Source organism: Nannobrachium achirus (genome assembly GCF_963921795.1).
Source record: "Nannobrachium achirus genome assembly, chromosome: 5".
NCBI classification, from domain to species: Eukaryota; Metazoa; Chordata; class Actinopteri; order Myctophiformes; family Myctophidae; genus Nannobrachium; species Nannobrachium achirus.
The window spans coordinates 17,678,352-17,822,530 of record NC_137814.1 but is presented as its reverse complement, the minus strand read 5'-3'; the positions used below and the strand labels follow the sequence as shown (position 1 = coordinate 17,822,530).

General features: G+C 43.2%; 8 protein-coding genes across 10 annotated transcripts in view; 3 read left to right on the top strand and 5 right to left on the bottom strand.

Moving 5' to 3' along the window:
- Positions 1-15,142, bottom strand: part of dnm3b (dynamin 3b) — a gene marked incomplete at both ends in the record, with an annotated part of 61,038 nt that extends 45,896 nt beyond the window's left edge. The window contains 4 exons of the mRNA XM_080725589.1: positions 19-222; positions 2,811-2,960; positions 4,381-4,454; positions 14,982-15,142. Coding sequence (XP_080581715.1) covers positions 19-222; positions 2,811-2,960; positions 4,381-4,454; positions 14,982-15,142 — 589 coding nt within the window. The remainder of the gene's footprint in view (positions 1-18; positions 223-2,810; positions 2,961-4,380; positions 4,455-14,981) is intronic.
- Positions 15,143-34,335: 19,193 nt separating this feature from the next.
- LOC308284862 (myocilin-like) lies at positions 34,336-37,260 on the top strand (the record flags this gene model as incomplete). Its single annotated transcript, XM_080725588.1, has 4 exons — positions 34,336-34,822; positions 35,538-35,636; positions 36,074-36,444; positions 36,829-37,260. The coding sequence occupies 4 exons, from the start codon at positions 34,336-34,338 to the stop codon at positions 37,258-37,260; spliced, it is 1,389 nt and encodes a 462-aa protein (XP_080581714.1).
- A 5,422-nt stretch (positions 37,261-42,682) lies between these two features.
- On the bottom strand, positions 42,683-47,032 carry LOC308284861 (polyisoprenoid diphosphate/phosphate phosphohydrolase PLPP6-like; the record flags this gene model as incomplete). Its single annotated transcript, XM_080725587.1, has 2 exons — positions 42,683-43,092; positions 46,585-47,032. The coding sequence occupies 2 exons, from the start codon at positions 47,030-47,032 to the stop codon at positions 42,683-42,685; spliced, it is 858 nt and encodes a 285-aa protein (XP_080581713.1).
- A 1,410-nt stretch (positions 47,033-48,442) lies between these two features.
- LOC308284642 (peroxiredoxin-6-like) lies at positions 48,443-53,561 on the top strand (the record flags this gene model as incomplete). The annotated part of the gene is made up of 5 exons (XM_080725328.1): positions 48,443-48,534; positions 50,984-51,140; positions 51,858-52,007; positions 52,450-52,596; positions 53,433-53,561. 5 exons carry the CDS (start codon positions 48,443-48,445, stop codon positions 53,559-53,561), a joined length of 675 nt encoding a protein of 224 aa, XP_080581454.1.
- A 2,084-nt stretch (positions 53,562-55,645) lies between these two features.
- Positions 55,646-97,770, bottom strand: fggy (FGGY carbohydrate kinase domain containing). Of its 3 annotated transcripts, none has more exons than XM_080725167.1 (16): positions 97,713-97,770; positions 91,897-92,135; positions 89,196-89,307; positions 81,959-82,110; positions 80,473-80,561; positions 78,044-78,159; positions 77,101-77,229; positions 74,237-74,340; positions 70,639-70,746; positions 70,015-70,076; positions 67,643-67,796; positions 64,282-64,356; positions 63,410-63,530; positions 61,435-61,529; positions 58,282-58,343; positions 55,646-57,106 (listed from the first exon to the last, which is right to left on the bottom strand). In XM_080725167.1, the coding sequence occupies exons 2-16, from the start codon at positions 92,077-92,079 to the stop codon at positions 57,025-57,027; spliced, it is 1,644 nt and encodes a 547-aa protein (XP_080581293.1). In that variant the 5' UTR covers positions 92,080-92,135; positions 97,713-97,770; the 3' UTR covers positions 55,646-57,024. The 3 variants fall into 3 exon arrangements, with proteins under 3 accessions (XP_080581293.1, XP_080581292.1, XP_080581294.1); XM_080725166.1 differs by lacking the exon at positions 97,713-97,770 and adding an exon at positions 92,828-92,903; XM_080725168.1 differs by lacking the exon at positions 97,713-97,770 and adding an exon at positions 92,828-92,903 and having other exon boundaries at positions 91,897-92,089.
- Positions 97,771-98,987: 1,217 nt separating this feature from the next.
- LOC308284518 (transcription factor Jun-like) lies at positions 98,988-101,271 on the top strand. The gene has a single exon (XM_080725169.1). It carries the CDS (start codon positions 99,578-99,580, stop codon positions 100,679-100,681), a length of 1,104 nt encoding a protein of 367 aa, XP_080581295.1. The 5' UTR covers positions 98,988-99,577; the 3' UTR covers positions 100,682-101,271.
- A 1,125-nt stretch (positions 101,272-102,396) lies between these two features.
- Positions 102,397-112,221, bottom strand: tada1 (transcriptional adaptor 1). The gene is made up of 8 exons (XM_080726137.1): positions 112,131-112,221; positions 108,742-108,833; positions 108,581-108,649; positions 108,167-108,252; positions 107,172-107,384; positions 104,991-105,142; positions 104,729-104,888; positions 102,397-104,368 (listed from the first exon to the last, which is right to left on the bottom strand). The coding sequence occupies exons 1-8, from the start codon at positions 112,202-112,204 to the stop codon at positions 104,216-104,218; spliced, it is 999 nt and encodes a 332-aa protein (XP_080582263.1). The 5' UTR covers positions 112,205-112,221; the 3' UTR covers positions 102,397-104,215.
- Positions 112,222-129,889: 17,668 nt separating this feature from the next.
- On the bottom strand, positions 129,890-142,453 carry LOC308284636 (angiopoietin-related protein 1-like; the record flags this gene model as incomplete). The annotated part of the gene is made up of 4 exons (XM_080725319.1): positions 129,890-130,077; positions 131,059-131,329; positions 137,472-137,665; positions 141,637-142,453. The coding sequence occupies 4 exons, from the start codon at positions 142,451-142,453 to the stop codon at positions 129,890-129,892; spliced, it is 1,470 nt and encodes a 489-aa protein (XP_080581445.1).
- Positions 142,454-144,179: the final 1,726 nt, after the last annotated feature.

Here is a 144,179-nt window from a genome sequence, read left to right as displayed (position 1 = left end):
GTTGACTCCACCCCTTACCCTGTGGGTCCACCTCCTTGGCCAGCTTGAGGGCGTCAGAGTTGGCCAGATCACTGTTGGCCGGCGTGACGGCCAGAATGAGACAGCTCTCCTTGGAGATGAACTGCATGATCATCTCCCTGATCTGCGCCTCGATGTCCACTGGCTGGTCCCCCACCGGCACCTTGGTGATCCCCGGCAGGTCGATCAGAGTCAGGTTCAACACTACAAGTGAGTAGAATCTGTGTTAATTTCAGAGAATAAAACTATGACGCAAAAATGTCCGTCGGCTTACATTCTTTAACTGAGGAAAACGACATAGAAACTAAGCTATGATGACTAAAACGAAGATTAAATATATTGCCAATTTCGTGAAAAATAAATACATACAGTAGACTAAGATGTTAGTCATTGTGACTGTCAGGTTGCAGTTACTATCAAAACCTCCACCGGCTGTCAGTCTGTCAGTCTGTCAGTCCGCCACCGTTGACCCTATCCATGCCAAACTTTGCAAACCCTCATTTCTCACATGGCTCTCTTCTAGCGCCACCATGAGGCCGATTATTGCAAAACACATTTTTGGACACTGCTCCTACAGATTTTGCCCTAAAATCACGCAAAGCGGTACACAGTATCTCTAAAGTCATGTCATCAACATGGATCCTGATTGGCTACCATTGCCTTCTAAAGTTTGTGTATGCGACCTGACGGTCGCTTATCTCCCAATTAGGGATTTTATGTTTGGTTGTGCTCGGGTGTTGCGCTCTGAAAATAGCAGATCTACAAGCTCACTTTTGAACTCGTAGATCAGCTGGCTATTTTCGGCATGCAACTCAGTGTAAAATCAGGCATTACAACACCATCAAGGCCCGCAAAAATATTAGTTTTTGTCGACAAAAAATCAACTGTAGATTTAGTCGACTAGAAGGTATCAAAGACATGTAGTTGACTAAAACTAGACTAAAACTAAAACCTTTCAGATGACCTTGGGGGCCTCCTTGGGGCGACAGGGCCTTCTCTGTGGCCCCCCTAGCTCTGGTCCAGATCTGACAGACCCGTCGCTAAATGACTAGACCGGGATTTCTCAGCCCCTACGAGCGCTCAACTTGAGTCAAAATAAACCAAACTACTTCACTAAACTAAAGGTAGTTTTGCGTTGTTGAAAGTCTATTCTCTGCGGTGGGAAGACTCTCAGCACCCCACCCACTCTGTAAAATACACATTATGATTTGTGGGTGCGTTTTATTTCATGACAAAAATAAGGTATTTTACAGAGTGGGTGGGGTGCTGAGAGGTTTCCCATGGCGGAGAATAGACTTTCTCACTGAATGTTACGACCAAATGATTATAATATAGTAGATTCAATGTTATGGTATATTACAATATTATTAATAATGTCCGTTTTTAAGTGAAACGTTCCGCAAGGAGCTGTATATTTTATCAGTGGTTACACAGCAATGAGAAGGTCAGCCTGCTTTCTTCGTGCAGGGGAAAGCAGTGAACTTTAAAGGACACCGGTCATCTGCTTAGTCACAGGCTATGTGTGTGAAGTACTATTGTGTAGCCGCTAGAATACTACTTGTCCTTCGTGGACATCAGACCGATTCAATTATTTTCCCTTATCTAGACAACCTACGGTAGTATTCCAACCTACTGCACAACAAGTTTCCAATTGGCAACGCTAACCCTGTTTTGAAAACATGCACTGCCATTTATTTGTTCACATAACCAGAACACATAACCAGTGACTCACAGCTTGCCATGGCCTACTTTGACACAAATGAGTGTTGTGGCGTCGTGCATGGTACATGCACAAAGAAAGGAAACATTTGGAAACAGTTGGTCTCAGCTCCATGCTTCTATTCTTTTTTCTTTTTTGTTGTACATTTTTATACCACGATTTTGAAACCCATCTTTCACCCAGTGCCAATTGCCTAAGCCAGGGGTCTTCAACGTTTTCAGGCCAAGGACCCCTTAGTTAAGAGAGAGATGAAGCAGGGACCCCCACAACCTTTTCATAGATTCATATAGTTTCATTGTTTGACAGCACAGGCATCTGTGTATTTGAATTCATGTCAATTTGTGTCTTCAGATATTTAACCACTTGAACGTCAATACTTATAAACTAATAAACTTGAAATTTCATTCTGTACTAAGTCCGCTCTTTTTCCCCTCTACACCAAACCTCTTTGCCTTAAGGGGAGCAAATGCTAATTTCGTGCAAATTTGTCTTAAAGTGACAAATTTTGCACAGATGTAGCCCAGGGCATGCTCTAATGATTTAGCTCGGGCGCCCGAGTTTGCGACCTTCGGGGTCGCCACAGCGGCCAAATCAAGTTGGGCTCCCATCGACTTTCTATATAGGAGGGAAATACCCAGAAAAAAAGGCCCCAGAAAACGCCCACAAAACTGTGATTAGTGATGAAAAGTGATGAGTCATCACTTTTCATCACCAAACCATCGTTTTCTGGGGCCAATTCAACCCATTAAAACCGGGAAAGCATCCGTGTCATTTTATACCTTGGCTATTCAAAAAGAGCAGATCTACAAGCTCATAGCACATTTGTGTCGCGCAATGAGCTTGTAGATCTGCTATTTTTGTAAAATCTTCACAATTTGTGCAAATCTTTGAATACCTTTTTCCTTGACACGGAAAAAGTGTTAGAACCACAGATTCTTCAGATAACTGTTAGGGTTTTTGGCCTGGGTCATGTATTGTTCATTTTATATGAATTGAAAGGTATTTTAATCCATTCATGAGTGGTCTTGACTGAACGTATCTTAATGATATTACATGATGATGTGTAGCGTACCATGAGGGGAGTAGACGCGCAGGTTGATAGGGACAGGTGATATGCCTTTGTTAGCCCCTGTGATACGGTCAGTCTCTGCCTCGATCTCCTGGCGGACCTCGTCGAAATCTGTGAATTTCTTCCCCTTGCAGTGCAGGAATTCAGCCCACTCTGTGGAAACGCAAAATGACAGTGATTACTCATTACTGGTGTGAAGTGGTGGGATTTTATTTTTATTTTTACAAAAGTATCAATACCGTTTTACAGAAATACACTGTTAGGCTGGGCTCAGACCAAAATGCCTACGAGAGTGGAATCCGCGTTCCGCCAATGCGTTTCAATGAGATGGCGGCGGTTTCATGTCAGTGGAGGATATCTGCGCTCCGCGCAGACCTTGCGTTTATGCTGGAGCAAAGAAATTCTCCACGCAGATTCTGGTTTCCCCCCCTGTCCAATCGGGTGAGTCGAAGGCGTAACATTCTGAGAATCAGGAAGGGACTGGGAGATGTTTTGTTTTGATCAAGAGTCTCGTGCACCCAAACTCTTCTCTTTTTAGCTTGTTGCATCTCCCCTTCCAATAAAGCAAGGGCGAGTACCCTTCGCCTGTCCATTATAGAGTTGACACGTAAAATATGATGAGGATCGCTACGCTAGTGTAACAGGCTACAGAGAGGGAGGGCGGTGCGGGAAGTGAGTGACAGGGGCGTCACTGGCTTTGGGACGGAATATGCTCTCTGCGTTTTTTGCCAGCAGCGCACCAGAAGAGTTTATCCACTGCCGACCATATTTTGGTCTGAGGGCAGCCTTAGGCTGCAGCCACACCAAAATACCTAGAGTGGAATCCGCCAATGCATTTCAATGAGAATGGAGCGTTTTCTTTTGCAGAAATCCTCTACCTGCATGAAACCGCTCCATTCTCATTGAAATGCATTGACGGATTCCACTCTAGGTATTTTGGTGTGGCTGCAGCCTAAGGGTGCCCTCACACCAAAATACCTATGAGAGTGGAATCTGCGTTCCGCCAATGCATTTCAATGATAAGGGAGCGTTTTTCGCAGAAATCCTCTGCTGGCATGAAACCGCTTCACTCTCATTGAAATGCATTGGCGGAACGTGGATTCCACTCTCATAGGTATTTTGGTGTGAGGACACCCTTAGGATGCACAAACACCAAAATACTTTATTTTTTACATTATACTTATTTGCAAAGTCACTAGTAACTAAAGTTTTCAAATAATTGTAGCGGAGTAAAAGTACAATATTTGGATCCGAGATGCAATGGAGTAGAAGTAAAAGTATTGGAAATTGGAAATACTCAAGTAAAGAACAAATATCTCAAAATTGTACTTAAGTACAGTAAGTAAATGTAACTACTTAGTTACTTGTGGGAGAGTGAGACAGCGTGTGGGAGTTGAGTGTACATCACAGGAAAATAAGAGCAAACGTATCTGTGTGTGTGTGTGTGTGTGTGTGTGTGTGTGTGTGTGTGTGCGTGCGTGCGTGCGTGCGTGCGTGCTTGCGTGCGTGCGTGCGTGCGTGCGTGCGTGCGTGCGTGCGTGTGTGTAGGTGCGCCATGCGTGCGTGCACTTACCTGCATTGGCACTGATAAGCTGCAGAACCAGGGGCCTGCGGGTGACAATACCAGACCCACGGGGCAGAAAGTCCCTGAGGAAAGACAGACATCCAGTGAAATCACACAATGCTGAAACACACGGTTCGTAATACACGCTTCTCAGCTTTGAACAATGGCGTAGGAAATGATAACAAAATGCACCATTTGCTGCTTCATTGGTCATTTGGGCTTTATTGTGACACGCCCATCAACGTGTAAACTAAGAGCAGGTAGGCCAATGTTATGAATTAAATTACCTATCAATAGCAACGTTAGCAACTGCTGCTTTTCAAGAAGTTTTCCCTTAACTGGTCGTTCGTAAATAAGCCACACTGAATGCACTCTACAACATCACCGCCCACTGCACACACTACACTGAGGGCACACCCGGTGTGTATTTCCGAACGCACCCATAGTAAGATATTATGATGTCACGTAAAACTTGACCAATCATGACATGGAGTTTGTCCCATTTTATAGTCTGGTTGGCTGAAATGTCTTGTGAAGCTCACCAATCCTCAAGATTTTCGGACATATGCCCGTTTATGCCCATCTGATTGGCTTTGGGCATAGACGGCCCGGCCCCTCTCGTGGCCCTTATTTATGCCTCGATATTTTGACGTCACCCTTTACCCGTCTGTGATTACATAGGTTTGGCTAATGTATGTATGGCCCGTATGGCCTAATTGTGCTAGCCTCACACGGCCATCCCGAGCTACGTCATCACCAATGTGTTTCCTTTCTCGGTCTGGTGTCCCTCCCATCGAGTCTCTTTATGAGAACTTAGGTTCTCAATTTCCAATCAAATGGCTGCATTTGGAGCGACCCGCCTCACAACGCTCCTGATTGGTCGAGCGGCTGCTACAGCTCTAACATTTTGAAAACAAACATGGTGGCCCCCATACCCGACGCGAGTTTACAAATCGCAAATAAAAGCTGTATTAAGCGAACTTTTATCTGAAATCAACGGCATCTCATAACTTAAAAATGCATGAACAACAGTTTGCACCTTTGGAATTTCTGTCTGGAAAAGACGTATTTGCTGTTCTGCTGATGATGTGTGTGTGTGTTTTTTTTTAAAGATTTGTTTTTGGGCTTTTTATGCCTTTATTTGATAGGATAGTAGACTGAACCTGTCAGTCAAAGTGAGTAACTACGTTATCGTAAAGCGCTGTCTACGGAGGACTCCCAGACTCTCGCTGTTGCAAGGCTATAATTGTGCGCCAGCAGAGCGCGCCTTATTTATATCAGGTCGCACTTGTTGATGCCCATACATGGTGTTCCATGCGAGCCCACACTGTTTCGTAGGAACAGTATTTCTAGTTCATAGTTAGAGATTAGCTGAACACAGGACATATCTGTCCCTCAGACTCTTCCCTAAAAACACCCTGGCTATCATTCCATGCATCCTCTTCTCCTTCATGACCTCCAAACTGTGAAGGCGCCACCCCCCCCCCCCCCCCCCAGTCAGGATTGCAGACTCACTCCTCGTTTTACGCCGCAGTCTGACACCTCACCTCTTCAGACTCCACCTCAAATCCCCAGCCTTCCCTCCCTTCTTGTGTCGCTTCTGTCACCCTTTTCTTTTCTTTTTTGTATAGAGAAATTGTACCATGCAGATAAATGTATGTTGGTTACTCATTCACATTAAGTTATCAGTTATTTATAGGGGCACTGATAACATCAGTTAATGGTTAGGGAGCCTGCCTGGGGAACCAGACCCCCTGGTTGTCCCAGGTTCGATTACAGGTCAGGGTAGCAATGTCGATGTGTGTCCTGAGCAAGACTCTTAACCCCTAATTGCTCATGCGCTCCTTGTGGGCAGCGAATCAGCTGGGTTGGGCTGAAAATACTGAATTTCCCTCGCGGGGGGAAGTAGGTAACTATTATTATAGGGGGTGCAACAACATTTTAACAGCGATACGATACATATCATGAAACATGGACGATATTGTTAATTCATGGCGATACAATTTAATGATTTAAAATCAATACACTAATTAAATCAGTGCGAACAGGTTTTTAAGGGAAACATTTATTAAGTAAACTGTGATTCTCTGGCAAATACTGTACATGGACATTATATTTGAACACATATGGAAAAATTCGCACATTGACATGAACACAGAAAATACACACATTTATCGATGGACCAAGTGCGATCTATGGAATGTAAAAGTAATGAAACTCCTCTTTTTCTTTTTCTCTTCTTAAAATAGCTAAATACAACGCACAAGTACTTATTGATATTTACAGTATATTGATACAATCGATTATTTGCATTGTAGAACGATTCAATACCGATTACTTGCATTGTAAAACGATTCAATAACGATTATTTGCATTGTAAAACGATTCGATAGCGTTTATTTGCATTGCAAAACGATACGATACAAACCAAAAGATACGATATGTTGCTGTTTACATATTGACACACTTTGACTGTTGAAGTTAAAATGGATTTTTCGATGCAGTTACTATATTGTTACACCCCTAGTTATTTAGACTGTTTGCCTGACCAAAAATATTTAGGCTGCATGTTGGTTAGATAAATGCTAGCTAGGTTTGATATTTACCTGGTATCCTAGTCATTAACCATTCAGAACGGGTATTGTGTATTATTATTTTATGCTTTAACTATTGAAAAATAGCAGATATACAAGCTCACAGCTGCGAGCTTGTAGATCTGCTATTTTTGAAAAATCGTGAAAATTTGAATTTGGACCCGATTCTATAAGTGTCTTTTGAAACCTTCTAAGGTTTTTTGGAAAAACCTATGTTTCTATGTCAGCAATCTGGCCAGCCATCGTCAAAGAAAAGGTCCTTTTCACTTAAATGGAGCTCAGTTAGCCTGTTCTTGAGAGACTACTATGTCAGTAGTTCTCAAACTTTTTCATTTGAAGGACCCCCAAACTGATATGTATTTGGCCACGGACCCGCATCTCAAAATATTTAGTTCCAGGGACCCCCCCAGAAGCAAAATTTGAGTTACAAACGTTTGCTTTGAAAACACACATATATTCAAAGATTTGCACACATTTTCACGTTTTCAAAAAATAGCAGATCTACAAGCTCACAGTGCGGCACCGAGTGCCGCGCTGTGAGCTTGTATATCTGCTATTTTTCACTGGTTAAAGCATTCAATAATTCTAGGCCTAAATGGGTTAGTCTCTTGAACCAGACTGCTGGTTCACAAAATGTATGCAACAGAAGTGCTGAAAATGAGATAGGAGTAAAGCAGATGTACGTCCATAACTAAATAACTATTGTGGAATTGCTGGCTTGACAGACTACTTTGTTGACTATAGGGTTTGTGACATTTAATCTGATTTTGCACTTGTAAGTCACTCTGGAGTGTCTGCTAAATGCCTAAATTGTAACTGTAATGGTAAATGGAGCATTTATATAACACCTTTATCCAAAGCGCTGCATGTAAATTTACATTCGCCCACACATCCACCCACTGACAGCAGAAGGAACCATGAAAACACTCTGACATGAAGTCAGGTTGAGGTTCCAGGGGTTCCCCGGAGAAATAAAAAATGAGTTTAAACACTTAAGCCCTATAAGAAAATTGGCTATTTGAAAATAGCCAATCTAAAAAGCTCACAGTCACAACGCATTTTGGGGGTCCGTGGTAGAGGCCTGCAGCGGGAGCGCACTCCCGCGGGACCTGCAGGACCCGTCGCCATGTATTGCGGCGCGGGCTATATTTTAATCTCCGCGGGCGGGGACATGCGGTCAAAATAAACTCGGCGGGCGCCGCAAAATCCCGCACTCTCCCGCAATAAGCTTTTATCCTACTTTAGCAAGATGTGAATATGTAGAGAACGTAATTTCCCTCCCCTGCTGAGTCTGAGGACAACACGCAGCATGCACATACAGTAGGCTACGTGGACTTTCTCTTTCTCTCTCTCTGGCTCTATCTCCCCCTCCCTCCCTCTCTCGTTTGTTCTCACACTAACCGGTGCGCGGATAGTTGCGGCGGTATCGTCACTCACTATTTAACCTAAATAGCCTAACAACTATAGGCCTATAGGCTATAATGTCCCATCGCAATATAAACACTTTACCTCTGTTAACAATGCTCCTCTCTCGCGCTGCCGCGCACACTAGTCCTGATGGTTTTGGATCTCAATGGATAAGATACAAACATCAATGTACCTTTTCTAGCAAGTCAAGATCTGAATAGAGAACGCAATTCCCCCTGCTGAGTGAGGACAACGCTCGCACATACAGTACGTGGACTGGAGTCTCTTTCTCTCCGTAAAGTTCTCTCTCTCTCGCCTCTCTGTGCAGGCTCCGTCGCTCGCCCTCTGACTCTCTCTCTCTCTTCCTCTCTTTTTCTCTCTTATTTTGTTCTCACGCCACCGTCAGTCCGTCACAAATATGCTGTTCTCATCACGCACACTTTTTTGTTTGGTAATGGTTTTGGATTTCAATGTGCATTCTTGGGAGGGAGGCTGTTGGACGCGCTGTCACGTGCATAATTTGTATGTTGCGGGCTCCCGCGGCGGACAGCAATTGTCTGCGGGCGGTCAAAAATGAAATCATCGCGGGCGCGGGCAGGAGTGGTCAGAAATGATGCGGGAGCGGGCAGGAGCGGGATTAAAAAATCAGTCCCGCGCAGACCTCTAGTCCGTGGCACCAAATCTTTTCAGATGGGGTGGCCGCAGCCAAATACATACATACTGTACAGTATACATTTGAGGGTCCTTGACAGAACCACTGGTTCAGGGCACATACCTCTATAAGGTATGTGCATACGTTTCTTTGTTCGATTCCTGATTCGATTCCAGGCCAGCCGAACCGGACTATTTACAGAATGTCATGCCCCTTCTCTCTGTCTGTATTGTGTGTGTCTCCACTATCACTGTAAAATACATTACCTGACGTGTTAACTGGCTACCATGGTAACCAATAGCTCCCGCACTAACGCAGCCGGGAGTGAGTGTAAGGACTCAATTTCCCATGATGCCTCGTGGAATACTACATCCGGCGATTTCCGGCACTGGAAGTATTCATCCTGACTCCAGAAAAATGCATATATCTCGCCCTCTTTTCCCATATCACACGTTTGGTCAAAACAGCCTGTTTTCTCAAAACAGCCTGTTTTCTATGGCAGGGGTTTTCAAACTTTTTTGACTCAGGGCACCCCCTGTAAATAACCTTTTCATCCACGGCACCCCTGAATTACACTGCTAATTTTAAGACTCTTACATAAGCGACGCAAATATCAATATGCACATCTTTCCACCTGAGATACGGTAGGCTAGGTCACGGAGAAATATCCGTTTCCATCAGAACTGACTGAAAATAACTTTATACTTGACTTTTAACCACTTGAAAGAAACCCAGTATCCCTATTCCAGGGGGGAAGGTTGGTGTAGTGATATTGCTGAATTCCAAATATCATCAAATTATTCTGAGGCACCCCTGGACTGCCGTCACGGCACCCCAGGGTGCCCCGTCGTCACCCACTTTGAAAACCCCTGTTCTATGGACCATAACTTACACACAGATCATCGCGGTTGTATTTTTTATAATCACTCGCCAGCTGTCACAACTCAATCTCACACATGAGTTGTGAGGCACCTGATTAACACGCTTATCGATCACTGCATGGACTCTCCTCGAAGATGGCTTAGTAAAAAAAAAGAAAAAGAAGGATGAGCCCACCACATCTTGTCCACTCAGCAGTGTTGGAGCCAGCAGCTGTGGACAGATGGGTCATTACTCAGCCTCACAGGGCTCAGGGGCAGTCTGGACCTGACTGATGCTGCTGACCAAAGTTGTCCAATTTGTCACCAAAAAAAAACCAAACTAATAAAACCACATTGCAGAACATCTATCTATAAATGCGAGAAGTCTCTGCGTGTGTGTGTGTGTGTTTGTAATCCGCGTATCTCGAGAACCGTTCGTCCCACCGGCTTCAGATTCGGCACGCGCGTTCCCCGCCGCGGCACGGAGTGCAGTGCCGGGTCTCGACCCGACCCGACGCGCGGTTTTCCCAAACCGGCGCGAAACGTTCGGAATCTCCTTATGCGGGGTTGATTGTTGACATCAGGCTGTTTCTGAGGAAATCGGCGAAAGCTCTGACTCATTGTGACATCACTTCATAAAAGGCTCTGACATCACGTACGCCACATGAGTCAACAAAAAATCTCTGTGAGTGTGTATGTATGTAGGTAATCCACGTATCTCGAGAACCGTTCGTCCCACGGGCACGCGCGTTCTCCATATGGGCATAAAATGAATGCCCCCATATGAGAACCGTTCGTCCCACGGGCACGCGCGTTCCGTCCCACGGGCACGCGCGTTCTCCATATATGGGCATAAAATGAATGCCCCCATATATGGGCATAAAATGGATAAAGGGACACAGACAGACAGATTCAGAGATCTCCGAGAACCGTTCGTCCCACGGGCACGCGCGTTCCGTCCCACGGGCACGCGCGTTCTCCATATATGGGCATAAAATGAATGCCCCCATATATGGCCACGGCACGGAGTGCAGTGCCGGGTCTCGACCCGACCCGACGCGCGGTTTTCCCAAACCGGCGCGAAACGTTCGGAATCTCCTTATGCGGGGTTGATTGTTGACATCAGGCTGTTTCTGAGGAAATCGGCGAAAGCTCTGACTCATTGTGACATCACTTCATAAAAGGCTCTGACATCACGTACGCCACATGAGTCAACAAAAAATCTCTGTGAGTGTGTATGTATGTAGGTAATCCACGTATCTCGAGAACCGTTCGTCCCACGGGCACGCGCGTTCTCCATATGGGCATAAAATGAATGCCCCCATATGAGAACCGTTCGTCCCACGGGCACGCGCGTTCCGTCCCACGGGCACGCGCGTTCTCCATATATGGGCATAAAATGAATGCCCCCATATATGGGCATAAAATGGATAAAGGGACACAGACAGACAGATTCAGAGATCTCCGAGAACCGTTCGTCCCACGGGCACGCGCGTTCTGTCCCACGGGCACGCGCGTTCTCCATATATGGGCATAAAATGAATGCCCCCATATATGGGCATAAAATGGATAAAGGGACACAGACAGACAGATTCAGAGATCTCCATATATGGGCGTGAAATGGACGCAAATAGACAGATATCTCCATATATGGGCATATATGGGCAGACGTACGCCACATGAGTCAACAAAAAATCTCTGTGAGTGTGTATGTATGTAGGTAATCCGCGTATCTCGAGAACCGTTCGTCCCACGGGCACGCGCGTTCTCCATATATGGGCATAAAATGAATGCCCCCATATGAGAACCGTTCGTCCCACGGGCACGCGCGTTCTCCATATATGGGCATAAAATGAATGCCCCCATATATGGGCATAAAATGGATAAAGGGACACAGACAGACAGATTCAGAGATCTCATACGGCATAAAGGGACACAGACAGACACACAGACAGACGGATACAGAGATCTCCATAAATGGGCATAAAATGGACGCAAATGGCATATATGGGCATAAAATTTACGCAGAATCACAAAGATCTCCATATACGGGCATAAAGGGACACAGACAGACAGATTCAGAGATCTCCATATATGGGCGTGAAATGGACGCAAATAGACAGATATCTCCATATATGGGCATATATGGGCATAAAATGGACCCAGAACTATATCTGCAGTGATCTCCATATATGGACATAAAATGGACGCTGACAGACAGACAGATAACAGATATCTCCATATATGGGCATAAATGGACACAGGCAAACAGATGGTCAAAACGGGTCCTATGACAACAGGTATAATGGGGTTTGCATTAAAGGGCGGGGCATTCATTCCCTATTTACGTTGTTCCGAGTTGGCCAGGTCGCCGACTAGACGCTTCTAGTTGTGAAAATTGTGAAAATTACGCTTCTAGTTGTGAAAATTAACCACTTGAGCAACATAGCCGATCTACAAGCAAACAGCACTTCAAATGATGCATTTTGGGGTAATATTTCAAACATCTATCATGACATACCAAAAAGAGACACCAGGGTTAAAGAGGGTTAAACCAAGTTGTGAAGCGTTGTTCGTGCTTCTTTCCACTGATAGAGAACACGGTACAGAAGGGAGTTACGAGCACACAGCAGGGGACGACTGAATTTAACAGTCTTCCATTTAGCAAGCACTCCCCTCAGGCTACGACGTGAGTCATCTTCAAAGCACGTTAGAGAAATCATGGAACTGAACTACCTTGTTTTCGTGTGGTGAGAAATTGTTGTACAGTAGGTGGAGGTGACATGACATTCTGTTACAATGACTGCATCCTGGTGTTTTCTAGACATACAGGTTCCTTTTTACATTCTCTGTGTTAATAAAAACCTGGAAACCATCTGTGTAATGTTAGATTTTTTCCCGGAGTTGGCTATTCAAAAATTGCGGCTATACAAGCTCACAGCGCATCACTTCGTGCATCTGCAATTTTTTGAAAAGTCTTGAATGTGTGAGAACTACTAATTTTAAAAGCCATTTTTAGAATGGGACTCAGTTCTTAGTGGGTTAAATAAACACTCAGGATCTTTACAGAGTAATAGTCTTGCTGCAACAGCTGTGGGCATAACGTGGTTGTGGAACCTTCATCTGTCACCATCAGTATGGTATCAGTTACATCAATTTAAGCAAGACTATGCCTCAGTCATCACAGTATATAATATATATTGAGGTAATACGGCAATTGCCCCCACTTTTATGCCCATATATGGAGATCCCTGATGTCATCAATATTAAGCCCATGTCTGCTGGGAATGCCCATGTATGGACATATTGTGTCAATCTCTGTTGTTTCAGCGCGAGCTTCTCGCCCTTAGGGCGTCTTACTGGTGTATGAGTCTATCGAGTTAACATTACCCTAATAGGGTCCGCATCAATATGCCAATCACGGCACAATATCTTTAAGATTTTAAAGTGGTCCAGAGAAGGTTGGGAACTATTGACTATTTGAAAATAGCCAATCTAAAAAGCTCACAGTCACAACGCATTTTGGGGGTCCGTGGCACCAAATCTTTTCAGATGGGGTGGCCGCGGCCAAATGGTACATACATACAGTATACATTTGAGGGTCCTTGACAGAACCACTGGTTCAGGGCACATACCGCTATAACATGGGTGGGCAACTTTGATGATGGAGAGGGCCACTACATTTTCACACTCACTCCAGAGGGCCACAATGCATATACATAGCAAAAATAGCCGATCTACAAGCTAATTTTTTTTACTTTAAGATTTTCAAGTGGTCCAGAGAAGGTTGGGAACCAGTGGCCTAGATGAATAATACATGATCACTGTCTCAACGTATTTAGCAGTTGGTAGTTGCTATACTGCTGAATAAATGTAGGATGAATGTGGTTGAGTGATGCATGCTTCTTAAAAAAAAAGGAAAAGACTGCTGCTGCATGTGCTGCTGAAAAATATGGTTCATCATGTTATGACGGGAGTTTGTTTTATTCGGGATAAATAACAGGTATTAGACGCAAAGGGGATGCTGAACAGCAACATTTAAATGGAGCTGTATAGGGAAGTGGAGGCAACGTACAACGTCCTGGGCTGCAGAAAGTGCACACCCTGGAGTTCTCTCTGAATGGGCTGAAATCCCTGAAGAGCAGCACTAACCCAAATACTGCCTCCCCTGCTGTATGTACAGTTGCTTGTTAAAAATAAAACGGTGACGTCCACGCTCTGGTGGTGGTGGGGGGAAAAAAGAAGAGAATGGGGCCATCAAGCTGAAACTGTGCACATCAGCCATGCACACAGCAAACTGGGAACGGCAGTTACTTAAGGCCAGTGGTGGACAGTAACATAATACAATTGCTCAAACACTGTTCTGTTACTTGAGTGTATTTTTGGATATTTATGACTTTCACCCGACAACATTTCAAAGACAAATATTGTACTATTGACTCCACTACATTTCTAGGAGGGGAAAGGTACATTATAATTATAAATTAACCAATGAAACTCTGTTTCATGTGATGCAAAAGAGTGTGCATTAGCCAACACCAACTCGGAACTCCTGGATCTCTGCCCTGTTTCAAATATAGCTAAACTAGTAGATCTACAAGCTCGCAACGTGTTGCATCGTGACACGCGGCGAGCTTGCATTTTTTGAAACTTTCTGGAAATGTCTACCTTTTAACACAGCTAAAAATTGCTATTAAAACGTTTTTGTTTTGTTTTTTTCCTTTTTTTTACTAGTACTCCTGGAGATTTCTACTCTGTATTAGCCTACCTTTCATCTTGTACTCGTTTCTCCAATGAATCTTATTTGACAAAAAGCAAGTACTGAAGTAGAGTTTGACTGAGCACTTGTGAGCAGCTTTCACCTGTGATAGAGTAATGCATATGACAGCAGGAGGAGCATAACTCAAGTACTGGAGTTCAGCACTTTGTCCACCACCGCTCAAAGCTGTTGTGTGTTGTGTTGTGAACCCTGCTAGCCCAAGAGATTGTGCCTATAGTCCCTACGCTAATCCGCAAGGTTAACGAGAGAGGGGATTATCCTATTTCTGGTGGTCGCTGCATGCATGCATGTATGCCTGCAGGGCTCGCCTACCTTACCTGCCAACAAAGTTCTCCAGCACAGAGCTCTTGCCGGCGCTCTGTCCGCCCACCACGGCGATCTGCGGCAGGTCCAGGTTGCAGGCCTGGCCGATGGAGCTGAAGGCGTCCTGCAGCTTGTTGACCAATGGGATCAGGTCCTCCATGCCACGGTTCCCCATGGCTGCTTGAGTAGATGGAGGGACTGGAGATCAGAGAACGGAGGGAGGGAGAAAGAGAGAGAGAGAGAGAGAGAGAGAGAGAGAGAGAGAGAGAGAGAGGAGGTGGTGCTGCCTGGCTGCTATATATCACTGCTACCGTGGTGCTTGTTGATAAGTCATCTAGTCGAGCATCATCGCCCCCGAGCCAAGCAAGGGTCGAATGGACTATAGGAAGGAGAGAGAGAGAGAGAGAGAGAGAGAGAGAAGAGAGAGAGAGAGAGAGAGAGAGAGAGAGAGAGAGAGAGAGAGAGAGATGAAATAAAATGACAGGGGAAGACTATTGCGCAGTTGCTTGCCACGCACGCACACGCACTGACACACACATACACACACACGCACACGTTATTTTCAAGGGCATTGATTTAGTCAGTGGAGCAACCATAGGCGCTCCGCTCCATAATCACATTTACACAGTAGTAGCCTCGAAGCTCTGCAGAGGAGGAGGAAACGTCACGCAAGCTACTGTAAATAAATAAGAAATGCGGTAACATGTAATGTGATTCTAAAACGTCAAACTGTTTGAAAACACACAAATGCACAGATGACACTCAACAAGCCTCCTTTATTTGAGCAGAACGGGTGTCAGTTGCCATCATCTTACCCGGCTTTAAGATCCCCTTGGCGTTTTCAATGTCGCTGTCCGGTGCTGAAACGACGTCCAGATCAGCGACAACCCCCGCTGCGTAATGATTAGAACACACAGCACCTGCTCGTCAGACGCTGCATCTGATTTGATTTGAATGAACGTCCTGTTGTCTTAATAATAACAATAATAACCGCTATGCCTCGTTACAGTAGACCTCGGCACAGTTCTCATCCAGACCCCATAATTCGCCTTGGATTAATCATATTTCTTTTCCTTTTTTCTTTCCCCCTTTTACGTAGTCACGATAATTGCGAAGCTCGGCTGCGCCTCGAAGCCGTGCCTGCCTCCGCGGCACCGGATTGACGCGGCGGAGGACCAATGGGAGCCGCGGACTCTGACAGACGCGGCACGGTATTGGCTGAACGCCCGCAGGCTAGGCACAATAAATCCCGCCCCCTGTTTACATCATGGCTTTACATCCGTGCCGTTCCGTGTCATTTATGCCGTCGTCGTGAGCCTGCGACACACACACTGCAACGGCGGGATCATTGGACGAAGCACTCTTGTAGCCTACTGCATAATAATGATTTTTTTTTACCCCGCAGTAAACGGCACACACAGGCCATAAACTGTCATAAATAAATCAAATGTTATTAAACATAGGCCTGGCCCATGGAAACGGCATTTATGTTTACATGTTTTTCCTCTTTCTGCATGACAATGTTACGACATGACAACGAGCGACGCTGATGGGAATTTCCATGCAATATATGAGAGACATTTTGACTATATGACGGTGTTTGGTGCCTGCTGTGGAATGCTGTCATGCGAAAGGAAGAAAGAAGGACACTGTCACGTCGTTCTATTTTAATCTCACACCAGCCAACATCTGTGGCACGTAGCAAAACATTAAATCTCTCCTCCACTGGCTGTGAACAATGGCTTATTAATTTTACATGTCTGCTGACAGCCAGATCTGCAGTGAGGTATTTGATTTGCTCCGCACAGAATGTGTCTTCTTAACAGGGTAAGCACTGTGCAGCCTACGTACTGTCCACCATTAAATAACAGTCAGAATAAAATCCGTTCCTTTAGGCTATTTATCTTTTATCCTGTTCACATGACCGACTGGTTGTTATCTACATATCACGATGCAGTACACCACAACTGTCGCTAGGTTGCAGTAACGATCTAGATTAGTAAGAACTGGGGTCTGTTCAACTGGTCCCTTCCTATGGCATGTCGGACTCGTTTATAATGTTCTTTCTTTCTTTCTTTCTTTCTTTCTTTCTTTCTTTCTTGCTTACTCACAGTGTGTGTGTGTGTGTGTGTGTGTGTGTGTGTGTGTGTGTGTGTGTGTGTGTGTGTGTGTGTGTGTGTGTGTGTGTGTGTGTGTGTGTGTGTGTGTGTGTGCCAATTTAATTGAAGTGAAATAGACATCCCAGAACCATTTTCCTGGTCCTCCTCAGTCACAAGGACAATGCACACGCACACGCACACACACACACACACACACACACACACACACACACACACACACACACACACACACACACACACACACACACACAATGTATGGCCTTATAAAATGTAGGGTATATTATAGCATGTTGAATTGGGTCCTTGACACCCCTTGAGCTTACAAGAGAACTATACTGGGTTAACATCTATTCATTAAGATATTGATAAGTTCCGGACTGCAGCTTTAAATACTTCCTCTCTTCCTGTTTGTCTTTCCAACAGCACAGCTACCCCCAGTATGTGACAAACAGTTGGTTATGTCGACATAAGATGTGTGGTTAAACGGGCCATGAGAGGTACGTGTCAAATATCCTGTTTCCTGGGGTATCTGGGGCAGTGACAGGGTTCATTTTCAGGTCAGTGTTTTAAAGCCCAGGGGAGTGGGCCTGTTTTTAGATTGGACCAGGCAGGGTTACTCCAAAGACCCTGGCTGAATGTCTACATGGAGCTAAAACTGCTTTTCCTAAAACCATCATTGTATTTTGATTGATGACTCCTTCAAGTTTAAGCCACGTGTGCTCTAGCCTATGGTGGAAGAAGCTGAGGCTAAAACTGGGTTTTTTATTTTTGAAATAAATAGTTCTTTTAACCTGGTGTACATGTTTTGGGCATGTCATTAATTGTCAAGAATTTGCAAAAGTAGCAAAAAAAATTGCAGATCTACAAGGCTCCCCTGTCACGTTGCTTTTCAAAATTCCTGGTAGTTCAGGTTCACATGATTGACAATGGAATGTGGATGTGCGTTCTCAATTGTAGTAGGTTGACTTGCACCATCAGAAGCGGACCCTGTGCTGTGAGACATGTCCGAGAGGTGCGATGTCTACTCCAGCTACCACCTCAGCACCGTTCAAGTTGCAAACCGACAGGTTGTCCCTGTAAATCCTGTCCTCCTCGTCAACGTGCAACACATCAGAAAAGCCTGTTGTGTCAAACCAAACCGTATTGGCCAGATGTCACCCAACTCATCACTTTGGTATGCTAATTTCACCCAGGAAAACATGCTACCAGTAAGTAAAACTTTTTGGTGTACAGGCTACATATATATTTTTTCTTCTTCTTCTTTTTTAACTGATATAGATTTAAAGGCTTCATGACATATAATGGGACATATTTTTGTGTTTTTCATGTTTCAAAAAAAAAAACATTCAGTGTTTTTTCTGTAATCTGTAGTTTTTTGAATAATTAGGCTTAGAAAAGTGAGTTCATTTTCCTCTGGACGTACGCATCATCATCCAGGGGAGGATGTGGTTGTAGGGGAGGGTGTATCACCTTTGGAACGTTCCACTGTGTTTGTATTCATTCTAATGCACCATTTACCATTTACCAGTTCAGTTGTTGCGTTCACCCTCACCTACAACCACATCCTCCCCTGGATGATGATGCGTATGTCCAGGGGCAAATGAACCCACTTGAGGCTAATTATTCCAAAAACTACAAATTACAGAAAAAACACTGAATGTTGAATGTTCATTTTTTTGGGGTGTAATTGAGGTCAGGAAACGTGAAAATAGCCACAAAAAATATATTTAATTCTTTTTTATGTCATGACCCCTTAAGGCATACAAATAGGCTACATATTTATTATGCCTGCAGCTTTGAAGTAGACAAGTTACAGGCCCTTCCCCCATGCTTTTTTACACACACACACACACGCACGAACGCACGCACGCACGCACGCACGCACGCACGCACGCACGCACGCACGCACGCACACACACACACACACACACACACACACACACACACACACACACACACTGTCCTCACATGCCCAAGACAGACAGAAAGACGGGGAAGGTATAGGGCATGCCTCCTTGCAGAGGTTGGTGCACTGCTGATTGCACCTATAGTGTCATTATACAGTAGGTTGTGTCTAAAGGATGTGTGTATCCTCTGTGTACACAGAGACATGGAGTGCACTGTTCGAATACAGCTGTTTTTAACATCTCCAATAAGGACACTCTTGATCAGATTAGATTTCACGTTATTGTTCCAGAGAGGGATATTCGGTTTCACAGCCCCCCGTTCAACATGGGATACATTCAGTAGCAGCCTATACAACAAACTATACAGTGAAGCAGGGACATGCTGGGCCCCTGATTCAGCCCGGGAAAAAGAGTTGAAGAGGCCCTCATTGCGCGCTATAGAGAGAGATCCCTCTCTGTAGCGCTGCTGCTACTCAAAGATTTGCCATTTCAGATCATGACAAGTGACAAGCCAGTGGGCCAATTACATGAACATTGTCGGGTGGAAACCTTGTATGTCCAAAACCGTTTGTTTTGTATTTATTTAAAAAAATGATTTAAACTATAGTGAAAACAGCCGATCTACAAGCACACAACGCCTCGCACCGCGAGGCGTTGTGTGCTTGTAGATCTGCTGTTTTCACTACTTTTGTACAAATTTGAAACTTGGAGATACGAGGTTTCTGCCCGACAGTGACGATTTACTTTGTTGGCCGCCCAGCCCCCAAAATGGAACGAAGGCCGACATCTTATTGAATTATTATTGAATGAACCGGTCGTTCGGGAGTTGTCCCGGTTTTCCCAATGGCCAGCACTTCCCTGCAGTGAAGACAGTATAACATTTCCCAGAGATGCTCTGATTGCGATTTTTGGGGCCGATATCAGTATCTGCCGATACAGATATTCCCGATCACAGCGCCGAATCCATAAATTATTCTATTTATTGCAGCATTTATATATTTAATGATTCTTCTTACAAAACATTGACATTGTATATTAAGTATAAACATTATAGGAGATTGCAGGCTGAGGTCCTTTATTATCCAATTCAACTTGTAGGAGTTGAAGCTGAGCTTACATTCAGTCCCACAGATGAATATTGTGAAAATAGCTGATCTAGCTTGTAGATCGGCAAAGCCGATACCGATCAAAGCCAATAGAGGCATTATCGTCCGATCGCGATTACTCACCGATCAATCGGCACATCTCTAGAATTTCCACAATAAATCCATATTAACACACAACAACAACAACAACAACAACATGTCAGCGATTAGTTTTGTTGGGCATGGTCAGCAACTCAGCATATTGAAAAAAAACGAACCTCTGTTCGAAGTGGAGCTGTGTGTGTGTGTGTGTGTGTGTGTGTGTGTGTGTGTGTGTGTGTGTGTGTGTGTGTGTGTGTGTGTGTGTGTGTGTGTGTGTGTGTGTGTGTGTGTGAACTGAGCGGTGGTCGTGGGGGGGGGGGGGGGAGGGGGGGGAGGGGTGCCTGTGTGTGTGTGTGGGGGGGGGGGGGGTGCCTTTGTGTGTGGGGTGGGGGTGTGTGTATTGCAGTTGATGCTCAGGGCAGGCTAGACTCAACAGCACCTCTCTGGTCACCCAGGGTAGTCAGGCTACACCAGAGGCTACATACAGACAGACAGACAGACAGACCCACCCACCCACAGACACACACGGCCACGTATAGGGAGCTTGTGTTCCACACAGCTCCAAAAGTGTGGGGAACATTACAACAGGATGGGTTGAATTATTATGCTTTTGTAGACTGTCTACCAACAAGAGGTGGGGGCAACAGACAGACAGTCTGATGTGACGTTGCAGATTCAAACCCTGGTCTCCTTTTAGGGAAACGAAACATCCATCACTCAGCCAAAGGAGAATCCACTTTATCTGAGGGAGATAGTATTGGGATTATGGGCTTCATGGCACATGTGCCACCGCAGCAGCATTGACGTAATGGCCACTCCACAGCACACGGTACAAGCACAGTCCTTGCTACAGTCCTGTCTTTTGAGACACTTATTTACCTAATATAATATTTAGCCATAATAATAATACTTTATCTATGTGCACTGTTTGTGTACAGTATATTTAACAGCTTTGTGCATGCTGTCCATTACGTTGGTGTGTGTGTGTGTGTGTGTGTGTGTGTGTGTGTGTGTGTGTGTGTGTGTGTGTGTGTGTGTGTGTGTGTGTGTGTGTGTGCGCGCGCGCGCGTGTGTGTGTGCGTGCGTGTGTGTGTGTGCGTGTGTTTGCGCGCGTGTGTGTGCGTGCATGCGTATTACGCATTATTTTGTGCTTTAACTATTGAAGAATAACAGATCTACAAGCTCGCAGCTTGTAGATCTGCTATATTTGAAAAATCGTGAAAAAGTCTTTGAATATTTCAAATCCTTCTAAGTTCTTTTTTTAAAAGAAAATATACATATAGATATATATGTTTCTATGTCAGTGGTGTTCAAACCTTTTCATGTGAAGGACCCCCAAAATCATATTTGGCCACAGACCCCCATCTCAAAATATTAAGTTCCAGGGACCCGCCATAAGCAAAATTTGAGTTACAGATATTCACTTTTCAAAAATAGCAGATCTACAAGCTTGCAGCGCGGCAAAATGATTCCATGCTCCTCCACCTTAGGCCCTAGTAACTCCCACTCCCCCCCTTGTGACGCCCCTTGTGTGTGTGTGTGTGTGTGTGTGTGTGTGTGTGTGTGTGTGTGTGTGCGTGCGTGCGTGCGTGCGTGCGTGCGTGCTTGCGTGCGTGCGTGTGTGTGTGCGCGCGCGCGCACGTGTGTGTGTGTGTGTGTGTGTGTGTGTGTGTGTGTGTGTGTGTGTGTGTGTGTGTATAGGCCTATGTGTATTTTGGAGGAGAGAGAAATGCGTGTACACGTGTGCAGTCGGCTCAGTGAGGTGTTGGCCAGAGAGCTTAAATAATAATAATGGAGTCTGCGCACTGTTTTTAAACGTTTAAAATCTGATGTCTGTGATGAAGACTGGGAGATATAACAACAGTGTGTGCACTCTATGATTATTTTTATGCTTATATTCAGCTTGTGCCTGCACCTGATCATCAGAGTGGACGTGAGGTGCATGCTCGACGTTCCTCATTTATTGGCCAGTGCAGCCGTGGGAAAGGTAGCCTACTAAGGTTCGACTGCTGCCAGGGACGTGCAGAGAATGTTAGAGAGGCAGGGGCTGACATTTCTAAAAGGGCCTTTTGTATTGGTGAAAATATTGAAAATAGCTGACCTCCAAGCTCACAACGCGTTGCGCTGCGATGCGTTGAGTGAGCTTGGAGGTCGGCTATTTTCGGTACTTACCACACTAGACTAAGCATAATCAAGTCAATACTGGAGATGTAGCGTAGCGGCATGGATTTCTACACAGAGAGGGCAATTCTTTCACCATAGTGATGCTGCATTCAAGTTCAGGAGAGTTTGGACAAGGCAATTCTCTTGAATGCTGCCTTCAGGTATGGCATGGAAAGGGAGCATTTGCATTTCTTTCACCATAGTAAAAACTGCATTGATGGTGTGGAGAGGGCACTTTTTACAGACAAGCAAAAGGGCAGGGTCTCAAGCCCCCTTTGATGTCTATGTGTGCACGTGCCTTACTGCTGCTAAGCAGAAAGCCTGTAACACTCCAGATTAAACCAGTAAGACTCCCTAATCGGGAGATAAGCGACCGTCAGGTCACAGTATACACAAAGAGGCCTGTAAGTGGCATTGGTTCCACCCACAAGTTTGTACGACAAACAGTTGATGAGTAAAGCCAAATAAAGTTTCGGCCAAACAGAGGAGGGGGCGGGGCAAAGATAAACCAATTAAGGTGAAGGACTCTTAATGAAGTTAATTGACACCACCAACAAGTGTGTACGACAAACGGTTGATGAGTAAAGCCAAATAAAGTTTGGGACAATCAGAGGAGGGGGCAGGGCTAAGTTAAACCAATTAAGGTGAAGGACTCTTAATCAAGTCAATTGACACCACCCACAAGTTTGTACGACAAACGGTTGATGAGTAAAGCCAAATAAAGTTTCGGACAATCAGAGGAGGGGGCGGGGCAAAGTTAAACCAATTAAGGTTAAGGACCCTTAATCAAGTCAATTGACACCACCTACAAGTTTGTACGACAAACGGTTGATGAGTAAAGCCAAATAAAGTTTTGGCCAATGAGAGGAGGGGGTGGGGCAAAGTTAAACCAATGAAGGTGAAGGACTGTTGGAGCAGCAGGAGTCGGTGGTCCCCGGGAATTCCCCGTGAGCAGCCCAGTTGGGGTGTTGATTTGGTAATTTTTGCACTATTTGGCGGCGGTGGCAGGGGGTCCCTGGGGGTCCGTGGAGGTCCGGGGGTCCTGAAGGTTGTGGTTTGGCAGGCAAGGAGTGTGTGTGGATAATTTCACATGGATAGGGGCAACGATGGCGGAGATATGAGTAGGGCAAAAGTGTGACGTGACAGACAGACTGACGGACGGACAGACAGCCGGTGGAGGTTTTGATAGTATCTGCGACCTGACCGTCACCTGACGGTCGCAATAAAAGTCTTACGGTGCCGTGCACGGCTCGATAATGACATGAAAGTGAGGAAATGGCCAGCACACAATGAATGTCCCTTTCACATGGTCTATTTACCTCGCACACTCACAGACAGACACAACGGAGGAGTTTTAACCAACAGGTCCTGTTTTTTATTATTTTATTATATTTTATATTATAATATGTTATATATTTATTTTGTATTTATTATGTTATATTTTATTGTATTTATTTTTTATCATTTTTATTATTTATTGATTATATATCCAATTTCTATCATTCTACTTCTACTACACCTCAAAGGTAAATATTGTAGCCTACTTACTCTACTTCAACTATCAAAACTAGTCACTAATTACTTTGTAGATTGTTCTATTAGTTGTTACAAAACCACTTCAGAGTTATATACTTTGGGAATTTGAAAATAGCCGATCTACAAATCGGCTATTTTCAAAGGATTTCTTATTTGTAAACTTGTGAAATGGGACCTTCTGCATAATGAGTACTTTTACTTTGGTATATATTATATATATTTATATATATTTAAGTATATACCTGTACTACTATTGTACTTTTACTCTAGTCCATTTTGAATACCAGACTTTTAACAGATTATTTCTAAAATAGGGTATTGGTACTTTTACATTATGCTACGGGTGAGTAAATCATCATGGTGAGTTTCCTGTCATCCATGCTCCACTGCAGCAGCGTGTTTTGACAGAGCACTAAGATGTCTGCTGGGCTCATCATGCAGCTCACAAGCTGTAAAGTCCTCCCATTTGGTTCAATTTGTACACTCTCTGAATTAACTGAACACTGAGGAGTTATTCCTGTGCAGAAGAAAGGCTGTAAATCTGTCCTACTTTACGAACCAAGACAGAAGACCTTGTTGTGATTAATATGATTACTGTGATTACTGTAGAATATTAATAAGTGACTTTTTGGCATTCTATTAAAGTTGTACTATGTAACTTTTTTTATAAAACAAATCTTAAAATTCTCCTAACTATTAAATCACAAAAGTTTTAGAAGATCCGCGCCGTGAATTTCAGCCTGTAAAGCCTTCTCTGTATGTAAACTGAGATCCTTGCCGTGGACCGGATCTCGCGCCAAAATTGCGTCATCACACTACCGGCCAATCACAGCGAGGGTTATACAACTGCCGGCCAATCACAGCGCATCTTGAAGTGGGGTCGCTATGGCAGCCATATTTGTTGTCGCCCGTTTGTACCATCCCTTCTCTAGGTAATTTCGCCTACCAGGCAGGGTGAAGGAGTCCGTATCTCTGGAATTACTGAACGCACAGGAACAAGGGACCCCTTAAAAGATAGATCTCAGCGAGGTGGAGGCAGACGCGGGGGTCTGAAGGTACGAAAAACGTCCGAAAGACGCGGACGCGACCGCGGTTTGCTATAGGGCTAATGACCACTAGTTGGGCATCTTACACAGTATGGCTTTAAAAGAAAAGAAAAGGCGTAACAAAACAGACACTGTTGTTAATGTTGGCTTTGACTGGAACAGGCTTTCCCATGTTTCATGGGAATTTGCACTTGACCACAACACTGCCGCTGTCCTCCCATAATGAGCAACGCTAGTCATCCTCTCCACAACATCCTAAAAGGCCAGAAAAGCAGTCGTAAGGACATGTTCCGTTCGTGGCCCTGCAATAATAATCGTCTTAAGAACACTTTTATTCCCTCCGCCATCAGACTTTTTAATTCAATGGTCAGCCGCTAGACCTGGACTACTAATCAGTTTTTTAGGCCTATGCAGTGGACTTTTTATTATCCCCATGGTTACCCTTTTTAATGCTTTTTAATGTTTTTATGTGTATTCACTCTGTTTTTAACCTGTGTCTTTGTGTTGTTTTTAACTAACATGCCTGTATGCAGCTATGGGATATCTGAATTTCCCCTCGGGGATCAATAAAGTATCTATCTATCTATCTATCTATCTATCTATCTATCTCCCTCAGATGAGATTAAACCATGGCAAAAGAATCTGTTGTGGTACTGTGCTGCCTGCTGTTATCTCAAGCTGAAATGCTGACCAATGGTGGAAAACGTACTACATTGATTTACTTAAGTAAAAGTATCAATACTGCAATGTAGAAGTAGCCTACTCTGCTACAAGTAAGTCTCCATTCTCCATACTGTATATGGGCATAAAAGGGACACAGGCAGACAGACGTTTACAACGGGTATACTCTCTGACAACGAGCATAGCATGACAGGGTAGGGCAGGAGGTCTTCAACAGGAGGTCTGGGACCTCTAGGGGGTCCTCAGAGTTACTACAGGGGGTCCTCCAAATCTTTGTGTGATAGAAACCTTTTTTCTCCTTATTTATATTAACCACTTGAACCCTAGTGTCCATATTCTGAGAACTTTAGCCAAAAATAGCGATCTACAAGCTCACAACGCCTCGTGCTGCGAGGCGTTGTGAGCTTGTACATTGGCTATTTTGGCAAAGAGGTTTGGTGTCGAGGGGAAAAAGAGCAGACTAAGTACAGAGTGAAAGGTCAAGTGTATTAAGTATTGACGGTTCAAATGGTTATGAAAACACAAATTGACAAGAATCCAAAATACACTGATGATTGTGCTGTCAAACGATGAAACTATATGGAATCTCTGAAAATGTTGTGGGGGTCCCTGCTTCATCTCTCTCTGAACTAAGGGGTCCTTGGCCTGAAAACATTGAAGACCCCTGGGGTAGGGAATGCATTCCCTATTTGCATCATTCCTGAGTATAGGCCGGTGGCCAACGGGAACTGTTCTAGTTTCATGAATACACTGTATGATTCCATCCAAAAGTTCCGTAGGCCCCAGGTCTACTGAGAGGGGAAAACCGTTCTGATCCTCTCGCTTCTTTCCCCATGCATCTTTCTCTCTGGCTTGATGGCAAAGGCTCTAATTCTTGGCAAGAGTCGAGGCGCCCTGTCGTTAAACTGTCATCAATGGGAAAAACAGTTGCCCCATTGCATAACATACCCCTTAAAAGTGTTCACTTACATACTGGACACCTAAATCACACATACTAGACATAAACTCACACCGTGCTGCTGGAATTATGGTGTGTGTCTGAAATAATGGTGGTAACAACGGAATTTATTGAAACGTTTTAACTGTACGGCGTTACAATCACTGGAATTTCATAAATGCACACATAAGAGACAAAACACCTTGGGCAACGACGCTTTGGTGAGAGTATACTGGAATTACAATGAGCAGGAATGCCATAACTCTTACCCTGTGTATTTACATGACGTAATGACAGAAGAACAGAGACGCAGACATAGAATGATAAGCAGCTACTGTAGGTTACGAGAGGGACATGGCTGCTTTTTATATAGCCAACTAAGCTTTGAAATATACACGTCAAGATTTAAACTTACAATGCTCTCTAATGATCTGATACTGTGTCATCAGAAAGACAAAACTCCACAAAATTCAATATTCTCATTGTGGCTTTCAAAACAATTACAGCATGTATTTTTTTGTTTTGTTATGACAGTAAATGTCTTCTGCTCAACCCCCTGCCAAGTGTGTGTGTGTGTGTGTGTGTGTGTGTGTGTGTGTGTGTGTGTGTGTGTGTGTGTGTGTGTGTGTGTGTGCGCGCGTGTGTGTGCGTGCGTGCATGCGTGTTTGTGGGCCCTCTGGTGCCATGCCAACGTGTCGACTTCTCTAATGAGAGCCTGTGGCATGAAACACCTGCACGGGGGCTGTCAAATACCAAACAAGAGCGTATTGTGAGACAGCGCTTGTGCGCATAGCGTGTGATCTGCCGTGATTACTGACTGTGGTGGCAGACAGTGGGCCGTGCTTAACGATTAGCTACCCCAGCGAAAAACATCCCATCCCCACCTCCTGGCTGCAGGCACCAATTAATGAGCACTCAAACAAACACCGTCCGTCTCGCAATCCAGACACACTTTTACACGTTGTAAAAAGTCATTATCCTTTTAATCTGTCACTTCTTCACTCCCATTCCCAGTGAAGTGGCTGAAAGGCATGTACTCAAGTACTGTACTTTTTAACTCTACTACTACAATTATTTGCAAACTTTGGTTGTTAGTTACTTTGGATTACATTCTTGTACTACAAAACACATTAACCACTTAAGCCCTATTTTATACATTTAGTTTGATGAGTACTTTTACTACGGTACATTAAGCATATTTTGATGCCAATACTTTGTATGTTTTCAAATGTTGGATTCAGGCCTTTTATTACTTGAGAGTATTTTTTTGTTGTCGTATTACTTTTACTTGAAAGAAATTGGACCACTGTGAATCCTAAAGTAGCGACTTGTTTCGCTTTCACAGGTTTGTATAGACCGGTTTCTTGTTTACAAACATTGAGACTAAATGCACAGCTGAGTGTATCATGTAATCAATTCCCACCAATCCCAAAACCTGTTGTTTTGGGGAGTGCTGCCCGAGCGCTGCATGGTTTCTATTTATTGGCTAATTTTGGTACCGACCCATCAGTGTGACGTGGACCAGAAACCCGTCTATGGCAATGAATACGTCTGACAGAACATTTTCTCACTTTGTCACCCTCCCTATCTTTCTCAATCGCCAACCCACACTACGCATGTAGGCTACGTGCATGACATACCGGTAAGTACTAGTTTATGTCGACCCTCAAAACATTTCTCACGTTCTCAAACATTTCATGTCAAGGACCCCCATTTGAAAGTAATGTGTGCCAGGGAAGACACACGAGAAGATTTGTCAACATTTTGACACAACACATTTAGCTGGGGACCCCATGGAACACTCTCCAGGCCCTGTGGGTGTCCCCAGACCCCACTTTGCTGCTGCTGTGTAGTAGGACAGCTCAATGGGGCCTATTGAGAGATCATGTTCAGGTCTGTCAGTACTGTACGTTTCAAGGCCACGCCAGAGTTCATTATGCAACGTTTCACAGATTCACACCTGTAATACACATCTGGCAGGATTACATGTGCAAACCACTGTTACTCCAAGTGATACTGACTCTGAGCATATAGGCTAATGATGTTGTTCACCTTTATAGCCCATCCATTGTTATTTCTTTCTTTCCATGTTTCCTTCTTTTTGTCTGGCTGACATCTGTGCAAAATCATCTTGAATTGCTTTGGAATATTCAATTCCAAAGTATCATAAATATCCATTCTGGGGGAAATGCATCACAATGAATCTCAATTAACAATCATATATTATTCTCCACTTGATGTTGATTTTATAATGGTAACCTTTAATACTTTTATGTGCCTTACTTTTGAATTTGAAGTCATTTTTGTAAGAGCAGGTGTTCATTTTTCCAGTTGTGGTGATCTCATGATTTTGGAATGAAACTCGCTCGAGTGAATGATGTGTAAACAGGAGAGGAGTCAGGCATTTTATTTTCCACAAGTGACTTTCACTGCCCTTGAGTCAGCAACCATGCTGCTTCTCTCATCATCTGTTTTGTTTTTTCCTCTGCAATGTGAACTACATCACATTCCTCATAGTTAAACTTTTTTCCCCTTGTCATCATAGTATAAGGAATATTCAACTATAAATTCTGTGTGTAATGTGTATGGAGGTCTGTAACACAAATCTTTATCTGGAAGTTCTTTTTTTTTTTTTTTCATTGCTTCTGTATTTGGATGCAAACTGCAATTGGACTGGGCATAAACCTGAAGTTAGTAAAATATAGCCTAGATAGATTACCAAGTCTGACTTCAAAAACACACTCCCTTGGTCATATAGAGAAATGTTTCCATATTTTCATTAAAATAATTGAGTCTGTGCACTTACTGCACGGACTGGATGTGTTAGAAGGGTGAGACGTGAAGGTGCTCATTGCCAGGTAACGGTACTGTCAAAGACGACAACTGGCTTAATGGCACCAGCACATCTCAATGTCATTGGTAAGAGTGGATGTCAGACGGCGACAAAGCTGCTGCAAGCTTGTGAGCCAGCCGATCTTTAGTTCCTCTAAAAGAGTATCTGCGGAGTGCTGAGAACCACAGGTTTCACTGGCAGCCACCACTTTGCATCGCCAAGCGTGCCCGGCGGCATGCCACCTAAGGGAGTTGCTAGCTACCTGACATCTACCTGATCCAAGTGGCCTGACTCAACAGTGTGTCACCTCATGCTGTCATTGGAAGTCAGGCACTACAGACACTGTCAGACCTTCACCCAGAGGAACAAATAAGGTATGGCGCCCTATTACTTGGGGCCAGCCTGTCATCAACGGCCTGCTGTACAGCCGATGGCAGGCGCCCGAGGAGGGAAGCGAGTTACAACAGCTCCAGATGCCCCTCTGGGCAGTAAAGTGCTCCAGCTGGTCCATGGGTGTGGTTAGCCTGGTTAATAAACCAGACCGCACAACACCACCCCCTGGCGGTAGTGGTGGTGTAGTGTGGTCTGGAGCCTCACGAGTGAGAATCCATTTCCACCAGCCACCAGAAAGGGTTAGCCAATCAGGGCTGTAGGCTGTGTGGACACAAAAACATTCCCCCCTCCCCTCTATGACAGGCATCAAAGAGAGAGGTAGTTGTCTTTGATGTTTTCATTGATTAGAGAGAACACTAACGAGGTCACAGGCATCAAACAGGTAGTTGTCTTTGATGCTTTCATTGATTAGAGAGAACACTAACGAGGTTTTGACACTTGTATGGCCCCATCAATTATCTTATTGCACAACCCCTTTGAAATTCAAAGGGAGCAATTACGAGCTCTGGCTTAGCTCACCAGGCTCTAGCCCACCCCCCAGAAATGGAATCTCTCTTCCCAAAACGAAGTGTGTGAGAGGCTGGCACCGCCAGGCTAAGGTGTGGTGGCCACTAGGTGGCCCACTTGGAGATTTCCAAGACGGTATAATTCCAGAAGTGGGCCTATGTTTACCAATGCGCAGGAATGGACTCAAGGGGGCTCATGTGTGGGTGTTTGACCCATCACAGAAGAAAAGGTTCTCCACATAGCGCATCATAGCTAATGCACTGACCATGTACTTCTTTGGCCAAACTCTCTGCCCCCCCCCCCCCCCCCCCGCATCTGCCTGGTTACCTCCCAGCGTGGGCTACTGGGGAGAGGGGACAGTTAAATAACTATGTTAAATAACTCTCAGGTGGGCACAGTGTTGTCCCGGGGAGTTCCAATGTGACAGAAACTGACATTCCATCTTGGTAGTGTGTTCCTATGTGACAGACTGATTTCCTAGCATGCCTTGGGACGCTCAGCAACACTTTTATTGTTGTGTTATTGTTCAGTACTCGTTTTAGTTAGGAAATGTGTTTATTTTTGATTAACTGTCGGTTGACATAATTTAGCCATTGAGCCAGGGAGCGCTCCCCTATCCTTCTCTATTAAAAGGTGAGCTTAGTTCGAGCTATTTTTATAAGGCAAAAACCTGCAATAAAATAGTTTCCTGTATTAAGAAGTTGCCATGAACCTTCCTGGAAATCTTCGACCTTCCTTTTCTAGTGGGCTGGAGACTGAAGAGTTGACCGTGAAAGAATGGTGCGTAAAGCATGTCTCCCTCCTACCCTCCACAGACAGAAGAGAAGCTGGGACAAAGTAAAAGTGGACGCCAGAGTCGTAACTGTTATAGAAGAGAAATGCACCGCTTGAGAGGTGAAGGCACCGAGGGATACAGCTGATTTTCCACAGTGTGGAGGAGGGAGATAGGCCTATCGTAAAGTCACTTTGTGGAACCAAAACATAAATGATCAAGACAAATGATCAAGAGGAAGCTCCAGGAGACATTGGGATGAGGGTTACCAGTTCATGACAGATACAAATGGCCCTTACTTTCCAAGGGACCATTGTAATGGTTTTTGCTTTGAGCTGTGGAGTCCCCGGGTTCAATTCCCGTTCGGCCGGAGCATTTGCTGCTGTCTAAAGCGCCATTTCCACCGCACGATAACTATAAAGATAACTATAATAACTATATCATTCACCATTGTATGTTTTTATAGTCAGGGTGAACACTGCCATGATGCCATCCACTTGACTATAGAACGGTTTTTAAAACTATTCTTTTGATGTTATAGTTATAGTGCTCACTGCACAGTGGGAATGGCCCTTTACTCTCCTTGTTTCCTGTCTCTCTACAGTGATGTATCTGAAACAAAGATTAAATAACCCCCCCTCCCCCCCAAAAAAAAACAGCAGTACCTCTCACGTACCAAAATATGTACACACACGCACGCACGCACGCACGCACGCACACACACACACACACACACACACACACACACACACACACACACACACACGCACCTACAGAAAGCAAGGCTGGATAAGAAGTGGTTCAAGGAAACAGGGATCTTTTAAGCTTTACTATTCCATCAGACCAGAGGTCTAGAGCTGTAGACGAACTGGAGGGAGAGATGGAACACATGTTGGCCACAAGCTCTCAGCATGTGAGGAGAGAACCTATACGAGGACCATTATTAAAAGTTGTCTTGCTGTGCTCTGCTGAATCAGACTGTAGTCTCCTTTTGGACTACACACATTAAAGTGCCCAGTCCAATAAACAAAATCCCTGTTCTTTATATCAGTTGTCGCGTGGCAACAACTCATGTGAGGATTAATTTGTGGAAAGTATAGGTTTAGGAGGAAGAAAGGAAGATGGTACCACATCCCCATTCTCCGCCAGGCAGGCGGGGCAGCCTGCCCTCCTGCGCCAGACATCCTGCCCATGCAGCTGGTATGGCAGCTGGGGGAGAGAGTAGTGTCGCTGTGCCTCCAGGTGCACAGGTGAGCCATGTTGCTCCGTGCCTTTTGGGGCCAAATGCAGTGGCGTCAGTTCAGAAAAAGCTAAGGTATGGCAACATGACTGGTGTCTTGCAGGCGCACGAGGACACCAGTCATGTTGCCATACTTTAGCAACAGGCACGAGGAAAAGTACATTTTATTATTTCCCTCTGTAGCCAAGGTATGGCAGCTGCCATACTAGCTTGCCATACCCAATTGACGCCTCTGGCCAAATGGCTTGGACAGATATTGGGACTCGTGGTTAATCACAGGCAGGGGCGTCACAAGGGGGCGGAAAAGTGGGACTGAGTTACTAGGGCCCAAGGTGGAGGGGCCTTCATTATTTTATACTTTAGCTATTGAAAAATAGCAGCTATACAAGCTCACAGCTTGCGATCTGCTATTTTTGAAAAGTCAGGAAAATGTGTGCAAATCTTTGAATATATTTTTAAGTGAACATTTGTAACTAAGATTTTGCTTCTGGGGGTCCCTGGTCAAATACATATCATTTTGGGGGTCCTTGACATGAAAAGGTTTGAGCACCGCGGACATAGAAACAGGTTTTAAAAAAAACCTTAGAAGGATTCAAGCTCGCAGTGCGGCACTCGGTGCCGCACTGTGAGCTTGTATATCTGCTATTTTTCAATATTTAAAGCACAAACTAATGCGTGCCTAGTCTAAATGGGTTAAACCCCCATGCCCTATGAAGAACATTCATGGGGGGCCCGCAGTGAATCCTTCCACCCAGGACCCAGAATTTGGTGCGACGCCCCTGATCACAGGCTGCTTTAATGGTGAAACTGGTGTTTAGGGAGGAAGTAAAAACGACAGCCACTCTCGTTTTTTTTTTGCAGCAGCAGACAGACAGCGGACCCATTAGGAGATGCTCTCCAGTCAAAACAAGCTGCAGACATTCCAACTGCCGAGACACAATAAACGAAAGGTATCCACAGGAAAAAACAAACATAAAACAGCGTGTTATCATTCCACTAATACCGTCTTGTCTGATATTCACCCCTTTGCCTGTCCGGCGCAGCAGCTCAACCCCCTCCTCAAAACATTGCATGGAAATGTACACAGGGGTGTCGCACCAAATTCTGGGCCCTGGGTACAAGGATACACTGCGGGCCCTCCATGAGTTTTTAACTATTTTGTGCTTTAACTATTGAAAAATAGCAGATATACAAGCTCACAGCGCAGCACCGAGTGCCGCGCTGCGAGCTTGTAGATCTGCTATTTTCTTTTTACTTGAAAATTTGTGCAAATCTTTGAATATTTCAAATTCTTCTAAGGTTTTTTTTTTATAAAACCTCTATGTCAGTGGTGCTCAAACTTTTTCATGTCAAGGACCAACCAAAATGTATTTGGCCATCTCAACATATTCAGTTCCAGGGACCCCCCAGAAGCAAAGTTTTACTTACAAATGTTTGCTTAAAAAATACATATATTCAAAGATTTGCACACATTCTCATGACTTTTCAAAAATGGCAGATCTACAAGCTCGCAGCGCGGCACTCTGTGTTGCGCTGCGAGCTTGTATATCTGCTATTTTTCAATAGCTAAAGTATAAAATAATTAAGGCCCCTCCACCTTTGGCCCTAGTAACTCAGTCCCCCCCCCCCCCCCCCCCCCCTTGTGACGCCCCTGAATGTACACACCCTCATCACCAGCCCCCTGGCTGGCTCTCCCTTTCCTAAACACAGACATCCACGCTCCCTGTCCCCTCCCACTCACTGACACTTAACTATATAAATATCCTGCTCCTCAGCAGTAGTGGAATTTTGACACTAACCTGCACTGAACACAGATACTCTACAGATAAACAAAACAAAATAAAACTCAAAAAGGCAAAAAAAGAAGGAGGTTTGCTAGTTGTCTTTGACTTTAGGATTCAAGAAAACTATTATCTTCAAAGTCTTGAAGTTTGACAAGTGCAGACAGAAGGGGAGAAGGAACACGTTTTGTCTGTCAGAGAGTCCAGAGAAAGCTTGCATATATCGTCATCGTTGTCATCATCTAAGTCGACGTTAATCTCCAGGATGTGGTTCCAGGTTTCTCTGCTGTGTTTGTGTTGCCTGATGCTGGGCGGTCGCGGCCAGGCTCAGAGCCGAGCCTCCTTGCTCCGTGCCAACGACCAGAGCGGAAGATGCCAGTACACCTTCACTGTCGCCAGCCCGGAGGAGTCCAGCTGCCCCAGGGCGGCCAGCGGTGGGCCGGAGATGCAGGGCGTCATGTCCCGCCTCACGCTGCTAGAATCCATGGTTAGTCGGATGGTAGAAGACAGGGCCAGTGCTGGGGCTGCGGTACCCAAGGACGAAGAGGGTCTCCAGGAGGCATACTCTCAGATCATGGGGGAGAAGAGTGAGCTCCAGAGGGATAAGGAGCAACTGAACCGGCAGGTCCAGGAGCTGCAGAGGAGGGTGGACCAGCTGAGCCACGAGGCTGAGAGCCTGAAGAGCAAACCCTGCCAACAAGTCCCAGGCTCCGGGGGAGCGCAGCATGGACCCAACCAGACACCTGCCAGTGGTGAGAACATCAGTAACTATCCTCAGTGATCATTTAACTCCAAGAGTGTAGAAATGGAACCAAAGGGACCTGGCTCTGTCCATAGGTGTCAGAAGATACTACTGTGTACACGGTACGCTCATTTTTAGCATAGAAGTCAGTCCCAAAATGCACTTTGTATCCTTGATAAAGTACATGGATTGATATTAAATTACATTTCTATCCCACACATGTCAGCACGTGTTGTGGTGCTTCTTGTACATTGTGGGGGGCTATGTAAAGTCTCTGGGGGGACATGAGGTTAGGGGTCAGTTAGCTCTCCTAGGCTGAGCAAGGGGACTGGAATTTACAGTCTGGGTACTTCTGTTACGGCTGTGCCACTCGTGGGCGTGCGTGGTCATTTACCGGAATGCAACAAGGGGGTTAACAGAAACCTGCTGTGCTGTCAGGCCAATCAAGCCCTTTAATGTGGTTAGTTTCTGACTCACTGATTACATAGCGGCTATGTATGCATCCACATGTCTACAGCACTTGTGATTTGCTTTACAAATGACTAGTTTACACATGCTGCTGCATATACAGTATATACTATCTGTAAGTAATGACATACAGGATAATGTGTGTCGTGTAATCACTTCTCCATCAGTGTTTCTCTGATTACTAGCTAATTGCATATTTCTATGTTGTTGTTGTTTTTGTATCATTTCACTGTCAACATGTCTCTGTGTCCTACAAGACCCTGCCTATACCAATGGTGCCTTTCAGGAGATGAAGGCAGAGGTGACAGAGGTCCCAGCTTCCCGTCTCATTAACGAAGGAGCTCACAACTTCACAGGTAACGTATGAGTACAAAGCATCACATACTGTAATGCCGCTTATTTTCTTTATGCCATGACTTATTTTGTTACTGTATGGTCATGCCCAGTAAGAACCAAACCTTCACCCCTGGTAGTAGTAGTAGTGTGATCTAGACTAGCGGTTAGATCACACTACTACCAGGGGTAAAGGTCAATCTATCTAGGTGTGCCCTCACTGCCCTGGGATGTTTCAGTTATGAAAGGCATGCCCTGGCAGAAAACAGGTTGAGAAACACTGATCCAACCAACAGTATGATACTCAGAGCTAAATGTTTACCAAGCAGTATCCTGACTTTCTTCTGTTAAAAAGCACGTTTCGATACAATGAAAGATTGACAGCTGCAACTCATAGACATTTCAGTCCCAACTCCCACAGATGCCAACCTAAAGGTTGACTGTCTCCCTCTGTGTCCAGGCTGTGGAGAGCTGGTATCAGTGGGAGACCCCGTGGTCCACAGGAAGGCCGACAGCATCACGGGGAAGTACGGAGTGTGGCTCCAGGACCCGGAGCCCCAGGGCGACGTCTACACCAACAGGACCGTGTGGCGCATCGACACGGTGGGCAAGGACGTCCGGCAGCTCTTCGCCTACGAGGACATGGAGCAGTTCTCGCGCGGCTTCCCCATGAAGGTGCTGGTGCTGCCCGAGGCGGTGGAGAGCACCGGGGCCACGCTCTACCGCGGCTCCCTCTACTACCAGCGCCGACGCAGCCGCACGCTCATCCGCTACGACCTGGCCTCCGAGAGCCTGGCGGCGCGCCTGGACCTGCCCCACGCCGGCTTCCAGGTAGGGGTGGGCGATATGGAAGAATACAATATCACAATATTTTTTCAAGTTGTATCACGATGCATGATCTTATCATGATTCTTTTTCATGTTGATTTGTTATGGTTATTTTTCAAGTTACTTAAAAGTACAACCACCTACAAGGTCTAAATTGACCCTTACAAGTATGTAACTCTTACAGTATACGAATGAAACCAAATGGACCCGTAAGGGTCCATTTGGTTTCATTTGTATTCTCTGTATTCAATAGGATTTTTTTATAAGGCTCCCTCATTGTATCACGATATATATACGATATCTCTGAAGAGGCATATCGTGGAGACATTGTATCGTCTCAACGATAGGCTATTTATCACCATACCGCCCACCCCTACTGTACTTCTAGGGCCAGCACCCGTACTCCTGGGGCGGCTACACCGACATCGACCTGGCGGTGGACGAGCAGGGCCTGTGGGCCATCTACAGCACGGCCATGGCCAAGGGCGCCATCGTCATCTCCCACCTGGACCCCGCGAGCCTGCAGGTGCGGAGGACCTGGGAGACCAACATCCGCAAGAACACGGTGGGGAACGCCTTCATGGCGTGCGGCCGCCTCTACACGGTGGCCAGCTACACCGCGCCCAACACCACCGTCAACCACGTGTTCGACACGGCCACCGGCGAGAGCCGCTTCCTGCACGTGCCATTCAAGAACCGCTACCGCTACAACAGCATGGTGGACTACAACCACGGCCGCAGGAAGCTGTACGCCTGGGACAACTTCCACATGATCACCTACGACGTGAGACTGGGCCCCGTGGGCCGGCTCAGCGGCTAAACACTGTAGGAGGATGAGTGAGAGAGAGAGAGAGAGAGAGAGCGAGAGAGAGAGAGAGAGAGAGAGAGAGAGAGAGAGAGAGATATATTACTGGTCTATGTCGAACCACATTATAGAAGGTATGCGAATGCATAAAGTGAATGACAAATCGAGTGGTAAAGTGAGTGGCAAATTGAGTTTAACGTTGTTTAATGCAATCAGATAGGACTTTTCTTTTTGGGTGTATGGACTGTCAAGGCCAGAAAGTAGTTTTTGCCTCTCAGTAGGCGTTCCCAAATAACTTCCGGGTATGATGATGATGATGTCACGCGATTACCCTCTATTCTGAGAGCAGGGGTGGATGGATCAGACAGTCAAATCAATAAAATAAAATAAAATCATGGTGAAGCCTCTATATTTCTGTTATTGGCTCACTAGGGTATATATATATATATATTATATATATTACTTTTGTCTGTAAATAGGATGTATTTTGACAATAAAGAAATGTTCTTTTCCCCCAGAACAGATTTAGCTATGATAGGACCTTCTATGTTCTCAGTAAATAAAATCTATGCTTCGTTTATCCTTTTGTAATTTAACATGGTGCAATATTTTCTGTTTTCAAATAAATATGTAAATACAGTTGTTGTGTCTTTTTGGTTTTCCTTTCCTTTTCTTTCTTTTATTTTGAATAGACTGTATCACAATTTCAAAGTATATGACTATTTACATGTCATGCTATGGGTCTGATAGTAGAAACAAAGAGGTAACACAGGAGGCCTACTAAGTGTCAAATAGGTAGGCTATTCTGCTGTTATGAGGCGCCATCTATGGACCACTGGCTGCATCTACAGTCAATACAGTAGCTACAGTGGCTCAATGTCAGTTTGTGAGAACTTAACAAAACTAAAATCATTACAATTATATGATTATAACAATTGTACACAGTTAATTAAGCATCTATAAAATTAGACATTTAACATATTGGGTTAAATCAGGGGAGTGGGGCATAGCCCATTTACTCAAGTACTACTATGCAGTACAATTATGAGGTATTTTTACTTTACTTGTTTAAGTAAATTCTTCAATACTTTATACTTCTACTCCATTGCATCACTGGCAAATATTATTACTTTTTTACTCCACTACAATTATTTGAAAACTTTAGTTACTATTTAGATTTAGATTATTATTACAATATATACACCAGTAAGACTCCCTAATCGGGAGATAAGCGACCGTTGGTCGCTTATCTCCACAAATAGGCCAAAAGTTTGTTTTACCAATTATCAAGACATACGGGCAGTTGACAGTTTGCCATGGTTACTCATTGAAGTTGAATCTCCATATATGGAGACATAAGTTGCTCATACCATAGCAACCATGTTTTTTACAGGGCCTGGGATTGATGACATCAGAAATCTCCATATATGGGCATGAAAGGGATTTTGTTTCTGGAAATATGTCTGTGGGGTGCCACATTTGGAATAAAACACTTACATCACACATCTGGATATCCATACAGCCCATCTAGTTTGCCTGTGTCCATTTATGCCCATATATCTGATGACATTGGGACAATGATCTCCATATATGGGCATAAAACTTATGTTAATTAGTAAAGCCTGGGGATCTCCATATATGGGCATGAGGGGTACCCTAAAAGGGCATCATCTGGGAATAGCAAATATAGTTATCCTAGAAAGTGAAAATCTTACATCAAAGGCCATAACTACCTACCTACCACCATACTGCATTCCTCATTAAACTACCTACCAGTAAGATGCCTATAGGGAGAAAAGCAAAGGGCGAGGTTGCACCATTTCTTGGTCTTCTGGCCAGTGATGTATATCGGACCATTTAACCATATATGGAGACATCTGGTACCCAAAGATATTCACAGATATGGGCTTAATATTGATGACATAAGGGATCTCCATATATGGGCGTAAAAGGGATTTGGTTCCCCTGGCATCACAGGGATCTCCATATATGGGCATAAAATGGATTTGGTTACCCTGGCAACACGGGGATCTCCATATCTCCATATATGGGCATAAAAGAGATTTGGTTCCCCTGGCATCACAGGGATCTCCATATATGGGCATAAAAGGGATTTGGTTCCCCTGACATTACAGTGATGTCAGTGGCTGGTTCTACAGAGGGGATCTCCATTTATGGGCATAAAAGGGAATGTATGTATGATGATGTCAGATATCATAGACGTCATAGGACTTTCACATAACGAATAACTGAGTAAGCATGTAAACCCGTAAAATCTATATTTGGGCATGGCTGATTTATGACCTCATCATGATGACACGAGCAAACACAGCTGAATTGTATAAATGATCAGTGCAGAAACCAACAGAAGTATTTGACCAAGACTCTTCGATTTAAACATCAACAAAGGTGTGACGTTTGTTGATGGTCACAAAGGTGTGACGGACGGACGGACGGACGGACGGACGGACGGCCGGTGGAGGTTTTCATAGTAAACTGCTCCCTGACGGTCGCAATTAACCTTTAGCCCTATTTTATACTTTGGCTATTTTAAGATAGCCGATCTACAACCTCACAACGTGATGAATCTCGTCACGCGTTGTGAGCTTGTTGGTCTGCAATCTTCAAACTATTTATTTGACTACTTTTAGTTTGGTACTTTAAGATATTTTGATACTTTTATTCAAGTACTGTAACATCTTGAATGAAGGCATTTTACTTGTCATAACAGAGTATTTCTGTTTCTAGTATTTCTATATTGTGGTACTGGTATTGCTACTTTTACCCAAGTAAAAGAAAATCTGAATCCACCACTGGTAAGAAGAGACGGGAGTGAGTTATAATGAAAGTCAGGAGACTGGGCAGCAGCTGATGGAAACTTTGGTTAAGTGTTGGCTTGATTCGTCAGCCTCCCACTCATGCACATTTATACACTTTGAGCTGCGCCAGCCAATTACAGCACCACAGCAACAACACTTCAATATCATCCCCTTTAAAAGGGGGCATGAAGCCCTAGGCCAGGGGTTCTCAAAACCTTTTAAACCCTGCAAGACCCGAATTAATTTCTACTGGCCAAAAAAAAAATACAAAAAAATCAGATGGTGTTGTAGGAGTCCTAATCACAGGAAAATGTAATGTTAAAAAATTAATAATGTTTTTGTAAGGTTTTATAGCGATAAATCATAAATCATGCTCTAATTTGCATTTTGGGGATATTTTTCACAATAATAATATGTACATGTTCTAGACATTCTAATGATCACAAAAAAATATATATTACAGGCATTTTACTTATGTTTTAGTGAGGAATAGCTTCAGTTAAAAAGTGAGATGTTGTTCGTCCAGACGCTGGAATTTCAACTTCTCTGGGAGATGTGAATGTCAGCCACTGTGGGGGGTATTTATATGCAAATATCGTGGCCAATGGCATTGTAATACTAAACAATAGGATTTAATGGTGATGTTAATGTGAAAAAAGAACAGGAAAACTAATTATAATTAAAAAAAATATATTTAAAAAATGTTGCCAAAAAGCAACGCTGGGCCTTGCAGGGTTAATGTAAAGGACCCCGATAACTCTGAGGTCTGTATCTCTCAGAGTCACAGACCTGTAAGGGTTCATTTGGAACCCCCTCAAGGAAACCTAGGATCCTTGGACCCCACTTTGAGGAGAACTGCCCTGGCTAGGCTGATTTTGTCATTTGTTTTGACCTCATAGTACACTGTGATGTAACCATAGACAATTCTGTCGACTGCTGTCAGTGGTAGCACATTGGCACACCTAAATATAACACATCCATTGTTAATTTTATTAGCTGCAACTTTATTCTGTACACGATGGTGTACTATAAGGTCAGCCTGCCATGTTTTTTTGCCCTTCTATATTTTTAACCTGTACATGAAATCAAAGCACAATTGAATTGGCCTCGAGTTTGCATGCCCCTGTAACCGCTCAAGCACTTCCTTGTACAACAAACGGTAAAAAATGGCAAGCAAAGAAAATCTACAAGTTTTAAATTTGAAAAGAAAAAGAGAATGGGAAATATTTGACACATTTCGACAGCACTTATATCCACCTGTTTCCGCGAGAATTTACTGTAGCATTATTTGCGGGACACTTCCGGTTAACAGCAGACATACAAGCTCACGTTGCGTCGCAGATGCAACCGTTGTGAGCTTGTAAATCACTCTCGGCTGCGGTGCCGGAAGCTGCCTGCACATTCTGCGCAATGCATGATGGGATGTTGGAAAGTTGTGGATATATAGTGTAACAACCCTGCAAGAGATGAGGCCGTAACTCGCTCCGCCAAGTGGGCTAGCCTTCTTGGCGTTGCGGGTTGCTTCCTCGTCTGCTGAGTGGGGGACCGGGGTTCGCGTCCCGGTTGGAGCCAACTGCCTCACTCAGTCTGCTAAACGTTACATTGGCGTCAGACGGGCGAACCCATGGAGCGTGCCCTCGCGTGAGGGACCGGCCGTGGGCAGTGAAGCTTCTGTGAGGAGGGGGTAGTGTATGGACCCTGCAAGAGATGAGGCCGTAACTTGCTCCGCCAAGCGGGCTAGCCTTCTTGGGGTTGCAGGTTGCTTCCTCGTCTGCTGAGTGGGGGGATGGGGTTCGCATCCCGGTTGGAGCGAACTGCCTCACTCAGTCTGCTAAACGTTACAATACTGAGCCACAATCTCACTATTATGCCCTCTCTGTCTTTCTATGATTTCAGTGAGCCTTTGTATAACAGGGTTGATCAGAACAAAACTCCAAATATATGTTTGAAAAAGAAATCACTTTAATTTGCAGAGTGAAACAGGCTACAGATACTGTAGCTTTTGAAAGCAATACATTCAACAGTTCATGCAACATAAACGTGGTATAAAACTAAACATCATCTCGTCAAGAGCAATGTCCTGATTACACACACTGATGTACTCGCTCCGCTCCACTGCACATGCATGCATCATGCATAAACAAGACCACACACCGCACACACACACACACGCATGCACGCACACACGCACGCACGCACGCACGCACACACACACACACACACACACGCATTCCCTTATGTCAGCGATTCCCAACCTGTGGGGCGTGAGGATAAGTGGCCCCCAAATAATTGGCATAACAAGATTTGAATGATAATATAACATGAATATTTAACATGAGTTTAAAACAAACAAAACATTTATTTTTCTTGTAAAACCTTGAAGCCAGAAACACAATCGATTTGATTGATCATTAAAATAAACACCCGGTGCCGCGCTGTGAGCTTGTATATCTGCTATTTCTCAATAGTTAAAGCACAAAATAATGTGTAATAATGCGTTCCCAGTCTAAATGGGTTAAACCCCCTCCCCCTATATATGAAGAACATTCATGGGGGGCCCATGCAGTGAATCCTTGTACCCAGCAGGGCCCAGAACTTGGTGTGACACCCAGTGATCCTCAGGGCTTCCTGCTTCTCCCTGCACCAGTGTACAGAGTCTCTCCCAGCAGCATGAGTAGGACGTCCTGCATGTGGTTCCACGTGACCCACAGCCTCTCCACCAGGCTGTACTGGCAGTACCCCATGGCCAGGCCGAAGCCCACGTCCGTCACGTAGTGCCTGGCCAGCAGCAGGCGGGACAGGCTGACCAGGGCGGCCCAGCCCAGCACCAGCGCGCGCATGGAGGACGTGTCCACCAGCCGGGCCAGGAGGAAGCGCGCGCACATGACTGCCCGCGTGGCGTGGCCCGAGGGGAACGAGTAGCGCTCCACGAAGAAGGTGGACAGCAGGTCCGAGCGGTTCTGCGACGGCACCCGCCGTCGGACCAGGGTCTTCACGATCCTGACGAGCAGCACGTCCAACAGCAGAGCTGCGAGGGGAAGGGAGAGTACACAAACACATGATTGATTGATTCAGTGGCGTCAGTCCAGCAAAAGCTAGGGTATGGCAAAGATGGGAGACCTCATGGAAAAGAGGCATTACATTTATGAAAATAGCAGATCTACATGCTCACAACGCCTCGTTGTGAGAAGTCTAAAAAGTCAGTTTTTTACACAGGTTTCTACAGTTTCTTGGGCTGGATATGGCAGCCTGGAACGGTTGTTCAAGTGCAGCTAAACTTGGGATGTTAGTAAACGTGCCACAATTAACAATAATGCAGTGTTCCTGTGCAGCTGACCTGCGGAAACTGTGAATATACCATTTTGTCAAGATGGAGAGAATACAGTGTGGAGAATGACCATTTTGTTAAATTTTGCATTTGTAGTTATTTTACTGTAATTTAACAACATAATAACCAGCGCAGATACAAAGAGACATTCATGGATTTATATTTAAAACTAACTTTTATTTTCCCTCCTGGACCCAAGGGTATGGCAGCTGCATACCCCTGCCATACCCAATTGACGCCCCTGGATTGATTGAAGAAGTTTGCATAGGAAAAGGTACAGTTTCATGACAGTACAGTTCACTGGTACAAGGTCAATTAAAAGGAGATCCTAGTAAGCTTTTCGGCTTATTCACACAGGAAACCTTTTATGTATCTCATATAACATTGAACGACAGACGGACAGAACACAGTACTATGCAAGTAGATATCGTCAGAAAAACAAACAAAAAAACAATGCAAAAAAATATATAGATATTTACAATAGAAGGGTCAGGGGGAGGGCAAGGCTGTGCTACGGTAGGTTTGTTTTGACCAGTTACCAGCGGCTGCCGTGGTTTTTCAGGGCGATTTTAAAGGATGTTAGGGATCCACACTCCTTTAAGGCCTTCGGTAAGGCGTTCCACATTTTGGTGGTATAGCAGGAGAACGAGTTTGACCCTTTTGACCCTTGCACTGTACTTTGAAGGGCCACTTTATCCATTCCACTTGCACCATTTCTGTCTATTCACTCGGGTGGCAGGTTTGGTCATTTCAAACAAGTTTTCAAACTTTGTTTTTGTTTTTATGCATTAACAATGGATTCTATTTCAGCATGCCAACTTTCCAGGGGGCGAAAGGCCTCTAATAGCTTGGAATCCCTGTCGATGATGTCACTGGTTGGCATGATTCTGAAATAGCCCACCAATGAGATGCAGAATGAATAGACAGAAATGGTACCATCTTATAATGAGCATTAGTAAGGACGAGTTATACGAAGACAGGGTTAAAAATTGGTTAAGTGGTCCTTTAAATATCAGAGCAAATAATTGCATACTTCAAGGTTTCTTTTTTTTAAGCAAAACCTTATACAGTATGTAAAAGGCATTTCAATTATTACATTTAGAAATGTTTCCAGGACCTTTCTAAAGAGTGTTCAGTGTTTAACTCAGACAGCATAGTACAAATGGAACTATACATACACTCCATGTATAGTGGGAGTGTATGGACTCCAACTCCATATGTAACTACATGAATACACAATACCATAGTTAAATGACCACTCAGGATTGTGCTGAGGTACAATAGGCCTATACTTTCCAGAATAGAAAGCCATCATCCTACACATTCCTTTTCCGAAATAGCTCTTGCGCATCACAGTAGGAAAATCTAATGGGATCCATCAGAGATCTCATGTCAACAAAAGTAATCCTTTGCGCAAAAACATCACTGGAGTGGAGAATGGAGATGCATGCGTTCTGAAAGTCCCAACCGAACTCATCACTCAGTGCCTCTTTGGGTCCTGTCAGTGTCCAGGGGTGACGGTGACACAAACGGGGGAAATGTTTCCATGGCCGTGACCGGGCTGTGCTCTGAGGCTAGGCACTGTGTGGCAGCTGCTGGGGACTATAGACCAGGAGTCTTCAACAGGGGGTCATGGACCCCTATAGGGGGTCCTCATAGTTACTACAGGGGGGCCACCAAATCTTTGTGTGATAACTTGAACTTGAACCCTAGCATCCCTATTCTGGGTGGAACATTAGCCAAAATAGCAGATCTACAAGCTTACAACGCCTCGCGCTGCGAGGCGTTGTAAGCTTGTAGATCGGCTATATTTGGCAAAGAGGTTGGTAGAGGCCATTTTCAGACATTGAACCCCTCGAACTGTCAAATAGTCTTCTTTTCCCTCAGGGAAAAGAAGAGTGAGGGGTTCAATGTCTGAAAATACACATGTTGTTGTTATCCAACATGATGGCAGTGCTGTCAAACAAGTCTAAGCTGTCTAAGAAATCTATGAACATTTTTAATCTGCAACACAATTGTATACAATAATATGTAGTACTTTGGGGGTCCCTGCTTCATCTCTCTCTCAGTTAAGGGGTCCTTGGCCTGAAAACGTTGAAGACCCCTGCTATACATATTGGCTGACTGGAAACCGAGTGGAGGTTAAAACGGACAAAAGACACTTATTTTAACTACATTTCTGTGAATTCATGCTGCTTTAGCCTCTTTTCTCTTATGTTCAAATGTTTAGGACATGTAATTTTCCATCTCTTTTGTGCAGTATTATGTAGCACAATGTATTATTGTGTTATTTTTTGTTATGCTGTGTTGATGAATTGAAAACATAGGACCACAATGGTAACAAGTCCCCATGCAGGACATTTTGTCTTTGCTTTTATAATGTCTTATACTGTGCCAGGTGCTGTTTGCATTGCTGACTAATAGGCCTAAAGCATTCAATCAATCAATAAAAATGTGTTCTAATCAAAATTTGTCAACACTTTAACATTGGCTATTTGGCTATTTAGCTGGGCAGGGTGGCACCTGTCAGCAGGGATTGTTGGGCGGGAGGAGTAGGACGATGGCCCTACATCCTCCCGGTGGGGGCTCCTCACTAGGTGATTGAGTAGGATACATTGGGGGGAATACATTGGCTACTCTGGAAATATATTGGCTATTTGAAAACAGCAGATCTACAAGCTCACAAATCAATTGTTGTGAGCTTATCTACCGTTTTCAAAACATCTTGTGAAAAATACGAAACTTTTGTAAAAATGTTGGGGCCCCTCCCTGGCAGGCTGGCACAAAATATCTTCAGATGAGGGTCCCAAAAATACAAATTAATTTGGGGGCCCTTGACATGAACAAGAACCACGTTAGAGCAGTGGTTCTCAACCTTTTCAGGCCGTGACCCCCAAAATAATCATATTTGAACTGGGACCCCTCATCCTGCACAAACACCTGGAATTAGGAGTTGGCATTACATTTAGTTTGACTCGATCTATACCATTTCTGTCTCTAATATTTGACAATAATGTTTGACCAGAGGTAGGTCTACTAAAAAGGTCTTTAAAGTCCTTAAATTGTCACTTTAGATACCTTCTATAGACGTATACTGTATGTTGGTCTGTTTAACTTTACTGTTGAGTGAGAAAATAACATTAACATTTAGCTAAACAACGGGGGTCAGATCACACACATAGGATCTCTCACCCAGGGCCAGGTTCAGCATGACTTCTTGCTCTATGACAGTGTCGACACGGAGCAGACTGTACACGGTGCCCACCAGCCAGGGGACCACGTGCCCTGACAGCTCCACCAGGCGGACCAGGGGCCGTATGCTGCCCCACGCAGACTCCTCACACGCGCACACGCCGAGTCTCTTGGACAGCCACATGTCTATGGCCAGCAGGAATCTGAGGGTTATGATGAAGATGGAGCGGTTCAGCTTCAAGCTGAACGAAACGTCCTCCGCTTGAGCACCAGCGGCGAAGTAAGAACACGCGGAGCTCCGCCGGCGCACCGGGGCCGCGCACTCAGAGCCCGACCGCTGACGCATAAAGTCAGGCCTGCCGTTGTTGGCACTGCTGCTGGAGACAGCGGTTCCACTTCCACACGTACCTGCACGACAACTGTTCCTTCTATCCCTCGGGGCAGACATGTTCTCTTGGAAAGAGTTTCAAAGCAGGCTGGCCCAAAAATCGCCCTTCATTTTAGCCTCCTCGATTGAAGCCTGCCAGTAGCCTAATAATATAATTCCTTTGTTAAACCAACCGTCAGGCGCATTCTCCAACCCACACACAATCCACACAGACACTGCCTGGGCGCAAGAGTTGAAATGACCAATTTAATTTGGGACAGGGCAGACTGCTGGTGCTCTGGTCACGTGGTGGGGCCAATGAGCTAGTTTAGATGATGATGATGCAGATGGTGACGATCAGTAGCCTATATGGTGCGTTCTAGATTTTTGGAGCGGTGAAAGCGCTCCCAATAGACAGGTATATCCGTGGGTATGTGGGTGGCTGGCTGGGTAGCCGTGTCCGTAGCCTGGCAATACCTTGAGTGGCCACACACAACACACTAGTTAAAGGAGGGGCGCTGTTTTGTGCAGGCCAGGCACACTCACCACTCACTCACAGGCACAGTTTACAGTTTACAGTTTAGGCATTTAGCAGACGCTTTTAATCCAAAGCGACTTACAATAAGCAGATACAAAACACCACAAGATAATATGTCAGTACATTTAGTTAACTATAAAAACAGGAACAGATTGAGGGCACTGTTGTGCAGCCTAGACACACACACACACACACACACACACACACACACACACTCACATAGGGTATAGCTGCTCAAATTCACCGCTCCACTTCGAACCAAGGTTTGATTTTTTTTAGGTCATACTCATACTAGGCCTATAATTCATGGGTTTTCAACCGGTCCGCGGACCACCAAGTGTGTGTGTGTGTGTGTGTGTGTGTGTGTGTGTGTGTGTGTGTGTGTGTGTGTGTGTGTGTGTGTCTGCAGCAGCAGCAATAACAATCAGTTAGGCCTACAAATAAAAATGCACTTGCAAAAAAGTGGGCCTATACCCTTGTATTTAGTTTAGCCGGCTATTTGCAAATAGGCCTACCTTTGTATAATGTAGGCCTTTAAAGTAAAATGTTGAATTTTGGAATATTTAACATACAGCCAGTCACAGAGTAGGCCTATAGGGCAGCCTATAGCCTACATAGGCTTTCACTATAAGGCTAGCCTAGGCTACTTACTTTACTTTACTTAAATCTGTGCATGTCACTTGACTTCTAGTTCTTCCACCACTTCCACCGAGGCTTTTGCTCGCATGCTTTTTGACAAGCGACACCGTCACTAGGGAGTGGTCTACATGGACTCATGAAGTGGAAATGCAATACAATGCAACCCACCACAGGTTCCTCTTGGTTTGCACCCCCATCCATCATATGACGTGACCTGTGTAAATGTGTCATCATATAATGTGGTCTAGCGCTATGCGGACAGGACAGTGGCAGCCTACACCGTGCTACAGTGCTGACTGACGCTGTGCGTAAAGATGCCCGGACTGCTGCTTGGAGATGTCTTTCCAAATTTCGAGGCAGAAACCACCTTTGGAAAAGTGAAATTTCACGACTTTCTTGGCGACTCGTAAGTATAATAATCACAAATAGTATCCATAATGAAAGTCGACTCTCATCAATCTCATTTGAGCGTTTCAGATTAGGCTACTGTAAATGTGAATGTAGCCTAGTTCCTGTTAGTCGTTTCCTCTTTCCTGCTTTTTATAGCCTGCCTACTTGTTGTGTTCTCTACTGTACTGTACTATACTGTACTGTACTGTACTGTACTGTACCCATATTGATGCTGTATGGACTTAAATGGCATAGTCTGCCTCTACAGAACAGAAGCCTGGTTATTATAGTGTAACATAATTACAGTAAAAGGCCTACTTATTATGCAGGATGACCCATATTTAAGAATACTACAGTTTATTGGGGAGCGTTTAGCTGTTTCTACGTGTCATCTTTTTGACACCCAAACCTAACCCTTACCCTAAACCTAAACTTTATTGTATTATACTGATGCATTAAGTAGGCTATATAGCAGCTGACATTGCAGAAGGTAGTGGAGTATTATTATAATTGTCAAGTAAAGCATATACCTTAAAATTGTATTTATGTACAGTAGCTACTTGAGTAAATGTAATAAAAGTTACTTTCCACAGTGGTTTCGGAATGAGAAGTTGACTAGCCTACTCTAGCTTCATTGTGGAAAATCCAGAGAAAAAAACACACACACACACACACACACACACACACACACACACACACGCACACACGCACACACACACACACACGCACACACACACACCTGAGCCACAGGCTTGCTGCAGGCAGCTCAATCACAACCACAGTCACGTCATCACCACTACTGACACCTTTAAGTGACCCACATGTGACATCCTGTCAGCATTCACTCACAACTGAATTTAGTCGTCAGACTCATCATCATTTAATATACCGGTGGTTATCAAAGTGAGGGTTCCAGAGGGTCTCCAGCAGAATTAATGAAGGTATTAGGAATCTGTTTACATTGGCTTAGGTGATGGTGGTGGATTTTAGGAAGAAGGGGGCTCCCCCTTGTCTCCTGTTTCCATCAAGGGAGAGGATGTGGAGGTGGTATCTGGCCGTGCAATCGGACAATAAACAGGACTGGACTCGGAACACAGATGTCTTATACAAGGAGGGCCAGAAGATGCTGTGGTGGCCAGTGCAGTGCTGTATGCCAGTGGTTCTCAACCTGTGGGGCAGCGTCAAGGAGGGCTGGACATTAGGGCTGTCACAATTATTACATAATCGTCTAATCGTGATTATTTGACAAAATCGTGATTATTTTTCATAATCGTCATAATCGTTTTCATGTCAAAAATAGTGGAAATAGCAGATCTACAAGCTCACAACGCGTCGCATCGCGACGCGTTGTGAGCTTGTAGATCGGCTATTTCCACTATCAATGTTCTTTTTTGAGCGGTGGTCACACCGTCTCCATAGCGTGGCCGTGTGTGTAGGTATGTTAGTTTGTTTGTATGTGGGTGGGTCTGTATGTAGCCTCAAGCCTGTGTAGTACCTTTTCTGACCACACATGTTAAGGGAGGGGCGCTGTTGTCCAGGCCACACACACACACACACACACACACAGGGGGGGGGGGGGGGGGGGGGGAGAACCACCGCTCAGTTCACACGGGTGTGATTTTTAAGTATAAAGTTGTCAAATATGTCAAGTAATTTCTTTGTATATTTAGCTTTTTGTCATATCTACCATGTGTAACTTCAAAGCCTAAAAGCCAAACAGAAATGTAATTGTCAACGACAAAAACACAATTAAATCGTTAATCGCAATTATTTGAGAGAAAATTAATCGTCATGTAAAATGTCATAATCGTGACAGCCCTTCTGGACATCAAGAGGCTGAATAGTAGGGCATTAACGACTTGTGATTTTTGCAAGTCAACTCGACTCAGTAAAAAGTTGAGTTGAAGTTGACTTTATCGTTTTCACACACCGACCCCCCAATTATTTCGGGGGGGTCCCCAAATGATAAACTTAATGTGAAACATTTTTTCTCACTCAAATGTAAACAAACCAACAAAGTTTAAGTGTATAGAGGGTATCTTCACATTTCTAAAGTGCCTAAGGACTTTTTAATACCTCTAAAATGGCAAATTAAACATTGTCCAAATTGTCAAATATATAGAGGCTGTTGTGAAAATAGCCGATCTACATTGTGAGCATGTAGATCTGCTATTTTCACAATAGATTTTGTTTTTTGTTTTTTCAATTTCAACTTTCGACTTTCTCTGGTGGGAGTCGACTTGTGTAATGAAGTCGACTGAGTCGACTTGTCGACTTTTTCGTCAATGCCCTACTGGGCTTATCAAGAAAGCTGGTGCTGTCCTCGGTACCACCTTGGATACTGTGGAGGAGGTGGCCAATAGCAGGATGAAGAACTAGAAAACCTTATGCATTGCATACCGATTGACGTTTCCTTTCGGGTCTCTCCCTCACTTGTGGTTCTGTCTGTCTGTGTCCTTCTCCAGGTGGGGGATCCTGTTCTCTCATCCCAGGGACTACACCCCAGTGTGCACCACAGAGCTGGGTCGAGCCTCCAGGCTTAGCGGCGAGTTCCGTAAGCGTAAGGTCAAGATGATTGCCCTGTCTATTGACACCCTGGAGGACCACCACGGCTGGAGCAAGGTTTTATCTTAAACCTATTTAAACCGGGAAAGCATCTGTGTCATTTACATTTGATCTTTAAAGTGTTTGAATAATTTCGATTTTTTTTTTGTATTTTTTAAACCCAAACCTTCTCTTCTGGGGGCATGAAAACGTTATGTAGAATTGGCCGCAGGTCTTAATAAGCATTGATAACTTACTTTTTCGTACCCCATATCTATCGGACAGTGAAATAATTAATCAATAAACAGAGGAAACATCTTATAAGTTATAATAGTATTTGGATTTATTCCAGGGAAGGGATCTTACAAGCATCAGAACGACATGATTCCAGATCAATTCTTCCTACGTTAACACAGTGATACAAAGGTTTTATACACATTGGGGGTTATGTATGAGCCGTCGGTCGACATATTAATGTGCTCCGTTTCCTAGGCAACTAGGGTTGGTGCAATCTGGGAACCCATCGTCAAAGAAGAAAGTGCGACACCTATCGGTCTGTCTCTCTTCCTTTGAGTAGCGTAGCGTTCTCTGAGGCTGTCTCGAGAGATTAGGGTTGGTGTGACATCAAAACTTTAAACAACTCCGGGGTTAACTTGATATTAGGGCTTTCTGTGAGGTATTCTACTTTTAGATAGAGATTGTAGAGACCGCATATTAAATCAAACTGGAGTCAAACTGGAGGTCATTGCGATGTTGTGCTGGACATAATGGCCACGATGTCTGAATGCCGACTAGGACATCCTGGCGTACAACGGTGTGGAGGACGGGAGCTGTGCCCTGCCCTTCCCCATCATAGCAGACAGCAAACGGGAGTTGGCAGTTGCCCTGGGCATGCTGGACCCAGCTGAGAGGGACAAGGATGGCATGCCCCTCACTGCCCGCTGTGTGAGTGTCCTCACACACAAACACACTTTTACTCATTCACACATGCACACACATGTGAATGCACGCATGGACGCACACACACAATGCAAGCACAGAAACATACGCTTGAGTCTAATGTATACACCGTGGTTGCTGCCAAAAATAGCCGATGTCCCAAGCTAACGATGCAATGCATCGTAAGTATAGCGAGCTTGTAGATCGGCTATTTTCGGCAAAGAGGTTTGGTGCAGAGGGGAAAAAGAGCAGAATAAGTACAGAGTGAAAGGTCAAGTTTATTAAGTATTGACGGTCCAATTTACATGAATCCAAAATACACTGATGATTGTGCTGTCAAACAGTTAGACGATATGGAATCTATGAAAAGGGGGTCCTTGGCCTGAAAACGTTGAAGACCCCTGATATAGACCCCTAGTGGGCCAGACGTCCTTGTGTTTGATCCTAGGTGTTTATCATTGGCCCTGACAAGAGGCTGAGGCTGTCCCTGCTCTACCCTGCCACCACCGGGCGCAACTTTGACGAGATCCTGCGGGTGGTGGACTCTCTACAGCTCACAGCACACAGACGAGTCGCCACGCCAGTCGACTGGCAGGTGAGCAGACCAGCCTCTCAGGGGTGTCACGAGGGGTGGAAAGGTGGGACTGAGTTACTAGGGCCCAAGGTGGAGGAGCCTTAATTATTTTATATACTTTAGCTATTTGAAAAATAGCAGATCTACAAGCTCACAGCGTGGCACCGAGTGCCGCTCTGCGAGCTTGTAGATCTGTTATTCTTTAAAAGTCGTGAAAATGGGTGCAAATCTTTGAATATATGTATTTTTTGTGCGAACATTTGGAACTAAAATTTTGCTTCTGGGGGGTCCCTGGAACGAAATATTTTGAGATGGGGGTCCGTGGCCAAATAAATACATATCATTTTGGGGATCCTTGACATGAAAAAGTTTGAGCACCACTACCATAGAAACATAGGTTTTTTCAAAGGTTTCTGCCAGACATTGATGATATTTTAGTGATTATGTTGCGAGGAAAACGTTGAGATAACAGCCATTTTGGTTAGAACTGACTGAAAATAACTTTGTACTTCAAGTTTAAAATGATACTAAATATTTTTGCAAGTGTCCAAATAGTGTGTGCCAGCGCCTACGTCATTGTAGTCCTTAGCGGCCATTTCTTGGGTAAAAACACAGGTGTTTCAATTGTTTGATTGCATAGAACTAATGCTATAGTCTAATCAGAACACCTGTGTAAGGCTGTGTTTACCCAAGAAATGGCCGCTCTTGGAACTACATTTGGCACACCCTATACATCCCAAATATTATCAAATTATCTCGCGGCACCCCTGGACTGCCGTCACGGCACCCCAGGGTGCCCCGTCACCCACTTTGAAAACCCCTGGTCTATCTATCTATGAATGTTGTTGCCCCTGCAGGCTGGAGACAGTGTGATGGTTCCTCCCAACATGACCGAGGAGGAAGCTGCTACTCTGTTCCCGGCCGGCGTCTACCACAAAGACCTGCCCTCAGGAAGGAAGTACCTCCGCTACACACCACAGCCCTGAGAACAGCTCCTCCTACAACAGGGCTCTTCAACAGGGGGTCCTCAGAGTTACTACAGGGGGTCCTCCAAATCTTTGTGCGATAGAAACCTTTTTTCTTTTTATATTAACCCCTTGAGCGTCCATATTCCGAGAACTTTAGACAAAAATAGCAGATTGTGCTGTCAAACGATGAAACTATATGGAATCTGGGGGTCTCTGAGTCTGATTCATCTCTCTCTCTCAGCTAAGGGGTCCTTGGCCTGAAAACGTTGAAGATCCCTGTCCTACAAAAATAAATTAATCTCACTATTATCAGAATATTCACTTTGGGAAATGAGAGAGATACAGAGAGAATGCTCAATCATCTTTAAGACTACAAACTGTAACACACTATACGGGCAGTGCAAGTCCTACCCCCCAATAAATAAAACAAATGAAAATAAAATAAATATTGAAATTCAAATATTTAAAGAATATGCATGTTTCCATTGACCTGCCTCTCGTACCAAGCCAGCGATGAAGAGGATGCGGTCATGTGGAAACTGAACCGCTGGCATCAAACGCATTGAATAAAAAAAAAACATATTTTCTATCAATTATTCACTTCATGAAGCCTTAAATTCACAGAGATTCATTTTTTTACGGCCATTGGGAAAAGCGGGACAACTCCCGAACGGCTGGTTCATTCCCGGCCGGCCATTAGGAAAAAAATACAAATAAAATGTCGGCCTTCGTTCCATTTTGGGGGCTGGGCGGCCAACAAACACACTGGCCAACAAACACACTGCCTGTCTTTGGGCATTGAACATAGGAGTAAGCGACTCGTTATTGCGCTGAATTATTGTTATATAGTCCTGGAAATTGGGTTAAATATTCTGGAAAAGTTTTGGAAAGGTTTTGGAAATTCATTGGTAAAAATGTGTGGGAACCCTGGCCAGAAAAAGTGACTGCTTACATTGTGGTCGCGATGCGGTTGAGGTTGTAGATCTAGGTGAAGTGGCCTGTTCCCATCATCCCCAAAGTCTCTGACTGTATCACAGTGAAGTGGGCTGTTCCCATCTCCTGTGTCACAGTCGGTGGGGCTGTTTCCATCATCCCTAGAGCAGGAGTTCCCAAACGTATTTGTCTCAGGGCACCCCATAAATATTTTTTTAATCCGAGGCACCCCTACATTATCATTTTCACTCCCAGCACCTTATATTTATAGCATATCGTTGTTGTCGGGTGGAACTTTAAACCTTGCCTGTCCAAAACCGTTCGTTTTGTATTTATCATCTAAAAAATGTACTAAACTAGTGAAATCAGCAGATCTACAAGCACACAACTTGTGTGCTTGTAGATCGGCTGTTTTCACTAGTTTGGTGCGACGGTCTTGTATGATGAAGCAGGGCTTTACTTTACCAAAAGACGTACACATTTGAAACTTGGAGATACGAGGTTTCTGCCCGACAGTGACAATATCTTGGTGATTATGTTGCGAGGAAAACGTTGAGATAATAGCCATTTTGGTTAGAACTGACAGAAAATAACTTTGTACTTCAAGTTTAAAATGACATTAAATAGTGTCCAAATAAATTCCATATATCATCAAATTATCTCACGGCACCCCTGGACGCATGTCACGGCACCCCAGGGTGCCCCGTCAAAAAACCCCTGCCCTAGAGTCTGCTGTATCACAGTCAGTGGGGCTGTTCCCATCATCTCTAGAGTCTGCTGTGTCACAGTCAGTGGGGCTGTTCCCATCATCTCTAGAGTCTGCTGTGTCACAGTCAGTGGGGCTGTTCCCATCATCCCTAGAGTCTGCTGTATCACAGTCAGTGGGGCTGTTGCCATCATCTCTAGAGTCTGCTGTGTCACAGTCAGTGGGGCTGTTCCCACCATCTCTAGAGTCTGCTGTGTCACAGTCAGTGGGGCTGTTCCCATCATCTCTAGAGTCTGCTGTGTCACAGTCAGTGGGGCTGTTCCCACCATCTCTAGAGTCTGCTGTGTCACGGTCAGTGGCCTCTTCCCAGTTCTGCCTCAGATCAAAGGCAGTATAATCTCTTTACCCAGTAAGAGGAACGCCGAATCCCACACAGCTGAGGTAACAGGCCAGCCTCTGTGCTAATTAACCAACCTGAGGTCTATTCCACTAACGCCTTATGAATCAGTAGTTCTCACACTTTCACGATAGCAGTTGTACAAACTCTCGTATATCTGTTCATTTTGAAATAGCCAACGCAAAAATCTAAACTGACACAGATGCTTTCCTGGTTTTAGTGGGTGAATAGACAGAGGAATAGAGTATTTATTTATTTATTCAACATTTTATTCAGCATCCTTTTGAATAATAACACAGATCTTCTCTGAACTGTTAATGCACTGTTATTGGATATGTATCCAGTGACACAATGCAATGCATTATATATTGTGTACATATACAATACGTGTACGTAACTATGCCACAGTCCTAGCTTGGCTAATAGGCTGCCAAATGATTAAAGAATTTATTAGAAGTTTGCACTCCCTGCCTCTCTGAAATCAGGCTACCACAGTCCAGGAATCCAAATGAGACATGCTTCCACAATCTAGCATTCAAGAAAGCAATCTGAAGTCCCTGGCTTTCTTTATTGGTAATAGATTATACCAGAATTGGTTACACAGTACTTCTGTGACTCCAGAGGTTATTTTTGCAATTTCTGCAAACGCTCTGTCAAACAACTCATTGTTAAATACAGTATACTGTATACAGGTAGATTTGATATGTTACAGCCATTGATTCCGTCTTAATGCTGAACAAACATTTTTAGCCCTTTGGAACCTGTCTTAACTCACAAATATGCAGAGGAAGATTATTTTACCTAAGGGTACATGTTGAACACAAAACATTTATTTGTTAATGATTTGTTTAGGGGCTTTTATGCCTATATTGATAGGACAGTAGACTGACAGGAAATGGGGTCAGAGATGGGGAGCGACACACAGCAAACGTCGTCGGGATCGGGATTCGAACCCGCGACATGCTGTCAGGCATCAGAGCCTATGTGGTATGCGCCTGGACCGCTAGGCCAGCGGATGCCCCCAACACAAAACATTTTAGCTCCCTTCGGAACCGGTCTTAACTCAGTTAACTCAAAAGCTGAGTGATTAAATGTTCTACAGTAGGGTAGGCCTACATATTGAATAATGTAATGTTTCCGTCCTTTGCCTTCTGTCCTGGCTTCTATAGCTTCAAGCCCGGTTCATACTTGTTCGCACAGCGACGGTCACTCACGTGCTGAAAATAGCCAGCCTACAAGCTCACAAGGCGTTGCAGGAGCGACGCATTGTGAGCTTGTAGGTTAGCTCTTTTCGGCGCACGCGGCAGGAGCATAAATTACTCTTCGGGCGTGTGGACTCCATGGCCGTTTCTCAACACCCAAACTTCTGAGGTTTCTGATTTGCTTCCTTGGTAGTTCTCTGTACATACTGTAGACCTGACAAGGTGTTCGCCAGCAGCGGGCTTTCATGAGTCATTCATGAGGGCCCTGTACTCCCTCTGGTGGTCACACAGTGTCAGGAACACCTGGTACTTCTTGTCATAGAAGCTGAGGGCAAAGAGAGCGCATGACCAACTATTATACAATGCATTTAGGTCTAGAATTATTTAATACTTTAACTATTGAAAAATAGCAGATCTACAAGCTCGCAGCGCGGCTGCGAGCTTGTAGATCTGCTATTTTTTAAAGATCGTGATCTTTGAATATATCTAAAATGATATATAATTAATATGTTTTTTGTGATAATGGGGATATACGAAGCATTGTTAAAACATTTTCTTGATTCATACAATGAATGCTTGTAAAAAAAAAACAATAAACAAAAGTTTAAAAAAAATTAAAAAAAAGCGAACATTTGTAACTCAGATATTTGCTTCTGGGGGGTCCCTGGAACAACATATTTTGAGATGGAGGTCTGTGGCCAAATACATGTAATTTTGGGGGTCCTTGACATGAAAAAGTTTGAGAACCACTGATTTAGAGGAAGGATTTAGAAGACATTTATAGACTCGGGTCAAAAATATTCAAAGACTTGCACAAATGTTCACGATAAAAAAGAAAAAGAAAAAAAAGGCAGATCTACAAGCTTGCAGCGCGGCACTCGGGTGCCACGCCGTGAGCTTGTATATCTGCTATTTTTTTTTATAGTTAAAGCATAAAATAATGGTTAAAGTGGTTCAAATCCAAAGTGACACAGATTTGTGTTCAGGTCTAAATGGGTACTACACTAGTGTCAACCTAAACTACTGCAAATACAGAAAGATACAAAATAATAACATTTTTCTAGCTTGTGAACGGTCTTAAAATGGAATGGTGTTCACTTATCGTCATCATTGTAGAAAGGAGAGAATGCTAAATTAACAGAGCATTATGTTTAATTCTTATTAATGAGAATTAATTGAATACATTTCAAAGACATTCCATTTCCCATGTTTGTATTACCTTTTTTTAATTACCGTTCCTAAATAAATATTTTAGAAAAATGGGTTTGTATATGTGTGTGTGTGTGTGTGTGTGTGTGTGTGTGTTTAAATATTGCACATTTAAAGCACTGTGAACAATAAATAACAATACATTGCCATTACTGTAAAGTATTAGCCTGTATTTTGGTTGTAACAAACCATTCATTATTCAATAACAAATCATTTTGAAATATGAAAATCGATATTGGAAAATGGCATGAAAAAAAAAACATCCCTAGATGAAATCCATTGCTAACTCACCTCTGTAGTTCATGATCAGGTTGGATAACTTTCCCCACTTTAGCCATTTTCTCCATTGCCTCCTATTGTACACACACGTGCACACGCACACGCACACGCGCACGCACACACACACACACACACACACACACACACACACACACACACACACACAGTAAGTAACTTCAGGGCGACATGCCCTGATGCCAGTGATGTATATATCGGACCAGTTACCCATATATTGAGACCCCTGGTACCTTTTATATGGTGATCCATATATGGTACATCCCTTTTATGCCCATAGATGGAGATCACTGTCTGAACCAGCCACACAGATATGGCATTCCCATATGAAGTTAGATATGGGCTTAATATTGATGACATCAGGGATCTCCATGTATGGCTGGGCATAAAAGGGATTGTGGTTCCCATGACATCACAACATACAATCCCTTTGATGTCCATACATGGAGATCCCTATCTGAACCAGCCAAACAGATATGGGCCATGTCTTGGCCATCTGGCCAGTGGTGTATATTGTATATCGATGACATCAGGGATCTTCATATATGGGCATGAAAGGGATTCTGGAGAATACCCATATATGGACTTTTACATAGGTGATGTCACCTGTGATATCACCTGTGATGTCACAGTGATGTGTCAAGTGAACCACAGTGTCAGGCGTGAACTTCAGAGATACACGGATACGTGGACAAGATGTGCCGGTCACTGCCGGATGCGTCATCACAGTGACATCAGAGCATGATGTCAGAGCAGCAAACCCATAGACCGTACACACACACAGAGGCAAGCTGTGACATTTCTCTAAAGTTTTTTTGGGGGGGGCTTTTTATGCCTTTATTTGATAGGATAGTAAACTGACAGGAAATGGGGAGAAAGATGGGGAGTGACATGTGGCAAAGGTCGTCCGGATCGGGAATCGAACCGGCGACGCCAGCAGGCATCATAGCCCAGTATGTGGTATGCGCCTTGACCACTAGGCCAGTGGGCACCCCAAGCTGTGACATTTCTCATGGTAAACTGCGACCTTCGGTCACAATAAAGCACATTCAGCTTCAGAACAGGAGAAATCACCAGTGGTTATGTGTTGTGTTGGGAGTGGGAGTGTATATGACTCGGTGCAGTGGCTCTCTGCTGTCTGAAGCCTGTCACGCACTGAAAACCACTGATCTACAAGCTGCTGCTCGTCGTGCCCAGAACTAGCAAGTAAAGCAAGAAAAGCCTGTGCCTTTGCGGCCGCTGCCCCCAGGCTCTGGGACAGCCTGCCCCCCACTTTAGATCTGCCCAGTCCATCGAGGTGTCTTTATGTCTTTACATTTAGGCCTAGAATTATTGAATGCTTTAACTATTGGAAAATAGCAGATATAGATTTGCAAATCTTTGAATATTATGTATTTTTAAAGCGAAAACTTTGCTTCTGGGTGGTCCCTGGAACTAAATATTTTGAGATGGGGGTCCGTGGCCAAATACATATCATTTTGGGGGTCCTTCACAACGAAAGGTTTGAGAACCACTGACATAGAAACAGGTTTTTCAAAAAACCTTAGAAGGATTCAAAAGACACTTCGGGTCAGAATTCAAATTTTAACAATTTTTTCAAAAATAGCAGATCTACAAAGCTTGCAGCGCAGCACTCGGAGCCACGCTGCGAGCTTGTAAATCTATTTTTCAATAGTTAAAGCATAAAATAATAACACGCAAAAATGCGTACCCGGTCTAAATGGCTTCAGACTCACTTATGTATTTTTTTTACTCACACCCGAGCCTCTCTTATTAATTAAGGTTCAGTGCGTATGTGGACACACATGCATACAATCATGTACAGTATACTGTATGCTTCTTATGCTTTGATTGTTTGTTCTCATCCCGTGCAGCACTTTGGTCAATCTCGGTTGTTTTGAATGTGCTTTATAAATAACGTGTGATTTATTTTGAGCTTGTATAGATCTGCCGTTTTTGCTGTGCGACAGCGACGCGCAACTAAGTACAAATTAGGCTTAAATGTGTATTGAACCAATCAGCTCACTGTGTGCAGAAGCTCCAGCAGAGATCGGAGACAGCAGCAACTGTGCAGACAGTTATGTCTGGAGAGGGGCCGACAGGTGCACCCTAGTCCAAACAATAACGTGCATTCTTATTTTTAGCATGTCTGGCTTAAGGACTCGCCGCTCCCCCTTTTTTGCACTGTAGACGGTGCCAGCCAGATGCCAGCGAGGGATTACATGTGTTGAGTGACCTAATGACAGATTTCATGAAAAGCGGGCCCTCACTAAAGCCCAAACTTCCATCGCAATAAAGAATCGCACTGAACTGGGCACCACAAAGTAATCGCTCTTATTTCGGGGTTGTGCTCCTCGCTTTTCATTATATGACTAATGACATAGTCGTCATCACATCTTAATCTTACACACACACAAGCACACACTTTATTGAAATATTTAACAAGCACACTACCCTTTCCAGTTCTACCACATAACAGCAGGGGGTAGCATAGAGTCAGGAATCACTGGAGCAGCTTCACAGTGAGTGAGTGTGTGTGTGTGTGTGTGTGTGTGTGTGTGTGTGTGTGTGTGTGTGTGTGTGTGTGTGTGTGTGTGTGTGTGTGTGTGTGTGTGTGTGTGTGTGTGTGTGTGTGTGTGTGTGCGCGCGCGTGTGCGTGCGCGTGCGCAGGCCAGGGATGTCACAACAAATTCTGGCCCATGGGTACAAGGATTCACTGTGGGCCCCCGAGCTTGTAGATCTGCTATTCTCTGAATAATTCAAATCCTTCTGGTTTTTTGAAAAACCTATGTTTCTATGTCAGTGGTGCTCAACCTTTTTCATGTGAAGGACCCCCAAAATGATATGTATTTGGCCACGGACCCCCATCTCAAAATATTTAGTTCCAGGGACCCCCCAGAAGTAAAATTTGAGTTACAAATGTTCGCTTAAAAAATACATATACAGTATTCAAAGATTTGCACACATTTTCATGACTTTTCAAAAATAGCTAAAGTATAAAATAATTAAGGCCCCTCCACCTTGGGCGCTAGTAACTCAGTCCCACTTTCCCCACCTTGTGACGCCCCTGTGTGTGTGTGTGTGTGTGTGTGTGTGTGTGTGTGTGTGTGTGTGTGTGTGTGTGTGTGTGTGCGTGCACGTAGACTCCACCTGTACGGTGCAGTAATCCTTGGATGCACAGGCCCCCAGGATGGCTGCTCCAACCAACACAGCCTCCGTCTGGGCACTCAGAACATGAGGCAGCCCTGGAAGTGCACAAGCAAAAACCCAGAATCAAAACATTTTTTTTATCTTTACTAGGGCATTCACCAAATATTCGAATATTCGAATATCAAAGTCACTATTCGACGTTGTTCACCGAAGTCGAATATTCGCTTTATTTATTTATTTTTATTGTTTTCTCTTTTTCTTTTTTTTTTGAATAATATGTTTATTAAATTTTTAGACATACATTATTTAGACAATAACAACACTGTACAAGAAAATGAAAGAGACAAACAAACTGGAACAACAAAAACAAAAATATAAATCATAAGCTCAGGCAATAACATGTAGAATGGAAAATTGTATACTTGATGAGCGAAGCAATCAATCCCCAGCCCCCCCACGACCCCCTCAGAATGGAGAGGGCAGGCGCCCGACCCAAATCGGAACTAGATACACTGAGCACAGTTCAGCATCAATCGGGAAACTTCAAGACAAGTAAAACAGCGACAGATAAAAGTCAAGGCCGACAGGGGAACCCTTTAAGCACAGCAGCAGATAGCGTGGGCCCGATGAATCTTAAGTAGGGGTCCCAGATTTTATAAAAGGCATCTATCTTAGAGTGTAACATACATGTTATGTATTCACAAGGAATACAATCCATTATAATATTGTGCCATGATTTTTTGGAAGGAGCAACATCCTTGATCCAAAATAGGAGAATATTCTTCCTGGCAGCAAACGTTAACACATTGAATAGCCTCTTATGATTGGCATTGTTTTCTCTTTAAAATATATATAGTTTATAAAGCTTGGCTATATAGGAAGTCATAAGAATGAGTTGTCAATGGCCCTGGTGGATGAACTTTTTAATGCTTTATACCAGGGGTTCTCAAAACCTTTTAGGCAGTGACCCCCAAAATAAACATATTTGAACTGGGGACCCCCAACCTGACAAGCACTTGGAACTGTAGGTATTACATTTAATGTGACTCGGTTCTGCAGATAAATATTGTGAAAATAGCCGATCTACATGCTCACAACGCCTCACAACGCAGTCTACTGTCCTATCAAGTCTACACAGTCTACTGTCCTATCAATAAAGGCATAAAAGCCCAATAACAAACTCTTAAAAAAAAAGAACCAGGGACTCTGCACAGAGCATTGTACACATGTGGTATGCGCCCTCCACATTACACAAGTTTAAATGTTGACAGATCACAAAATAATTTAATGCTTTAACTATTGAAAAATAGCAGATTGTAGATCTGCTATTTTATTTTTTAACATGATTTTTTGCAAGTCTTTGAATATATCTTTTTAAAAGCTCAAATTATTTGCTTCAACATATTTTGAGTATTTTCAGATGGGGGTCCACAGCCAAATACATGTACATTTGGGGGGTCCTTGACATGAAAAAGTTTGAGAACCACCGATTTAGAAGAAGGATTATGGAATCGGGTAAAACATAATTCAAAGATCTTTCAAAAATAGCAGATCTGGGGCGCCTGGTGGCCTAGTGGACCAGGCGCATACCATATAGGCATTGCCATTTCGGCATCAATGCCTGTCGGCGTCGCCGGTTCGATTCCCGATCCGGGCGACCTTTGCCGCGTGTCACTCCCTGTCTCTCCCCCATTTCCTGTCAGTCTACTGTCCTATCCAATAAAGGCAAAAAGCCCAAAAACAAATCTTTAAAAAAATAAAAAAATAAATAGCAGATCTACAAGCTTGCAGCGCGGCACTCGTTGCCGCGCTGCAAGCTTGTAGATCTGCTACATGTTAATAGTTAAAGCATAAAATAATCGTTAAAGCGGTTCAAATCTGTTAAGTGACACAGATTTGCGTTCGAGTAAAAAAAAAAAGGCTTTTAAAAACAGATTCAAAACTTCTACTGAAGTCACCCACCCACGTCTCGTACCTGTGGCGTTGGCGTGGACCTGCACGAACAGGGGGTTTTTGCTCAAGCCTCCGCACAGGAAGAGCGTGTTGATGTCATGTCCTGCTCCTTTCATGGCCTCCAGAATGTGCCGTGTGCCCAGCTGAAACCAGAGAAGAAGAGACATGAAAGAGAGGGTTACAAACACGAAACACTACACAGCCTGTCATTATGGGCCGGCGTGATGTAAGAACGGGCAGGGGCGTCACAAGGGGGGGGGGGGGGGGGGGGAAGTGGGACTGAGTTACTAGGGCCCAAGGTGGAGGGAGGGGGCCTTAGTTATTTTATACTCTGTAGCTATTGAAAAATAGCAGATATACAAGCTCACAGCGCGGCACCGCGTAGATCTGCTATTTCTTTTTTTAAAAGGAGTGCAAATCTTTGAATAAATGTATTTTTTATTTGTAACTCAAATTTTGCTTCTGGGGTGTCCCTGGAACTAGATATTTTGAGATGGGGGTCCGCGGCCAAATACATATCATTTTTTGGGTCCTTCACATGAAGAAGTTTGAGCACCACTGATATAGAAACATGGGTTTTTCAAAAGACCTTAGAAGGATTTGAAATATTCAAAGACTTGCACAAATTTTGACAGGTTTTTCAAAAATAGCAGACCTACAAGCTTGCAGCGCGGCACTCAACCTGGTGCAGCGCTGTGAGCTTGTAGATCTGCTATCTGCTAAACCCCCTCCCTCTATGAAGAACATTCATGGGGGGCCCACAGCGTGAATCCTTGTACCCGCCCGGGGCCCAGAATTTGGTGTGACGCCCCTGGGGACAGGTAATGGCACAGGAGGTGTTAAGTGCAGTGTAATAAGCATGTAAGTCGAAACTGGGTGCACGTCAGAACTCACAGCCAGGGCCTGGATGGTGGCCAAATACAGCAGCGCCAGGTCATCTAAGGTTTGGGACAGCGTTAGGCCCACAACCTGCAAAAACAAACATTACTTCACACTGTGTCCTCCATGCCTGACATTCACACAAGGACTTTGTTGTTGACTTTTTGTTACTTTACTGCAGGGGTCTTCAACGTTTTCAGACCAAGGACCCCTTAGTTGAGAGAGAGATGAAGCAGGGACCCCCCATAACCTTAACATAGATTCCATATAGTTTCATTGTTTGACAGCACAATTGTCAGTGTATTTTGGATTCATATCAATTTGTGTTGTCAGATATTTAACCACTTGAACCTTCAATACTCAATAAACTTGACCTTTCAATGTACTTAATCTGCTCTTTCCCCCCTCTACACAAAAGCTCTTTGCCGAAAATAGCCGATCTACAAGCTCAAAACGCCTCGTAGCGCGAGGCGTTGTAAGCTTGTAGATCTGCTATTTTGGCTAAAGTTCTCCCAATATGGACACTAGGGTTCAAGTGGTTAATATAGCTATCACTCAAAGATTTGAAGGACCCCCTGTAGTAACTCTGAGGACCCCTTAGGGGTCCCGGACCCCCTGTTGAAGACCCATGCTTTACTGTATATCAGGGGTTCTCAAACCTCTTTAGTCCGTGACCCCCAAAATAAACATATTTGAACTGGGGACCCCCACCCTGACAAGCACTTGGAATTGTAGGTATTACATTTAATGTGACTCGTGCCGCAGATACATATTGTGAAAATAGCAGATCTACATGCTCACAACTAGATCGGCTATTTTCACAATGTTCGCCTAATTGCTTACTTAAAGGGATCCCTGGCAAATACGACAAATATGTCTTAATACATTATAATTGTCCTCTATAACTACAATGTAAAATTAAAAACACCTAAATTATTGTATTTCTTCTAGAAATAGCTAATCTTTCACTCAATAGGGGAAATGCCCGTTGCAAGTTGATGATGTCATAAATGTCATGTGTTATCTATCCCTATGGAATTTATGGCATGCATGTGCAAATAAAAACAAACGTAATACTTCCTATGGTTAATATGAAGTATCAAATCAATATTTCAAATGTGTTGGTGTTTTTATTTTTTGCACATGCATGCCATAAATTCCATAGGGATAGATCACACATGGTTTTATGACATCATCAACTTGCGACAGGCATTTCCCCTATTGAGTGAAAGATTAGTTATTTCTAGAAGAAATAAAATATTTAAGGTGTTTTTAATTTTACATTGTAGTTATACAGGTCAATTATAATGTATAAAGGCATATTTGTCATATTAGCCAGGGATCCTTTTAATATTTGACAGTTTGGCCAGTTTGGCATTAAACCGATCTCTAAAGTCCTTAAATTGTCACTTTATAAATGTGCAGATACCCTGTATAGTGTATAGACTTATACTGTGTGTTGTTTTGTATACCATTGAGTGAGAAAGAAAATGACATTAAACTAATCATCTGGAGACCCTGCAAAATAATTTGGTGACCCCACTTTTGAGAACCACTGCTGTAAATTGTAGTTTTCACTCCTAAAATCCTTTGACAGCTTTAGTTATTCGTTGCTTTGCGGATCTAGATTAATACAAAAATGTTGGCGAAAGTTTCTCAAATGTGTCGGTCAAATTGGCAGATTACCATCATTTGGAGAGCCGACGACTTAAATCTAAAGATCTAACCACGCTGGTTAAATATTTAGTGTCTGATGGGGGCGACCTGATAGCTGAGTAGTAGAGTCACAAACCCTGGTGTGATTCCCTGGGTTCGACCTGATAGCCAAGTAGTTAAGCCACAAACCCTGGTTCGATTCCCGGGCGACTGGACCATTGCTACAGGCCACTGCCCTACTCTGTCCGGGTTCCCTGTCTCTGTCCAATGTACCAAAAATAAAGGCAAAAAAAAAAAAAAAGTAAAGGGAGAATCTCTCCAAATAATCACAAAACAAAACACCAGCGTGGTAACAGCAGGAAATAGCATTGTGTTGTTAACAGCAAAATAGCGTGTGTTTGAGATAGAACTATTCTGATTACAACCATATTATTTCAGATAAACTGTATTCCAGCTAAATGCATTTGTTTTGAAGGTGTTGGACAAAGTGACTAAGAGTCATCAGGGACATAATCTGGTCAGTCAAGGTACAGTTTTTTTTACCAGCTATATTACCAAATATAATACCATCATGTTTGCTGTGCACCTTACCTGTAGGAAGCTAAATGGAAATAAATTACAACTTATAATACTTGCTTGGACTCATTTTCATTCCTGACATATGCGTAAGATTCACTACCTTGTGCCTCAGTGGCCTTAGGAGAGTTTGTTTTTATTGTTGTTTTGAGGACAAATAGCCACCACAACGACATGTATCTGTAAAACTTAAAGGGGGCCTATCACCCAAAGGGTTACAGTCACTTTAAGAATCATCTTAAAAAACAAGTTAACATTTTTATGATGTCATTGTGGGGATGCGCAATTATAAGCCAATCAAATTAATTGTCTGTATAGCCTGACTGTATGACTAGTTACTGTACTGGTCAGCTAGTTGTTGGGGGGCGAGGGGCAGATTACACTGTGACATGAGCTTCAGACTGTTTCAGACCGTTTTCAGAGAAGCTCATGTCACAGTGTAATCTGCCCCTCAACCCCTTTAGGTGAAAGTACCCGTTTAAGGAGTATACTGCACTATTTCTACAGAGCACAATCAGCAGGATGTTTCTGTGTACCTACATACCTACCTCCTTTCATGGTATTGTTAAACAAGCGTGATTGGCCTATTTCTCTTGCTTTCTGACCGCAGTGACACTCCTGTCCTAAGGCTAGTGTGATGAAGCCTTAGTGTGATTGAACAATCAGTCCCGGAAGCATCGAGGTATGTTCCGGCTAGACGGGCGGCTGTGTGAGTCATGTTAGACCAGTGGTTCCCAAACTTTTCAGCCCGTGGGCCGTGACCCAAAAGCGGAATTAGACAAGAATTAGCGGGCCCAAACAAGTGAAAACAGCAGATCGCCAACTCACGACGCGCCGCTTCGCGCCGCGTCGTGAGCTTGTCGATCGGCTGTTTTCACTACTTCTTAAACATTTGTGCTTTAATTTATGTAGTTTCTTTGATTTTTTCATGAAGTTAGGGAAAATACATCATTGAATTCGTTTTTTAACTCATTAAAAAAATGCTTTTTTGGGAATGTTTTTTTTTGAAAATATTTTGAATAATAATAATTAAAAAACAAAATGTAGGAAACAAAAAACAAAAGGATCCATAAATATCTGTCTGCAACCCACAAATGGGTCCTGACGCACTGTTTGGGAGGCAGTGTCTCCGGTGGGCCCTCACCGTGCCCTTCATGGTAGGGTCGGCCAGAGGAGACCTGTTTCCGTGGAAGTCTGGCCAGAGGTGCAGGTCGGAGCCCAGAAGGTCCACGGCACCACGGTCTGCCGTGGTCAAGGAGCGCAGGTGCTTGTTCAGGTAGCTGGAGATGCTCTCACCGCTGGTGTTTGGAAAAATGAGCATAAATGAATAAATGGGTCATTGGATGTACAGTATACGGTAGGGCATTCACCGAATATTCGAATATATCAAAGTCACTATTCGATGTTGTTCACCTAAGTTGAATATTCGCTTTTTTTATTCTTTATTTTATTTATTTCTTATTTAAAAATATATAATTTATATAATTTATAATTTATAAAGCTTGGCTAGATAGGAAGTCATGAGAATGAGTTGTCAATGCCCCTGGTGGATGAATTTGTTAATGCTTTATACCAGGGGTTCTCAAACCTTTTTAGGCCGTGACCCCCAAAATAAACATATTTGAACTGGGGACCCCCACCCTGACAAGCACTTGGAATTGTAGGTATTACATTTAACGTGACTCGGTTCCACAGATAAATATTGTGAAAATATCAAATCTACATGCTCACAACGCCTCGCTATTTTCAAAATGTTCACCTCTTGCTTACTTAATATTTGCATGTGAACGTGCTCCTCCTTAAAGCTTTAAACCAAATTAAGTACAAATTTTACTGTTACTGAATAGAAAACAGGCTACTTACTTTTATTTTCAACATGTTGACATAAAAACTGGACTTTTGATGTCAGTATTTTCTAGTCAAAATGTTGTTGTCGATTAAAGGGGGTACTTGGATTCAGCAATCAAGAAAGGTTTTGAGAACTACTGGTGTTGTTGCAGATATCCATAATTGTCCATAATGTCCATAATTACAACACCAGAGGCAGCGCCACAGATCACGTCCAACCCAGAGTCACCTCAAAGAAAGGGTCAAACTCGTTCTTCTGCTATACAACCAAAATGTGGAACGCCCTACCGAAGGTCTTAAAGGAGTGTGGATCACTAGCATCCTTTAATGGGGAAGACCACCCATTTTCAATATTGAACTATGTCATTAATATACCTTAGAGTTGTGTGGAAATAAAAACAAAGTTCCCCCTCTTCTGTGTTGCCTAGAACTGGAGGATTGATTTGGGGGTTTGTATTGCAAATCACAATGTGATGACATCACACATTGTACTTTACAATGGAAATAATCTTAGTCTTTTCTAGGATCTCCTTTTAGTAGACCTTGTACCAGTGAACTGTACCGTCATTAAACTGTACTTTTTCCTATGCAAACTTCTAATAAAGTCTTCAATCAATCAATTCCTGGTTACGCTGTGTAGTACCTGCATTTACATCTGAGGGAGGCAATAAAAGCCTCTCCTTTTTTGGCCCCTGGTCATGGAATGACCTTCAGTCCAGATTCAAATTGGCTGTGTTAATTCCTTTGAGAAGTTTTAAGAGAATCACTCTAGATAGATCTACAAACGCTTGCACTTGTTCAGACCTGTAATTAATTTGCTCTGTTGATCTCTTCCTTTGGGTACACTGGGCACACTGTGAGTGCCGTGTACTGCTACCTGTGAATTGCAAACTAGTTTATTATTTAGTGTACATTTTGTATTTTTGTATTTCTTAGGTATCTGTTTGTGTATCATGGATGTTCTATTTTTGTTGTGATGTCTTGTATGTAAGCAAGGATTGTGTAATTTTTTATTTCTGCCTCTTGGCCAGGTCACACTCGAAAAAGAGATAATGTCTCAATGTGTTTTTATCTGGTTAAATAAAGGTTAAATAAAAAAAATAAAAAATCAATCTCCGGCAGTTTATTTCAGAGAGTAAAGAAGTCATAAGATTTAGATTTTATCCTATGGTACACAGCCCCACAAAGCCTACAAAGTGCAGTAGCTTATTCTGGACACACAGACTTATTTGTAAATCCCAAAGGTCAAATAAGCCTTCATGATATCGGGGGATAAACAATTACCTCAAGAACAGATATACAATCAGTGTAATATCACTTACAGTATATACCGATATCTTATGATTTGGTTGACCAGTTGAAACTATTTTTCCAGTCACGTTTTCGTTCGTAGTACTCTGGCTTTGTCAGGCAGTACAGCACAGCCGAGAATAGCAGACCTACAAGCCTACTACGTGTCGCATCCGTGACGCGCTGTGAGCTTGCAGGTCAGCTGTTCTCACAGCGCGACCAAGTATGTAATCAGGCTTTCCAGGAGACCAGTGTCTGATGCTCTGGGAGGTCTGACTGGTTTACAGGCCGCGAGGAGGTCAGGTGAACACATGACACATGACCCCAGGAGTAATAAAATGCTTCTTAGAAGTCCAGCCCCGATATGCATATTCTGACCTTTGTTTTGCCTGTTCCTGGAGCTGGCTGTGGGCGGCATGGCCCTTCACCATGTGGTCAATCTGACAGAGAGAGGATTGACACAGTCAGTCACATTAGTGAAAGGACATCATCAGTGAAAACAGTCGTGGAAAAAGTACTCAATTGTTTTACTTTGAGTACAACATCAAGTGAAATGTATCAATACTGCAATATAGAAATGCTCTGTAACAAGTAGAAGCACGGAATTCAAAATATACTTGAGTAAAAGTATAAAAGTATTGGCATCAATAAGTACTTAAAGTACCAAAAGCAAAAATACAAAAAGTTTGAAAATAGCCAGATCTACAAGCCCCAACACACTCCAAATCAATAGAAATATACTATTTGAATATAAGACAGTATACATCTTTTGGTTTGCCATTACTGTTGTAATAATGTTGTGAAGTAACAATGCTGCGAAGTACAGTTAAGCGAGTTATATTAACTTAAATCATCTCTTTTCAGAGATCAAGGACAAGGAAAAAAGGTCACCCATTTTGAACTATCCATAGCCCTTTTACAACGTAACCTTAAGAGTGGGACCGTATGATTAGCAAAGCCCACCCATAAAGCTTAACAGCAGCCAGAGGCCGGTCAACTGACCAGTCTGCCGGTAGCACTCTGTCCTCCCTCATTCAGCCACAGATCAGGCACCATGGCAGACAGGTATGGTCCCCACACGCCTGTTACAAACAGAGGCTCCTCGCTGATCTGAAAACATTCACGTACAGTAAAATACATTTAATCACACACTATACAATGTGCACTTTACACTACAGCAGGGGTCTTCAACGTTTTCAGGCCAAGGACCCCTTAGTTCAGAGAGAGATAAAGCAGGGACCCCCGCAACCTTATCAGAGATTCCATATAGTTTCATTGTTTGACAGCACTATCCTCAGTATATTTTGGATTCAAGTCAATTTCAGATATTTAACCACTTGAACAGTCAAAACTTAATTAACTTGACCTTTCACTCTGTACTTAGTCTGCTCTTTTTCCCCTCTACACAAAACATCTTTGCCGAAAATATTTTTGGCTAAAGTTCTTGGAATATGGACGCTAGGGTTCAAGTGGTTGATATAAAAAAACGAGAAAAACTGTTTCTATCACACAAAGATTTGGAGGACCCCCTGTAGTAACTCTGAGGACCCCCTAGGGGTCCCGGACCCCCTGTTGAAGACCCCTGCACTACAGTCCTTAATACCTTATGCAATATATCTGATATCATGCACACAGAAAAGCATCATATTATGAACTGCTATAATTAACCAGGAACCTTTCAAATCAACCTTTTTGCTGGCATGATCTAATAACATACCTGACAATATCCTAAGCACAATACATTATTATTGGGGAATTAAGAGACATGCATGCATCTCTATGTATGGGGGAGTGATTTAACTTACTTTTATGAATAGATTGGTTATCTATCTACTGTACAGTACATCCTATTCAGCTTGAAGTACTGTATGTCAAAGTTCCATTGAAAGGTGCTTCGTTCATAAAAGTGCACAGATCATACAGTATGATCTGTACAAAGCCAAAGTGCAGTAACTATGAATATTGACTGAAAAAAGGTTAATTTGACCTTTGGGATACACAAATAAGTTGGTGTGTCCAAAAACATAGTTACTGCACTTCGGCTGTGTAGGGCAGTATTTGGTGGGTTTGGTTTAGTGCTGCACAATATATTGTTATATCGCGGTATGACCGTGCGCAATATCAGTATCCCAAAAGGCAACAATATGGGCGATATATCGCCCTGGGCGCTATGCTGCTTAGGTTTCACTTTTGCTACACTTAGAATATCAAATTACAAGTGTGGGAACCCAATAGCACTTCAAATCAAGAGTGATATTGACTATATATTTGAATAATGCTTAGTTTTCACTGTTGTAACAATTTAAATATTGAATATGAAATTTGTCCTGTAATATCGTATATATCGTATCAACCTTTTCAGGCCACGATCCCCAAAATAATCACATTTTAACTGGGGACCCCCCCACCCTGATGAGCACTAAGAGTTGAGGCATTACATTTTCTATAGCACGGTTCTATTGTGAAAATAGCCGATCTACATGCTCAGCTCAGCTTGTGATTATGTAGATCGGCTATTTTCACAATTTCTGCCTTAAATATTTGACAAAATCCCGACCCACAGGTTGAGAACCACTGCAGTAGAGTAGTGGTAGTCAGGGACCCACCCCTACAGGATGTGAGATGACCTGTGATTTTCTGCCGTACTTTTTATTTCAGTTTTATCTATTAGATTGGTCATTAAGGTCCACAGAATGAGAGGCCTGCTCTGCCAGAAACATCGCGAAAAAAAGTTATGGCCATTTGTATATTCAGTGTCCCATTGACTCCACTATCTCTATATACAATTTGAAACTGACAGAACGGTGCATTCGACATACATACATACAGACGACCCAAAGCAGTCCAATTGGCTAGGACTGATCACGTGGCACACGTGCCGACGTCCTCACGTCACACCAGCGCCATACGTGCTGACGTAGAGTCAACACCAGGCTAACAGTTAGCTAAACAAATGATGTACTCACGTTTGCATAGTCAATAGCACTACTGTCCACATTCCAGTACATTCCATCACTTAGGCACGAGTCCCGATCACATTAACATAATCTTCATGTATGTACATCCCATTACAGCAACGTAACGTTACTCTTTTTAATTCGCGGAGTTCTTCACCGGAAGTGCGTCCGGCCGTCAAATATGTCCGACCGGAAACGTGCTGCGGCACAATAGTTCCGCCACAATAGTTCCCCCCCCAAAAAAATTTTTTTTTTCATTTTTTTTTCATAAAAAAAAAAAAAAAAAAAAAAAAAAGCTTTTCAAAAAACTTTTTTTTTCAAAAAACTTTTTTTTAAGCCATATGAGCTTTTCACGTTAACAACGAGGTGAGGGGGCGTAGATGTGAGCGGCGCGTAGAGCCGCGAACCTCTAGTGTGACTACACAGGAAAAGAAAAATATTTAAATGTGAGGGGTCATTTCATGCAAAACAAATGCAATGGATTCAGAATAATGAAGAACCCCTAGTTTGACCCCTCACATGCTACTTAAAGCAGATCTTTTTTCTTTTTATAATATATTTCCTTTCCTGTGTAGTGGAGTCAATGGGAAAGTAAATATACAAATGGCCATAACTTCTTTTCGCGATGTTTCCGGCAGAGCAGACCTCTCATTCTGTGGACCTTAATGACCAAACTAATAGATAAAACAGAAATAAAAAGTACGGCAGAAAAAATCACATGTCCTACCCTATTCCTTGAGCTTTTGGGCTTGTGGGTCCCCGGCAATGGTGTTTTAGTGGTTATATTATGGTACAATATCAGTGGTTGTAATTGTATATATGCATATTAGAGCTTGGCGATATGACTTCGTCTTCAAATCAGTATCACGATTATTTCAAACCTTTGCCTCGATTTACGATTAATCGTAAATGGCTAAATACATTTTAAAAAGTGAGAATTGCAGATCTAAAAGCTCTATTTTCACAATTTCTGTACACCATTGCTTCTCAATTTTTCAGTTATGAGTTGGTTATTGGTTCTATATATATCGGTTTTGGTATATTTTTGGTTAATTGCCCTAATGCACATAACACTATTATAGGGCATTCACGAATAGTGACTTTTAGTATTCAAATTATTCGACCTCAAAGTATTCGAATAGTCGAATATTCGACAGGACTGGCCAAACTGTCAAATATTAAGTAAGCAAGAGGCGAACATTGTGAAAATAGCCGATCTTGCGAGGCGTTGTGAGCATGTAGATCTGCTATTTTCACAATATTTATCTGCGGAACCGAGTCACATTAAATTTAATACCTACAATTCCAAGTGCTTGTCAGGGTGGGGTCCCCAGTTCAAATATGTTTATTTTGGGGGTCACTGCCTAAAAAGGTTTGAGAAGCCCTGGTATAGAGCATTAACAAATTCATCCACCAGGGGCACTGACTTCATCCACCAGGAGCACTGACACCGACTTCCTATCTAGCCAAGCTTTATAAACTATTTTTAAAGAGAAAATAAAAATAAGCGAATATTCAACTTTGGTGAACAACGTCGAATAGTGACTTTGATATTCGAATATTTGGTGAATGCCCCACTATTATACGGCAAAAATGTAGTTGGAGAACAGTCACTTGAGAGGCGACGTCCCCAAATCACTCACCGCCATGTGACAGGAGGACGTCCCACAGATCACCGCCATGCGCCTCGTGATTGGCTGATCCTCACACGGCAGGTGAAGGTCTGTCACATCTGCACCGATCACACCTGGAACAAACCAAATGAATGACAGGCACACACACATCCATGTTGAAGTACATCTATCTCAAGGTCTAAAGAGCACAAAGCTCAGCTGCCTTTTTGGGTTGTTAAATAAAACATTCTTCCATCATATTCTTCGTGCGTGTGTGTATGTGTGTGTGTGTGTGTGTGTGTGTGTGTGTGTGTGTGTGTGTGTGTGTGTGTGTGTGTGTGTGTGTGTGTGTGTGCGTGCGTGTTTAGTCTCTCATTTTTTAAGACCTAATGGTAAGTCTACCAAACAGTGGTTGGCACCACATGAAGGGAGGGGGATAATCAAAATCGACACCCTATGAGCACTAAGAGTTGAGGAATGACATTCTGTATAACACGGTTCTATTGTGAAATTAAAAGATCCACATGCTACATGCTGTGAGCATCTGGGGACTAGGGCATTCACGAATAGTGATTCTTAGTATTCTAATTATTCGACCTCAAAGTATTTGAATAGTCGGATATTCGACAGGACTGGCCAAACTGACCAAACTGTCAAATATTAAGTAAGCAAGAGGCGAACATTGTGAAAATAGCCGATCTACATGCTCGCTGCGAGGCGTTGTGAGCATGTAGATCTGCAATTTTCACAATATTTATCTGCAGAACCGAGTCACATTAAATGTAATACCTACAATTCCAAGTGCTTGTCAGGGTTCTTATGACTTCCTATCAAGCCAAGCTTTATAAACCATGAAGAAATTAAAGACAAAATAATAAAAAAAAAAAAAATAAGCGAATATTCGACTTCTGTGAACAAAGTCGAATAGTGACTTTGATATTCGAATATTCGAATAGTCGAATATTTGGTGAATGCCCTACTGGGGACCCCCGAAAATCATATCTGGACCCCCCCCCCCCCCCCCCCCCCCTGGCGGTCCCGGCCCACCAGTTGAGAACCATTGGTGTAGTTTGGTGCTGGGGGCAGTGCAGCGCCGCAGGGGGCTTACATCAGCGAGACGTGTACTACACCTCTGACTGCCACAACAATGTGTGGTCGCCAGAGGTCACGGCACGGGAGGTCAGAAGGCCAGAGTTCACCGGCAGTTTAACACCCCAAACAAAACCAGATGGCTTCTTCTGTGAGCCCAGAGGGGCACTACAGACTGCTGTCTGTAGCATTTTTACAAAGAACCCCCAGAAAGAAAAAAACTGAAAAAACTGCCAGTGGCAGGCAATAAACAGGATACATCTGAGCATCAGTCATGGATTGATTTTTATGTTATTTAAATTAAAATGGTCTGTGTGTGTGTGTGTGTGTGTGTGTGTGTGTGTGTGTGTGTGTGTGTGTGTGTGTGTGTGTGTGTGATGTTCTAGTGTCCAACATTCTCTGAAAACAGCCGATCTATAAGCTCACATTGCGTCGCTCTGGGGATTTTCTGCAAATATAGTCAATTTGTCAAGCGAAAACAACAAGGGGCCTGGCAAAGAGCCCTAAGGGAAAAGTCAGGTAAGTATAGGATTTAAGCGATTAAGTCAAGGAAGGACTACGGTCTAAAAACCTGCTTCTACCACTTTTTCTAGTCACGTGTTCAAATACTGGATTCTGATTGGCTAAATTCCGGAGGTTATGACAAAACAACTGCCGCAAAGTTGTATGAGGACTTGTCCGAGATCAATGCACCTCAGTGTACATCCGGGGACTTCAGGAGGTAGTCGGAACACCTTTCCCCCAACCAACAAATGACGGTGGCAACGGTCCTATGTTTACTAACGTGCATGCTATAGTCGCCGATTTATTTGGATCCAATGCAATCCGCCAACTTTAAAGCCCCTTTTCTCTGAACCTATGCCTTTCTGGAAGCGAACAGCCTCTATTTACGGCCGGAACGGTACTTCTAACTGACGTTAGCTTAGCTGTAAGCTAGACGCATGGATTAGTATGGAGTTGGCGCCATCTGTTGGTGAGTAGAAGATGTTGTTTGTGGAACTATCTGCTGTCTCGCGGAAGTTTTATAGGCAATAATGATTGTAACTTAAGATCCTTGCAAGTTACAACTATGTGTTTTCTTTCATGTATACGGGAAAAAGTGGTAGAAAAGCTATTTACCACTCGGGGTCGGACATTATGCTCTCATAATGTCCTGAGTGAGGGTGTTATCGGACTCGGCTGCGCCTCGTCCGATAACACCCTCACTGCTGACATTATGAGAGCATAATGTCCTCTCACTCGGGGTAAATTGCTTACATAAACTGCAAGTACAAGCTAACATAAAGGGTCTTCGTCTAAGCCAGGGGTCTTCAACAGGGGGTCCGGGACCATTGGGGGGTCCTCAGAGTTTCGACAGGGGGTCCTCCAAATCTTTGTGTGATAGAAACTTTTTTCTTTCTTTTTTATATTAACCACTTGAAACCTAGTGTCCAAAAAAGAAAACCTTTGTCAAAAATAGCCGATCTACAAGCTCACAACACCTCGCAGCGCGAGGTGTTGCAAGCTTGTAGATCTGCTATTTTTGGCTTTGGTGTAGAGGTGGAAAAGAGCAGACTAAGTACAGAGTGAACGAACATGTTTATTAAGTATTGACGGTTCAAGTGGTTAAACATCTGACACAAATTGACATGAATCCAAAATACACTGATGATCGATCGTGCTGTCAAACAATGAAACAACATGGAATCTCTGAAAAGGTTGTGGGGGTCCCTGCTTCATCTCTCTCTCTCTCGGCTAAGGGGTCCTTGGCCTGAAAACGTTGAAGACCCCTGGTCTAAGCTTCATCTGTCTGTGAAACATGTTACCTAGACCTCCGGCATGGGCGTCGATGAGGGAGGCGCCCACTGCAGTGCCTGGGTTCAAGCCCAGATGATGTGCAGCCTCCTGGGTCAGACCCTGGCCCAGTGCAGCCCCTGGAGGACACGTCACACTACCTGTATGTGCACAAACACAGCAACTTACAAAACCATGGGAGAAACGCAGAGCTGGAAAAAGTACATTCTTCACTTAAAGGAGCAATAGTCAACTTTTCATTGTAGGGCCGACACTTTGTTTACATCCTTGTCTATAGACTAGAATGAGAACAAAGTGTCTGACAATGGCCAAAATGATAATTGTATCATTATTTTATGCTTTTTGTGGTCATTTTTTGAATAGAAACATATATATGAAGCTTATTTATTTATAATATATATATATATATATATTTTAATATAGGGGCTAATTGGTTTGTGTATGTTTTATAATATTATAATTTATATATGCAAAGTAACTAGTAACTAAAGTTTTCAAATAAATGTAGTGGAGTAAAATTACAATATTTGTATCCGAAATGTAGTGGAGTAGAAGTAAAATTATTGGAAATTGGAAATACTAAAGTAAAGTACAAATACCTCAAAAGTGTACTTAATTAAGTACAGTACTTGAGTAAATGTTCTTAGTTACTTTACACCACTGGAGAAACGCATGGTATATTTAATGACAAAATATGATCAAATATTACAAATGTGACTCTTGTTCTCATCATTCTCATCATCACATTATGATCCCTCGTGGGATCAGTAAAGGTCTATCTATTTCTATTTGTATGAATAGAATCCATAATTAATAATACTAATTTTAATACATTTGGAAGGCAACAATGATTACTTAAAACAATGATTATTATCTATTTATTTATGTACAGAGCAGAAAAGACTGGACTAAAAAAATATTTCTGTTGCTAATCTCGTCTCTATTCTCGTTGACCTATTTTGGAATGGTTGTTTTCCAAGAGGTCCTCCAATCCGATGGCGGTCCAAAAGCTGTGGTCCCAGCCTTGCGGAGGACAGTATGTCCATTTACACACCAGGGTACACAAGGACCTGTGGAACCATGAAGAGTTTGCACTGTAACACCTCAAAGCTGCTTAGTCATCATTATCATATTCAGTTAATAATAACTTCATTATAACACATGACATTTTTTGCCTGTGTAATTTCCGAGTAACAGTGAACCTTTTTTTCCACAGAAATCAGATACTCCTGTCCTGTTATGTGTCAGAAACATTACATGAAATATTACATAACTCTTTAACGACATGAACTCCCAAATGACTCCCTATTCTGGGCGTGTCATAATAGGGAAACATTCGGTGAAAATAGGCAAACTTGCAGCGTCATTAGCAGACCTCAAGAGTTCAGGACGCGTCCCAACATGACGCCCGCTGAGCTACAAAGAGATTTGGTGTCGGGGTAAAAGAGGAGTATAGACCCCCGGGGGACCCTGTTCAACAAAGTATATGAGGTTTAAGTGGTTCAAGGGCAACTTTGCAGATTTGTATCCTGAATCCTATCATTTTATAGAGAAAAAGGACATAAAGGGAAACTTCACCAATTTTAAACATAATTGTGCTTATGCGAGATGTTATAAATAATACATAAATGATATACAGACTCCACCTTACCCTGGAGATTCGAGCTTCAAGCTGCTAATGTCAAGTCACCATAACACTCCCTCTCTTTGGCCAGAAGCAAGGGTGTCGCACCTAATTCTGGGCCTTGGGTACTTTAACTATTGAAAAATAGCAGATATACACTTTTTTAATATTAGTCCAGGAGAGCAGTGGTTCTCAACCTTTTCAGGCCACGACCCCCAAAATAATAATATTTTAACTGGGGAACCCCCAGCAAAATCGCGCTCTTTCGAACGACCATCATTTCGACCGGAGGGTTAGCGACTCACTCCACGGAGGTTAGGGTTAGGGTGAGGGTTAGAGTCGGGTGTCGAAAAGATGACCTGTAGTAACAGCGACACGCTCCCGCACCCCCACCCCGATGAGCACTAAGAGTTGAGGCATTACATTTTGTATAAGTTAACACAGTTCTATTGTGAAAATAGCAGATCTACATGCTCACAATGGTGCTCACAACTCAGTGCCGCGCTGCGAGCTTGTAGATCTGCTATTTTTGAAAAATCGTGAAAATGTGTGCAAGTCTTTGAATATTTCAAATTCTTCTGAGGTTTTTTGAAAAAGATATGTTTCTATGTCAGTGGTGCTCAATCCTTTTCATGTGAAGGACTCCCAAAATGATATGTATTTGGCCACAGACTTCCATCTCAAAATATTTAGTTCCAGGGACCCACCAGAAGCAAAATTTGAGTTACAAATGTTCACTTAAAAAATACATATATTCAAAGATTTGCACACATTTTCACGACTTTAAAAAAATAGCAGATCGACCAGCTCGCAGCGTGGCACTCGGTGGCGCGCTGTGAGGTTATATATATATCTGCTATTTTTCAATAGCTAAAGTATAAAATAATTCCAGGCCCCTCCACCTTGGGCCCCAGTAACTCAGTCCCACTTTTCCCCCCCTTGTGACGCCCCTGGCCAGAAGCTTGGCTAAAACTCAGCTATAAGTCATGTGAACTGTCTTGCAATGTGTGATGCCTTCGTGGCGATCAATCGTGTTGTGAAAACCACACTACGTCATTATGACAGCCAATTTCAAGAAAGACACTTGTGTAGTGTGAAATACTTAAATAATCTGATGACAACCCGACCACTTCCATATCTTGCAGCGTGTTCCTTTAGTGCCTTTAGTCAACTTTACCGTTGGCTCTGTACTTGATCTGCTCTTTTCCCCCCCTTCCACACCAAACCTCTTTGCCGATTCTTTTTTTGTCTAATGTTCCCCTCAGAAACTGAATATGGATTCTAGGGTTGAAGCGGTTAAAACAAAAGTCCATATCACAAAAGGATTTGGTGATCTGCTAGACATTTTCTGTAAATCTTTGAAAATGTCTATGAAACAAAAATCCATATCACACAAAGATGTGGTGCCCCCCCCCCTGTAGTAATTCTGCAGACCCCCTACTCCCCCCCTAATCACTGATCTAACTTCTGTGGTGTCTGATTTCTGTGGGGAAAAAAGAGGTTCACTGTTACTTGGAAATAACACAGGCAAAAGATTTCATGCGTTATTATTAAAACCCATTAAGAATTGGAACCACTTTAACCATTACTTTATGCTTTAACTATTACAAAATAGCAGATATACAAGTTCACAGCGCGGCACTTGGTGCAAGCTTGTAGATTCTGCTATTTTTGAAAAATCATGTTTTTTTTTTTTTTAATCTTTGAATAGGTCTTTAAAAGCAATTATTATATTTGTAACTCAAATCTTCTGCCTCACCTCGTCAAAGATCCTGTCGCCTTCCAAGACAGGAAATCTGGAAGGTCTAAGAAGTGTGCGGCTTCCTTCCAGCAGGAGTCCCTGAGGTTCTGCCGCGCAGGGGGAAGAGGAAGAGATGAGCTATAAAACCCAGCGAGCAGCAGGTCAGGCAGCCATGCGGAATAAACCCACTGAGACCTGCATTATTACACGTTATCAGTTATCACTTTAACCTATTCAGATACATTATTGTGTATCATTATCTTATGCTTTAACTATTGAAAAATAGCAGATATACAAGCTCACAGCGCGGCACCGAGTGCCGCGCTGCGAGCTTGTAGATCTGCTATTTTTGAAAAATAGTGAAAATTAGAATTTTGACCCGATTCTATAAGTGTCTTTTGGGAAAAACCTATGTTTCTGTGTCAGCAATCTGGCCAGCCATCGTCAAAGAAAAGGTCCTTTTCACTTAACTGGAGCTCAGTTAGTCTGTTCTTGAGAGACTACTATGTCAGTGGTTCTCAAACCTTTTCAAGTGAAGGACCCCCAAAATGATATGTATTTGGCCACGGACCCCCATCTCAAAATATTTAGTTCCAGGGACCCCCCAGAAACAAAATTTGAGTTCCAAATGTTCGCTTTGAAAATACATATATTCAAAGATTTGTACACATTTTCACGACTTTTTCAAAAATAGCAGATCTACAAGCTCAGAGTGCGGCACTTGGTGCCGCGCTGTGAGCTTGTATATCTGCTACTTTTCACTGGTTAAAGCATTCAATAATTCTAGGCCTAGTTAAACAAATTATTTTATGCTTTTATGCTTCAACTATTAAAAAATATCAGATCTACACGCTCACAGCGCGACACTCAAGTCATTCAATATTCTGACACGATTTCTATAAATGTCTTCTAAATCATTTTAAGTGCCGCGCTGTGAGCTTGTAGATCTGATATTTTTTAATAGTTAAAGTATAAAATAATGGTTTAAGTAATAACGCGTAATAATGTGTTCCCGTTCTTAATGGAATAAACTCCACATGGGCATACTGCCGCTGCAGCGCAATGTCTGCATCTCTGCATCTCTTCATCTATGACAATAACAACACACCTATACTGATACAATGTCTGCATCTCTTCATCTATGACAATAATAACACACCTATACTGATACAATGTCTGCATCTCTTCATCTATGACAATAACAACACACCTATACAGCTATACTGACATGACGGGCGGCCAACTCTTTAATGGGCTGCAACCATCTTACCTTTTGGGTTAAACAAATAATCGAGAAACTAGTTTTTGTTATATGTATAAAAAACACTATACATATCAATGAATCGGTTATGAATCGAAAGGGGAAATCTACAAGATCACAATTTATCTTCGTCTATAACGTCATGCCTACGTCAAGCCCAAAATAGGTAAAGTTTATTAATCAATAATATTGTATTATTGCGCTGAACAAGTTTCATTAACAGATTTGACCTCTCTCTCCCACCTCTTTGAGCCAGAGGAGCTTGGGCGGCTGCATTTCAGGTGACATGACACCTCCCACCCGCCTCAGGACAGGGTGGCCGCTGGCGGTTATACGGGCCGCCTGCTCTGCCGCGCGGTGATCCATCCACATGACCACATTCCTCTGGCCATCACCTGAAGCCAAACGTGCATGAGAGAGACAGAGAGAGAGTAGGGATGGGACAATATGAAAATGTCATGTCACTGTTATTGTGAGCTCCTCATCCAGACATCAGTCATATCAAAACTGAACTACTGAAACTCTCTCCTCACTAGCCTCCCGGCATGTGCACTTAATCCTCTCCAACTGATCCAAAATGCCGCGGCACGACTGGTCTTCAACCAGCCAAAATTCTCATATGTGTCTCCCCTTCTCTGCTCCCTCCACTGACTCCTGCTTGTGGCTCGCACAGAATACAAAACACTGATGATGGCCTTCAAAGGAGCCAATGGTATGGCACCTCCATACCTCCAAAGCCTGATTAACCCCTACAACCCCACCCGTTCACTCAGATCAGCTAACACAGGGATGCTGACAGAACCCTCGCTAAAAACCCCAGGACAAAGATCCACTCGTCCTAGACCTAGACAATTCACCCTCCTGGCCCCCAAACTGTGGAATAAACTCCCTGTCGCACTTAGAACTCCCTACCTTCCCGCCATGGCCTGAAGACTCACCTCTTCAGACTCCACCTAAGCCCATAGCACTTATCATAGCACTCGCCTACCCTCAATGACCACACATGAAAGCTAGATAGCATTCTTAGGTTTTATATAAAGTCTTATACTTAGTAGGTGCTTGGTCTACCTACGTTATTTTGTCTAGATTGGTGTTTCTATGCAATTGATGTATTGATGTTGATGTATTGATGTTTTACCTTGCTTATTGTAAGTCGCTCTGGATTAAGAGCGTCTGCTAAATGCCTAAACTGTAAACTGTAACTGTAAGGAGGATAATTCCACGATAAATGTAATTCTCCACGATATGATTATTGTGAATGTTTTTTTTTTTTTTGCGATAAAAGATAATAGCGATTATCATCCCGTCCCTAAGAGAGAGACATGTATTCATGCATTCTCTACACCAGTGGTTCTCAACCTGTGGGTCAGGACCCCAAGGGGGGTCCCCAAATTATTTTTGGGGGTCCCCAGATGAGTAACCTAATGTGAAACATTGTTTTCTCACTCGACAGTAAACAAACCAACATAAAGTTTAAGAGTATAGAGGGTATCTGCACATTTCTAAAGTGACAATTTAAGGACTTTTTAATAGCTCTAAAATGACAAATTAAACATTGGCCAAATTGTCAAATATTAGAGGCAGAAATTTGTTGTGAGCATGTAGATCTGGTATTTTCACAACAAAACCGTGTTATACGATATGTAATGCCTCAACTCTTAGTGCTCGTCAGGGTGGGGGGTCCCCAGTTAAAATATGATTATTTTGGGGGTCTCAGCCTGAAAAGGTTGAGAACCACTGCTCTACACCGGCACTGTATACAAACAGCAACAACACATTAAGACCTGAGGCCAATTCTACAAATGCCTTCTCTAAACTACATTTTTCAAACGCTTTCATGACGATGCTCAGAAAAAGCAGATGAACAAGCTCCCTGCACGGCACAAAGTGATGCGCTGTGCGCTTGTACATGTGGCAGTTTTTGAATAGCCATCGCTAAAATCTGAAATGACACAGACGCTTTCCCAGTTTTAATGGGTTATACATATATGGAAAAAATGTGGAAACACACCCAGGTTACCCCGGGATTGCCGTTTGTAATTGAAACAGCATGGCAATATAACATGCCCAAAGATTGGTTATAGACCACTGACCAGTAAGACTCCCTAATCGGGAGATAAGCGACCGTCAGGTCGCAGCGTGATTTTAGGGCAAAATGTGTAGGAGCAGTGTCCAAAAAATGTGTTTGAAAAAATATATGGGACAGATCCATGTTGATGACATGAGTGTAGACATACTGTGTACCGATTTGCGTAATTTTAGGGCAACATCTGTAGGGGCAGTGTCCAAAAATGTGTTTGAAAAAGTCGGCCTGATGGTGGCGCTATATGGGGCAGATCAATGTTGATGGCATGAGTGTAGACATACTGTGTACCGCTTTGCGTGATTTTAGGGCAAAAATCTGTAGGAGCAGTGTCCAAAAATGTGTTTGAAAAAATGGGCCTGATGGTGGCGCTATATGGGACAGATCCATGTTGATGACATGAGTGTAGACATACTGTGTACCGATTTGTGTGATTTTAGGGCAAAATCTGTAGGAGCAGTGTCCAAAAATGTGTTTGAAAAAATGGGCCTGATGGTGGCGCCATATGGGACAGATCCATGTTGATGACATGAGTGTAGACATACTGTGTACCGATTTGCGTGATTTTAGGGCAAAATCTGTAGGAGCAGTGTCCAAAAATGTGGCGATGGTGGCGCTATATGGGACAGATTTATGTTGACGGCTCTCTTGGCGCCGCCAAGGCGGGTGCGTGGGTACCGACCCCGGCTCTCCCGGTCGCTCCTAGCCCGAGTTATGGCATTTTATGTGCGCTGCAGTGGCGGGGGTCCTCCACTAGGGGTGCGACCACTTTTGCATCCATTCTGGAGCACCAGGAGTCGGTGGTCCCTGGGAATTCCCCGTGAACAGCCCCGTTGGGGTGGTCATTGGTCATTTTAGCACTTTTTGGCGGCGGCGACAGGGGGTCCCTGGGGGTCCCTGGAGCTCCGGGGGTCCCGGGAGGGGTGGAGGTTGTGGATTGGCAGGCAAGGAGTGTGTGTGCAAAGTTTGGCATGGATTGGGGCAACGGTGGCGGAGATATGAGTTGGGGAAAAGTGTGATGTGACGGACAGACTGACAGACTGACGGACAGACAGCCTGTCGAGGTTTTGGTAGTAACTGCGACGGTCGCAATTATACATATATGGTGTATATCTTTTTCTTTAAATTAATCCCTAATTTACCGGTAGTTCAATTTATTTTTTCTACCTATTAGTGACATGCCCAAATTAGGGAAGCCACCTCCATTTTGTTTGATTGAGCCTTTAATGTTGAGTGTGCATATTAAGTCCACTGACAGATAGGCCTGTCACAATTATAACATAATAATCTAATTGCAATTATTTGACATTATCGCAATTATTTTGTCATAATCGTTTCCATGTTGAAACATTTTCATATATTTTCAAACATTTTTTTAAATAGTGGAAATAGCAGATCTACAAGCTCACAACGCGTTGCGATGCGATGCGCTGTGAGCTTGTAGATCGGCTATTTCTACTATCAACGTTCTTTTTTAAGTAAAAAGTTGTCAGTCATTTATTTGTATTTGTAAAGCCACACCCACTGCCACACTGGACAATCGATGTGAAAGGTTCTTCCTTAACCCTGTGACCAAACTTTCCATTGCGTTTTATGATGTTCAAACTTAAGTTACATGCCTTTTTATGAGGGACCCGCCGGGCATGTTTTACAGTGTCTTTTTATGGTTAGGAGGATAGCCACTAGCTCTGGTTTAGCCACTTAACAGACACTAGTCCAGAGTTAAGACTAGCCAGGGGCAGGGGCCGCAGGGCTGTCACAATTATTACATAATCGTCTAATCGCAATTATTTTGTGATAATCGTCATAATTGTGAATGTTGAAAAATGTTCATACATTTTCAGAAACAGTGGAAATAGTAGATCTACAAGCTCACAACGTGTCGCAACGCGTTGTGAGCTTGTAGATCGGCTATTTCCACTATCAATGTTATCTTTTAAGTAGTAAGTTGTCAAATATGTCAATAATTCCTTTGTGTATTTAGGTTATGTGTCATATCTGCCATGTGCAACTTCAAAGCCTACAAGCCAAACAGAAATGTAATTATCAACGACGAAAACACAATTAAATCGTTAATCGCAATTATTTGAGTGACAATTAATCGTCATGTAAAATGTCATAATCGTGACAGCCCTAGCCAGGGGTTTTCAGCTTGAGACCCAAAAGATACTTAGTTCTGATATCTCTGATAAACTAACAAAAATACATTATGAATTAAACACTTAAGTCCTAAGTAGTGAAAATAGCAATGCAACATGTTGTGAGCTTGTATCGTCTATTTATTTTTTTATTGCGACGGTAGTCGCAGTTTAGTATGAGAAACGGCACATCTTGTCTCTGTGCAAGACACGTTTTTTAAGGTCTATGGGTTTGACACTCTGACATCACTGTGATGTCAGGGGAACCACACTAAAAGAATCCCTTTTATGCCCATATAAGGAGATCCCTGATCTGATGTCATCAATATTAAGCCCATATCTAACAGGACTTCATATGGGAATGCCCATATACTGTATGGAGGCCAGTCAGGCCACATCGGCCACATACCACACTAACAGAATCCATATATGGCCAAGACAGATGGCCCATATCTGTGTGGCTGGTTCTACAGACAGGGATCTCCATTTATGGGCATTAAAGGGATTGTATGTATGATCTCAGATGTCATAGACGTCATAGGACTTTCACATAACGAATAACTACCTGTAAGTAAGCATGTTTGGGGTCTCACAGGTTATCTCCATAATACATGGATCTCCATATATGGGTCCCAAGGGTCTCCATATATGGGTAACTGGTCCGATATACATCACTGGCCAGATGGCCAAGACATGGCGCGGCCTCGCCCTTTAGGGTCTTACTGGTATATTATATATAATTCTATTCTTAAAGTCTTGAAAAATGTTTAATTCCCCCCCTTGTAATTTGAAATATTCTTGTTTGATTGTAGGAAACGTAAAAGAAAAAGAAACATGCACTAGGCTACCTCTTCCTCTTGCTGCCAGTGGGAAGATAGACAGATCTTATCATGCACCTACTTAGTTTGAGCACCTTTCTGTGCCTTCATGGCATTTACATGCACTGTATTCTATCCTGTTTTTGGCAGTAGTCTGATTTTCCCTTCACAGCTAGATCTCTACTGGAGATTGCTTGGCCATATATTGTCCTTAATTCTGTTTCTGACAGGTTAAGGGTGTGCATGTGTGCATGGAAAAACGTCTCTCTTGTACCAGACATTACTTCACACATGCATCAAACACTCGCCAGTACCGTAGAACCACACAGAAATACAGAATAATTGTCATCATAACACTTGTTCGAAGAACACGTTATACTGCTTCCTGTTGTCAATATCCATAAGAAATACCAATTCCTACGGTTGTGATTTTCAAGTGAAACAATGTTATGGAGAAAGAATCTTTAGTTTAGTCTATTCCAAGGGTCTTCAACAGGGGGTCCGGGACCCCTAGGGGGTCCTCAGAGTTACTACAGGGGGTCCTCCAAATCTTTGTGTGATAGCAACTTCTTTTCTCTTTTTTATATCAACCACTTGAACCCTAGCGTGCATAATATATTCAGAGAACTTTAGCCAAACATAGCAGATCTACAAGCTATTTTCAGCAAAGAGGTTTCGTGTAGAGGGGAAAAAGAGCAGACTAAGTACAGAGTGAAAGGTCAAGTTAATTAAGTATTGACGGTTCAAGTGGTTAAATATCTGAAATTGACGTGAATCCAAAATATACTCAGGATAGTGCTGTCAAACAATGAAACTATATGGAATCTCCAAAAAGGTTGTGGGGGTCCCTGCTTCATCCCTCTCATGACTAAGGGGTCCTTGGCCTGAAAACGTTCAAGAATAAAGTCCTTTGCCGTTTACAATAACGCATGGGAGGTTGATAATGACATCAGTTCCTTGTGCTGTGAGGACAATCAACAACATCACATCCTGATTTAGTCAGTGTAGGGGAAATCTCATCTCTGTGACCAAACCGCATGTAAACTGCATGGGTTGTGTAAGCAGACAAACATGTGAACACATTTCCTACCCTAACCAAATTACTCACAGTAATGCTTTGTTTGCTTTCTCCATGTGCCTGTGAACAATTGTACATAATGCAGGGTAGGTTTAGGTTATCAAGTGCATACTGTAGACTAGAGTGCTAAGAAAACCAGGTAAACCTCAAGCATATAGCCTATAGCGACCATTACTCTACAAATGCACTGTAAATCAGTAGTTCCCAAAATGTTAGGTATTTGGCCGTGGACCCTCATCTGAAAATGTTTTGTGGCAGGGACAGGACCCACAGAAGATTTGTGTAAAAAAAGAATGTCATCACTGTGAATGGTGTGAGTGACGTGTCTGTGACGCCCATGTGTGTCATCATGTCTGTGTGAGTGACTCGTCATATGGAATCTAGGTCAGAGGTCTTCAATGTTTTCAGGCCAAGGACCCCTTAGTTGAGAGAGAGATGAAGCAGGGACCCCCACAACCTGTTCATAGATTCCATATAGTTTCATCTTTTCACAGCACAATCATCAGTGTATTTTGGATTCATGTCAATTGAATGTGTTTTCAGATATTTAACCACTTGAGCCGTCATTACCTAATAAACTTGACCTTTTACTCTGCACTTAGTTTGCTCTTTTTTCCCCTGTACACAAAAGCTCTTTGCCGAAAATAGCCGATCTGTAGATCTTGTAGATCTGCTATTTTTGGCTAAGGTTCTCAGAATATGGACACTAGGGTTCAAGTGGTTAATATAAAAAACAAGAAAAAAGGTTTCTATCATACAAAGATTTGGAGCCCCCCCTGTAGTAACTCTGAGGACCCCCTTGGAGTCCCGGACCCCCTGTTGAAGACCCTTGATCTAGGTCATTGTCCGGGGCTGCAGCTTGCTTGATGTGATGCCTCAGCAATTTCACTTTCACTCTGGCCTGCGGTTATGTCAACTGATCATATTCATATTTTATGGCAATCCCCTTGGACTTCATTTCTCTTCTGATAGACTTCATTGTGTTTTATTTATTACTGTTATACTGTACTATTGCACTGTATTATTGAGTATAATTTGTTACTACTACAATCACTTTACAAGTAGGGACAATTAAGAGATAATGAGCCTTTTTGCCAAACACTACGTGAAAAGAATTTTTTTTTGTTTTCTGAAGTTTTAATACCAGCACAGATTGACAAAATTAGGATTAGGATGTGAATTCTCATGTCTCCCCTAGACTGAGGCAAAACAGAAAATAATCTTCCTTTTCTTTCCCATTTAGGGACGTTTATCCCTTCCCAATTGAGGGTCTAAGGAAATATAACTTAAAAGTGGATTATTTGAGAGCGTTAACAGTGATTTAGGACTGGTCAGAGCACAGTTCTGTGTGTCGCTCACTCACCGTCCTGGTTAACAGGCACAGGCTGGAAGTTCTGGTCCAAAACCACTAGAGAACAGGTGGCATCGAAGCCAATCCCTCGGACACGGCTTCTCTCCACACCCTGGGTAACTCTCTGAAACCAATACACAAGGTTGTTATGCTTTACTTACCCAAGCCAACTAGTACATATTACATACGATACAGTGCCCAGGATCAATCCCGGAACCTTGCAATTCAAAGTTGAGTGCCCTACCGCTGCACAACCAAGGGTGAATATTATTATTCAGAATCAGATACTGATTCAGTCGGTATCTGAATCAATGTGTCCATTCAACTATTCATGGCTGATAGACATATGCATTAAGAGAATGCATATGTTCATTGTTGATAGTGCATACTGTATATTCACTGACACTGTGTACATACATACTGTATTCCTTCATATACTGTATTCATTGTTGATAGACCAAACATATACTATTGGTGATAGACTTTACATAATGTATATTAACTCAAATACTGTATTTGTTGGTATTGGTAGACACATTCATTAATATTCCATATTGCTAGATACATTACATACAGTATATTTATTGAAATTGCACATATGCATTTAGAGTCCCATTCAAGATATTTAGTGCTGGAACTAAGCTTAAAGGAGTCATCCAGACCAAAACACATATAGGGTTAAATCTGTCTTTTATCATACCCCTTCATACCTGCTTTAGTCGTTTTTTTTCATAGCTGCCCCTTTTGCTAGATTTCGGCTGCCCCTGTTGCTAGATTTTGCGGGCCCTCTCATAACTAACAGAGTGTATAGCCTTTATACTAGTGCGGTTATTTCTTGAGCTTCAAAGTTAGTATTTTTTTATTGGATTGTGTTTACACAACGTCCTGAGACCAACCAAACCGCTGTTTTGACCTCACAGGCACCCTTACTTGTCAAACGGCTTCTGCTCTGCACCAGAGCAGGGAGAGGAGAGGCTAGAAAGGGAGGGGAGGGAGGGGTCGGTTTGACAAGTAAGGGTGCCTGTGAGGTCAAAACAGCGGTTTGGTTGGTCTCAGGACGTTGTGTAAACACAATCCAATAAAAAAATACTAACTTTGAAGCTGAAGAAATAACCGCACTAGTATAAAGGCTATACACTCTGTTAGTTATGAGAGGGCCTGTGAAATCTAGCAACAGGGGCAGCCGAAATCTAGCAACAGGGGCAGCTATGAAAAAAATGGAATAAAGCAGGTATAAAGGGGTATGATAAAAGACAGATTTAACCCTATATGTGTTTTGGTCTGGATGACTCCTTTAATGGAGCACTCTGCCCAATTTAAAAATTCTTCCCCGCTATTGTACATTATAAGATTCCGCCATTTTTGTCTACTTGCTGTGTCCAAGAGGTGGGCTGTGGACATGTTTTTGTATTATTTCAAACTTTTTTGAATGTGTTGATGCAAGAACAATGGATTCTATTTCATCATTCTATCTTATAATCTTTTATAAACTGCTTTCTTAAAAAAAGAAAAAAAAAAAACCTTGTATGTCCAAAACCGTTTGTTTTGTATCATTCATTTTAAAACGTATTTAACAGTGACTATGTTAATCAATTGACCACCATACCATTACTGCATTGCAAAATTCTGGGCTCCTGGTACAAGGATTCACTGCAGGCCCCCCATGAATGTTCTTCATATGAGGACGAGGAGTAGGTTTAACCCATTTAGACTGGGGACGCATTATTTTGTGCTTTAACTATTGAAAAATAGCAGATATACAAGCTTGTAGATCTGCTATTTTTGAAAAATCGTGAAAACTTGCTAAAGTATTTGAATATTTCAAATCTTTTTTTTGAAAAACCTATGTTTCTATGTCAGTGGTGCTCAAACTTTTTCATGAGAAGGACCCCCAAAATGATATGTATTTGGCCACGGACCCCCATTTCAAAATATTTAGTTCCAGGGACCCCCCAGAAGCAAAATTTGAATTACAAATGTTCGCTTAAAAAAGAATACATATATTCAAAGATTTGCACACATTTTCACAACTTTTCAAAAATAGCAGATCTACAAGCTCGCTGTGAGCTTGTATATCTGCTAATTTCCAATAGTTAAAGTATTAAATAATTCCAGGGCCCTCCACCTTGGGCCCTAGTAACTCAGTCCCACTTTTCCCCCCCTTGTGACGCCCCTGACCATGACTACCATACCAGTGTTGATTTCGTTGACTAAAACTATGACAAAAAATGTTTGTCGACTGCGTTTTTTTCACTGACGAAATCTAAATAAAGACTAAATAAAAACTAAGCTGTGATGACTAAAATCAAGACTAAATATATTGACAATTTCGTCAACTAAATAAAAACTAGACTAAAATGTTAGGGAGGGACTGGTGGAGAAGAGAGTCATTTTATGTTTGGTTGCTCTCAGGTGTTGCGTGCTGAAAAATATTTTCAGTACACAACCAAGTGTAAAATCAGTCATTACGATGCCATCAAGGCCTGCCAAAATACATTTCAGTTGACTAAATCACCTGTAGATTTAGTCGCCTAAAGTCTTATGATATTTAGTTGACAAAAATTAGACTAAAACTACAACTTATCAGGTGACTAAATTATGACTAAAACTAAATGACATTTTATTCAAAAGACTATGACTAAAGCTAAATCAAAATTTGCTGTCAAAAACAGCACTGCAACAGCACTCCATTGCTGCATTGCCATTATTCTACCTTTACAACATGGCAGCATTTGTCCCAGATCTCTGTGGAAGACTGGACATAGTGGTCAGACAGCGGTTCCCAGATGCTGATGGGCTCTTCTGCTGTCATCTTCAGCTCGCCATCTCTGGTGACCAGAGCGGCCCTGACGCTGGCAGTGCCAACATCCACCCCGATGTAATAAGACCCAGCCATGTGGAAAGACCTGGATGGATGGATGGATGGATGGATGTAGGACAGTGGTTCCCAAACTTATCAGTTCGGGACCCCAAAAGAGAGATTAGACGTTGCCTGGGACCCAAACCAGTTAAAACATCAGATCTACAAGCGCACAATGCGACGCTTCATGCCGCGTTGCGGCGTTGTGAGCTTGTTGCGGCTATTTTCACTACTTCTTAATTTTCTATTTTCTATATTTATTTTTAATAATAATTTAAGGCTACATACATAATTAAATGAATACAAATCTGTGAGTCTTGCCCTTGTCCAATTAAAAATGCTGCATCTGCTGATTGGATGGCTGAAGGTATTTATCTTCATCTTTTTACCGGTGCACTTGATCATTTAGCCCAGTGGTTCCCTAACTTTTTTAGCTCGACCCAAAAGAGAAATTAGACGTTTGCCCAGGACCAAACTAGTGGGTTTTTAAATAATATGAATTAAAAACAAATGTCAGAAGAAGAAAAAATAAGGGACCCATAAAAAATGTGTCCGCGACTGACAAATGGGTCCCGACCCAGTGTTTGGTAACCAGTGATTTAGCCTATGATTCGTCGTAGAGCCGTGTAGCTCGCCGAACACCGCTCGATCGCTGTACGAAAATCGCCGAGCTAGATCTGACAGATTTACGAAAAATTAAACTTCATATTGGCCTAAATCCAGATCGAACACTCGCAGTTATGCTCCGTTATATCATCAACTACAAGAAACCTTCGAAACTTACCAACAGTCTTAAGACAGTAGAAAAAGCATCTTATGTGTTTCAGACTAGCATAACAACACTGTGCACTGGACTTTGGTTCAGAACGGAAAGCGAGAGTGACCAAAAGGTACCCAATCGCGCGCACAACTTATCAGTGGTGGAAAGTACTCAAATAATTACCCCTTTAGGGTGCCCACACACCAAAATACCTAGAGTGGAATCCGCCAATGCATTTCAATGAGAATGGAGCGGTTTCATGCCAGTAGAGGATTTCTGCAAAAAACGCTCCATTCTAATTGAAATGCATTGGCGGATTCCACTGTTTTGTTTTGTAATAATAATCAACATTTATAAAGTAAAGTGTTGAAATAAATGTGGTGGAGTAAAAGTACAATATTTGGATCCGAGATGTAGTGGAGTAGATGTAAAAGTATTGAAAATTGGAAATACTCAAGTAAAGTACAGATATCTCAAACTTGTACATATAAGTACAGAACATAAGTAAATGTAGGCCTACTTAGTTACTTTACACCACTGCTACTGATGTTTTTTCTATTGCAGCAACGCCAGCCTAGCCTATAATATATGCTACAGTCAAATATTATTTTATCTTATTATTGTTTTTTTTCTATATTCTCGTAAACTTGTATTTAGGTTCTAATTGTATTGCAATATAGTAGTGTGCTTAAGGTGTGACAAATACTTAAAAAGACACAATAGTTCAAAGTAAAATAAGGTTATAAAATAAGGTATAAAATAATGGTTAAAGTGGTAAAAATGACACAGATGCTTTCCCGGATTGAATGTGTTTGAAATTAAGAAAAAGTAACACATGTCAATATAGTACTATTCTGTGCTTAATGCAAGTACATAAAGGTGTGACAACAAATACATAAAAAGACACACAAAAGTTAAAAATCACACCCGTGTGAACTGAGCGGTGGTTTACCCCCCCCCCCTTCCCCCCTGTGTGTGTGTGTGTGTGTGTGTGTGTGTGTGTGTGTGTGTGTGTGTGTGTGTGTGTGTGTGTGTGTGTGTGTGCCTGGTCTGGCCTGGCCTGAACAACAGCGCCCCTCCCTTAACATGTGTGGTCATAAAAGGTACTGCAGGCCTGCAGGCTACATACAGACACACACACACGCACACACACACGCATACACACACGGCCACGTATAGGAGACGGTGTAACCACCGCTCAAAAGTAAAATAAGGATTTTTCTTATAGCCTACCAAGAAACTGCAAAACAACCTTATGTGAGACCAACCATCAGTGTGTGTGGAAGGAATAGTGTGGATGTTTCATAATGCTAAACAAAAAACACCACAAAAAGCAAAACCACATGAACATCTATTCTATCCTATCATGTGAAGATAAGAACTTCTGGGAACTCAGATTGATCCTATCATAACAATCATTATCTACCAAAGCTATGCAAGGAGGCTTTAATGGCAAAAGGCCCTTTCCCCGAGACAACTCAACGTGGCATCCAATAATAATCACCTAAACTATTTAATATATACATATTCTTGTCACCTATTCTTCTGTTTTCATTTGTTAGAAAACGCAAACAGCTGTCTAGGAAAATGCAAAGCAATTGACATTGTTTGGGCTAAGGATGAATAACAAACTTTAGCAGCTGAACAGGAAGATAAACAGATGGCTCTTCACAAACACTGAGAGAAGAGGACAATGTTTGAAATATCATCTCCTCTATCTCTCTCTCTCTCTCTCTCTCTCTCTCTCACACACACACACACACACACACACACACACACACACACACACACACACACACACACACACACACACACACACACTCACCCGCGCACTCTCATCTCTTTCGCTCTGTTTGTTGTGACAGCTATGGGTGGAAGAGAAAGAAACGTTTAAGAGAGACAGAAGAACGAGCAAGAGAGGGTGTGGCAGGCAGGCAAACAGACACAGAGCAGCAAGTGAAAAGGAGACTCTAGTTCCACGCACGCTGAGTCTCATCTAAACAACACTCTGTTGACAACTCAACACATGGAACATGTCTCTCTCTCCCTCTCCATATTTTTGCTCTCATGGAAGGGTGTGTTTCCACCATCACCGGTCCCACCCCTGTGCAACAAAGACAGGCCTGTTGCGAAGCGGGCAGAGCCAAGTCTTGATTAGAACACACTGCCTGCAATGGAAACAGCTGGCTGAGTGCTTGGATGGAGGAAGACAGTGTTATCGAAAGGTGACCCATCGGGCCAGCACAGGGGAAGCGCGGACAGAAGAACAGGAAGCGCGGCTGAGGTCAGCGGTAGTTTGATGGGAAAATACCCCTCGATGGTTGTAAACACAGGTGTACATAAAGAGGCAGGGAGGTGGAAAGAGAGCGAGACAGAAAGAGAGAATTAAATCCTGGCTCAGAATCTTAAATGCATATGGATCTGTCAAAAGCATACAACATCATAAATCTCAAGAGCATATTTCCATTGTGGTTCTGTGAGTGTATGTGTGTGTGTGTGTGTGCGTGCGTGCGTGCGTGTGTGTGTGTGTGTGCAAACTGTAAACTAAGTGCCACAAGACAACTACAATAACAAAAACAACTGGGGTATATGGAACCTATTATAGCAGGGGTCTTCAACGTTTTCAGGCCAAGGACCCCTTATTTGAGAGAGAGATGAAGCATGGGGACCCCCACAACCTTTTCATAGTTTCCATATAGTTTCATCGTTTGACAGCACAATCATCAGTGTATTTTGGATTCATGTCGATTTGTGTTTTCAGATATTTAACCACTTGAACTGTCAATACTTAATAAACTTGACCTTTCACTCTGTACTTGGTCTGCTCTTTTTCCCCTCTACACCAAAGCTCTTTGCCAAAAATAGCCGATCTACAAGCTCACAACACCTCGCGCTGCGAGGCGTTGTGAGCTTGTAGATTTGCTATTTTTGGCTAAGGTTCTCAGAATATGGATACTAGGGTTCAAATGGTTAATAGAAAAAAGATTCTGGAATGGTTATCACTCAAAGATTTGGAGGACCCCCTGGGGGTCCCAGACCCCCTGTTGAAGACCCCTACTGTAAACTAAGTGCAACAAGACAACTACAATAACAAAAACAACTTGGGTATATGGAACCTATTATAGGGCAGAGAGTTGTGGGGGCCATAGACGGGTTTCTGGTCCACGTCACACTGATGGGTCGGTACCAAAATTAGCCAATAAATAGAAACCATGCAGCGCTCGGGCAGCGCTCCCCAAAACAACAGGTTTGGGGATTGGTGGGAATTGATACATTGATACATTCAGCTGTGCATTTAGTCTCAATGTTTGTAAACAAGAAACCGGTCTATAGGGGAAGCCCTGCATGTTGGATTCTGCAAGAATATCATCAGAGAACAGCAATGCATGCAGGTACACACAATGGAAATACGTCTCACCACTTTGTTGTGTTTACTTTATATCCTTTGTTGTTTCTCAGATAAACATGTAACATGTGTTTTTCTTTCATGACGACTAATAAAATCAAATCAAATCAAATACAGCTGGGCCAGTATGTACCCATAACTACTAAATATTTATACTGAGGCAAAATGTATAACAAGCTATTTGCAAATAAGCAACATTATGCTACTATGCCTTGACCTGCTAAGAGATTAAAGGTCACCTGAGCCAGCTATTATAACTAAATTAACGACAAAAGTAACCACAATAACCTTATATGTTTCAAACATTAAAAAAAACATTCATTTGTTCCCAGGCTCCTAACATGCAGGATTTTTGGTGTGGGAAGGACGTGTACATGAGGAGAACATGCAGGCTCCACACAGAAAGGCCTTAAAGGAGTAGTTCACCGCAAAAATGACTTTTTTTCTATTGATTAGTCACGCCATGGAGAGTAGAGTTCAATAATATTTTTTGGTTTTTGTCACATTACCAAGACAAAAATGTGATTCGAGTAAATTTACCCCCATTGATTCCGGATGGGGATCCGGAACGAATGGGGGTACATTTATTGTTATCACATTTTTGGCTTAGGAATGCGACAAAAAACTAGTCTCCATGGCGTGACTAATCAATAGAAAAAAAGTCATTTTGGGGGTGAACTAACTCCTTTAGTCAGGTTCTTATTACTGAACCACACCAAAAAAACTCCTTTTTATTGAGAGAGAATTCAACAGGCGCATACCACATGACTATGTGCAGCCTGCAGTGAGTTGTGAGTTCGAGTCCCGCTCCTGATGACCGTTGCTGCGTGTCTCTCCCCATCTCTCTCTCCCTGTTTCCTAAATAAAGGCAGAATAAAGGCCCCACCCCCCAAAACAATAAGCACATCTGTAGTTTAGGAGCAAGTTCATTAACACCCTGTAATATTATGATAGCTAGTAAAAGACTCTTGCTGGAGCCCTCATTCAATGCCACTTTGACTGTGCTTGCACCTCTTGGTTCTCCAATATCTCAATGTCATTCAAAAACTAATCTTCAGACCTCTCAAAACAAACTGATTCGACTACTTCTCGGCCTAAAAGCCCAAGGCCTAGCTAATTCCAACACATTTTGCTATTAAAAAATGTGTGTGTGTGTGTGTGTGTACGTGTACGCATGCGCGCGCACACACACACACAGACACACATGTGCGCGCGCTAGCGTGTGTGGAAGGGAAGGGGGTTGTACATCACTACATTTGTTGGAGGACAGGAAACGTTCAGAAACATGCAAACACTGAAATTCTACTACTTGCTGCTGCTGCTGTGATGCTGCTGCAAAGACAAGTATGTCATCTCACAACCACTGCATGAGCTGACCTCAAGCAGCCAGCCACCACTCTGTCTGGAGCTGTGCTCTGTTAACTTATTTATAGTTGGTTTGAAGAGAATGTGTTGAATAATACAAAGGGGGAGGCCAGACAGACAGACCGGACTACAGTGTACCAGTGGTGGAGAGGACAATGGCTGCTCAGAGCCCCTTGAGCCAGTAGTGCTGTCTTACATCAACCGTCAAGGGCCCTAAGGTGAAACAAATTAACACAGTGTAAAACAATAGAAAATTACAAATAGACAAAACAAAACAGATAATTTTGGTAAATTTGAGTAAAGGTAGGGCTGTCACAATTATTACATAATCGTCTAATCGCAATTATTTGAGGTAATCGCAATTATTTTGCATAATCGTTGTTTCCATGTTGAGAAATGTTAATATAGTTTCAAACACTTTCAAAAAGTATTGGAAATAGCAGATCTATAAGCTCACAACGCGTCGCATTGCGACGCGTTGTGAGCTTGTAGATCGGCTATTTCCCCTATCAATGTTCTTTTTTAAGTATAAAATTGTCAGATGTCAGTAATGTTTTTGTATGTATAAATTATGTGTCATGATTGCCATGGGCAAATTCAAATCATATAAAGCCAAACAGAAATGTAATTGTCAACGACAAATACACAATTAAATCGTTAATGGCAATTATTTGAGTGACAATTAATCGTCATGTAAAATGTCATAATCATGACAGCCCTAAGTAAAGGGTTGCAGGGAAGACCAACAACATGAAATTCACAAAACAAAAAAGGTAGCCAACTATAAACAAACCATGATGTAATTTTATAAAAGGATGATTCATCACTCAGATATAAAATAAGACTTATTTAGGGTAGATAAACAACCTACTTTTGTTTTTACATTTTATATTGATCTCAGACTATAGTCACCCTCTGACACAGAGAGACACTGATGATAGGTTTGTTTGTTTATTTGTTTACCTAGATTTCTATGCATTTTAGTGTATTACCTTGTGTTTTCTCTGCTTAACATGGGAATTAGTAGAAACACTGTACATTTAGACACAAACATTTGAAGAAAATCTAAAACAGAGCAATTACCTTTTAACAACTGCTATTTGTGCACAACCTTTCATAAGTGATAGAGGCAAACTCCTGACAGCAATTACACAGTTCTTACGGTTTTGTAGGAAATTACATTTGCCTCAGTTGCAATGTAACAGCTGTGAGAAGAACACATCATTTCTCTATTCCCTAGTTTCAATTGTATTGTAAATAATAAATTCTTTCATTTTGATTGTATGTTTTCTCATGCCAATAAAACCCTTTAAATGGAATTGATTTGAGAGAGAGAGAAGGATATAACATTAGAATAATAATGGACAGATAATAACAGACGACCATTTGGACAGTATTATGCTCTAGGCTGGTGTCATAATTGAGCGGGTAACTAAATATTCAAAAACACTACGTAATCCCAGAGTACACCGCTCCGCTTTATGCATTACCTAATCCCATAAACCATCGCGGGAGGCGGGGTTATGTCTGGTTGCCGGAGCAACGTGCATGTCATTAGGGAGCGCGCCGCCCAGCAAGTCATCTTGGGCCAATGAGGAGCCTTAGAAATGACATCATTGTTATTTTCAGTGGAGCTGCAGCTTAGAAGTGGATAAAGTTCGACTCCACGTTGGAAGTGATCGAAAGTAGCCTACACCACACCGCCTAGGCGCTGGCTACACTTATTAGATGAAAAAAACATATTCGAACAGATGCTTTAATTGTTACACTGACGGCAATCTATTGTGGAACTTTTTTTTTGTCGATGGTCACTCTTTATACACAAAAAGAAAAGTTTCCAGGGACACAGGAAAGTTACCAACCGAGTTGAACTTCGACAATAGGTGGACCCTACCCAAAGCGGTTACTGGACACTAATCTGTATCTCTGGGAATATTTTAATGCGTTGACTTTTGAACGAAAAGCCTTCCCTCGAGATAATAAAGGACTTTTTTTTGGTTTGTATGCCGACAAAGATGGAAGCGACGTTCTATGACGAATCTGTCAGCGGCTCCAATAGTTCCCAGCGCGACGGAATGGGAGGGTACGGATTCAACCCGAAGACCCTCAAGCAGACCATGACACTGAACCTAAACGACCCGAAACACTTCAGACCCCATCTGCGCTCCAAGGCCATCGACATCCTGACGTCTCCGGACGTGGGCCTGCTGAAGCTGGCCTCGCCCGAGCTGGAGCGGCTCATCATCGCGTCGTGCAACGGGCTGACGACCCCCACCCCGACCCAGTTCTTCTGTCCCAAGAACATCACGGACGAGCAGGAGGGCTTCGCCGAGGGCTTCGTGCGGGCGCTGGCGGAGCTCCACTACCAGCAGCACATGCCATTGCCCCCCGGTGTCAGCTCCTCTGACGCACAGCCTGGCGCAAACGCGGCTGCGCCCCCGACCACCACCACCAGCGGCGGCGGCGACATGGCCCCCGCGTCTAGTGTGTCCGAGAACGGCATACCACCCTACAGCTGCACGGTGCGCCCAGAGCCCCCGGAGTACACCAACTTGGGCACTTCTTCTACTTTCAACCGGGCCGTCGGCAACAACGTTGGCTCTGCGTCGGCACCTACCGGCGCCGAGAGGCACTCAAACACAAGTTACCCCGCCGGGACGGGGGTCCCGTCCCAGCAGCAGCAGGGCCAGAGCCACATCATGGACCCCCTGCTGGCCGTGGCGGCGGCACAGCAGCGCGGCCCCCCTCCGCGGCATCACCACCACCACCGCCATCATCACGCGTTCAAAGAGGAGCCCCAGACGGTGCCCGAGATGTCCGGCGACACGCCGCCGCTGTCGCCCATCGACATGGAGAGCCAGGAGCGCATCAAGGCGGAGAGAAAGCGCATGAGGAACCGGGTGGCCGCGTCCAAGTGCCGGAAAAGAAAGCTGGAGAGGATCTCTCGCCTGGAGGACAGGGTCAAGAACTTGAAAAGCACGCACACGGAGTTGGTTTCCTCCGCCAACGTCCTGCGGGACGAGCTGGCCCTGCTCAAGCAGAAGGTCATGGACCATGTGAACAGTGGCTGCCAGCTCATTTTGACGCAGCAGCTCCAGGCCTACTGAGCCGCCAAGATACACACACAGTTCATTTAACTACTGCGGGACGGGTGGTGTACAAATGGAACCGGAGTCCATTCGGTTCCAGTTGTACAGACACCACCCATCCTCAGAGTTTCAAGAAGTGTGTGCGAATGGCAGTAAAACTAGACATTTCAGTACGTGTTGGGGACCAGAACCGGCGACAAAGAAACTTTGTGGGCCAGTGTTGTGACACAGTGTCGCGAGCCTTGCACAGCGAGTCTCTTCCACACTGTCCAGAGAGCAAGTTATTATGTAAATAGACTCGAGTCTAGCACTGTTTTCTCACCAGCGAGCGACCATTATGTACAGAGCATCAACACTATCAACAATAAATGAATAAGCAATGCTTCACATCTTTTACGCAAAGGACACTGACTGACTCATAGGAAGGTGTGTAGCTTTTAAACTGACAGAACAGCCTTACTTGTCAATTAACCCTTTACATTGATGCAATGTTTTGTTTTTTTGTGATATATATAGGTGTAACATGTGTTAGACCTTGAAATAATACTTTGTAATACGATTTTTACGTCTTTTTTGAGCACTTCAGAATTGTACATATAAAATAAAATAAAAACGTTGGACATATACATGCGAGTACTTGTCTCTGTTTGATAAGTCAACATGTAAGGCTTAATAAGTAATAATTAAAGAAGGGAGTACAGTACATTCAGTGTTTGTTGTTACGAGCCATTGGGGCGGGCGGGACAATGAGTCACTCCAGCATAGTGTAATGGTTGGGGACTGCACTCTGATTGGACAGCAAGGTGTCGGAAATAAGCATCTAGTGAGCCCATATATGGCAAGAGCGCTCTCGAGGGGCGTCACTCCCCATGATGGGTGGGTGTGCCTAAAATACTGCAACCCGCTAAAGCAGTTTAAAGACACATGGCAGTGATTCCTTGTGGAACCCCCAACTCTGAACACGAAAATCATCTAATGTGCCGTTACTAAGCACTAAGCAGATGTAGGCCTACAGTAGCCTATTGCCATGTGTTAGAAAATAATGTTAATAACTGAGTTATTATTATTAGATCAGGGGTCTTCTACGTTTTCAGGCCAGTCGAGATTAGAGAGATGAAGTAGGGACCCCCCACAACCCATAGATACAATATAGTTTCATCGTTTGACAGCACAATCATCAGTGTATGTTGGGTTCATGTAAATTTGTGTTTCCAGATATTTAACCACTTGAACTGTCAATACTTAATTAATAAACTTGACCTTTAACTCTGTATTTAGTCTGCTCTTTTCCCCCCTCTACACAAAACCTCTTTGCCAAAAACAGGCGCTAGGGTTCAAGTGGTTCATATAGAAAAGGAGACAAAAAGCTTCTATCCCGCAAAGATTTGGAGGACCCCCTGTAGTAACTCTGAGGACCCCCTAGGAGTCCTGGACCCCCTGTTGAAGACCCCTGCCTTAGATGAAATATCACTTCTTAGATTAAATAGCAAATACATTGTTTTCTAGTAATGTAATGTACAACACAGAACATGGAAGTAAAATAACACAAGATGTTTTTAAATTATATTTGAAGTAAAAAAAGAAATAAAGAAAAAAAGACAGACTACAAGCAGACTATATTAATACACTTGCATGGTTTAGGGGCATCTGATGCTGTCCAACAAGAGCCGACATCAATGGTGCCGATTCACTGACTTTATGCCAGCCATAAATAATTCTAATACCATTTCTAAAATGTACCGGTAATGTTTAGACTGGTATGAAGCTGGCTTTTTGTGGAGCTATAATTGCACCATTTAGTTGGTGACGATATTATCACGGTGTGCTTATTGTTTTCTCTGGAAAGGGGTAGACACTAGACAGGTATGCTGAGAGATATGACCTTGGAGAACCCTGAGATGACACCCAGAATGTTGTCAAACACCACATGACACCTAAATGTACCGGTAATGTTTAGACTGGTATGAAGCTGGCTTTTTGTGGAGCTATATTGCACCATTTAGTTGGTGACGATATTATCACGGTGTGCTTACTGTTTTCTCTGGAAAGGGGTAGAGGACTAGCCTAGTTCCAGACCCTGAATCGCTAGCCACATCCCTTTAATTTTTTTGTTTTGGCGATAACGAAATGTTAATTTAGGCTGAGTGTCAGGCTAGGTAGAGGACAGGTATGCTGAGAAATATGACCTTGGAGAACCCTGAGATGACACCCAGAATGTTGTCAAACTACACAGACGCAGCAGCTCAAAGCCATCGCTGGAGTAGGAAACATCACAATTCCAGACTACATAGACAGCAGCTTGTGATTTATTTAATCAGAGCCCTCAGGAAAGCAGAACCTGGCTGGGACAAGTCCTGCTTGACTGAGCCATGTCTAAGGCCGGCTACACACAGTTGCGACAGCTATCGTGTCGGTGTAGTCTGAGATTGAGGGGAGGATCCAATGCATTGTCAATGGAAGGTTGTTTGGTTTTTTGTCGTTGCAGTGTCTCTTGGCCATTCCCCCTCCCCCCCTCATTCTCAGACGATACGGAGAAGATGTTTCACGCATATGTGAGTCCGGCCCAACAAACCTGATGAAACACTGGCATGGCAGTGTTTCACTTTGCAATGTTTTAAGAAAAAAAAAAATCTGTAGACATTTTGGTCAGGTGATATCATGGATAACGTACTAGCAGGAATGCTGCTCCTTTCAAGCTATATTTTTATATTATGCAGGTCAAACACAATTTAGATTTCAAACTTTATAATCAACATGTTGAAAGGTTGTACTAACTGGCCAACATCATATTAAAACACCATTATATAGCTAAGCGGTTCTCATAGTGGGGGAACCTTGAGTGGTCCCGAGCTAAATCACTGATAGTTAGGAACCAAATTGACCCTTACAAGTTTTTAGCTGACAGTGTACATATGGAACCAAATGGCCATTTGACATCTCAGTTATTATTCAGTCTTTATAAAGTAAACACTGGTTTATTACATAGTTGTGCACCAGTGCCGTTCCCAGAAAACAAAAGATCTACAAGCTCACAGCGTGTCTCGATGCAAGATGTTGTGAGCTTGTAGATTGGCTATTTCAGGTGTGAGGCAGCTTTCAACCAAGTATAAAACAGGCATAAGGATTACAGTAGGTAGCAACCTCTTATACCACTTCAAAGACATCTTCAAAACTAACCGTAACACCGAGTCCAACTAGGACCACAGAGACTTGGATATCCCAAAATTCAACGACCACTTTTTGCAGACCAACTGTATTTTCAGAATACAACATAGCTGCCAATATGTGGTTGGCTACAAGGCAGAGTGCGGCTGGAAGAGTAGACAAACCTACCAGCCAGAGACGACATTTACCAGACATTTGTTTGTGGTTAGGGTTACTTAAACATCTGTGGTATAAATATTCTCTATCCGTCTGTCTATCAGGCAGCATGTGTTTTATGTGGCGGCAGGAATTGTGTTTTCTCTTTTGGAGGGGAAGACACAAAGTCCCACTCTGTTCTCCTGTGTTCCCGATCACACCCCTGCTGTCTTTGGTCTGTACAACCACATCTCAGCTGACGAGGATGCCATCCTTGGCTGCGAGGCGTTGACGGTGCACGTGGTCCTGCTCCAGCTCTTCGTGGCTGGGGTGCCACAGCCGCGCCAGGATGCGCTCCATGTTCAGGGCGTACATGGTATGAGAGGGCATCACGTCATGGTGAACCTGTGTCGGGATAACGACACATATGATGGAAAGATTGTATTTTTAGGGGTTTTATTTTATTATAACCTTTGCTCCATTCATGACAGAGAGAAGAAAGTGACATTGAACTCTACAAGGGGGTACTTATGGTCAACTGACCGTTAGCTACCGTAGTGCCCCCCCCCCCCCCCATTTCCTGTCAGTCTACTGTCCTATCTAATAAAGAATAAAGGCATAAAAAGCCCCCCCCAAAAAAAAGAATCTTTAGAATTATCATTATGTCTTCTTGTATACCATAAATATAATGCATACAAACCTTTTTTTTCCTTTAACAATAGTAACATGTAAATGAGATTCCACTGAGCATAAGGTTTTCTTCACCTGTAACGCTTCCAGGAGATCAAACATGCTGATTGGAGGGAGTGGCGCTGGGAGACCAGCACAACCAGAACAAGCCAATAGGAGAGCGGCTTGCTGTTCGGCCTCATCAGGCGAGACCTGAGGTGGAGGGCCAGCAGGAAGAGAAGCGCTTGGAGGCGGGCTGGGCGGGATGGAGACAAACAAGAGGTTTTGTGAATTAGTAGATGTATCAAACTCAACTTTGAGAGGAGTCAGCAGATGGAAGTTGAGACGTTGCCCTTACCATTCTGTAACGCTTTGGTAAGCAGCGAGGCTGTTCTTCAGATAGGGCTGTGGCGTGACGTCACTACCAAACGCATAAGGGAAGTGACCGTCACGTAGCCTGTAAGCCTTCCTCCGCATGACAACAGCCGTCAGAACATCTTTTAAGTGGTGCTGTAATGATAACAGAGCATCAAAGTAAGATCAGCCACGCCTGACCTGATAGTAGTCATAATTAATAAGTAGACAGAACAAGGCAGACGAGTGTTAGGCAACACTCAAAAAATCTATTCAGCTCCATGTGTACACACTACACACCAATGACATAAAACAGGAGGCAAATTATACATGAGTGCACGCACACACACACACACACACACACACACACACACACACACACACACACACACACACACACACACACACACACACACACACACACACACACACACACACACACACACACACACACACACACACACACACACACACACACACACACACACACACACACACACACACACACACACACACACACACAGAGCAGCTTTTACAAAGCCTACACACAGTTGCACACATAGAAATCTCTTGCATCTTAAAAAGACAACTACAGACTAAATAACAAGCTCATTTTCCTAAGATGCCAAATGTCTTGCCATGGGGCCTACTTTGCAGAATTATTTTGCATTTTGTACATTTTTTTTATGTCGACAAATCGACTAGTAGTCAGGGAAAATTAGCAGAATAACAGTCAAATCTGGGAATAAATTCCTTACCAAACATGTTCTTCACCAATGTGTTCGTAAAGGTGTCTAGTAACATCTCTAACAAAGATTGAAATTCAACATCCCTAGCAAAATGTTTGACAGCTAGGGTAATTCTGGGTCTCATTCACTTACTATACACTGTTCTATAAGGGAAAAAATCACTCCCAAAAATATGCTTTAAGTGGGATGTGAGGGGTCTAACTATGTGTTTTTAATTATTCTGATTCCATTGCAAGCTTTTGTTTTGCACGAAAAACATTCCTTGGGCCAAAAATGGACCCCATACACCTTGTGTTAAGTGATGACTCCTCACTAAACCATTGTTTTTTTGCGTCTGATTTTGGCCCAATGAATGTTTTTCATGCAAAACAAATGCTTGCAATGGATTCAGAATAATCCCTATAATAATTTCCCTTATAGTACAGTGTATAGTAAGTGAATGAGACCCAGAATTACCCTAGCTGTCAAACATTTTGCTAGGGATGTTGAATTTCAATCTTTGTTAGATATGTTACTAGACACCTTTACGAACACATTGGTGAAGAAATTGTTTGGTAAGGAATTTATTCCCAGGGTTTTATTAAAATTCCCTGACTATAGGATTGGGATGATTATGGCTTTTGGTGGTACGATTATAGTGAAATAAATAGCTCAGAGAAAATAAAACTCAACCAGTGTTTGTGGTCATTCATTCAGACAATCCTCGATGGAGATGCATGCATAACTGAAGCGGCATCCACATTTTATATGCGAGTATGACTTTGTGACTCCCAAAGCACCCAGAGGCTGCAATGAAATGGTGTTATTTTTTTTACATCAAAAGCTTGCATTGCGACCACTCAACTGACCCACAGTTTAACATCACTTTATTGATTCTATCAATTACTTATTCATTAATTGAATTTGTATTAATCAACTAGTTAAGAGACAATCTTGCAGTTCTGCTCTTTTCGCAACAATATTTGCCTACAGAAAGTGAAATGATTCCCCAAAATAGATTTTTATTAAAATGGATATTTTTATTTTTCATAAATCGGTTAAACTAATTTGTTTGAGGAACTGTTACACCCCCTGCTATTTGCAGCACCCCATCACGCCAACATCAATAGGGACCACCCGTCAGCGGTGTAACCAAGTACTGTATGTTTTTAGGAGGTAAAATTTGGAAGTATTTTCTAACTTTCTTGAGTTGTTAAATATATATTTTGATGACAATACTTTTCTACTTTTACTCAAGTGCATTTTTAATACCAGACTTTTAATTGTAAAAGAGTATTTCCAACTTGTGGAATTGATACTTTTATTGAAGTTTATTTGAGTACTGGTTAAAAATATTTTTAACCATTTTGGAACCGAAATAGGAACCGTTAGGAACCGGAACCGGACTCATAAAAATCCAAACGATACCCATCCCCACCCCCCACACACACACTCACCTCCACGGCATGGACCATGGAGCCGACGGCATCCTCCGTGACGTTGTCCAGGCCCAGCTCGAAGGCGGCCACCATCATGCGGGCCTCCAGCTGGCCCCGCGTGGGCAGCAGCAGCGTGTGGGCGCTGAGACGCAGCTCCTCCTCCTCGCCACCAACCTCCCGCGGGCTGAAAGGCTGGGCGGCACTCAGGGGGTTCTGGGGCTGGAAGCGATGCTAGAGGCACATGCAGGGGAAAAGGCACACCTTTAACCACTCAAAACCTCTATTCCAGGGTTCCCCAATAGGTGGCCCGCTGGCCATTTGCGGCCCACGGGGGCTACTCTCTGGCCCCCACCAACCCCAGTAATAATGGTGGTATAAGAGCAGCAACAACACTAGTATATCGTCATTGTCGGGTGGAAAACCTGTATCTCAAAATGTGTACGTTCTTTCGCAAGGTAAAGCTCTGCTTCATCAAACAAGGCCGTCGCACAAAAGTAGTGAAAACAGCCGATCTACAAGCACACAACGCCTCTCGGTGCGAGGCGTTGTGTGCTTGTAGATCGGCTGTTTTCACTAGTTTAAATCGTTTTTACAATGATAAATGCAAAATGAACGGTTTTGGACATACAAGATTTTCACCCGACAACGACGATGTCTGAACTGTCGCTGGAGTAGCGGGAAGGCCACCGTATGCCCCCTGCAATGTCCTCGGCTTGGTACCCTAGGCATAATTTGGACCCTGGGGAAAACTAATTGGGGAACCCTGCTCTATTCTTAGAAAAATGGACCCCGCGTTACAAATGTACTTGGATCACTTTTTCCGTCGACACCAAATCTTTTCGCCAAAAATAGCCCGAGCTACAAGCTCTCAGCGCGTGGATCTGCTATTTTTGGCGAATGTTCCCCACAGAATAGGGAGGCTGGGGTTCAAGTGGTTAAGTGTTTTTAGTTTATTCATTGCAGGCCTACTTACGATGAAAACCTGTGCCACCCCAACATTGAGGAGAACTTACATCAAATTTCTGTCTAGAAGAGAATTTCTTCTTTCCTTTTGGTTTGCCTGGCTTTGAGGCAGAAAACGGTAAAGAGCCAGCGCCATCTAGAGGACAAACAAAACAATGTCCTTGTCATACATTTCTGAGCAGTATATCACAACCAACACGGTCCTTTTTTAGGTCCTTTTTTAGTTACGTCACTTTAAACTTTTATTTCATCTCAAGGCGTTCTAAACAGATATAAACTGCAGTATTACAGAACTTTTCTTCTGATTTACACTGAAGGGTGACAGCCACTCCAGATAAGATGTTGCACAGAAATGATAAATACAACACTGCCAGTAGATTCAGAAGTCTGGGGTATAATTTAGCAACTTATATATTATTATTGCCATTAATAATATTGTGTTGCTTTGAGAAAACATGACCTACCACCAGGTGTGGAGACAATGATCTGGCAGCGTGTGAGAATTGCCAGGAGAAAATCATTGTGGATATGAACTAAGAAAAGAAAAGTGAATATAATTTAACAAACATTAGGGAGTAAGATTAGTCATTGAATGAAAAGGTTGGTCTGTCTGCTGCCTACTTACCATTATCCTGTGCCAACAGGCGACGTGCCTCAATGTCAAACTCTTCCTTACTGATCTTCTGTTTGAACCACAGTTTCAAGTTTGCCCAGTAGCTGCAAGGAAAATCAAAGTAGACACCACATAAAGGGACCGCAATGGAAATTGGAAAAAAGTCTGTAGGACTTTTTTGTGTTATCCTTTTATCCCCTTTTGTTTTACTGAACCTGAAATCAATCAATCAATACATGCTCCATTAGCTCCATATGACAATAGTGGAAATTAACTCAAGGGCTGTACGTTAAGATCTGTTGAATCCACGGTTGCAATACCTCCCATAGGGATTCAATGCATCAAAACGTTGTTGTTTTTTTGTTTTTTTTTGCTATCTGATGGTATTAAACAATATCAAACTCACCAACATTGCGGCTCTATGGAAAGCTTGAATTATGCTCTTTCTATCTGCAAAATGTTTGTTTCAGAAAAATCCACCGTAGACATGTTATGAGTTCATTTCTGTCAAGAAATCAGAGCAGTTCAACACTTTTTCTAAGTGTTGAACTTTGGGAGCGTCTTCAATAACGCAACGTCCCGCTGCCTTGTGCATTAAGTGACATTTAGAACCAGCTGGCACACAGGATCGTTGAGTGACTTCCCACAAGCGCTTCCAAACTCCAGCACTTAGAAAAAATAATCACCTGAACTGAATTTCTTGACAGAAATTAACTCATAACATGTCTAGTCTATGGTGGATTTTTCTGAAACAAACACTTTGCAGATAGAAAGAGCATGCTTCAAGCTTTCCATAGAGCCACAATATTTGTGAGTTTGACGTTGTTTAATACAATCAGATAGCAAAAAAAATAACATTTTGATGCATTGAATCCCTATGGGGGGTATAAGCCCTATTCACAGCCCGCCCACTCAGCAAATTTCTCAGCAACTTCCTGGTGCTGACGTCAGTTTTGCAGGGGAAATTAATACAGAAATAGCTGGACTTAAAGCCAACAAATCATTATTTCGAACGGTAAAGTAAATTATAATGCTTTGTGACTTTTACTATCTTGTGTTCTTGATCATGCTAGCCGTATTTTATACTTTACTATTCGGAAATTGCATTAGATTTGCGATTTCTGTGTTAACTCTATGGGCTTTTAGGAGGGTTTTACCCTTCAAAACTTGACTTCAGCACCAGGGGGATGCCGAGTGGGCGGGCCGTGAATAGGGCTAATTGCAACCCTAGATTCATCATATGCGCAAATTGCAACACTAGATATTTTTTTTCTTTTTTTCCAATTGGTTGAATCTATTGAATCTAGGGTTGCAATACCTCCCATAGGCAGCCATTGGCCAATGCGTTTTTTTGCTATCTGATTGTATTAAACGACGTCAAACTCACCCATATTGGGGCTGTATGGAAAGCTTGGAGTATGCTCTTTCTATCTGCAAAGTGTTTTTCATAAAAAAAAATGCGTAGACATGTTATGTATGGAAGCATAAAGCTGCCATATTTCAAATGAAATGGCAAATGCGAAAATGTAATTGAAATAACAGAATTGCTTTTTAATTTTCAGGAAATGGACGCTTTTTTTTTTAGACAAAAATGAATGTAAAATGCAATGGCGTTTACATTTTCCATATACAGGTGCTCATTCTATGACGAAATTAAAATGATAAATAAAAGATCATTTGAATTTTAATTTAAAAAAAATGACCGCTAATTTGTTGACAATATTAAAATGAAAATGCAATTTTGAAAATGAAAATGAAATAGAGAAATGCTTTTAAATCTTCAGACAATGAAAGCATTTTTTTTAGACAAAAATGAATGTATAATTCCAACAGCCAGTTGTGAGTCAGGCACCAAAATGGCTTGGGGCGGCCCCATATGAAAATAGCAGATCTGCAAGCTCACAACATGCTTGAGTGAATCTCGGGCAGACCTGCACTGCAGTCCTGCACGTGTACACTGTCTGCCACCTACTGTCCGGGTTGCGTAATTTGTAAGCAGGCAGCATTGAAGGATTACTCCTATGACAGCACTTTCCTGCGCCATCACTTTAGCCAAAGGACCATTTGAATTCTGTCATGTTATGAGCAGCTACAATTCGAAAATGAAATTGCAATGTGATTTGCGTTTGCTTTTCCAATCTGTCATAGAATGAGCACACTTGGAGATTAAATGTAAATGCTATTGAATTATACATTCATTTGTGTCTCAAAAGAAAAGATGCATCTATTAGCTTAAAAATAAAAAGCATTACCCTTATTTAAATTACATCTTCAAAATAGCTTTTTCATTTTAATATTGTCAATTATTTAGCGTGGCATTTATTGAAAATGTTAAATCAAATTACCTTTTATTAAATGGAAATGCTATTGCATTATACATTCATTTTTGTCACTTTCATTGTCTGAAGATTAAAAAGCATTTCTCCATTTCATTTTTATTTTCAAAATTGCATTTCCATTTTAATATTGTCAACAAATTAGCGGTCATTTTTTTTAAATTAAAATTAAAATGATCTTTTATTTATAATGTAAATGTTGTCATAGAATGAGCACCTATAGAAAATGTAAACGCCATTGCATTTTACATTCATTTCCGTCCATTTCCTGAAAATTAAAAAGCAATTCTGTTATTTCAATTACATTTTCGCATTTGCCATTTCATTTTAAATATGTCAGGTTTATGCTTTCATAGTTATGAGCTATATCTGTCAATAAATCCGAGCAGACATGTAAAGCGCTCGTCTTCTATAACGCCATGTTCCGCTGCCTCCTGCATTAGGCTATGTGACATTTAGAACCAGGGCAGGTGGTACACAGGACAGCAGAGTGACTTCCCACAAGCGCTTCCAAACTCCAGCACTTAAAAGGAAAAAAATCACCTGAACTGAATTTCTTGATAGAAAGTGTCTCATAACATGTCTACGTTGGGTTTTAAACAAACACTTTGTCTTTGCAGATAGAAAGAAGATATTGCAAGCTTTCCATAGAGCCCCCAAAATTGGTGAGTTTGACGTCGTTTAATACAATCAGATAAGAAAAAAAACTGTTTTGATGCATTGGCTGCCTATGGGAGTGGGAGGTATTGGATTCAACCGATTTAAAAAAAATCTAGTGTTGCAATTTGCGGCTACACTCTTCCTTAGCGCTCACCCTTCTTGTATCCATTCAGTCAGTGGCAAATATTATTATACATTTTTATGAGACACATTGGAAGCTCGCTCAAAATGCTGCAGAAAGAGACGTTAGCAGCATTAGCATGATTAGCATTAGCAAGATGCTAGGTGGTCGCAGACTCCAGAGAGGATTATATAAACATTAACAAGCAACGAACATTCATGGCGCAAAGTGAAGAAAGACCATCATCAGCAATCACATATAGGTATCATCAATGGTGTACTTACTGCTTAACATTATCTCCAATGGCATCGGTTAAGTTCTTCTTTGCAATCTCCAGCTCACTAGCATGGGCCGCCATCTTTGTTTAATGTTTACGCGCATACATATGACGCAATCATTCGGAGACGCCGGCTCCGCCCTTCTTAAAGGACCATGCCGGTGTTTTCAATAGAGTCCGTTTTTGCATTTTTTTGCTTTGATTGATTGATTGAAGACTTTATTGGAAGTTTGCATAGGAAAAGGTACAGTTTCATGACGGTACAGTTCACTGGTACAAGGTCTACTAAAAGGAGATCCTAGAAAAGACTAAGCTTATTTCCATAGGAAACCATTAAAGTATCTCATATAACATTGAATGATTGACGGATAGAACACAGTACTATGCAGTAGATATATAGTCAGTAAAAAAGGGGGAAAACAATTTAAAAATTAAAAATTAAAACATACAGTAGTAGGTAAATTAAATACAAAGAGGGGTCAGGGGAGGGGAGGGCTGGGCTATGTTTGTTTTTACCAGTTGCGAATGGCTGCTGCCTGTAAGTGGTTTTTCAGGGCGATTTTAAAGGATGCTAATGATCCACACTCCTTTAAGGCCTTCGGTAAGGCGTTCCACATTTTTGTGGTAGGTCTACTGTACACATATTTTTTTGTCGTACATTACTCGTTACCATAAATAGTTACTTAGAGTTACTTAGAGCATTTCTAAAAGTGGGGTCCGGGGACCCCCAGGCCCCAGGGGTCCTTGAGGGAGTTCCAGGGGGTCCCCAGCTAAATGATAGTTAGGAACCAAATGGACCCTTATATGGGTAGGCTATAACTCAGAGAGCCAGAATCAGTGCTAGAGCCGGGAACATCTTCTCTTTATATATGGGGGTCCGGGTCCTAAGTTGGCATATCTTTTCAAATGGGGGCCCGCGGGCTAATCAATTTGGGGGTCCTTAACATGAAAACGTTTGAGAACCACCACTGTGTAGAGGATTTATTTGTCAGTGATATTTGAGAATACAATATCAAGAAGTCCATCATACATTGACTGTATTGACTTGTTGACTTTTTCCTTCTCCCAAATGCACTTTGCACATATCAGCTGTTCTAGCAAACGTAAATAAACTATACACATTTTATCTTATGATAGGAAGGAGGAGGAACAGTGCTCAGATAGAGTAGTAAACGCCTTTCACCACTAGAGGGCACTAGCGTATAAGTACTGTCGGCTGAAGACAGGGAGGTTGTGGTTTTCAATGGTTCAGTTTTCTCGAAAGAAAAGTAAGAAAGAAATACTGATTGATTGATTGATTGATTGATTGATTGATTGATTGACAATGTCAAATTACTTAATAATATGAAAGCCTCCTGAACCTGTCTGTCTCTCCTCTCTGTCTGTCACTCTTCTGACATCACAATGTAGCTGACCTGACATCACCCTCATCCCGGCATCTCAGCAGAAGGATATTGCTGACCTGTCTGTGACAATGTTGTTGCAAATTAATTCCGTCCTTGTCCCTTTTATGCCCATATATGAAGATCCCTGATGTCATCAAAATCATCCCAGCTCAGCAGAAGGATGTAACTTACCTGTTCTGACATCACAATGATGTAACCTTGTCCCTTTTATGCCCAGTATTGGTTGAGCTTAACATGACAGTTAGCACGCTGCAGAATATAGTCACGAGCGAGCCCACACTGTTTCATAGGAACAGTATTTCTAGTTCACTTTGTCATTGTTACCGTGGCGTTTACTATGAGAACCGGCACATCTTGTCCCTGTATCTCTGTCTGTCTGTCTGTCTGTCTGTCTGTCTGTCTGTCTGTCTGTCTGTCTGTCTGTCTGTCATGCCTGACACTGTGGTTCTATGGGTTTGTCTGTGGTCCTATGGGTTTGTCGTTCTGACATCATGCTCTGATGTCACTGTGATGTCACCACTAACAGAATAGGTTTGCCGCTCTGACATCACGCTCTGGCTATTGATGTCCCTTTTATGCCCATATATGGAGATCGCTGATGTCATCACGAGTCATACTTGCAAATTAATTACGTCCTGTCCGTTTTATGCCCATATATGGAGAGCCCTGTCCCGATGTCATCAATATTAAGCGCATATCTGGGAATGCCCATATTTGGTAATGCCCATATATGGGCAAGTTCTGACATCACATTGTTGACTATCATGCAGGGGTCTCCATATGGGTAACTGGTCCGATATATATCACTGGCCAGATGTCGCATGTCGCCCTGAGGCGTCTTACTAGTATTACATAATATCCTTTGACAAAGCCTCCTCATCAACACTTCAAATGTTTACTTTATGTATGGTGAGTAGAAGGATAAATTGCCTGAAACGCCTGGGTTCCTGAGGCTATAAATTGCCTAATATGTAACAGCTGGGACTCACTAGACAGCCCCTGCTCTGACTCACAGACAGCACAGGGGCATGGTGTTATGAGTCAGTATCCTCTCACAAACAATTTATGCCAGGGGTCTTCAATGTTTTCAGGCCAAGGACCCCTTAGTTGAGAGAGAGAGATGAAGCAGGGATATAGGTGGAAAGAGTACTATGTGTCGGATTGTGATCTTTTTTTAAATGGCCAAAATGTATATAGGGCTGAAGTAGTTAGTATGTTTTGTAATAATAATCAAAATAGTAACTATAGTATTAAATGAAAGTTTTCAAATAATTGTAGTGGAGTAAAATTACATTATTAGTGAAGTAGAAGTAAAAATACTGAAAAGAAAATAGTCACGATGTGACACGTAAACATGTTGATCGATTGCTTTCGCTATTTGTCGTACATCAAAATAAATATAGGGTTTACTTGTTAAAGTGTGGCGCAAGTTTCAACCACTCCCCTCTGGAATAAAAAAATAAATAAAAATTTGGAAGTGCTGCATGCTCTTCAAAACTATATAGCACATTGAAAAACAGGTGCTACTATATTGTTTTCCAAAAAGATGAATGACTAACACACACACACAGCCATCAATCAAAAACACCACAAAATAAATGATGTGGAATTGTTCCCTCGTGAGGGAACAGGGTGTTTATATAACTTCAAATCAGTCCAAAAAGGGCAAAGAAAAACTTGAATGAACCAAATGTTCACACGGCGTAGCTGTAACCTAATACTCTATGTGCTGTAACCCAGGGGTTCTCAAACCTTTTTAGGCCGTGACCCCCAAAATAAACATATTTGAACTGGGGACCCCCGCCCTGACAAGCACTTGGAATTGTAGGTATTACATTTAATGTGATTCGGTTCTCGAGATACAGTAAATATTCGCCTCTTGCTTACTTAATATTTGACAGTTTGGCCAGTTTGGTATTAAAACGCTCTTGAAAGTCCTTAAATTGTCACTTCATAAATCTGCAGTTACCCTGTATACACTTATACTGTGTGTTGGTTTGTAAAAAAGAAAATTACATTAAGCTAATCATTTGGGGACCCCACAAAACAATTTGTTAAAATAAGTTTGAGAACCATTGCTGTATCCTAATACTTTATGTGCCGTGTTTAGATTTTTCATATCACCAAAAAGATGTTAGGATAACCAAGATAAATAATAAATGCTTGAGTTTAGGAAGTCTTTAGTAAAGACAACATACTGCAGATACCACAACACTTTAAAATGTAGAGATTTGAAGACACCAAAGACTGCTTCTGAACTGAGAACTGGACTGGAAACTGATTAGGCATCTTTAACCAATCAAAACCTATTCCAGTTAACTCATCCATTTGTAACTGTGAGAGTGCGCAAATGTAACCAAGGATTCGTTTGGTTACATTTGTGCACTCTCAGAGTTACACGAACTTAGCAGCGTAGATGACCGTGGCCTCCAGCCTTGAACTACCACAGCTCGCCAGTCTCCCACGGTAGAAGTCTTTTCAAGTTCTTGGGGATCACAATATTTCCAGGAACTCAAGTGGGACAACGTTTCCTCTGTTGCAAGAGGACGTCCCAGCAGAGGATGTCGTCCTACTTTAACACAGAGAGACATGTGAACAGTCCCAAACCTGCCTCTGAGCCACCATGGCCCTGTTCCACACAGCCATACAGTATATTGAGTCCATCCTCACCTAATGCGAGCTTCCCAGAAGCCCTCACTTCTCCAGAAACCCTCACCTGGTTCTGGTTTACCAACAACAAGCCCGGGCCGGAATGCAACCACGCATTAGCAGATCAGGATCATCGGCCATGACTTGGCTACCCCCGGCGGGGATGTTTTACCACACATGGCCCGGGGGCAGGAAGTAGGCACTCCTATCCTGGCCACTACATTGTAAAATACATAGTGTTTGTTTAGTTGCAAATGTACAAATGAACACTGAGGATTTTGCTGTGTATATGTTTTCAAGTTATCTTGCCTCCAGAGAGTCAAACCAGACGCTTAAAACAAAGACAAAACAACGTCTTCTTTCTTCAGCCCCAGGCAGTGACTGTGCACTGGATACCGCACCCTCCCAACCCCACTAGTACACACACGCGCAAGCACACACACACACGCACGCACGCACGCACGCACACGCACGCACGCACGCACGCACGCACGCACGCACGCACACACACACACACACACACACACACACACACACACACACACACACACACACACACACAATTAATTAATTGGTGAATAAAAGGGATTCTGATTCTTAATTTTGCCTTCAAAGAAGCCTTCATCTATTCCAAGCAATCAACATTCTTACTTTTCCATTACAATTCTTTTTTTATAAATACAGGCAGATGAGTGAAATGATCTCTGAGCTCATCTGTAGAAATGTGAATAGATGTTTCTCTGTTCGTTGGATAAACTACAAGTCATTTCCTTGGATTCTTTTTCCTGTCCAGTGTGCATTGGGGACACTATTTCAACATAAATAATGAACTCATCCTGCTCCTAGCGGGGTACAGCTAGCCTGTGAGGTTCTTCTGTTTTCTCTTGTCCTCAGTATGTAGGGCGTAAAAACAGCTGAGTAGTTATAGGGCAGTAGGTCCTTTGGCTCCAACTCCGACAGACAGACAGACAGACAGACAGACAGACAGACAGACAGACAGACAGACAATGCCATGACTCGATCATAACAACATTAACCGTCCAGAACAAGTGAAGTAAATTACACTCCATGATGATGTATTGAACCGTTCTCCTGTGATGCTGAGTAGCTACCCTTACAATAATTTTGATGGTGAACATATTTTATATCCATGGTTGATGCCGAAGCCCTTTTCGGCATCAGGGTTGCAAAGTGCTTTGCAGGACAAGATTAAAGCAGCAACATAACATGAAAGAATTAAAACAGTAAAGTATAAACCAAACAATAAAACAAACACCAAATAAAAAACAAATGGCATCAATAAAAGAAAGTATAAATGTACACTGTAAAAATATATGTTTTCATGGGTTATTTCTTTTAAAAATGTTCTATAAAGATGAAACTGACTTTGCCAGCCTTTGATCTTCAGATCTAAGGCTCAGTGGGCAAAAGCCTGATGATCACCAATAAGATGAGGCGAGTTTGAAGGACAACCAAGGCTGTGCTCAGAGCCTCTGAGACTGATATGGTGCGGTTGGTACCAGCATATCTAAAATGTAGCTAAGAGCCTGGCCCCACAAGGCTTTAAAAGTCATCAGGAAAATCTTAGAATTAATGCCGGCAGCCACTGGAGAGAAGCCAGGATGGATGTATTATGGTTGTGTTTCATAAAATGAGTTAGTATAATATAACCTTTGCAATGGTTGGAGACGGGCAATAGCTTATTTTTTTTAACGGAGCCAAGAGACTTACAGAAGTCCAAAAGTGATTAAAAGTGTGAGGGACCTTTTTCACTTAATGTTGGCAATGTTCCTCAGCTGGAAGAAACAGCATTGTACAACCTTAGTCACCTGACCATTGAAGGGGAGGTTAAACATCATGCCTAGATTAAAGGCTTATTGTTTTTGGGTAAGCTGCCAAGATGTGACTGGAAGGAGAGAGCAAAATGAGATTTAGCCTCATTTAGCTGGAAGACGTTTGGGGCATCTAGCACTTGATGTCAGATAGACACAACATGCCTTTATCACTAGGTTTTAGAGGGATATAACTGTGTGTCTTCTGCATAACTATGAAATGTTATGCTGGCTATAAATGTGAAGTTCTGACATTGAGAGTTGTTTCGGTTAACGTCAGTGTAAGGATTTGGTGTAGAGTTAAAGGTAGAAGGAGTCTTTGACAATCAAAAACAAAACTAAACAATGTACCGGTAGGTTCATATGCTCATACAGGAAAGAATTCCTTTCAATCACCACTTATGGCCCACTAGAAGCGTGTGTGTTGTATTCGAAGCGGTTCAAGGAACAGAAACAAAAACCTGAAACGTACAATATTTTACTCGTAGTAGAAATGAAAACATAAATTGTTTGCGTATTGACAGTTTTAATAATTTGCCCCTTTGAGATATGCCTCCCGGTGTGCAGAATCTGCTCTTGGGAAAACACAAGAGCAGAGGTAAAGCCTCCAGCATCTGTACAGCCTTTGTGTGTTTGCCACCATATGGTCAACAGTTCCTGTGATTCTGGATAAACATGCATTTGGAGACAGGGACGTGCTGGACCCCTGATTCAGCCCGGGAAAAAGAGTTGGAGAGGCCCCCTTTGTGCGCTGTAGAGAGAGATCTCTCTATATAGTGCTGCTGCTACTCAAAGATTTGTGACAAAGTGACAAGCCAGTGGGCCAATTACATGAGTTATATTTCGTCGTCGGGTGGAAACCTTGTATGTCCAAAACCGTTTATTTTGTATTTATCATTTTAAAAATGATTTAAATTAGTGAAAACAGCCGATCTACAAGCACACAACGCCTCGCACCGCGAGGCGTTGTGTGCTTGTAGATCGTCTGTTTTCACTACTTTTGTGCGACGGCCTTGTATGATGAAGCAGGGCTTTAGTTTGTACAAATTTGAAACTTGGAGATACGAGGTTTCTGCCCGACAGTGACGATTTACTTTGTTGACTGCCCAGCCCCCAAAATGGAACAAAGGACGACATTTTATTTGAATCTTTTTCCTAATGGTCCGGCCTGGACTGGCCCGGGAATGAACCGGCCTTTTTTCGGGAGTTGTCCCAATGGCCAGCACGTCCCTGTTTGGAGAAATGCCTGACATAAATCTGTATGGTTTCAATTCTGTCCTCCAGCCAAGCCTGTATAAAGAGGACATGGACGAGCGGTAATGGATACTGTTCTGCAATCAAGTCAGGGTTCACAGGGACTTTAAAATCACCACAGATCCTTGGACCCTTTTTGCTCACTGGAAACAATATTCCACTCTTCACTATAATCTGTCCAGTTTTGTTGTAGCCTTATAAGCCTATAGCTGTGATTGATCACGTTTTTTTGCTCCCGATCCCGATCAAATATTTTTGCTCCCGATTCGATCCCGATCCTTTCCGATCCGATCTTAAGGTTGTTTTTATAATTTAAATAACAGTATCCATTCTATCCAAGCTTCTTTTTTCACTTAGTGCAGCATTGTATCAAAACAAATTAAACATAAAGCTCATCAGCTTTATATATTTTTTAAATATATAAAGACAAGGTGTTTCCCGATATTTTTCTCCCGATTCCGATCTTTTGAAATCGGCCCCGATCTCCCGATCCCGATCTGGGCATCCCTAGTAGCAATTGATGAAGTACATTTAAAAGCTACAAATGTTTAAAGCAGGGGTCTTCAATGTTTTCAGGCCAAGGACCCCGTAGTCGACAGAGAGATGTAGGGACCCCCATAACCCATAGATACCATATAGTTTAGTTTCATCGTTTGACAGCACAATCATCAGTGTATTTTGGGTTCATCTACATTTTTTCGGATATTTAACCACTTGAACCGTCAACACTTAATACATTTGACCTTCACTCTGTACTTAGTCTGCTCTTTTAGACCAAACCTTTTTGCCAAAAATTGCCCATCTACAAGCTCACAACGCTGCGAGGCGTTGTGAGCTTGTAGATCGGCTATTTTTGGCTAAAGTTCTCCGAATATGGAGGCTAGGATTAAAAAATGCATAATATAGAAAAGGAGGGGGAAAAAAAGCTTCTATCACACAAAGATTTGGAGGACCCCCAGTAGTAACTCTGAGGACCCCCTAGGGGTCCCGGACCCCCTGTTGAAGACCCCTGGTTTAAAGGATGATCTCAGTGTCAGGATTCGATGCATCAACATCTGATGAGTAGGGGATGAGAGCAGAGGGAAAAAAAAGGTTTTTGAAGCAATGCAATTGATTGACTCGACTCCTCATGCAACATTACCAAACCAGGGTATTTATTTTCCCCTCTAAGGCTCGAGCTTAGAATCCGATTACTTTCTACACCACGCCATGTGCACGGAGGAAATGTCGTGCAGATAAGTGAACTGGTCTCCCGATGAACACTAATAGACCTCTTTAACAGACTAAATATCTGCTGACACTTGGCTGAAGAAGGGAGGACGAGTGCCCTGCTCAAGGCTCAAGTTGTTCCCTTGTTTATTATAGTTGGATTACTCACCGTGCTTGGAATTACTCCCCTGTGCTATTAAAATAAATTTCATTAATGCCAGGCAACGGCTCCTGTGCTTCACGTCTGGCTGAGATATCATGTTTCATCTCAGACGTTTAAGGGTAGCGGCCTAGCGGGAGATTCCAGCTGTCGGAGGTTGAGCCTTCCCAGAACCCGCTGAATGACAATCCATCTTCAACCAGTGTCAGCTTAGTTTAAGTCGGACCCCCACTACGTATTGTATAAAATTGTGTTGCAGATTAAACATTTTCATAGATTTCTGAGACAGCTTAGTCTTGTTTGACAGCAATATCAACAGTGTAGGTTGTTGGTTTCATGTGTATTTTTAGACGTTGACCGACTTGAACCGTCAATACTTAGTCTGCTTTTATTTTCACTCTACACCAAACCTCTTTGCCAACTAAGAATAGCAGATCTACAAGCTCACAACGCCTCGCAGTAGATCGGCTATTCTTGTCTAATGTTCCACACAGAATAGGGATACTATAGGGTTCAAGTTAGCGAAAGAAAAAATACAGTTCTTATCACACAAAGATTTGGAGGACACCCTGTAGTAACTCTGAGGACCCCCTACAAGGGGTCCCGGACCCCCCTTGAAGACCCATGCATTTTTAAACGGTCTCAGTCAACAGAGAGGTCAGCTCTGGCCTGGGGCTTGTTTTCTTTTAAAGATAACAAACCCACATCCCTGCTGGTTCTGACTTTAACCACTTGTCACCAACTGAGATTAGTCTGCAAATGAGTGATTTCTGAGCAAACACAGGCATGCTGAGCAGCCGGCGTCTCTCAGGAATCTTCCGATGCGTGGTGCCACTTTGGAGGTAAACTCACAGACAGTGAAGGAAGGCCCCGCTCAGTAAGAAAGAGATCTTTCATCTCTATAAGACCTCCATCCGTCCCCTGGGTGCCCCACACCGCGGCGTGGCCTCAGCCATCCCTGCAGTTTACTGGCCAGGCAGCTGAGCTGGTATTAAGGCCTGAGTGTGGTCCACCCACCAGAGCCAAGGATGTCACCTAGGCTTGCACTGCCAGGGGCGTCACAAGGGGGGGGGGGGGGGGGGGAGTGGGGGACTGAGTTACTATAGGGCCCAAGGTGGAGGGGCCTGGAATTGTTTTATACTTTAGCAATTGAAAAATAGCAGATATACAAGCTCACAGCACGACACCGAGTGCCACGCTACGAGCTTGTAGATCTGCTATTTTTGAAAAGTCGCGAAAATGTGTGCAAATCTTTGAATATACGTATTTTTTTTGTGAACATTTCTCACTCAAATTTTGCTTCTGGGGAGTCCCTGGAACTAACTATTTTGAGATGGGGGTCATCTCATATCATTTTGGGGATCCTTCACATGAAAAGGCTTGAGCACCACTGACATACCTTAGAAACATAGGTTTTTCAAATATTCATAGACTTGCACACATTTTCACGATGAAAAAATAATAATTGCAGATCTACAAGCTATAGCGCGGCACTCGGTGCCGCGCTGTGAGCTTGTATATCTGCTATTTTTCAATAGCTAAAGCACAAACTAATGCGTAATAATGCGTTCCTACTTCCCAGTCTAAATGGGTTGAACCCCCTCCCCCTATGAAGAACATTCACGGGGGGCCCGCAGTGAATCCTTGTACCCAGGGCCCAGGATTTGGTGCGACACCCCTGCACACTGCTGCGAGGTTGGGTTTCAGAGCTTGTGTGTGTGCGTGTGCGGCAGGTGTGGGGAAGTCATTCATTACCATACCTGCATGAGGTTATGTAAAGTATGAGGGTTATGAGGGTGCAGGCAGTTACTGGAAGCCTGCATGGGGGGGTGGGGCAGGGGGGGGGGGGGGGGTCAGCCTCAATATAGAATCTATATTGAGGCATGGGTGTATATTAGCCTATAGATGCGTTCAAGGATTTGGCCTCAAGAGCAGGGTCATCCACATCAACGTATATATTCTGTGGGGAACATTAGCCAAACATAGCTGATCTACAAACTCCCTGCCTTTTAGTCTGATGTTTTTTTTTCTTTGCTTAGTTTTTAGCCTTTTAACTAGATCAGGGTTCCCCAATTAGTTTTCCCCAAGGGCCAAATTATGTCTAGGGTACCAAGCCGAGGGCCACAACATTGCAGGGGGCGACGGTGGCGTTCCCGCTACTCCAGTGACAGTTCGGATATCGTCGTTGTCGGGTGAAAATCTTGTACTGTATGTCCAAAACCGTTGACGATATATTAGTGTTGTTGCTGCTCTTATACCACCATTATTACTGGGGTTGATGGGGGCCGCAAATGGCCCGCGGGCCGCCTATTGGGGAACCCTGTGGGATGGCTCATGGTAGCTGATAACACCAGAGGCAGCTCCTCAAATCACGTCCAACCCAGATTTTGCTCAAACAAAGGGTTATAGTTAGGGAATATTAATAAAAACCTGGGAATAAATTCCTTACCAAACAATTTCTTCACCAATGTGTTCGTAAAGGTGTCTAGTAACATATCTAACAAAGATTAAAATTCAACATCCCTAGGAGAATCTTTGACAGCTAGAGTAGTTCTGGGTCTCATTCAAAAATGACTCCCAAAAATATGCTTTAAGTTTGATGTGAGGGGTCTAACTAGGTGTTTTTAATTATTCTGAATCCATTGCAAGCATTTGTTTTGCACAAAAAACATTAATTGGGCTAAAAAGAGCCCATAAAAATGATGGTTTCACAGTGGTATGGGGGTCCATTTTTAACCCAAGGAATGTTTTTCATGCAAAACAAATGCTTGCAATGGATTCAGAATAATTAAAAACACCTAGTTACACCCCTCACATCCCACTTAAAGCATATTTTTTGGGAGTAATTCTTTCCCTTATAGTATAGTGTATAGTAAGTGAATGAGACCCAGAATTACCCTAGCTGACAAAGATTTTCCTAGGGATGTTGAATTTCAATCTTTGTTAGATATGTTATTACTAGACACCTTTACGAACACATTGGTGAAGAAATTGTTTGGTAAGGAATTTATTCCCAAATTTGACAGATATTCTGCTAATTTTCCCTAACTATTACATTTGTTCTCCTGCTATACCCTGCAACTCGAACTGGTAAAAAAAACCTCCCCCTGACCTTTTTATTGTAAATACCATTTATTTTATTTTGTTGTTTTCCGACTGTCTTATGATGATATTTTTTGCATAGTACTGTGTTTTATTTGTCTGTCATTTAGAGTATGAGTTAGCTTAGCTTTCTTGCAGTCTTTATCCTTTTAGTTGACCTTGAATCAGTGAACTGTATCTGTCCTGTACCTTTTTCCTATGCAAACTTCTAATAAAGTATTCAATCAATCAATCAACTCACAGTCGCCACAACATGAGGAGTCGTGAGCTTGTAGATCGGCTACTTTTGGCGAAGAGATTTGTGTAGACAGAAAAAAGCAGTCCATGCACAGAGTCAACTCGTTTAAAGGGTTTAAGTGCAAAATCTGTGAAAAAGAGAGGCTTTAGGTTGAAGTTCTTGAAGAATGTTAGGGCATTAAAGATATGAATATAGGCTCAGAAGCTCTCAGTTTGGAACTATTTCAGCACCAACATCCACTGTACCACATCATAACAAGTATCCCTGATGAGCAGATGGTCTTTGGTCTTCACCATGAAGTGGGTGTAAATGGAGCTGGTAAATACCCTGATAAAGAAGAATATTTGGGTCCGGAGACACAGCAAGGAAGTAAGTGGAGACACAGTAATCTTCTAAGAATAAACTTCTTATACTTCATTGACCAGGGTCCCCTCATAGGAGTCTATCCACAACTTTCCAACATCCCATAGTGCATTGCGCAGAAGTTGCACGGAGCTTCCGGCGCCGCAGCCGAGTGGGATCTACAAGCTCACAACGGTTGCATCTGCGACGCGACGTGAGCTTGTATGTCTGCTGTTAACCGGAAGTGTGGTGCAAAAAAATTCCCCAGTAAATTCCCGCGGAAAGAGGTGGATACTTGGTCCCCTCCTAGCTATACTTGGTTCCCTGTACACCAAACCACACCGTGGTGCAGTCACCACTCGCAAGCTTGTAGTGCAGCTTCTTATGCGGAATATTTACCTATTTAGGCAAACATATTCGCCTATTATTATGACAAGTCCAGAGTAGCTTGTCTGCTTTATTGGACAGTAAAACAAGTACGAATATGATAGGAAAGATGAGAGAGAGAGAGAGAGAGAGTGGAGAGAGTGTTCCTGAGAGAGAGAGAGAGAGAGAGAGAGAGAGAGAGAGAGAGAGAGAGAGAGAGAGAGAGAGAGAGAGAGAGAGAGAGAGAGAGAGAGAGAGAGAGAGAGAGAGAGAGAGAGAGAGAGAGAGAGAGAGAGAGAGAGAGAGAGAGAGAGAGAGAGAGAGAGAGAGAGAGAGAGAGAGAGAGAGAGAGAGACAGACAGACAGACAGACAGACAGACAGACAGAGTGAGAGAGAGTCAAGGCCTGTCAATACTCTCTCCGAAACCGAACTTCTCGTCTGACTTTCCGACATGCAGCATAATTCCAAACTCCTAATTAGAGTGATGCTTTTCAGAAGTTCAGAGTGGCGTCATTTTTTGTAGTTGAACCGGACCTTTCCTGGTTTCGGAGAGAGTATGGACAGGCCTTCAGAGAGAGAGAGAGAGAGATGATCAGATTTGAATGGGCGTGAGACATACTTGAAGCTTGTGACACATCATAAGTACATGGCACTTGTCTACTGATGCACAAGTCAACACTTGTAGTAAGATATCATTGGTTACGGTTACATGGACAATATTTATTCATTCAGAATGAACACCCAACTGTGTACAGCATGGAACCTGAATAAAAATCTATTCCGATTCAAGCGGTATTTACCAGCCCTCCAAACCCCAATGAAAATTAATTCGGAATGGAATGGAATATTGACCTACAAGAAGCTAGTTAGCATTTTTTGGGGGGGGTTTTAGAAAAACATTTGACTGATTAGGTACATGGTCTACCTATGTTATTGTTTTTTCTAGATTGATATTCCTATGCATTTGTTATATTGTTGTTGATGTTCTGACATATTATCTTGCTTATTATAGGGATGTATTATCTGCTTATTGTAAGTCGCTTTGGATTAAAAGCGTCTGCCAAATACCTAAACTGTAAACTGTGAATATTCCGTTCCATTCTGAGGTGTTTACGTATGAGCATTCTGAATACAAGTGGAATATACCTGCCCATGTAAACACAGCCACTGTAGTTTAGTCATTTCTCCATAGGTCCCTTCTCACTTTCAAACCAACATAGGCACACAGAAACTTGCTCACGCGCACGCGCGCCTGCGCGCGCACACACACACACACACACACACACACACACACACACACACACACACACACACACACACACACACACACACAGACCTTTGGGTGTACACATTTTCCATCCAATGCAAATACTAGTGCTGAGAATGTACCTCAGAGGTTCAGTGGAAATCTCTTTCTCTCACAAAGGCTCACATTAAACTGCTTGAAGAGAACAAGTCTTGTCTCACTCAAGAAAAATATTTTATTTTGGGAGTGGTGCCATTGATGCATATCTAATCTCAAGAATTATTGATAATGGGCAGTTTGTATAGGCTAACTCGGGGAATAACATGATCAATCTTCTTGACAGATGAAAGATGTGTACACGCACGCACGCACGCACGCACGCACGCACGCACGCACGCACGCACGCACACACACACACACGCACACATGCATATATAACAGTGACCCTAAATGATCCCAAGGCTTCCTAGCCCCTGGCAGCTAAGTGTTGCATTAGCCTACTATTTTGCAATACTGATGTCATTGATTTGAGCCCGTAAAGCTGTCTAATTTTCATGTTGCAACGACTTGTTCTTTAATAGAGCAGCTGTTTCGAGCATCCATAAACACTCTAAAGGCCAGAACCCAGGGACGTGCTGGCCATTGGGAAAAGCGGGACAATTCCCGAACGGCCGGTTCATTCCCGGCCGGTCCAGGCCGGCCATTAGGAAAAAAATAAAAATAAAATGTCAGCCTTCGTTCCATTTTGGGGGCTGGGCGGCCAACAAAGTAAATCATCACTGTCGGGCAGAAACCTCGTATCTCCAAGTTTCAAATTTGTGCATTTTTTCGCAAAGCAAAGCCCTGCTTTATCATACAAGGCCGTCGCACAAAAGTAGTGAAAACAGCAGATCTACAAGCTTGTAAATCGCTTGTAAATCGGCTGTTTTATCTTGTTATCTTGTTTAAATCAATTTTAAAATGATAAATACAAAACAAACGGTTTTGGACATACAAGGTTTCCACCCGACAACGACGAAATATAACTCATGTAATTGGCCCACTGGCTTGTCACTTGTCATGGCAAAATGGCAAATCTTTGAGTAGCAGCAGCGCTATAGAGAGAGATCTCTCTCTATAGCGTGCAATGAGGGCCTCTCCAACTCTTTTTCCCGGGCTGAATCAGGGGCCCAGCACGTCCCTGCCAGAACCCATTGTTTTTCTGTTTTTTTGGGGGGAGTTGTTTTCCCCCTTTTGTCTGGGCGTAACACTAACAGCCTTTTATGGTCCATCGACAAAACAGTGTGCAAAACCAGAGTTAATTTTCAGCTACATTACTTTAGAACAAAGGCTGTGATGTGACTTTCATGTGTGGTGTGGATGCCGCCGCGGCGCTGTAGGAAGCACAACCCCCCCAACCTGCACCCCTCTCTCTCCCCCCAGGGACAACGTCCCTCTCTCTCCCTCCCTCCCACCACAACCCCCCCCCCCCCCCCCCCCCCCTCAGTTCCCTGCCGGTGATTACAGACTACAGGGAGCCGTGACTTTTTCAATGAGTGATATTCAGAAAACACACAGCCCAAGCACTTTTGTGTGGAAAGAATGTAAATTTCTCTGTATTTAAAAGGAAGAGGGAGGGGGGAAAAAATAAGTTGGAAATTTGGACAGCTTCCATCCCAGTACACCCCCCCCACCCCCCTCTTTCTTTTACATCCCCTTTTTTGGGCTTTCTCTCTCTCTCTTTCTCTATCCTTCTCTTCTCTATCTCTCTCCCTCTCGCCCCGGCTCTCCATCCTGTCTAGCTTTCAGCAATGTGTTTCTCGTTGTCTGTCCCAACGCCGCTTACCCTTTGCTTGGTCGGCATATTTTTGGTGGGTTTCAAAACCACTCCAAAACACAAACGTAATTCCATCTACAGAATGTTCTTTCCGCCCCCCCCCCCCTCCTCCTCCTCAACAATGCATGTTTTTCTTCAAACCCCCCTATTGAAATTCAATCAGCTTCACGACGAGGAAAACAACACAGAACAGCAATTTACTTACCTCGTTTGGCCTCGTCGCAAGCGACGCTGCCCAGGGTATGATTGTCATAAATACAATACAGGTATAGTGTAGAACAGGGGTCTTCAACGTTTTCGGGCCAAGGACCCCTTAGTTGAGAGAGAGATGAAGCGGGGACCCCCTCAACCTTTTCATAGATTCCATATAGTTTCATTGTTTGACAGCACGATCATCAGTGTATTTTGGATTCATGTCAATTTGTGTTTTCAGATATTTAACCACTTGAACCGTCAATACTTAATAAACTTGACCTTTCACTCTTCTTTTTCCCCTCCAAAGCTCTTTGCCGAAAATAGGCGATCTACAAGCTCGCAGCGCGAGGGATTGGAAGATTTGGAGGACCCCCTGTAGTGACTCTGAGGACCCCCTAGGGGTCCCGGACTCCCTGTTAAAGACCCCTGGTGTAGAAAAAGGACCTGACTCTCTCTCTCTCTCGTTTCTGTAGGGTAATTTATAGTTTCCTCAGGACGCCTGGTCCGTTTCACCATTAGGATATTTTAATGGCACACATAAGTTATCCAATGTTTCTGGTGACCCGCATTACAGACAAAGTAAACTTTTGTGTGGAGGTCATCAGGTCCTTGTAAATATAGGGAGAGGCTGTTTAAATATCTTTAAAGTGAGTACTGCATAATTGTACACTCAAATGAACAGCGCTGGACCTTTACCACATGTGGGTCACCCTCATTTCCCCAAATCATTAAGTGGCTAAATGTCTTATTAGGGATTGGTGATGAATGTGGAACCATTAAAAAAACTAAAACAAAACCTAAAAAAAAAACGAAAAAGAAAAAAAAAAAAAAAAAAACATTTCCTTGACAAATGTTTCTTGGCGAGGTAGATACCCACTGTGATGCTAAAACCCATGAACATAAAATCAATACTAATGGAATTCCTTTGGAAGGTGGCAACTCCTCCTAGGTGGGGTGGTCCATTGTCACATGAGAGGGTCTTATATTCAGGCAGAGTTGGTACATTATGTCTCTGTGCTACACATTTCTCAAAGACACAGGCACCATTAATAGATATTCTCATTGAACCTCATAGATATTCATACATGAGGGTTGAAGGAACAATGTGGCTTTTTTTTTAAATAGTCATGTCTCCTGTCCTGTGTCCCATAAGTCATCATGATATTTAGAACGCAATGATAATACAGAGCCTATGAGGAAGTTCAAGTCAGTGTCGAAGGTTCTCCACCGGTGTGGTTTGCCAGTTTGCGCTGGCATACAATGCAAGCCTGCGTCCGGCTTTATCCTGGTGTACGGTATGCCCATCTCCACCTCCAAGACCGTGCATGCACCACCAGCTTTACAGTGTCCAGGGGCGTCACAAGGGGGGGGGGGGGGGGGGGAGTGGGACTGAGTTACTGGGACCCAAGGTGGAGGGGCCTTAATTATTTTATACTTTAGCTATTGAAAAATAGCAGATATAAAAGCTCACAGCACTGCGAGCTTGTAGATATGCAATGTTTGAAAAGTCTTGAAAATGTGTGCAAATCTTAAAATATATGTATTTTTTTAAGCAAACATTTGTAACTTAAATCTTGCTTCTGGGGGGTCCCTGGAAGTAAATGTTTAGAGATGGGGGTCCGTGGCCAAATACATATCATTTTGGGGGTCCTTCACATGTAAAGGTTTGAGAACCAATGACATAGGATTTTCAAAAAAACATTAAAAGGATTTGAAATATTCAAAGACTTGCACACATTTTCAAGATTTTTCAAAAATAGCAGATCTACAAGCTCCGCACTGTGAGCTTGTATATCTGCTATTTTTCAATAGTTAAAGCACAAAATAATGCGTTCCCAGTCTAAATGGGCTAAACCCCCTCCCCCCTATGAAGAACATTCATGGGGGGCCCGCAGTGAATCCTCGTACCCAGGGCCCAGGATTTGGTGCGACACCCCTGACAGCGTCTCCTCAGTCTATGGGTCTGATCATCATGCGGACGGTCTTCATGGAGTAGAAACCCCCGCCGTAGTCGGCCCAGAAGATTCCGTCCTGGAACTTGCTGCGATAGACGCCGCCGGTGTACCAGACACCGTTGAGGTTGGCTTGGCCACAGGCGTTGTACCACCAGCCACCTTTATGGAAGTGTGCACAGTTACCTGAATTGGGAAACAGGGGGAGGAGTGGTGATCATACTATATAGGTTGCCTCATCTATGCTTTTCATAGAACCAGTAAGACTCCCTAATCGGGAGATAAGCGACCGTAGGTGGCTTATCTCCACAAATAGGGCAAAAATGTGTTTTTCCAAAATCTTCCTGATCCATGTTGATGACATGAGTGTAGAAATGCTGTGTAGTGATATTCGTGATTTTAGGGCAAAAACTGTAGGAGCAGTGTCCAAAAATGTGTTTTAAAAATCGGCCTGAAGGTGGCGCTAGAATAGGGCCATGTGAGAAATGAGGGGTGGGGTCTCCGCGTTGCCTTGGCGGAAATTGATTTACAAAAGATACGTATGTTTTGAAAACTGAAAGCAATGAATGTTGTAAATATGAAGTACTGTATAATACACTTCATCAAATAGCAGGTACTGTATCTCCCACACCTCAGAGTGAGTCAAGGCTATACTAGCGCCTCTAATTGAAGCCTAAATATAATTATATATAATTATAATATAATTACAATACTGTATATAATTATATATATAATATAGTTCTAAATTATTCTAAATACTGCATCGCGATGCATCATCGAATCGTTACCTGGTGAATCGTAATCCAGAGCAGTGTAAGCAGAGTGGCGACATGCTTTGATCTAGTCGCAGACCGGAAGTGGCTTCGCATGGAGCCTGTTCTCATTCTTAGTGAGCCTCTGCTGCTCTTCAGCCCCGTCTGCCCCCATTATAACCGAGGCATTTACAACTCTCTCTATCAATGGGTCTGTCGTAATCGAATTGAATCGTGAGAGTAGTGCCAATGCTGCACACCGCCTAAATAGGTAAATCACAGTGGTTCTCAAAGTGGATTTTAGGGATTCTCTAGGTTCATTTGGTTGACGGGTTCATTTGGTTCCACTGTCAGAGTTTAGGGTAGACCTTGACATTTGAAAGTTTGAGAAACGCTGCTCTATATTCTGATGTACCTGAGAAAGCGTCCTTGTCCCGGTCCAGGGTGGTGAACTGCTTGCCGTTGTGGCTGCTGAGCGAGTCCCCGGCGTTGCCCATGTAGGTGCCCAGCCTCAGGCGGTAGGCCTCGCTCTCCGGCTCCAGGTGGAAGCTGCTGTACTGAGCGTACACCTTCTTCCCCATCCAGTCCTCCAGCTCCACCGAAAGCTTGTAGTCGCCCTGCTTCCCCAGCAGGTAAATGCCCTCCAGACCCAGCCAGTACTCGCCATCGATGTTGCCAAAGCCGCTCTGCAGGGACATGTTGTGCAGAGAATGTTAGAGAGGCAGGAGCTGAAATATCTAAAAAGGGCCTCTGGTGAAAATATTGAAAATAGCAGACCTCCAAGCTCACAACGTGTCGCGCTGCGATGCGTTGTGAGCTTGGAGGTCGGCTATTTTTGGTACTTGATACGACACTAAACTAAGCGTAATCAAGTGAATACTGGAGATGTGGCGTACGGCATGGATTTCTACACAAAGAGAGCAATTCTTTCAACATAAGATGCTGCATTCAAGTTCAGGAGAGGGCACTTTTTACAGATGGGTAAAAGGGCAGGGGCTCAAGACCCCTTTGATGTCTATGTGTGTACGTGCCTGCCGCTCTGAGTAAAAAGAAAAAAAGAAAAAGAAGATTACAGGAAGACAACTTGGAGATTAGAGAAAGTACTGCCAGTTGTTTGTTCTGTGGCATTTTGCAGAGTTTGGAAACACGAGCATTTGTTTAGGAACATGAAACAATCTCTTGGAAAGGACCATGGGAATGTATCGCTATGATGCATTCCAGCTGATTTGTTCCTTTTGATGACTTCTGGCCATGGTAGTTAAGTCAAATTACGAAGTTGATTTCTAGAAAGAGTTGCGAGCAATGTGATACGATGCTGTCATTTGAACTCTCTCTCTCTCTCTCTCTCACTCTCTTTTCCCCTTCTTTTTCTCCCCAATTTAGTAATTGTCAATTCCTCCAATGTAGGTCATCCCTGTCACTGCTAACCACCAGTTGTTCTTCTAACCCCCAAGTCTTGGGGAGGGTGTATACAGTACCAGTGGACCTCCAAATTGATAAATACCTAGGCCGTGGCCATTTGCAGATACATTGAGAAGATTCTTGTTGTTAGATTAGATACAGTACTGACTTCTGCAACTGTCTATGCTGTAGGTGGGGAGATCACAGTGAAGAGAATGACACATAGGATCTGAATTGTCATTCTTATACATTCTATATACATTCTAGTGGCTTTAATAATAGTTAAATTCAACTCTTTTAATATTTTACAACTTTTTCATGCTGATTTGTTAATATATAAGACAGTATATATACCCTGGACACAAATAAGTATCGCAAATAACCGCCCCGGTTCTTTTAAATGCCAGGGGTTCGAGTCCCGATTCCGAGGGCCTTTTCTGCATGTCACTGGGAACTCAGATTGGCATGTCACTGACTCCCCATCTCTCTCTCTCTCATTTCCTGTCTACCTACTGTACTATCACTAAAGGCAAAAAGCCCAACAAATCTTCTCGATGATTTCATATGAAGTCGGTTATTGGCTCCGAATGTCGGTTTCATTATATTTTCGGTTAATTGCCCATGCAGGCGTACCCCAGTCTCCATGGTGGCGGACAGGAAATGTACCCATGCACCGCTGTGTCATTCGATCCCTTAACCCATTTAGAACGGGTACATATTATTGTGTATCATTATTTTATGCTTTAACTATTGAAAAATAGCAGATATACAAGCTCACAGCGCGGCACCGAGAGCCGCGCTGCAAGCTTGTAGATCTGCTATTTTTGAAAAATCATGAAAATTAGAATTTTGACCCGATTTTATAAGTGTCTTTTGAATGCTTCTAAGATTTTTTTAAAAACCTATGTTTCTATGTCAGCAATCTGGCCAGCCATCATCAAAGAAAAGGTCCTTTTCACTTAAATGGAGCTCAGTTGGTCTGTTCTTGAGAGACTACTATGTCAGTGGTTCTCAAACCTTTTCATGTGAAGGACCCCCAAAATGATATGTATTTGGCCACGGACCCGCATCTCAAAATATTTAGTTCCAGGGACCACCCAGAAGCAAAATCTGAGTTACAAACGTTCGCTTTGAAAATACATATATATTCAAAGATTTGCACACATTTTCACAACTTTTTCAAAAATAGCAGATCTAAAAGCTCGCAGCGCGGCACTCGGTGCCGCGCTGTGAGCTTGTATATCTGCTATTTTTCACTGGTTAAAGCATTCAATAATTCTAGGCCTAAATGGGTTTTAAGAAAGATGTGCTGGAGGATTTATGCTGGAAAGTTAAGCGCTGGGTTCTGCGCAGCGGGGGCTCCAGGCGGCGGCTCCTCTCCCAAACCCCTACAGATCTCCTGGATCACAGCTAATGGCGATACTTCGCTTGTGTGTTTGTGTTGAACAGCCATGGCCAATCTTCGTCTGGCCGTGCTCCTCCAGAACACTTCATTTCATCGCGATGGCTGTGGTTTGTGATTGTGGATTAACTGGCCGAGCCAGGGGATGATGAACGATGTGGGCTTGGAGTCGGGGGCCTCCACGCCGATGCTGTGTGTGTGTGCGTGCGTGTGTGTGTGTGTGTGTGCGTGCGTGCGTGCGTGTGTGTGCGCGCACGCTCGTAATATGTATCCTTGTATTACCATACTTGTGAGGGCCAAATGTATATTATAAAACCATTTGAGATATAGACAATGTGAGGAAAAATGTCCTGGTCCTCAGAATTAAGTAAGAAAGATATCGTCACTGTCGGGCAGACACCTCGTATCTCCAAGTTTCAAATTTGTATGTTTTTTCACAAAGTAAAGCCCTGCTTCATCATACAAGGCCACTAGTTTAGATCTTTTTTTAAATGATAAATACAAAACGAACGGTTTTGGACATACAAGGTTTCCACCCGACAACGACGATATGCTCTTAGAGTTAAGCTATCCTTTTAGCTGAAATGTCTGACTGTACCCTGTGCTGCTTACGTTTCTGTCTAATAAAGTAGTCAATCAATCAATCAAAATGAAAAGGCTTTAATTAAAAGATTTAGGTTGTGTTGGGGTTGGGATTAGGCATTTTGAGGTTAGGTTTAGGGGTTGACGTTAAGAGTTATGCCTATATATGGTTATCTGCAATATGCAGTTAGCGACACAGATGTGCAACTAAATATAACTCAGGCATTATGGTTAGGGTAAAACATTTAAAAACAATGTGTCTTCACAAGTATAGGAATCCAAACGTGTGTGTCTGTGTGTGTGTGTGTGTGTGTGTGTGTGTGTGTGTGTGTGTGTGTGTGTGTGTGTCCGTGCGTGCGTGCGTGCGTGTGTGCGTGCGTGCCTGTGTACGAGCGAGCATTCAAGCGTATGTGTGCGTGACGTGTTCGTGTACATGTGGTGGCTTTGTGGGCGAGTGGGGAGACAAATCAATGTTGAAGAGAGTAATTTAGCTACCAGTGCAACATACGCAAGCTTGGCTGGGCTGAACGGAAGACTGAATCACCAAGGCCCTGCCAACACTGATACACTTCATCTCGTCATTGCTTGAAAAAAAAACCGTTGATGAGTGGGGACTGTATTGTACACCGAAGACCATCCTGTTATTTAGCCAGCCATGCAGCCAGCCAGCCATCCATCCATCCAGGCGGCATAGTAGCAGTGGTTTTGGGAGGGGGAAACGCGTGCAGATTGAGCAGTGGAACATACCTTCCTAGTACTCCGGGCTTCTAACATTTCATAATGGGAATCAAAAAACCAAATTGCCTCTACGGAGTAATGCTGGTGCTGACACAGGCATTATATTCTACACAGTAAGTGAAAACACCAGGGCTCCGGGCCTCGGAAATGTTCCCCGGGACACCAGCTGGTTCCTTGGGATCGGTCGTATAACGCCGCCATTGTTGTCTCTGGACCGACATGGTACATTCTACGGGACAGGGACGTGCTGGCCATTGGGAAAAGCAGGACAACTCCCGAACAGCCATTAGGAAAAAAAATCCTATTTTGGGGGCTCCAAGTTTAAAATTTGTAGATTTTTTCACAAAGCAAAGCCCTGCTTCATCATCAAAAGTAGTGAAAACAGCAGATCTACAAGCACACAACGCCTCGCGGTGCGAGGCGTTGTGTGCTTGTAGATCGGCTGTTTTCACTAGTTTAATTATTTTTTTAAATGATAAATACAAAACAAACGGTTTTGGACATACTGTACAAGGTTTCCACCCGACAACGATGAAATATAACTCATGTAATTGGCCCACTGGCTTGTCACTTGTCATGATCTGAAATGGCAAATCTTTGAGTAGCAGCAGCGCTAGAGAGAGATCTCTCTCTATAGCGCGCAATGAGGGCCTCTCCAACTCTTTTTCCCGGGCTGAATCAGGGGCCCAGCACGTCCGTGCGAGTACGGGAGGTGAAGGAGATGAGGAAACGTGTCATAAAAATACTAGTGAGAGAGTGAAAGAGATTGTAAGAAGACCCTGTAGGGTAGTGTTTGTCAAACGTTCTAAAAGTCAAGGACCCTCATAACTCTTTCCGGTCTATTTGGCTCCATTTGTACACTCACAGAGTTCACAGACCTGTCAATGTCTAACCCCCTGAGAGAACCCTGAGGGTCCTTGGACACCTTAGCCCCTTTTCGAGTGCAGTTTTAGCACCACACCACACTACACCACACCACACCACACCACACCACATAAGAATATCTACATTTTCCATTACAAAAAAGTACCCCTATCGGTAAGAGACACATTGACCCTTTTAACTGTGATTATAATACAATATAAATTTGTATTACAACTATCCTAATTATAATGCACTGTAATGGATTATAACTGTGATTATAATACATTATAAAGTATTAATGTATAATTAAAATACACTATAATAGATTATAATGGTGGTTATAACACAATAGAATCTATTATCATGTATTACAACTATATCCTGGTGGTCTAAATGAAAAGTCAGTGAGTGATCAGTCATTATGAAGTGTTTGGCCCTGTTTGGCCTAGCTCAGACCTACTCTAGAGTGGATACTTTTTAGTACCCTGTTTAGTACCACTTTCACACCACTCTACCCAGGTCCTTGTAGTGGAAAACCTGGCACAAGTGGGCGGTGTGGTGTGGAGTGGTGTGGAGTTGGGCCAGTGGAAAATGGGCTCACTTTAGCCCCTTTTCCACTGACATGGTCCAACACCACGCCACACCACACCACACCACTCCACACCGCCCACTTGTGCCAGGTTTTCCATTAAAATGACCTGGGTAGAGTGGTGTGAAAGCGGTACTAAACGTGGTACTAAAAAGTATCCAATCCCAGAGTAGGTCTGAGCTAGGCCAAACAGGGCCAAACACTTCATAATGACTGATCACTCACTGACTTTTCATTTAGACCACCAGGATATAGTTGTAACACATGATAATAGATTCTATTGTGTTATAACCACTATTATAATTTATTATAGTGTATTATAGTTATCATAGTAATACATTAATACTTTATAGTGTATTATAATCACAGTTATAATCCATTATAGTGTATTATAATTAGGATAGTTGTAATACAATTTATATGGTGTTATAATCACAGTTAAAAAGGTCAATTTGTTTCTTACCGATAGGGGTACTTTTGTATAATGGAAAAAGTAGATATTTTATGTGGTGCGGTGTAATGTAGTGTTGTGTAGTGTAGTGCTAAAGCTGCAGTCGAAATGGGGCTAATGAGAACCACTGGTGGAGGGTAAGGCAGGGGAAGTAGAGGGAGAAACACAGATGCATAGAGAGAGGCAGGGACATGCTGGGCCCCTGATTCAGCCCGGGAAAAAGAGTTGGAGAGGCCCTCATTGCGCGCTATAGAGAGAGATCTCTCTCTATAGCGCTGCTGCTACTCAAAGATTTGCCATTTCAGATCATGACAAGTGACAAGCCAGTGGGCCAATTACATGAGTTATATTTCTTCATTGTCGGGTGGAAACCTTGTATATCCAAAACCATTTTAAAAATGATTTAAACTAGTGAAAACAGCCGATCTACAAGCACACAACGCCTCGCACCGCGAGGCGTTGTGTGCTTGTAGATCTGCTGTTTTCACTACTTTTGTGCGACGGCCTTGTATGATGAAGCAGGGCTTTGCTTTGCGAAAAAAATGTACAAATTTGAAACTTGGAGATACGAGGTTTTCTGCCCGACAGTGACAATTTACTTTGTTGGCCGCCCAGCCCCCAAAATGGAACGAAGGCCGACATTTTATTTTTATTTTTTTCCTAGGGAATGAACCGGCCGTTCTGGAGTTGTCCCGCTTTTCCCAATGGCCAGCACGTCCCTGGAGAGAGGTAGAGCGAGAGGTGGAGGGAGAGGTGGAGGGAGAGGTGGGAGCCAAACGGTGGAAGTGCAGCTGTCATCACCTTGTAGCTGTCCCAGTTCCTGAAGAAGTTCACCGACCCGTCTCTCCGGCTCTGGATGACGGTCCAGCCGCCGTTGTCCGTGTTCTGCTCGCACCACACCTGCATGGAGCGCTCCGACTCGTCCGGTTTGATCAGGTACATTCCGCTGGTCACGTGGCCCGCGTCCTGCGCCTGGAGACAGTCTCGATACGGGCCTGCAGGAGACAAGGGGAAGACCGGTAGACAGGCAGCGAGATTACGAATAGTCTAATACAAGGGTCTTCAACAAGGGGTCCGGGACCCCTAGGGGGGGTCCTCATAGTTACTACAGGGGGTCCTCCAAATCTTTGTGTGATAAGAACTTTATTTTCCTACACTAACCATTTGAACCAGAGTATCCCTATTCTGTGTGGAACATTAGCCAAGAATAGCCGATCTACAAGCTCACAACGTTGTGAGCTTGTAGATCTGCTATACTTGGCAAAGAGGTTTGGTGTAGGGTGAAAATAAAAGCAGACTAAGTATTGACGGTTCAAGTCGTTCAATGTCTGAAAATACACATTAAACCAACAACCTACACTGATGATAGTGCTGTCAAACAAGTCTAAGCTGTCTCAGAAATCTATGAAAATGTTTAAACTGCAACACAATTTTATACAATACGTAGTGGGGGTCCCTGCTTCATCTCCCTCTCAGCTAAGGGGTCCTTGGCCTGAAAACGTTGAAGACCCCTGGTCTAATAGATTAAAGCAAGTTTATAAAAGGGACGTCTGGAGAGCACTCTGTTGGAACTGTTACCCCCGCGACCCGATTCTGGATAAGCGGTGGAAATTAAGATGGATGGATAGTTTATAAAATGAACATTTTATTGGTTTGTTTTTAGCCATCTTTTTAGCCTTGAGAGGGGTCCATCATACCACGAGTACCAAAAAGTGTAGAATGTCACAAGAAGCATCTTTGACTGGGAAATAAATATCTGAAACTATCTGAGTTTGAACTGTCCGGAATCAACAAACCCATCCATTTACACAAGACAAGTAATGCACAACATTGGATAAAACCAATGCTGGGAATTGCGTGTAACTATTAGAGTATTTTGCCCAAATCTGAATTAGATAGATGATTGGAACATGCAGGCAAACAAGCACGAAGAGACACACACACTCACACACACACACACACACACGCACACGCACACGCACACGCACACGCACACGCACACGCACACACACACACACACACACACACACACACACACATTGATCGAGGAGTAGAAATATTTTGCTGCAAGGCTTCGCTAATAGATGTTTACTGTATGCCTCACGATGACAAGCACCAGCTGAGAATGGGACTAATTAACCAAATACATTACAGACAGGCTTGTATTTAACAAATTGCCCAAATTAGATATCCTGTTAACCCTTTCGTGACAATGGCTTATGTCTGCCAATGCTTCAAAGCAATACGTTAATAAAGGATTCTTGAATTACAAGCAGATGTGGAACACAGTTCGTTTATTTAGCAGGGGGAATAATCCCCACCCGGCTTACAGGAGAAAGGGTCGGTCCACCCACCCTACCCTACGGTTATGAAGTAAGCCAGAGAGGAGCTGTTAGTTTGTGGTTAGCATGAACATGTCATGCCAGCCTGTTTTCCGTCCATGCATCTTAAGGACATAGACCAGTCTTGGAGAGGATCCACTTTCATACCCAGCTGCCTTGAAACGCCACACTTTATTATTCTTGGGCCGGGACAATCTAAATGTGTCAGGAATTTTAGTTGATGAGCAAAATCACAGTGGTTATTCCGTGTTCTAGAAAAACATCCCCCTCCCTTTCTTTTCTTTACGTCCCCCCACCTGAGTTCAGACATTACAACATTTTTATTTCCATCCTGGTCTGTGTGTTCTCCCTGGGTATAAGCACAAGACCACGTTCCAGCTGAATATGCAAATCTTTTGACCTTGAAAAGGAGACCATAGTATAGGTCCACCTGCAGCTACAGTCAAAGCCAGTAATTATTTTGGCAGGTTTCTTAGCCTATAGCCTCATAGCGTATCCTGTTGCTATACATCTCTCCACATGTTTTTTGCATTCACGAAAGGACGAATGATTCAGCCTGTAGCTCCATCATCTCGTTCTGTTCACCCAGCCAACCTCACTCTCAGCCAATACTCCGAGAGCCTCACTGCCTGCCTGCCTGCCTGTCTGTCTGTCTGTCTGACTGCCTGCCTGTCTGTCTGTCTGTCTGACTGAGAGACTGTGTCACTGCCTCATTGTCAGAGGTGTAAAGTAGTTAGTATATTTACTTAAAGGGGAAGACTACCCATTTTCAATATTGAACTATGTCATTAATATACCTTAGAGGAGTTGTGTGGAAATAGAAAAAAGTTCCCCCCCCCTTCTGTGTTGCCTAGAACTGGAGGATTGATTTTGGGGTTTGTATTGTAAAGTACAATGTGATGACATCACACCGTTGTATTTGAAACATATCAATAAGTTGCTCACCGATCCGTCGAAACAGCTTTATATCTACCGGACGGCACACTCGTTGGCATGTGTTAGTCCATATGTTTCTAATAAATTAATGTTTACTAAAACTTCTCCGAGACTCACGTTTCCTCGTCGCCTTCAGAACGCTTCAGAACTACAGAACGTTGGAATACTTCCGCATACAAAAACGTCATGTCCTAGTATGAGCGAATCGTAACGGCGATCAACGTCACGTGATATGTTCGGCCATTTTTACCCAAGCAGTTCAAAAACAAGGAAAGCGATGAGACTCGGTGAAGTTTTAGTAAACATTAATTTATTAGCAACATATGGACTAACACATGCCAACGAGTGTGCCGTCCGGTAGATATAAAGCTGTTTCGACGGATCGGTGAGCAACTTATTGATATGTACATGTTTTGAGCGTAGTATGGACGTTGGGGCTCAACCAGCGAGAGCCATATGACTCTGGCTTATAACTCCAGGAGAGACATAACCTCCGCATATTAGCATCCTCTCCTGGTAGTTATAATTTATGGCTACAAAATACCTAGAGTGGAATCCGTCAATGCATTTCAATTCTTTGCAGAAATCCTCTACTAGCAAAAAAACACTCCATTCTCATTGAAATGCATTGGCGGATTCCACTCTAGGTATTTTGGTGTGAGGGCACCCTAAGGGTGCCCTGACACCAAAATACCTATGAGAGTGGAATCCGTGTTCCGCCAATGCATTTCAATGAGAAGGGATCGTTTTTTGCAGAAATCCTCTGCTGGCATGAAACCACTTCACTCTCATTGAAATGCATTGGCGGAACACGGATTTCACTCTCATAGGTATTTTGGTGTGAGGGCACCCTAACAGAGTATTTTTTATATTGCAGTATTGATACTTTTACTTAAGTAAGGAATGAGAGTACTTTTCCCACCACTGCTCATTGTCTGTCTGTCTGTCTGTCTGTCTGTCTGTCTGTCTGTCTGTCTGTCTGTCTGTCTGTCTGTCTGTCTGTCTGACTGACTGACTGACTGACTGACTGACTGACTTAAAGGACCGTCCCATGAGGCATTTCATTCCTGAGCACAGTGTGTGTTTTATCTTGGTGCATGTTCTCTGGGCATTTGGAGCGGTTTAGGAGAGCACCATGCTTTTCAGCTGGGGGAAAGAAAACCCACTGGTGAACACCTGGCCTGAGTCCCTACCTAACTGACTGACAGACTGCCTGACTGGCTCACTGCCTCACTGACTGACTGCCTCATCGACTGATTCATTAAGAGAATGATTGCCTGCTTGACAGACAGACTGAATGACCTCATTCATTCCTTCACCCCCTCTCTCCTCCCTCCTAGGCTTAAGGCCCTATCATAGTACAGTCTGGGGTGATAAGCCATCTCACCGCGAACCCCCGACATTTCTCCTCTGTTTTTATCTTCAGACATCTCCCCATCACCCTGTTCACTGATTGGTCGATCTAGACCAATCAGTGTGCCCCCTGGTTTCAGAAGCACAGATGCATCATTGTCACGGTGATAGGACTTCACTGTGACTATGATGGCCTCCATTTGTTATCACATTTTTAGGTGATAGCTTATCACCTAAAAGTTGAGATGATCACCCTTCACCTCGGACTATGATAAAGCCCACTCCTTCACTCTCTCGCTCTCCCCTCTCTACCCTTCACCAGCTTAGTCTCTCACCTTCAGCGCTGAAGTTCCCCAGCGGCGGCTTCTGGACCTCCAGGGTGCTCCCCGTGGGCGATGGCCCCGAGCGGGAACCTCTTTCGCGGGCGAACGTCCTGGCGTTGTCCCTCTGGATCTCGTTGGTGAGACGGGGCACGCTCACTGGGATGTTCTCGGGCACCACCTGCACCAGCGGCGGCCCCGCGGGTGCCTGCTCGTGCCGCCGGCCGCCATACACCTGCATGCAGCGCTCCTCCAGGGCCCCGATCAGCACCGACTGGTTGTTGACCGTGGCCGACAGCGCCGCGTAGCGGGACTCCAGCTCCCGGTAGCGGGAGGCCAGCCGCAGCGACTCGGCGGTGGCGTTGAGCACGCGCGTCTCCAGCTGCGCCAGCTCCAGGGAGTTGTCCCGCTTCCTGATGATCTCGTGCAGCAGCTGCATGTAGAGCTGCGTCACCCGCGAGTTCATGTTGCGGCTCTCCTTCCTCAGCAGCTTCATCTCGTTCACCAGGTTGCCGTCCACGTCCACCACCAGCTGCAGCGTCTCCATCTCGCGCCGCTGCTTGGAGAGCACGTCGCGCACCGCCGCCACGTCCAGCCGCGTCACCCGGTCCTTGTCGGTGGCGTAGCCCCGCGCCGCGCAGATGGGGCCCGTGATCTTCTGCTCGGGGACCAGGAAGGTGTAGGAGCACTTCTTGGGGGGGTCCCCCGCCGCGCTGGCCACCGGGGCCCGGCGCACGCGGGACAAGAAAGGCTTCTTGGTGGTGAGGCCCTCGCCGCTGCTCCAGAGGGACAGTCCCATCAGGACGAACAGGCTCCACACTCCAGGTCCCATGGCTTCCTCTGTTCCTCTCTTTCTCAGCAAACAAGATGAAGGTCTGTAATGCAGGCAGGAAGGAGTGGGTGACTTTATTGGAGCCGTCTACAATGGGATCAGGGGCGTCACACCAAATTCTGGGCCCTGGGTACAAGGATTCACTGCGGGCCCCCCCATGAATGTTAACTATTGAAAAATAGCAGATATACAAGCTCACAGCGCGGCACCGAGTGCCGCGCTGCGAGCTTGTATATCTGCTATTTTAGAAAAATCGTGAAAATGTGTGCAAGAAACCTATGTCAAGGACCCCCAAGGTGATATGTATTTGGCCACGGACCCCGATCTCAAAATAGTTAGTTCCAGGGACCCCCAGAAGCAAAATTTGAGTTAGAAGTGTTCGCTTATATTCAAAGATTTTCACACATTTTCACAACTTTTCAAAAATAGCAGATCTACAAGCTCGCAGCGCGGCACTCGGTGCCGCGCTGTGAGCTTGTATATCTGTTATTTTTCAATAGATAAAGTTATTATGGCCCCTCCACCTTGGGCCCCAGTAACTCAGTCCCACTTTCCTACCCCTTGTGACACCCCTGAATGGGATACCCATTGTGTCTATTTTTTATACACTCTTTGTTCAGTTTCCCACTGAGCACAACACACCATCAGTGAACTGCCCCATAATACAGATGTTTTCTTTCTCCTCTAATCCAATAGAATCCAATAACCGCACCGCATGGTGGGGCCTACGAACCCTCAAAGAGTATAAGTGTTGAAATGACATGAGGAGATGACGTTCAGTCTAGACTCGACACGACAGCTCCGCTTAATTACGCAGTGACCAGAACTTTTAAAATGTGACATTAAAACCAGCATACCATGCCACTGTAGTCAGTGTAGTGCAGGCATGCAAGCAGTCGCACCAAATTCTGGGCCCTGGGTACAAGCCAAGGATTCACTGCGGGGCCCCCATGAATGTTCTTCAAAGGGGGTTTAACCCATTTGGACTGGGAACGCATTATTATGCACTATTTTGCGCATTAACTATTGAAAAATAGCAGATATACAAGCTCACAGCGCGGCACCGAGTGCAAAAAAAATCATGAAAAGTCTGAATATTTCAAATCCTTCTAAGGTTTTTTGAAAAAAACGATGTTTCTATGTCAGTGGTGCTCAAACTTTTTCACATGAAGGGCCCCCAAAATTATATGTATTTGGCCAGGGACCCCCATCTCAAACAATGTACTTCCAGGGACCCCCTTGAAGCTAAATTTGAGTTTTCTCCGAAAAAAGTGCATAAATTCAAAGATTTGCACACATTTTCATGACATTTCCAAAATAGCAGATCTACAAGCTCACAGCGCGGCACCGAGTACCGTGCTGTGAGCTTGTAGATCTGCTATTTTTCAATAGCTAAAGTATAAAATAATGAAGGCCCCTCCACCTTGGGCCCTAGTAACTCAGTCCCACTCCCCCCACCCCCCTTGTGACACCCCTGCATGCATGTCGTGCTTCGCGGTTCCTGTGTAGTGGCAAACGGCAGGGCGGGGCCCACTCAAATCTGTTATCACAGCGGATATTCGGGTTTTCATATTCAGGGACTCGGGTCTCACGGGTGTTCTTTCTTTCGGCCCCACGGCACATCTGTCTCAGCCAGGTCTCTGGGTGTGCCGCGGCGTCTAGGGTCTGTTTTTCATATTAGTGCTGATCCCCCCTGCTTAGAGCTTCCTCAGTCATCTCCCACGGC

What these genes read in the sequence shown, in the direction of transcription:
- tada1 (XM_080726137.1), bottom strand. Translation starts at nt 112,204, where the DNA reads ATGGCGGCCCATGCTAGTGAGCTGGAGATTGCAAAGAAGAACTTAACC. An exon ending in CATTGTCTCCACACCTGGTG is followed by an intron (nt 108,253 to 108,580) that starts GTAGGTCATGTT and finishes TTTGTCCTCTAG; the next exon opens with ATGGCGCTGGCTCTTTACCG. An exon ending in ATCTCCTGGAAGCGTTACAG is followed by an intron (nt 104,369 to 104,728) that starts GTGAAGAAAACC and finishes ATCCCGACACAG; the next exon opens with GTTCACCATGACGTGATGCC.
- LOC308284518 (XM_080725169.1), top strand. Translation starts at nt 99,578, where the DNA reads ATGCCGACAAAGATGGAAGCGACGTTCTATGACGAATCTGTCAGCGGC.
- fggy (XM_080725167.1), bottom strand. Translation starts at nt 92,079, where the DNA reads ATGGCTGGGTCTTATTACATCGGGGTGGATGTTGGCACTGCCAGCGTC. An exon ending in AATGCTGCCATGTTGTAAAG is followed by an intron (nt 89,308 to 91,896) that starts GTAGAATAATGG and finishes TATTGGTTTCAG; the next exon opens with AGAGTTACCCAGGGTGTGGA. An exon ending in TGTGCCTGTTAACCAGGACG is followed by an intron (nt 82,111 to 89,195) that starts GTGAGTGAGCGA and finishes GTTTGGCTTCAG; the next exon opens with GTGATGGCCAGAGGAATGTG.